A 144,179-nucleotide genomic window follows, 5' to 3' on the forward strand; every position below is an offset into this window, starting at 1 on the left:
AGATCAGGAAGAAGACAAGGATGCCTACTCTCACCATTTCAATTCAACATAGTATTGGAAGACTCTGCCAGAGCAATTAGGCAAGAAAAAGAAATGGAAGGCATCCAAATAAGGTAGAAGTAAAAATATACTTTTTTGTAGATGACATGATTTTATATAGAGAAAACCCATAGACACCACCTAAAGAACTAAACAATGAATTCAGTAAAGTTTCAGGACACAACACTGACATAAAAATCAGTTGCATTTCTATACACAACCAAATATCCCAAAAGGAAATTAAGAAAACAATACTACTTGCAATAGTATCAGAAAGAATATCAAGTAATAAATTTAACAAAGGAGGTAAATGAGCTGTATGCTGAAAACTATAAAACACTGATGAAAGAAATTGAAGAGGACACAAATGAATACAAAGATATCCTGTGTTCATGGACTGGAAGAATTAATATTGTTAAAATGTCCACACTACCTGAAGCCATATACATATTCAATGCCATCCCTATGAAAATTTCAATGATAATTTTCTTAGAAATAGAAAAAAAATCCTAAAATTAATATGGAACTATAAAAGACCCTGAATAGCCAAAATAAGCTTGAACAAGAAGAATGGAGATGGAGGCATCACACTTTCGAAAGGTATTACAAAGCTACAGTAACCAAAACAGTAAGATACTGACATAAAAACAGATATCTGTATCATTGGAGCAGAAAAGAGATACCAGAAATAAATCCATACATATACAGTCAACTGATCTTTGACAAGGGTTCAAAAACACACAAGGAGAAAAAATAATCTCTTCAATAAATGATGCTGAGAAAACTGGATATCCATAAGCAGAATAATGAAATTGGACTCTTATGCTACATACAAAAATTAACTCAAAATGGATTGAATACTGAAACATAAGACCTGAAACTATGAAACTACTAGAAGAAAACATAGGGCAAAAATTTCTTGACATTGGTCTGTGCAATGATTTTTTTTGGACATGACCCTGTATTAGTCAGGGATCTCCAGAGAAACAGAACCAATAGGATAGATAGTGATATAGATAGAGATAGAGATGATACAGATTTGCATATAGATTACAGATATAGATATATGAGGAGATTGCTTATAGGAATTGACTCATATAGTTATGGAGGCCAAGAAGTCCTATAATCTGATGTCTAAAAGCTGAAGAACCAGGAATGCTAGTGGTAAAAGTCAGTCCATGTCTGAAGGATTGAGAATCAGGAGAGCCAAAGGTGTAACTCCCAGTCTGACATTGAAGGCCTGAGAATCAAGGGGCCACTGTTATAAGTCCTACAGTCCAAAGACCCAAGAACCAGAAACCCCAATGTCCAAGGGCAGGAAAAGATGGCAATCTCAGCTTGAGGAGAAAGAGAATTTGCCCTTCTGGTTCCATTTGGACCCCCAAAAGATCAGATGTTCCCTTCCTGCATTGTTGAGGGCAAATCTCTTTACTCAAGTCTGTTGAGTCAAATGTTAATCTTTTCTACAAACGCCCTCACATACACCCAGAAATGATTTACCAGCTACTTGGGTATTCCTTACTCCAGTCAAGTTGGTAAATAAAATGAACTATCACAGACCCCCAAAACAAAGACAACAAAAGCAAAATAGACAAGTCAAATTGCATCAAACCAAAAAGTTTCTGCAAAGCAAAGGAAACAATCAACAGAGTATACAACCTACAGAATGGGAAAAAATATTTACAAACCATACATCTAATAAAGTGTTAAAATAAAAACTACATAAGAAAGTCAAATAACTCAATTGCAAAAAAATACAAATAACTAGATTGAAAACCAACTAAAGAACTAAATACACATTTCTCCAAAGAAGATATGTAAATGGCCAGCAAGTATATAAAAAGGTATTGGTATCACTAATCACTGTGGAAATGCAAATCAAAACCAGTGTGGTACCAGCATAAAGACAGACATATAGACCATGGAATAGGATAAAGAGCCCAGAAATAAACTCTCATGCATATGGTCAAATGATTTTTGACAAGGCTATCAAAACTATTTAATGAGATAGGATGGTCTTTTAAATAAATGGTGCTAGAAAAACTAAATATCCACATACAAAAGAATGAAGCTGGATCCTAACAACATATACACAATTAACTCAAAATAGATCAAATATCTAAATGTAAGACATGACTATAAAACTCTTAGAAAGAAAACATAGGGGAAAAGCTCCAAAACACTGGATTTGACAATGATTTCTTGGATATGACACCAAAGACATAAACAAAAAGGAAAAAAAAAATACAGACAAATTGGACTTCATGAAAACTTAAAATTCTGTGCATCAAAAGACAGTATCAACAGTGTAAGAAGGCAACTCACAGAATGGGAGAAAATATTTGGCACATTATATATCTGATAAGGGATCAATATCCAGAATACATAGAGAATGTCTAAAACTCAACAACAATAACAAACAACATGATACAAAAATGGATCAAGTCCTTGAACAGACATTTTATCCAAAGAAGATATACCAAATGGCCAATATGAACATGAAAAGATGTTCAACATCTTTTGAAATGCAAATCAAAACTCAAACCTATTATGATGACTAATACCAGAAGAACAAAAAAATAAGTGTTGGCAAGGATGTACAGAAATTGGAATCCTGTGCATGATTGATGGGAGTGTAAAATGGAACTACCATTGGAAAACAATATGGCAGTTCCTCAAAAAATTAAAAATAGCAGTACATTACCCAGCAATTCCACTGGGTCTATACCCAAAATAACTGAAAACAAACAACGTTTTGAAGAGATAGTTATATACCCATGTTCATAGCAGTATTATTCACAATAGCTAAAATGTTTAAGCAAACTAAGTGTCAATTGACAGACAAGTGGATAAGCAAAATGTGATATATCTATATCTATCTATATTTATCATCTATGGCACTGTTTTAGTGAAAGTCAGTCTGTCAGTCTGTCTATCACACTGTTGTAGTAGAGGTCCTACCCAGAGCAATCAGGCAATAGAAAGAAATAAAAGGCAGAATCAGAAAGGAAGAAGTAAAAATTCTCTATTTTCAGTTAACATGATTTTATATATAAAAATCTTAAAGACTTTATCAAAAAGCTATTAGATCTAATCAACAAATTCAAGGGCCCCAAACCATAAAATACTTGGGAATAAACTTAACTGAGGAGGCAAAAGATCTCTTTCTTAAAATTAACATATAATGTATTATTTGTTTCAGGGGTATAGGTCTGTGTGAGGCAAAAGATCTCTACACTGAAAACTATAAGACACTGATGAAAGAAACTTCAGAAGACACAAATAAATGGAAAGCTACCCCATGTTCATGAATTGAAAGATTTAATATTGTTAAAACACTCATACTACCCAAAGCCATCTATAGATTCAGTGCAATTTCCATCAAGATTTCAACAGCATTTTTTATAGAAATAAAAAAAATCCTGAAATTCATTTGGAACCACAAAAAACCCCATACAGACAGGAAAATCTTGAGAAAGAACAAACTGGGAGGTATCACACTTCCTGATTTCAAACAATCTTACAATGCTATTATAATCAAAACTGTATGGCAGTGGCACAAAACAGACACATAAAGCACTGACACATAATCAAGATTCTAGAAATACACCCATGCATATATGGTGTACTAACATTTGACAATAATACTAAGTGGAGAAAAGATAGTTCTCTTCAATAAATGGTGCTGGGAAAGTTGTATATCCTCGTGTAAGAGAATGAAACTATAGTCTTATCTTACAGCACTCATAAAAAATAACTCAAAATGGATTAAAGACTTAAATGTAAGACCTGAAACCATAAAATTCTTAGAAGAAAACAAAGGGTAAAAGCTCCTTGACCTTGATTTTGGCATGGTATTTTGGATGACACCTAAAGCAAAATAAACAAAATAAAAAATAAACAAGTAAGACTGCATTAAACTAAGAAACTTCTGCACAGCAAAAGAAATGATGCACAAATGAAAATGCAACCTATGGAATGGGAGAAAATATTTGAAAATCACACATTTGATAAAAGGTTATTATCCAAAATATATTAGTAACTCATACAAAGCTATAACAATCCCCCCCCCATAATCCAAATAAAAATGGGCAGAGGAATTCCACAGATGTTTTTCCAAAGAAGATACTCAAATGGCCAACAGGTACATGAAATAACCAACATTACTAATCATCAATGAAATGCAAATCAAAACTACAATAAGATTTCGCCTCATACCTGTTAGAATGGTTATTATAGAAAGACAATACCAAGTGTTTGCAAGGATATGGAGAAAAGGGAACCCTCGTGCACTGTTGGTGGGAATGTATATTGGTATAGTCACTATGGAAAACAGTATGAAGTTTCCTTAAAAAACTAAAACTAGAGCCATATGATCTGGAGATTCAACTTCTGAGTATGTATAGAAAGGAAACAAAATTACTAAATCAAAAGATAGATGCACCCCATATTCACTGCAGGATTATTTATAATAGCCACGACATGGAATCAACCTAAGGTATCATCAGTGGATGAATGGAAAAGTAAATGTGGTGTACACATACAAAATGGAATATTATTCAGCCATAAAAAGAAGGAAATCTTGTCATTTGCAACAACATGTATGGATCTTGAGGGGATTATGTTAAGTAACTAAGTCAAACAGTGAAGAACAAATACTGTATGATCTCACATATATGTGGAATCTAAAAACAAACAAACTCGTAGAGAACAGATTGGTGGTTGCCAGAGGTGGGGAATAGAGGTAGGCTGCATAGGTGAAGGCAGTCAAAAGATACAAACTGCCAGTTATAAAATATAGATTGTGAGGATGTAATGTACAACATAGCATAGTGACCATAGTTAATAATATTGTATTGTATATTTGAATGCTGCTGAGAGAATAGATCTTAAAAATTCTCCAAACTGAGGGTTGATGGAGGGAGGTGGGTGGGGATGGGCTAAACGGGCAATAGATATTAAGGAAGGACTTGTTATGATGAGCACTGGGTGTTGTATTTAAGTGATGAAACACTAAATGCTACTCCTGAAAGCAATATTACACTATGTTAACTAACTAGAATTCAAATAAAAATTTGAAACAATCAAAAAGTTCTCATCACAAGGAGAAAATGTAACTTTGTGTGGTTATGGATGTAGACTTATTGTGGTAATCATTTCATGATATATACAAATATCAAATCATTATGCTGTACAACTGGAACTAATATGCCAATTATTATATCTCAAACAAAGCCAAAAACATTACCATACACATACATGAACAGAAAGTCCTCATTATCTAAGGACAACTAGTACTTAAAATGATACCTGAAGAGAATCAACCTAAAAGGGTAATAAAATTTCATCACAAATGGAAAAAAAAAAGGTTTAGGATTTCATTTATAAAAATAAAAACAAAAATTATGAAAATATGCTAGTTAATCTCATATCTAAAATAATGTAGGTTTAATTTCAGTTATGCACTAATTTTTAGAATGGACAGAGAAAGAAATAATTGGGGGATTTGGGACATTGCCCCAACAAAAGTATTACATGATACAGTATTCTTCACCATATTTTTTTATTCTCCTAACATAAAAAGTGTAATTTTTGCCCAAACATTTGAACAATTCATTTCTTCTAAAGATCCCTCATCAATTTGATATCAAAACCCATATCACTCATCCATGTAGATTTTTGTCACTTCGATTATTAAGTGATCTAATTCATGTATCAGTGCCTATGGTGTGTTGAAGCAGTTATCCAACACCACTTTCAACGTTATGAAAAACTTTGTATCTTTTGCAAAATTTATAATTTTACCTTGTGATTAATTTGCAATTTTTCCACTGTTAACATTCAATAGTCAACAAAGGACCAATGATGTGATGGACAGATAGAGGTTATTGCTAAGCAGCAAGAGATTTTGGAGGGATTTTGAGGAGAAATAATTTTGTAAGTGATCAATTTATTGGTGATCTTATCCATGGTATAATGAATTCTGCTTTCCTATACAACCTCATAAAAAATAAGCACTCAGAAAAAGTGTAATGTAATTCTGTAAAAATACACACACATCTATACATGTATATATAATCTTCTGAGTTATATATCCTAAATGGTAGGATTAAAGCTTATTTTTATATTTCCCTTGTTACCTATCTGAATTTTCTGATTTTTCTATTACTGATCATACATTGTTTGCGTAACTTAAAAAAAACTCGTATGATTTATCAAATGAAAGTAAGCTTTGAATAATGTTTGAAAAGGAGGCTTATGGTTTCTGTCTAGTCACAGATTTTGTTTGCAGTGGTTTTACAAACTGGCAACTGAAATTCGGCCTTGATAGTTGTATGTCCTAGAGTCACTAAACCCAGAATTATAGGGTGCCACTTGCTAGGGACAGTAAATGGACTTGAAACAACAGAATGAAAGATTTAGGTTTTATCTATTAAATAACATTCTTTTTTTTAAAAGATTTTATTTATTTATTTGACAGACAGAGATCACAAGCAGGCAGAGAGGCAGGCAGAGAGAAAAGAGGAAGCAGGCTCCACACTGAGCAGAGAGCCCGATGTGGGGCTCCATCCAGGACGCTGAGATCATGACCTGAGCCGAAGGCAGAGGCTTTAACCCACTGAGCCACCCAGGCGCCCCTATTAAATAACATTCTAACAGTTTCTGTTGTTAACTCTGGTAGGCATTACTACAAATCGAAAAATTTGATCTTAGTTTAGGATTAAATCTGATCCTAATTTGAGTTTGAGGGATTAAACAGTTTTTCATAGTCTTTTCCAGTATTTTTTTAAAAGATTTTATTTATTTCTTTGACAGACAGAGAGAGAGATCACAAGTAGGCAGAGAGGCAGGCAGAAAGAGACGGAGAAGCAGGCTCCCCGCTGAGCAGAGAGCCTGACGCAGGACTCGATCCCAGGACCCTGGGATCATGACCTGAGCCGAAGGCAGAGGCTTTAACCCATTGAGCCACCCAGGCGCTCCTCCAGTATTTTCTAAGCTTATCTACAAAACCTAGGTTCCTTACTACAAATACAGACCCTCTTCTCCCACTCTTAAAAATGTGACTTTGTAGGCCAGGAATCTATATTAACAGCTAACACCCTCAGGTGATTCTGATGTAGCCATACACATATACTAGTGTCAAGGAATCAGTGTTTTAGTCCAGTGGTTCTGGGACGAAATCACCAAACTCTTGGTGAATGGACATTTACATTTACTCAGAATTTCTTAGGGTATGGTCTTCCTTGGGCAATACAAACATGGCACAATTTCTATTTCTATCAATGCCAGCAGCTACCAACCAAGAGAAAGCAAATGATAACAGTGTTATTCCTCAGTATCAAGTTTCAAACATTAGAATACAGCAAAATTTGAAAGAGAAAAGCATTACAACACAACATATACCCTCCCCAAATGAGCACTGGGTATTATATAAGACTGATGAATCACAGACCTATATCCCTGAAACAAATAATACATTATATATTAATTAATTGAATTTAAATTAAAAAAGAAAAATATAAATGAAATGAAATGAAATGAAAAGAAAGAGAAAAGCAATCACTTAAAGCAAACTTTTCAACAGATTTCAATACAGCAAAATCATAAAAAATTATCTTAAAGATCAGCTAATACAACCTCATAATTTTATAGATGAAAGTCACAAAGGTGAAGTCATATGAATCGTATTACAACCAGAATTGTTACAAATTCAGGACACAATGACTTATACTTGCATTTCTGTTTGTTTTTTTTAAATTTTATTTTATGTTTTCAGTCTTCCAAGATTCATTGTTTATACACCACACCCAGTGCTCCATGTAATACGTGCCCTCCTTAGTACCCACAACCAGGCTCACCTAATCTCCCACTCTACTTCCTTTCAAAACACTCAGATGACATGATACTTTATATGCAAAATGCAAAGACTCCACCCCCAAACTACTAGAACTCATACAGCAATTCAGTAACGTGGCAGGATACAAAATCAATGTACAGAAATCAGTTGCTTTCTTATACTCTAACAATGAAAATACAGAAAGGGAAATTAGAGAATCAATTCCATTTACTATAGCACCAAGAACCATCAGATACCTGGGAATAAACCCAACCAAAGAGGTAAAGGACCTGTACTCAAGGAACTACAGAACACTCATGAAAGAAATTGAAGATGACACAAAAAGATGGAAGACCATTCCATGCTCATGGATCAGAAGAATAAATATTGTTAAAATGTCTATACTGCCTAGAGCAATCTATACTTTCAATGCCATTCCGATCAAAATTCCACGGGCATTTTTCAAAGAGCTGGAGCAAATAATCCTAAAATTTGTATGGAATCAGAAGAGACCCCGAATTGCTAAGGAAATGTTGAAAAACAAAAACAAAAATGGGGGCATCATGTTGCCTGATTTCAAGCTTTACTACAAAGCTGTGATCACCAAGACAGCATGGTACTGGCATAAAAACAGACACATAGACCAGTGGAACAGAGTAGAGAGCCCAGATATGGACCCTCGACTTTATGGTCAAATGATCTTCAACAAAGCAGGAAAAAAGACAGTCTCTTCAATAAATTGTGCTGGGAAAATTGGACAGCTATATGTAGAAGAATGAAACTCGGCCATTCTCTTACACCATACACAAAGATAAACTTGAAATGGATAAAAGACCTCAGTGTGAGGCAGGAATCCATAAGAATCCTAGAGGAGAACATAGGCAGCAACCTCTTCGATATTGGCCACAGCAACTTCATTCAAGATATGTCTCCAAAGGCAAAGGAAACAAAAGCAAAAATGAACTTTTAGGGCTTCATCAAGATCAAAATCTTCTGCACAGCAAAGGAAACAGTCAACAAAACAAAGAAGCAACCCACAGAATGGGAGAAGATATTTGCAAATGAAAGTACAGACAAAAGGTTGATATCCAGGGCGCCTGGGTGGCTCAGTGGGTTAAGCCGCTGCCTTCGGCTCAGGTCATGATCTCAGGGTCCTGGGATTGAGTCCCACATCGGGCTCTCTGCTCAGCAGGGAGCCTGCTTCCCTCTCTCTCTCTCTGCCTGCCTCTCTATCTACTTGTGATCTCTCTCTGTCAAATAAATAAATAAAATCTTTAAAAAAAAAAAAAGAAATTACAAGTAGAGCTTCCCTATGACCCTGCAATTGCACTACTGGGTATTTACCCCAAAGATACAGATGTAGTGAGAAGAAGGGCCATCTGCACCCCAATGTTCATAGCAGCAATGGCCACAGTCACCAAATTGTGGAAAGAACCAAGATCCCCTTCGTCAGATGAATGGATAAGGAAAATGTGGTCCATATACACCATGGAGTATTATGCCTCCATCAGAAAGGATGAATACCCAACTTTTGTAGCAACATGGACGGGACTGGAAGAGATTATGCTGAGTGAAATAAGTCAAGCAGAGAAAGACAGTTATCATACGGTTTCACTTATTTGTCGAGCATAAGGAATAACATAGAAGTTATGGGGAGATGGAAAGAGAAGGGAGTTGGGGAAAATTGGAGAGGGAGACGAACCACGAGACTATGGACTCTGAAAACTAATCTGAGGGATTTAAGGGGCAGGGGGTGGGAGGTTGGGTAAACCTGGTGGTGGGTATGATGGAGGGCGCATATTGCATGGAATACTGGGTGTGGTACATAAACAATGAATTCTGCTACACTGAAAAGAAATTAAAAAAATAAATTAAAAAATTTTTAAAAACCCCTCAGTTTGTTTCTTAGAATCCACAGTCTCTCATGGTTTGTCTCCCCCTCCAGTTTCCCCCAATTCACTTTTCCTCTCCATCTCCCCATGTCCTCCGTGTTATTCCTTATGCTCCACCAGTAAGTGAAACCATATAATTGACTCTCTCTGCTTGATTTATTTCAGTCAGCATAATCTCCTCCAGTCCCACCCATGTTGATACAAAAGTTGGGTATTCATCCTTTCTGACAGAGGCATAATATTCCATTGTATATACGGAGCACATCCTCTTTATCCTTTCGTCCACTGAAGGGCATCTTGGTTCTTTCCACAGTTTGGTGACTGTGGCCATTGCTGCTATGAACATTGGGGTACAGATGGCCCTTCTTCTCACCACATCTGTATCTTTGGGGTAAATACCCAGTAGTGCAATTGCTACTTGTATGTTTTTAATGAATCAATTATGTCTACTACTTGAATTCCTTGAGAGGATGTATTTCAAGTACCTAGCATACTTTTTAGCACATCACGCCTCCGTAAAAGTTTGTTAAACCGTTCTGTTTAATTTCAGGATGTCAAAATAAAAGTCATGGTGATACCAGGAGACAAACCATAAAAGACTCTTAATCTCATGAAATGAACTGAGGGTTGCTGGGGGGTGGGGGGGTAGGGATGGCGGGGTGGGGGATGGACATTGGGGAGGGTATGGGCTATGGTGGGTGCTGTGAAATGTGTAAGCCTGACAATTCACAGACCTGTACCCCTGGGGCTAATAGGACATTGGGAAGGGTATGGGCTATGGTGGGTGCTGTGAAATGTGTATGCCTGACGATTCACAGAGCTGTACCCCTGGGGCTAATAATACATTATATGTTAATAAAAAAATTCTATTTAGAGTATTTGAAAGCTGTAAACATATATGCAACACAAAGAAAACCAAGGGATCTATATCTATATCTATATCTATCTGTATATCTATCTGTATAACTATTTGTATATCTATCTATCCATCTATCCATCTCTTTTAGGCACTGAAGCCCAGGAGGCAGGAGCAGAAATGGGGGAGGACTAGGGAAGCAAATAGATTGTGTACAGACGTGGGGACTGTTCGATTTAGGTAATCAACACTAACTGCTCACCCCTCCTTTTGTTCCCTCTTTTAAAAAAATTTTTTTATTTTCTTATTAACATGTAATGTGTTATTAGCCCCAGGGGTACAGGTCTGTGAATCGCCAGGTTTATACACTTCATAGAACATACCTTCCCCAATGTCCATAACCCCACCACCCTCTCCCTACCCCCCTTTCATTACCTCTTAAAGGGCTTCTGAAATTTACGCAAGAGGGTCAGACAGGAAACCAAGACCTCCATAGACAAACCTTGGCCCCACTCAGTTTCTGTGCTGTTTGGAGCCTCCATTTCCTTTTCTGGAAAATGAGGTTGACAATAATAATAATTAGTTTGCAGCATTACTGAGATGATTAAATGCAGTAATATATATTTACCATAGAATACTATTTGTACCAGAGAAGTGTTAGCTCTTCTTCTTAGCATGCATTCTTTCAACAAATTGTAATTGAGCACCAACTCTATGCTACCTTGAGGAGGTACAATGATGGAGAAGAGCAATAAAGTTCCTTCCTGTATGGAATTCATATGTTCTATTATTGAATAAAATTAAATGGGGCAGACAATAAACAAGTAAACATTGAAAAATTATCTTGAGGGGCGCCTGGGTGGCTCAGTGGGTTAAGCCTCTGCCTTCGGCTCAGGTCATGATCCCGGGGTTCTGGGATCAAGCCCCGCGTCGGGCACTCTGCTCAGCAGGGAGCCTGCCTCCTCCTCTCTCTCTGCCTGCCTCTCTGCCTACATGTGATCTCTGTCTGTCAAAGAAATAAAAAAATCTTTAAAAAAAAAGAAAAATTATCTTGAGCATATATTTTGTAAAGAAAACAAAACAGAAAAAATGTTTAGTGATCAGTGGTCATGGAGAGTCCATCTGAGGAGGGGCCATATAAGTTGGGACCCAAATTACAAGAAAGATATGTGCATGGATCTGGAGGTTCAGCTTTTAGTGCTGAGTAAACAGCTGGTACAAAATCTCAAAGGTAAGAACATACTTGATCTGTTCCAAGGTGGAAATCATGCACCTGCAATATGATCATGCCTTGGAGATGTATTTTTACCCCGCACATGTGAAGATAATTTATATGGGCATCTTCATCCTCACCAAGTATGAGTTGGAGAATGAGGAAGATGTAGCTACATGGGGCCTCTGGTCTTTCATGACCTCTCCAACAAAGAAGACTGACACAAAGGCTACGAGTTGTTTGCATCTTGTGTGCATCCATGTGTCCCTGTGCGTTTCCCATCTGAGATGTTTTCTCTCCCTCTGGACGCTCTTGCTAACATCCAGTTGTAAAGGAACTCCTTGCTTCATAACTGAGTTGAAAGGAGGCACCTGGAAAAATCGGGCATGGTAAGAACGAGCATCAAGGTGTTTCAGGTCACATGATCTGGGATGACATTCCCTACATTCAGACTTTTGTGTCGCTCCATCGTCAAGATGCCTCAAGGGAAGGGACCCAGTGGATGGTCCAGAGCGAGAAGGACAGACGAAAATGGAGCACACCTGGGGCGCCTGGATGGCTCAGTGGATTAAGCCACTGCCTTCGGCTCAGGTCATGATCTCGGGGTCCTGGGATCGAGTCCCGCATCGGGCTCTCTGCTCCGCAGGGTGCCTGCTTCCTCCTCTCTCTCTGCCTGCCTCTCTGCCTACTTGTGATCTCTCTGTGTCAAATAAATAAAATAAAATCTTTAAAAAAAAATGAAAAAGGTCAGCTTATGTAGAGAAACAATCCCAGTCCCTTCCACCAATGAATGATGAGTTAATTACTGAAAGCGTGAAGAGTCAAAATCCTGAAAAACTGGGATTGAGCCAAGGTGGAAAAAAACAAATGCCAAGTTACAGGTCTCTTCCCTAGGGACACCAGGCTTGTGGTTTGCTACTCTATTAGACTGTGGATTCTTGAATTTTAAAGGAGGGTAATTTCTAATCAGTGTTTTATTTCCCTCCATTTGATCAGTTTTATAACTTAAACCCAAACCTAATCACTCACTATCTGATAGCAATATCTACCTCAAAGTCATTAGTATCCCTTATTTTTGACTTGGTTATAAAGATAATTCAAATTAGCCCTTCTTGTAATCTGACATCAGTTTTCCTTTAGAAACTTTAAAACTGAAGAAAATGAGTTGTCTTGTTAGTGCTGCACTTCCATGTTCTGCACCAAACCTCAGGCTTGCCCTTGGTTTGGTCCTTTTTAGAATGTTCATGTTCTGTGAATCAGGCCTTTTCTGTTACATACCATTTGGAGTCAGTCATGCCATTAAATATAAAATTTGATGAATTTAGTGGAGAAAATTTCTCCAGAACTAAAATTTCATGGATAAAAGTCAAAAAGTGAAATGGTCACAAAATTTAGAATTTCCTTATGAGTATTCTGTATGTTTCTTGGAAACATAAATAAATAAATAAATAAATAAATAAATGGGAAAAAATAAAAGTCAAACAGCCAAGGGAGGTAAAATTGATAACAGAACAAGAGGAGGAATATATACCAACGTAGTAAACAAAATGCTTAAATAATTTTTCCAGACCAGGGCAGATATTTCTATGTATGGATGCTCAGTGGTTTTTAGAAAAGGCTAATGAGATTGCTCTCTTGGTAGGAGTTGATGTCAACTCTTTATGGCTGACAACAATGTTCCCAGCATTTTCACAGTATCGTATCACATAACCTAAAAAGTAAAGCATCTAGAGTAACTGCTGAAGATCGTCTTGAAAATGAGAAGCCAAATCTGAGTAGATGCACTCATGGGGTACATCTGATGAACCTCCATAATCTGCAACCAAACTAGAGGCACACTGTGACAGAAGAATGTTGTCCTGGAGAAAAAAAGATATATAAAGAGAGAGAGATGGGTTATCCGCTTTACTTTGTTACCGTGCTGGGAAAAGCAAGAAATTAGATTCACTTATATGGAAATTTGAAAACCCTCCTTGTATACATAAATTTCCTGTGTGTATATAAAGTTAACAAAAATCCACTGACATCTGGCAGGTTGTTTGGGAAATGGCTCTTGCAATTAGAGAGAAAAATGTCTTACCAGAAAACATTCTATTACTGATAGTTGCACATAGACACAGGAGGTTTAAATTAAAATAGTCTATAGGGGTTTTTTTTCCTAGTAGTACCATGGCCACGTGTAGCCATTAGACTGAGAAACAATAATTCATCAAAAGCTGGATGCTGAAAGTGTTTGGTGTATTATGAAAAGCATTGTTCTAATGCAGATGTAAATAAATGGCGTGTTCTTGATACCAAGAGAAACGTCATTGCTGTGTGGGAAAGACACCTCAGAACTGCTTTGCCAAACCTGGTGTTGGAACCAGTGATGGCTCAGAGAAACAGAGCAGGATAAAAGTGATGATTCTGACTGGAATGATCCACAAAGAAAAAAATGAACTCTCCCATACTCAAATGCCAATGATTTTGTAGATATTGATAATGTGTTAGCTCCCTCTGCTGATTGGAATTTCAAAGGAGAACAGGCACTCTTGACGTAAGTTCATTTTGAACATAAAACAAAAAGAAAATTTGCCCAAGACCAAATATCCAGGAGAAAAGAGGCATAAACAGCCCTGGGGATCAGTGATGGAATGCAACAATGTGCATGATTTTGATGTCAAAGCAACAGTCACTGGATTTGTTTGTGAACCACAAAATAACACATCAGGGTTCTATCCTATTAAGTGGAATGTAAAACCAGGGTCTCCCAGATAGGGTTAGCACTAGCCCAACAGACATTTCTAGAGCCTCTAGTAGTACATGAGAGCTGGTTTGTAATCCAGACTCCATTGTTTCTTAGCTTTGTAATCTTTGTCAAGACCAGAAGATTTCTCATGTACAAAATTAGGAAACTGGATTAGGTTATCTAAACCATCAGTTCTATAATTCCAGGCTTCGTAGCTGCAGGAACTGAAATAGAAGTTGAAACCTTTACTCCATACACTCAAACTACCTAAAATCATCAATCATAAAAAAGAGATTCTATTCTTCAATAACTTGATGAAATAGTAACAGAATATGAATTTGAAAACTATAAAATTATAAAGCCACATATTTAAATAGTTCTGTATGCACATTAGTGTACACATCCAGAAGCATTTTTCTTGGAAACTTCCCAATATATTTTTAAAACCGTAGATATTAATTTATTACCAGGATAGATGGTGTATTGGCATGCTAAATAAGGCTAATTAAAAAAAACCTTATATAAGATCATATCACTGCTCTGCTCTAACCTCTCTAATGATTTTCTGTTATAAAAGAATAAAATATAAATTTCTTCCAGCTTCCACAGCCTTGCAAGACCCTCTGGCCATAAAATAGGACATAATAGAACTCCAAGCACAGAGAGCTGGTACAAAGATCATAAAATGGGAAGGAGCTCACAATATTTAAAGACCAGAAAGAAACCTGGTGTGATCTCTCCTCCTCCCACTCTTCACTTCTGCTACCTTCCAGTCACTATGGCTTTATTTCTGTTCTCTCTTACCTTCTTGTGGCTGATTCCTTCTTGACTTTCAGGTTTCAGCTTAAATGTTACCTCCTGAGAGAGACCTTTCCTGATTTCCCAATGTAAAGGCTTGTGCTAGAAATACAAATTTTGGATCACAGGTATATTACTTTAGGAGAGAACACGGGGTAAGAAGAGAGGCTTTGATAGAGCCCTAAAATCTCTAAATTGAGGCAACATTTAGGGTTCACATAGTTCTTAACTCAGGACTGTCTGGTTTCAAACCTCATTCTCTTTCTAGGACACTATTCCCGCTCACAAAATAAAATTAATACTAATATGAAAAGTAAACCTTTGCAGGGGGTGGATAAAGGTGAAAAAAGAAGTATATACTTTAATGAAAAAATGAAGAAGTGATATTTGAGATAGGTATTGAAAAATAAATAAGATTTAGACGGGAGAGGCAGCATGTGCAAAGGCATTGAGGCATGGAAGAGCATGGCACTGAAGTGTTAGCTCCATGTAGGCAAGGACATTGTCTGTCTTTCTTACTGTTACATCTCCAGGACATGTCATAGACCTGGCTCACAGTAGGCACTTAGTACATATAGTGGAAGGAATGGAAGGATATATGAATGAGTGAATGACACCATAGAGAAGCAGGCTTGAACACAGAATGTTTTGGTGAGAGAGACAGAATATGAAGCAGGAGAGGTAGAGAGAGGCCAGATCATGGAGGGCCTTGAATTCTCTGTTAAGAATCTTAGACCTTGGGGGGCGCCTGGGTGGCTCAATGGGTTAAGGCCTCTGCTTTCGGCTCGGGTCATGATCCCACGGTCCTGGGATCTGGCCCTGCATCAGGCTCTCCGCTCAGCAGGGAGCCTGCTTCCCCCTCTCTCTCTGGCTGCCTCTCTGCCTACCTGTGATCTCTGTCTGTCAAATAAATAAAATCTTAAAAAAAAAAAAGAATCTTAGACCTTGGGGCACCTGGGTGGCTCAGTGGGTTAAAGTCTCTGCTTTCGGCTTGGGTCATGATCTCAGGGTTCTGGGATCGAGCCCCACATCGGGCTCCCTGCTCAGCGGGGAGCCTGCTTCCCTTCCTCTCTCTCTCTGCCTCCCTCTCTGCCTGCTTGTGATCTCTGTCTGTCGGATAAATAAAAATCTTTAAAAAAAAATCTTAGATCTTATCCTCTATATAATGGGGATCCAATGAAGGTTTTAAGTAGGCTTTCAAAGTGATCAGATTTTGTTTTAGATAGAATAATCTTACGTGACAAGAAGGGGCGGGTGGGGAGATTGTGAAGAAGACACTATCGGGACAAGGCAATCCTTTTGATTTCTAGTGCCCTGATCATTTTAGTTATGATTCTCTTAATGTACTTCAATTTGTCTATAGCCCACCTGGAGCTGATAACAATAACTCAGGTATGGTATATCTTGCACATATTAGATTAGAACCATGTGTATAGTGCCTCATGACCAGTACTTTTTTTTTTTTTTGACATGCTTGGAAAAATACAGAGGAATGGAGTAGAGGTAATTTGCACAAACTATTTCACCATTTATCATTTTTCCTTTTCTTTCTCCCTGAATATAAACTAAATAAAAGTAAATGTTAGTTATCATTTTGTAAGACCAAATGAGGGAGAACCAATGACAAACACAACGCTTGTTTAATAAATACTTACTGACATCAAGTGCTTACTCTCTACCTGACACTAGTGTTCATTAATCATTTCAACAACCCTTGAAGACAGGTGCTGTTATTATACTCATTTTAAAGATGAGAAAACTGAAGCTTTACAAGTGAGGCATTTAGGAGATAGAATTAATATGTCTTGCTGATTGTTTGGATGTGAACTTTGAGGGAGTGAAATCACTCAAAATGATAGCCAACTTTCTAATGTGAGCAACTGATTGAACAGTTGTGCTGTTCACTGAGGTGGGATTAGAGGAGAAGGAAAAACAGGTTACAGGAGAGGGGAGAGTGGAAATGTACTAGGTCATCTGAGGACTACATTAAGTATTAAGTGCTTGAAAGAGATGCCCAGCTGTCATTAAATATTTCAGTCTGGGTTACAGGAGTCTTTTCTGGGCTTCCTATATGTGGGAATCCTCAGCATACAGATGACAACCGAATCAGTGGGAATGGGGAGTTTACCCAAGAAACGTGTGAGCATAGGGCAGAGCACTATGGGTCATGAACATTTCAAAGGAAAATGAGGAGCTGCCATAAAAGTGGGAGGGGAATGAGGAATGTGAATCATCTTAGAGATAAAAGAATAGAAAGTGAATGTTTGTGCCTCCGCCCAACATATGTTGGAGTCCAGCTCCTCAATGTGATGGTAGCTGGAGGCGGTGTCTTTCTGAGTTAATTAGGCCAGGAGGATGGAGCCCTTATGAATGAGATTGCTGCCCTTGTAAGAGATGTGTGAGAGCTAATGTCTCGCCTTCATGTGAAGATACAGCAAAAAGACAGCAGTCTGTAAGTCAGCAAGCAGGTTCCTGCCAAAACTTAACCATACCAGCATTCTTGTGTGAAACTTCCTGGCCTCCAGAACTGTAAGAAATAAATTTCTGTTGTTTAAGCCATCCAGTTTGTGATATTTTGTTAAAGCAGCCCATACTAAGATGATTTAAAGAGGAAAATAATCAATGTAAAATCCTGCAAGTATGAAGTATGGTAATTGTTGAGAAATGTCTATTGTTTTAGCAACACAGTTGAGAATTTTGACTGGAAAAGAGAGGTGGGAAAAAGACCACAGGTTAAGTTTGTGCGGTGACACGTTTGGGGGTGTGTGGCTTGAGAAAGGTGAGTTCGGGATGTTTTAGATGAGAGAAATTCTGCCAATCTTTAATAAAGAGCAAGTAAGTAGGGAGCCATTTGAGGAGTCATGAGACGGAAGGATTCATCAGTGGAGCTAGACTCAATTGGCTAGAGAAAATAGGAATGTAAAGGGGAAGGGGCGAGGGAGCTTAGATCAAACGAGAGAAGGCGAAGAAGGAACGGTTATTATTATTATTATTATTATTATTATTATTATTATTGCAAAAGAATGGGAGAAAGGATTATTGAGGGGTCTAAGGAGGTTAGGAAATTTCGTGGCGAAAGTAGGGAGCTCCTGCGACGCGAATTCTACTTTGTGCAGTAACAGGAGACGTTACCTGCTGAGACAGCACGGAGATGTTGGGACAAGCTTCGCTCTTCATTTATCCCACCGACTCAACGCTGGTGAACTCTTTGTGGCCCTGCATCCTTCCTTTTGCCGGAGGAACCGCTTGATGTTGTTTACCACAGGTTATTGACTGTGTGACAGACAGGGCGATACGCCAGTTGGAACTACCACTCCCAGAACGCAGTGCGGCTACTGGGAAGAGCCGGGGCTGGGAATGCGGTAGGTCCCGCCCTACAGTCCGCTTTCATTGGAGGAACGCTCACATTCCCAGGAGGCCGCGCGCGGGCGGGGCGCTTTACGCGGAAGCCGGTGGCGTCCGGTCCCAGCCTCCTCCGGGAGCGGGCAGTCGGTGGTCCGCTTCTGGCTTACGCCGCTCGGTTCTGAGCCCACGCGCTCTTGGGGGGTGCCCGGACAGGTAAATGGTACAGGGCGCGCTCGGCAGAGGGCGGGGAGAAGACGGTGGAGGGAGGGCAGAGGTGTGGACGAGAAGGTGCTGGGGTGGAGTGAGGAGGCAGTGCAAGGGTGACTTGGGCTTCTCTGGTGTTGACGGTTCGAATTGTCGGGCAGGTTCAGTTTTGGCGAGCTGCGTTTTGTGCCGGTGAAAAGGTCTCGAATTAAGGAGGGTCAGAATGCATCACTTAAGTTGTTGCAGGAAGGAGAAATGTTAACTTTGCCTCAGTTCGCATTCTGCAAGACCTTTCTTCAGCGTTTGAATCTTGAGAATCAGTCTTGAGATCTGAGTCTTCTAAAAACTAATCTCTACGCCCTTATTTTGATGACGTCACTTTTTGCTTCACCTACTTCTGAGCTCCTTCGTGTGTTTGTACACCTCCGCGTGCCCTTTCTTCACCACCCGTTGTTTCATTCCTCTTCTTCCTCGGTTTGGATAGGGACTCAGTATCTCTACGCAGACCTATTTCCACGGCTTCAGACCTGTATGTTATTGTAATAATTGGCCAGTGTTTAACAAACTCAGACCACGTACTAGACTCTTTCGTAAATGTCTTACATCTCCCTCTCTCATATCCCCCCACAAATGATCAGTTGTCAAGTCCTTTTCTTTCTATTCATTGCGCTCAACTACCTGTACCTCCATTGTCCCACCATTGATCCCAGAGACATGTTATGCCTCTGAATAGCTGTGGCTGAGAGCAGACCCACTCACATGCTTAATAAGTATTTATTGAACAGCTAGTATGTCCTAGAGACTCTTCTAAGGTCAAGGGATATAGCTGGAAACAAGTCGTAGGAGATCTCTGCTCTTAAGTAGTTACATGTTTGTGTGTGTGGGCGAACAGGAATAATCCGGATGATGTGATGTGGTAGTGATGGTTAATGCAAAATAGAACAGGTGGTTGACTTGACAGGGTAGGCTCCTACCCCCAGAAAGTCAGAGGGATTGAATTTGGTCTCATAACAGCACCGTAAAAGAATATTTGTAACACCAGCAAGAATACAGCAAGTCTGTAACCAGACTTTAGGCTTTTCATAAACCTCTTCTTTTCCTCTGGCATATCAATATTTGTTCTTCATTCTTCTGTCTCCTCCAAGGTTATTACATCAGAATTGGTGGTTTATCTGTCATTGGATTATTTCCTCCTAAAACCCTGACAGAAAGTTGGGGATTAGAATAGATTAAAGCAGTTGAATTGCTTTATCTTAATTAAGGAGAAAATTTAGTAATCAGAATATCCTTCTTACCAGGTCCTACTGAATATAAAGTTACTGTTGTTTAAACCAAAACATGCTCAGTATTCATTCATTTATTTAACAAATATTTGAGGGAAAATTATATGCCAGGCACTGTGCTGGGCACTGTGAGCTGATGAGGATAAAATGAACTTTGCCCTCTCTTCCAGAGGAATAATTATAACAGTATGTGGAGGAATTTCCTAATACATAGGCTGACACCTGCATTTTTTCTTCACCCAGTGAAATAATCACAAACCTCTAAGAAGTCTGAATAAATTTGTACATTTTTAGATTATTCAATAGTTACACTTTATTGCAGTTATTTATGTCTGTCTTTCCCATTGTACTATGGCTTCCTTGAGTGTAGAGGTCCTCTCTTACTGGGCTTCATATCTCCAGTGTCTACTCCTTTGGCTGTCATATAGTAAATCCTCAAAAAATATGTGTTGAACTGAAATAGAAAAATGATTTGATCCAGTACATTAATTGTTATCGTTTACACGGGCCTCCTTTATAAAAGGTCATAGTACATATTCCTAAAACTTCTCATTCACCAAATGTGGACCATTCCATCTCATCAGGCCAGTTTACCTTCCCTGGTTTGTTCTCACTCTGTGCCTTCTCTTGTTCCATACTTCTTCCATAAAATGTGTTCCCATCTCTTTCCCGAGCACTTTCCATGCCCCCTTCCCATTTAACTTAATGAGCCAATTTCATAGTATGTAAGGGTGGAAACAACCTAATGTTTCCTATGAAACATTCTGCTAATGAACTGTTGCAAGGATTAACACAATACATTCCTTTGCAATAATATAAATAACGATACAGAATGCATTCTTTTGATTTTGTATTGACTGTTACCATGTGCTATGTGAGAAGTTAATTCTTCCGCCTTTTTTTCTGTTTGGACAGTTGCACAACCTTTATTCATACAACACGTTTTAGTGTCATTTGGTTTCCACTTAGTACAGACACCTCTTTAAATATTATTTTCTCCTTAGCTTGAGATAATTGTTATTTTGTCACTCTGTCACTTTCAGAATGTCAAATCTTAATTCTTCAAATAAAAGGTTTCTATTATGCAGATATCTTTCAGTTGTAAATTGTTACGGTAAAAGATAAATTTTGTCTTTATAACTGATTAAAAAACACAACAGGAATACAAGAGTGCTTGAGTCATGATTGTGATTATGATTTTAGGATGTGCCAGCCTAAGAGCAGCCAGACATGCTTCTAAGACATTAAAAATTAGGCACTGTCATTTTAAAGAATTTCTTAGCTCTTTGGCCTTTATAATGCAAATGCAGCATCATTTATAAGGTATACGTGTATATCTGGCATATTAACAGACATTTTTAATGTTATCAAAATAAGAATATAGAATTTAAAAAATCCTAAGAACACATAGACTTGAATGTGAGAAAAACTGACTTGGCCTTTTTCTTTACTCAGTTCCCTAAAACCATCTTCATCCTCTACTTGAAGATGCCTCCACTGAGGAGCAGTGTTTTCATTGTTGCTGTGCTATATGTAATTTGTTATTTATTTTTATTTTTATGTATTTTTTCTAAAGAGGGACATGGGGAATGGGGAGCAATTTTTTTAAGATTTATTTTAGAAAGAGAGAGAGAGAGAGAGAGAGTGTGTGTGTGTGTGTGTGTGTGTGTGTGTGAAGGACAGAGGAAGAGAGAGTCTTAAGCAGACTCTGTGCTGAATGTGGAGCCTGACACACCATGACCTGAGCCAAAACTAAGAGTTGGTTGCTTAACCAACTGTGCCACCCAGGTGCCCCAAGCAATTTGTTTTTTAACACAGGTAATCCCTTACTTACAAATGGATATATTTCAAAAATTCCTTTTTAAAATTTTTTTTGAAGCTTCATGCCTTTTTCTTTATAAATAATGCTGTTCAGGGCATTTCAGTTATTATGCCAATTGGTAACATCTTAATCTTCAATTTGATGGACTTGAAGATCATCACAATTTAATAATTCTTCTGTAAAAACTACATCTAGCATTCTCAGTTGGATTCCCCCATGACATATCTTTTTTTTTTTTTTTTAATCCTGGCAACTGAAACAAAAGTGTCCTTTCCTTAGAATCTTCTTGTGGAAGTAGAAACAGGTCTTTCTAACTCCAAGTTGTTGGAGGTTGCCCTCTCTAAGGACAGGTCTCTAATGAGAGTAAGGAAAGAGTGGTGTGAATATATGGAGAGGGAAGAGTAAGAATGATTTGGGAGGAACATTGAGCTTCTCAGATGTTTCGTGTCCTCAGAAAAGATAAGTTGAATCTTGACAGATGGTACCTGTGAATGTGACTTTATTTGGAAATAAGGGCCTTTGCAGGTGTAATTAAGATGTAAGTTAAAATGACGGTCATAGTGGAGTGGGTGTCCTAATAAGAGAAAAGACCCAGAGATTTCTATGTGAAAACGTGGACACGCATGAAGAATACCATATGACTGCGGAGGCAAAGATTGTGAAGTGCTGCAGCTGAAAGCCAGGGAATGCCAAGGATTGTCTGCGGACTACCAAAGGCTAGAGAGAGATAAGAAAGGATTGTCCACCATAGATTTCTGAGGGAGCCTGGCCTTTCCGACATCTTGATTTTGGGCTTCTGGCTTCCAGAAGTAGGAGACAATAAATTTCTGTTTTAAACCTTTGTGGCTTTTGATACTTTGTCAAGGCAGCCACAGGAAACTCATACAGGATTCTTAGCAGGAAGGAAGTAAAGCTGGGATAACGGCTCTGGGACCAAGCAAAGCATCAGTAAGAGAATGGAGGAACAGTGTTGAGACAGGGCTTTCCTTTATATATCATTGGTTTTTTTTTTTCCTTCTCTTTCTTCTCTGGCTTATCTTTTTCACTTTTTTTCTTGCATATTATATTTATATAGCATTTTATGGTTTATTACACTTTCACATACTGCTAGTAATTAGCAGAGGCAGGTTTTCACTTTAAATGCAGTGTTCTTTCACAGTTCTTTCTATCATCCCAATTTTCAAGCGAAATGAGAAAAACAATTATATCATCTCGCTGATACGTGGAATTTGAGAAACAAGGCAGAAGATCATGGGGGAAGAGAGGAAAAAATGAAATGGGATGAAACCAGAGAGGGAGACAAACCATAAGAGACTCTTAATCTCATGAAACAAACTGAGCTTGTTGGGGTGGGGGAGGGATAGGGTGGCTGGGTTACGGACACTGAGGAGGGCATGTGCTATGGTGAGTGCTGTGAACTGTGTAAGACTGATGAATCACAGACCTGCACCCCTGAAACAAATATGGTATATGTTAATTTTTAAAAAAAAGACATTACAGATTCCGGTGATGGGGATTAAGGAGTACCCTTGCGAGCACCAGCTGTTGTATGGACGTGCTGAATCACTGAATTATACATCTGAAACTAATTTTACACTGTTAACTGAAATTTAAAAACTTGAAGGACATTACAGATTCTATTGCACGAGAGTTACAGTGGGGGCAGATGAGGCTTGATAATAGGTGAGGTTTTTAACAGTCTAGAAGAGAGTAAGAAATTCCTATTATTGGTGTCTGAAAAGAAAGTTTGTGTTGCTATGTACCTGATATTTAACAGATATTTTTTAATTGGGTGCTGATTTTCTTTTTTTTTTAAAAGATTTTATTTATCCATTTGACAGAGATCACAAGTAGGCAGAGAGGCAGGCAGAGAGAGAGGAGAAAGCAGGCTTCTCGCAGAGCAGAGAGCCCAATACGGGGCTCGATCCCAGGACCCTGGGATCATGACCTGAGCCGAAGGCAGAGGCTTTAACCCACTGAGCCACCCAGGCTGGGTGCTGATTTTCTTGAACAAAACACTACTTCCCTGTAAATACATCCATTGTTCCTAATTATATTCCAAACAGTGCACTTCCTGTTCTGGGTGACTGTACTTCATGTAAACTTGAAGGCTATTGTCATATTCCCTCGAAGTCTTCTTTTTTTAATATTAAATATTTCTAGTTTATCTAGCTATTCTTCAAATGATAGAATGTCCAGGTCCCTTACCCATAAAGTTGCCCTTCCATCCAGTCTTGAAATGCTGTACTGAGAGTTGAACTCAGTATTCCACATATGTTCTAACCAGCACAGGGTATAATGGTAATAGTACTTAAAAAGATCAAAGCACCCTATTTTAAAATGTAATTTAGGATTATGTAAGCATTTTAAGCAATTACCTGATGTTAGTTCATAATGAATTTACAGTCCACTAAGATACTAGATTTTTTTTGTATTGTTGCCAAATTCAGTTTTCTTCTTGAAGCTATTAAGGTACTGAAGCTGCTACCCTTTCATCTGTATCAGGGACCATATAATTTCTCATCTCTGTTTCTCTTAGTGTTATTGTTCCACTCTACTGCATATCTGTTGGACTAACCAATGACTTCCTTCTTTATAAAATTTCAGTGGCTCTTTATAGTTTTCCTACTGTGCATCAGTCAACAAGGATAGGAGCTGACATGTGTTTCTTCTTGACACTTGCTTTCCTTTTGGCTTCCAGGCCACCACACTCTTCTGGCTTTCCTCTTACTTTCTCAGTTGGTCCTTCTCAGTCTTCTTTGTGTGTACCTGTTCTGTTTATCTGCCTTTCCCTCAGTTATTTGTTGTGCCTTCAGTTTTGTCTTCAGTTTTTCCTTAACTTTATTGTGCCCTGTTTTTTTTCTATATGCAAAATGTCTTCAGCAAAAAGATCATGTTTAAAATGACAGATATAGATGAGCTCTTCTTGGGATGAGAGAGCATAGAACCAAGACCCTTGGAAAGTCATCATTTGGAAGTCAGCTAGAGGAAGAGGGCTCAGCAAGAAAACAAGGAGCAGCCAGACATGTGGGAGTGTTTCAAGAAGGAGGGTTAGTCAACAGTGTTGACTATTCCTAAGAGGTCAGGTAAGTGAGAATAGAGAAGTGTCCACTGAATTTTGCAGCATACAGGCTGTTGATGATGTTAGCAAGCATGGTTTTGTGGACCGTTGAGGGCAAAACCCAGTAAGTTAAAGAGATAAAAAGAAGTAGAGAAGCAGAGATAGTGTATAGACTATGATTTTAAGAAATGGAGCAGTACCTGGAGCATGTTATAGGGTCAGTTGAGGCTTTTAAAAAAGATCGAGGGAGTTGATGTATGAGAAAATGATTTGGAAATTGTAACTCACTACATATGTGTAAAGAGAAATCCAGAAAGAAGATGGCTAAGGACAGAATTCTGAGGAACACCCTCCTTTAGAGAGTGAAGAAGAAACCCTGAGAGGTGTTCAGCTCAAGACACAGATGAGTACTTCTGCTGTATGTGCGGTCTTTCAGTGCTGGGATTCCAAGAAGGAATCTCTGGATTCCCCGACTTCAGGCACTTTGTGCGTCTGTTTCTGTGTTTCACAAAATATGGTTAAGTGAATCACCTGCATCTAGATAGGCTTGTCTTAAATATGTTATTCCAGGGTCTTACCTCAGGCCTACTGATTCAGAATTTTAGGTGATGCCAAGAATTTGAATTTTTAACAGTGACTGTCACTCTCCCACCCAAGAGAACTCGTTCACCTATAGTTTAAGAACCACTGGCCTGTTGGATGGAACTGAACATGTTAAGAAATAACATTGAGTTGAAGAGTTAGTAGAAGAATAGGAAGGTAGTTGGACGTCTCTTTTTATAAATTTATTCCATTAGATAAAAGAAATGGGGCTGTTGGGTGGAAAAATAGTACAAATTCATTAACATGAGAAAAATAACCTTAAACTCTTGCTGTGCTGTTTTAGAAATGTTTTGTTTATGAAGGATCTTAACATAATTTAAAGAACCATTCCTCTTGTAGAAGGTTTGGGTTCTTTTCAGTTTGTTTCTATTATGGATAATGGCTTTATAATAGAGGCAGTATATACTATATGGATAAGATTATAGGTTCTAGAACCATACCGCCTGGGTTTGAGTCCCAACTTTTATTATTTACTAGTTCTGTAATTTTGGGCAAACTGTGTAAGTTATCTGTACTGCAGTTTGCACATTTTAGTAGAAGTATCATAATAGTGTATAATTTAATTGATGTAAGCATTGAGTGAGTTAATAGTTGTAAAGTGCTTCAAATGGTGCCTGATACACAGGCACTTAATAAATATGGGCTATTAATATTGCTAATATGTATCTTTCTGAATCTAGAGTCAAACTTCTGTTGAACTATTAGGATAAATTTTCAGGGTGGGATTATTGCATATGTGGAATTAAGAAACAAAACAAAGAAAAAGAGACAAAAAACAGACTCTTAAATACAGGGAACAAACTGGTGGTTGCCAGAGGGGAGGTGGGGGGATGGGTGCAGTAGATAAAGGGGATTATGAGTACACTTACGGTGATGAGCACTGAGTAATGTATGGAATTGCTGAATCATTGTATTGTACACCTGAAACTAATACCACACTGCATGTTAATTATACTTCAATAAAAAAAGGAAGAATCTCCTCTTTATGTCCCTTTACTGTTTATGGTAATTGCTTTTCAAATGGTGATATCCGATTGTGCTGTATAATTTGTTAATGCACCTTATATATCAATGTGTGTGTAACATATGTTATATATTATATACACACACGTGTACATATTTGGTGTGTCTCTCTATATACATATCTGTATGGTTTAGGGTTGTAAACTTGTATAAGACTATGACCTTTTTATTAAGCCTATTATTAAGTGCCTTACATTAATATTATAGCACCTTGGGCAGTAGTGTCTGCAGGTACCCAAACAAATGGAAAGATATTCTGTGCTCATGGATTGGAAGAATTAATATTTTTGAAATGTCCGCACTACCCAAAGTAATTTTCAGATTCAGTATAATACCTATCAAAATACCAATAGCTGGGGGGAGGTGGGATTGGGAGAGGGGGAGCGGGCTATGGACATTGGGGAGGGGAGGCGAACCATAAGAGACTATGGACTCTGAAAAACAACCTGAGGGTTTTGAAGGGTCAGGGGTGGGAGGTTGGGGCAACCTGAGGGTTTTGAAGGGTCAGGGGTGGGAGGTTGGGGGAACAGGTGGTGGGTAATGGGGAGGGCACGTTTTGCATGGAGCACTGGGTGTTGTGCAAAAAGAATGAATAATGTTACACTGAAAAAAAAAATACCAATAGCATTTTTCACAGAACTAGAACAATTAATCCTAAAATTTTATATGGAACCATAAAAGAACCTAAATAGCCAAAGCAATCATGAGAAATAAGAACAAAGCTGAAGGCATCACAATCCCAGATTTCAAGATATATTAGAAAGCTTCAGTAATCAAAACAGTATGGTTTTTATGCTGGCATAAAAACAGACACATAGATCAGTGGAAAAGAATCGAGAGCCTAGAAGTAAACCCATAATTATATGGTCCATTAATCTTCAACAAAAAAGGCAAGGATATACAAACAGGGAATAAAACATCAACAAATGATGCTGGGAAAACTGGACCACTGTCTTACACCATATATAGACTCAAAATGGATTAAATACCTAAATGTGAATAACAAAACTATAAAACTGGAAGAAAAATAGGCAGTAATTTCCTTGACATGGTCCTTAGCACCATTTTTATAGATATGTCTCCTGAGGCAAGGGAAACAAAAGCAAAAATAAACTATTGTGAATACATCAAAATCAAAAGCTTTTGCACAGCAAAGGAAACCACCAACAAAACTAAAAGGCAACTTACTGAATGTGAAAAGATATTTGTAAACGATATGTTTATAAGTGATTAGTATCTATAATATATAAAGAACTTATACAACTCAACACCAAAACCCCACAGATAATAATCCAATTAAAAAGTGGACACAGGGGGCGTCTGGGTGGCTCAGTGGTTTAAGCCTCTGCCTTCAGCTCAGGTCATGATCTCAGGGTCCTGGGATCGAGCCCCGCATCAGGCTCTCTGCTCAGTGAGGAGCCTGTTTCTCCCTCTCTCTCTGTCTGCCTCTCTGCCTACTTGTGACCTCTCTCTCTGTCAAATAAATAAATAAAATATTAAAAAAAAGTGGACACAGGACCAGAATAGACAGTTTTCCAAAGAGAGCATACAGATGGCTAACAGACACATGAAAAGAGGCTCACCATCATTACCCATCAGGGAAATGCAAATGAAAACTACAGTGAGATACTGCTTCACACTTGTCAGGATGGCTAGTATCAAAAAGACAAGAAATAGGTATTGGCAAGGATGTGGAAAAAAGGGAATACTTGTGCACTGGTGGTGGGAATGTAAATTGGTGCAACCACTGTGGAAAACAATATGGAGCTTCTTCAAAATATTAAAGATAGAAATACCTTATGACTCAGTAATTCTACTACTGGGTATTTACCAAAAGAAATGAAAAACTTATTTGAAAGGATATATGTACCTCTATGCTTATTGCAGCATTATTTACAGTAACTAAGGTACAGAGGCAACCCAAGTGTCCATTAGTAGATGAATAGATAAAGGAGATATATACCATATATACATGTACCACATCTTTATCCATATATACATATCCATCTTCTTTATCCATATATATATATATGGAGATATACATACACAATGGAATATTATTAGTCATAAGAAAAAATGAGCTCTTGCCATGTGCAACAACATGGATGGACTTAGAAGGTATTGTGATACATGAAATAAGAGGCAAATACTGTATGATTTCACTTATATGTGGAATCTAAACAAATGCTTAAAATACCCAAAAAGCCACTGATTTCTGTACATTGACTTTGTATCCTGCCACGTTACTGAATTGCTGTATGAGTTCTAGTAGTTTGGCGGTGGAGTCTTTGGGGTTTTCCATGTAAAGAATCATGTCATCTGCGAAGAGAGAAAGTTTGACTTCTTCATTGCCAGTTTGGATACCTTTTATTTCTCTTTGTTGTCTGATTGCCGTTGCTAGGACTTCTAATACTATGTTGAACAAGAGTGGTGAGAGTGGGCATCCTTGTCATGTACCTGATCTCAACGGGAAGACTGCAAGCTTTTTCCCATTGAGGATGATATTTGCTGTGGGTCTTTCATAGATAGATTTTATGAAGTTCAGGAATGTTGCCTCTATCCCTATACTTTGAAATTGTTTTAATCAGGAAGGATGCTGGATTTTGTCAAATGCTTTTTCTGCATCAATTGAGAGGACCATGTGGTTCTTCTCTCTTCTCTTATTGATTTGTTCTATCACATTGATTGATTTGTGAATGTTGAGCCATCCTTGCAACCCAGGGATGAATCCCACCTGGTCATGGTGGATAATCTTTTTAATGTGCTGCTGGATCCTGTTTGCTAGGATCTTGTTGAGAATCTTAGCATCCATATTCATCAATGATATTGGTCTGAAATTCTCCTTTTTGGTAGGGTCTTTGCCTGGTTTGGGGACCAGTGTAATGCTGGCTTCATAAAAAGAGTCTGGAAGTTTTCCTTCTGCTTCAATTTTTTGAAACAGCTTCAGGAGAATTGGATACAAAGTCAATGTACAGCAATCAGTGGCTTTCCTATACACTAACAATGAAAATACAGAAAGGCAAATTAGAGAATCGATTCCATTTACTATAGCACCAAGAACCATAAGATACCTGGGAATAAACCTAACCAAAGAGGTAAAGGATCTGTACTCGAGGAACTACAGAACGCTCATGAAAGAAATTGAAGAAGACACAAAAAGATGGAAGACCGTTCCACGCTCTTGGATCGGAAGAATAAACATTGTTAAAATGTCTATACTGCCTAGAGCAATCTATACTTTTAATGCCATTCCGATCAAAATTCCACCAGTATTTTTCAAAGAGCTGGAGCAAATAATCCTAAAATTTGTATGGAATCAGAAGAGACCCCGAATTGCTAAGGAAATGTTGAAAAACAAAAACAAAACTGGCGGCATCACGTTACCTGATTTCAAGCTTTACTACAAAGCTGTGATCACCAAGACAGCGTGGTACTGGCATAAAAACAGACACATAGACCAGTGGAACAGAGTGGAGAGCCCAGATATGAACCCTCAACTCTATGGTCAAATAATCTTCGACAAAACAGGAAAAAATATACAATGGAAAAAAGTCTCTTCAGTAAATGTTGCTGGGAAAACTGGACAGCTATATGTAGAAGAATGAAACTCGACCATTCTCTTACACCGTACACAAAGATAAACTCAAAATGGATAAAAGACCTCAACGTGAGACAGGAATCCATCAGAATCCTAGAGGAGAACATAGGCAGTAACCTCTTCGATATCAGCCACAGCAACTTCTTTCAAGATATGTCTCCAAAGGCCAAGGAAACAAAAGCAAAAATGAACTTTTGGGACTTCATCAAGATCAAAAGTTTCTGCACAGCAAAGGAAACAGTCAACAAAACAAAAAGGCAACCCACGGAATGGGAGAAGATACTTGCAAATGACAGTACAGACAAAAGGTTGATCTACAAAGAACTCCTCAAACTCAACACACATAAAACAGATAATCATATCAAAAAATGGGCAGAAGATATGAACAGACACTTCTCCAGTGAAGACATACAAATTGCTATCAGACACATGAAAAAATGCTCATCATCACTAGCCATCAGGGAGATTCAAATTAAAGCCACTTTGAGATACCACCTGACACCAGTTAGAATGTCCAAAATTAGCAAGACAGGAAACAACATGTGTTGGAGAGGTTGTGGAGAAAGGGGAACCCTCTTACACTGTTGGTGGGAATGCAAGTTGGTGCAGCCACTTTGGAAAACAGTGTGGAGATTCCTCAAGAAATTAAAAATAGAGCTTCCCTATGACCCTGCAATTGCACTGCTGGGTATTTACCCCAAAGATACAGATGTAGTGAAAAGAAGAGCCATCTGTACCCCAATGTTTATAGCAGCAGTGGCCACGGCGGCCAAACTGTGGAAAGAACCAAGATGCCCTTCAACGGATGAATGGATAAGGAAGATGTGGTCCATATACACGATGGAGTATTATGCCTCCATCAGAAAGGATGAATACCCAACTTTTGTAGCAACATGGACGGGACTGGAAGAGATTATGCTGAGCGAAATAAGTCAAGCAGAGAGAGTCAAGTATCATATGGTTTGACTTATTTGTGGAGCATAACAAAGAACATGGAGGACATGCGGAGATGGAGAGGAGAAGGGAGTTGTGGGAAATTGGAAGGGGAGATGAACCGTGAGAGATTATGGACTCTGAAAAACAACCTGAGGGTCTTGAAGGGGTGGGGGGTGGGAGGTTGGGGAACCAGGTGGAGGGTAATAGAGAGGACACGTATTGCATGGAGCAGTGGGTGTGGTGCAAAAACAATGAGTATTGTTACGCTGAAAATAAATAAATAAATTTAAAATAAAAAAAAATACCCAAAAAGCAGAATCAGACCGGTATATACAGAGAACAAACTGATGGTTGACAGAGGGAAAGGGGATGGGCAAAAAGGGTGAAGGGGAGTGAGAGAGTTAGGCATCCATTTATGAAATGAATAAGTCATGGGAATAAAAGGTACATCATAGGGAATATAGTCAATGTGTTGTAATAGTTCTGCATGGTGACAGATGGTAGCTACACCTGCGGTAAGCATAGCATAAATTGTAGACTTGTCAGATCACTGTGTTGTATACCTGAAACTAATGTAACATTGTGTGTGAAATATACTTCAATTAAAAAATAAGTGAATATTGAAAAAAATACTGTTTTCAGGTAGATGTTGGTAAATGATCATTTTCTTTTGAAAGATCTTGTCAAAGAAATATTCTAAGTTTTGTGTGTCTTTTTTCCTTTTGCTAGATTGAAGCCATGGCCATTCTTTTTGCAGTTGTTGCCAGGGGAACGACTATCCTTGCCAAACATGCTTGGTGTGGAGGAAACTTCCTGGAGGTGACAGAGCAGATTCTGGCTAAGATCCCTTCTGAAAACAACAAACTAACATACTCACATGGCAAGTGAGTTCTGCTCTGCGTGGGTAGAGGGTGGAAGAAGTAAACTGTGTTATAATCAGAATGACAGGAAACTAGGAAACAAGGTTCTTGGTAGATAATTTAAATACACAGAACAGTAACCTTTGCTAGCTTAGACAATTGTCTGTTCTACTCATTATAAATTTGGATTTAAATGATTCTGTGTCATCAATGTGATATTAATATTTTAAAGAAAGGTATGGTAGTGTTACTTGTAAAAAATAACTTTGCTATAGAGCTTTAGGATACGTGCAACATGATACAGATAAAAGATGTAATATTTCTATGTTCATTCTTTCAGTAAATATTCATTGTTGCTGGGTACTGTGCTTGGTGCTGGGGATGCAACAAGAAATGACACAATATTTGCCCTCATAGAGGTTATAGTTTAATGGAAGAGACAGTCAAGTGCATAGATAATTGTAGTAGATGATGGAAGGTAATGCTAGAAGGAGCAGCCGGTGGAGAAGTGTGGAGTTAGGGAACTGCAGGTGGCATTCTGTGACTGGTGCCCAGCATGGTGAAAATAAAGCTGGAGAGACAGGTAAAAGAGCAATCATGTAGGGTCTCATAAGCCGTGTTAAGAGATTGACTTTACTTTGTGGGCAGGCACTGAAGGTTTTCAGCTGGGGTGTGACATGGTCAGGTTTTGCCTTAGAAAGGGCACTCTGGTGGCTGGTCGGAGAATGGATTGGGGAGGGCATAGGTGGGAAATCTTAGTAATCAGATAAAAAGTGCCTCAACAGTCCTCATCAATACTTAAAAAACTTTCGTTATTTAACCTATCCTAATTTCCTTAGTTCCTGTCTCAGAAGGAGCTTCTTATTACTTTCCAAAGCTAGCTCCTTGTATAATTTAGGATCTGGTCTAGTCTAAACTACCGTAAGAGAGATACCCAAAATACAGTGTTACTTAAACGAGATAGCCCAGAGAGGAGCACTTCCAGGCTGCTGGGGTGGCTCTGTCATTTTCAGTTAGTGTCTTCAATTAGCTCTGGCCAAGGCAGCTCCTTTAGTTCTTGTTAACATCGCATGCCTGGTATTTTATTTTTATTTTTATTTTTAAAGATTTTATTTATTTATTTGACAGATAGAGATCACAAGTAGGCAGAGAGGCAGGCAGAGAGAGAGAGAGAGGAGGAAACAGGCTTCCCGCTGAGCAGAGAGCCCGATGTGGGGCTCGATCCCAGGACCCTGGGATCATGACCCGAGCCGAAGGCAGAGGCTTTAACCCACTGAACCACCCAGGCACCCCGCATGCCCGGTATTTTTAAAGGCAAAGCCAGAAGTAGGGTGACATTTTATTGTTCAGAAGTTTTGGCTTACATTTTATTTTTCTTTACATAGTTATGTAGCTAACCTAGCTGGAAGGGAGGCTAGAATTTGTCATAGGTGTGCAGCTGTATGTTCAGCTCAAATTCTATTACTCTAGAAGAAGTTACAGGATATTAGGAGATAACTTGCAATCTTCCATTCTACTCTTTTGGGCCGCTCAAATATCTGGGTGTACTCTTCTTCTCAAACAAAGAGCACATATCCTCTCTGTAGGAGATGGCTCCAAAACCTTATCTGGTCACTGTCCAGTTCAGAGAGTCTGGGTGACACACAGTCTTCTCCATGAGGCCCAGGAGTGGCTCCTGTGACTTACTATGAAGCGAAATCATATATGTTCTTCCTGCTCCCCTGCCCAACCCAATAGACAGTGGTAGAAGTAGAAAAACATCACCAGCATCGAAGTTACAAACTCACATTTAGAAAAGGTAAGAATGAGAAACACATAGAAGTCACTGCTTGCTAGCAGTGTTCCAGTAACTACTTCACAGCAATTTCAAAGACTCCCTATTCTGATCCTGGAGTGGTTAGTGGTTCTGGTTCATTGGAGGAACTCCCTTGTTTTTTCTCCCTGAATCCTGGCTTTGTTCTCCAGGAGGCTCTTCCTTGTCCATTATCATCTGGCCACATCCAAAATGGGTGTTAGGGTGTCATCTTTTGGAACTGTGCAGGTTCAGTAGTCTGCTGCCTGCTGGTATAGTTTAGAGGTCCAGACGTTTTAGGGGTCAAATAATTCCAGCTTCTTTTGAGTATGGCTTAAGGCGTTTTCAAAAACTTATTAGGCTTATGGTCACTGTGTTCCTAGTCAGTTCCCAGGAAAATGCCGGGAAAGCACATTCAGTCCTTTTAGAGGCAAGACTAAAGAGGGAAGTGGGAATATACCTTCCACTCACATTTTATCAGCCAGAAATTAGTCACATAGTCATATCTACGTACAAGGGAAGCTAGAGTATGTAATCCAGTAAAAGTGTGGTTATAGAACAAGAAGGCAACATTGTCCATCTTTTGTGCCTCTCCACCTGCATCCTGATCCAGTCCTGCTCAGTATCCTCTGGAGTGAGGCTCCATCACCGAGTTTTTCCTTTTAACCTTCTGCCTTGGTTTCTTTCCTATAACCATATTTCATCATCTTGAGTAAAAATATCTCTTATTATTGTACACTGAAAGAAAATGTCCATTTTACTGTAAGACAACCATTTCCCTCCTGAAATCCGATCTTCCTCTTGATGCTTCTTCTTTAACAACATCACCAGCCATTCAGTTGGCTAACCCTAACACTTTAGAATCGTATTTGACTTCCTCGCCAAATCCTTGCCATTGTCCTGCAATAAATTTTTCAATCCATTCCCTTTCCTCTTTCCCCACTTGTCACAGTGTTCAGTTTAGGCCTTCATTGGTTTTCATTTTTAATAGCCTCCTCCTAACTTGCTTTTCAGCTTCTAGTTGCTCCCTCCTTAAATCTGCATTTCACATTCCTATGATTAAACTTTTTTGCTTAAAACCCATTGCTTTTAGAGTAAAGTCCAAACTCTACCTTCATAGTTTTGTCCATTCCTGACCTTTCTACACTTAACCTGTACAGGAGTCCTTGCCATTCTCTGACCTAGCTCTATTATTTCAAGCTTTGTTATGTATTTCTTTCATGCTTTTGGACTGTCTGTCCCCTCCCAGCCCCCTGGTAAGCTTTTGCTCATTTTACAGGTCCCAAATGAGATACTGTTTTCATTATTATTTAATCCTTCTAAAAGGGTAATTCTGATCATGTCCCTTTTCTTCTGCAGTTACTCTGTGCAGTCTGGGTAAAGTTTTTTTTTTAATTTAATTTAATTTTTTTCAGTGTTCCAAGATTCATTGTTTATGCACCACATCCAGTGCTCCATGCAATCCATGCCCTCCTTAATACCCACCACCAGGCTCCCCCAACCTCCCACCCCCTCCCCTCTAAAACCCTCAGTTTGTATCTCAGAGTCCACAGTTCTCGTGGTTTGTCTCCCCCTCCGATTTCCCTCAACTCACACAGTAAAGTTTCTTAATGACTCCAGAGACTTTTCAATATCTGCCCCTGCTTCCTTCTCTGGCCCCCTGTCTCACTACTTTAGCTTTCAGTGTTGGTCTCCAGCCTTGCTTAGCTATTTGCATTTCAGTGCTGGGTTCTTTCTCTTTTCCTATTCTTTGCAGTAGCCATTACCTTTTACTTGAATATGTTTATCTTTTTAAAAATCTGACTTTGCCTTTCTGAGCTTAGATATTTCCTTTTCTAGAAAGCCTGAACTCCAAGACCAGGCCAGGTGCCCTCTTTTTGCTCATCTCCATAGCATCCTTTGTTTATTCATACTGTACCACTTACCACACCGTATTATAACTGCAATCTTTTCTTTTTGTCTCTGTCACCTGACTGTAGACTCCTTGGTGGTGGGACCATGCCTTGTGACTTCTTGTGGTCTTTGCACTAAGTTACTCCCTAGGGTACAAATTTTCTGGAGAAAATGATGACTTCCATTTTGGACACTGTATTTAAGTTGTCTATTGTATGTCCAGTTTGATGTGTCTAGTAGACAGCAGTGTATGTAGGCCTGGGGCTCAGGAAGTAGGTCAGATCTTGATTTGGGAATCATCATCATAATTGTGGCAGCTGATAAAAACAGTAGGACGTGGGGTGCCTGGGTGGCTCAGTGGGTTAAGCCGCTGCCTTCGGCTCAGGTCATGATCTCAGGGTCCTGGGATCGAGCCCCACATCGGGCTCTCTGCTCCGCGGGGAGCCTGCTTCCTCCTCTCTCTCTCTGCCTGCCTCTCTGCCTACTTGTGATCTCTCTGTGTCAAATAAATAAATAAAATCTTTAAAAAAAAAAACAAAAAAAAAAAAAACAGTAGGACGTGACAACGGATGCCGCCATCCGGGGACTGTGTGTGAGAAGAGTAGGGAGCTGGGGATGTTGGAAAACATGAATAGAGAGGGAAAGAGGCAAGCCTGGTGTTGGGAAATCCAGTGGAGAGAAAACACTTTTCAGAAGGAAGTGGTCAACAGTATCGTGTTTCAGAGAGAACCACTGGATATGGTGATGCGGAAGTTATTGATGGAATTGACATGAACAGTTCTAGAGTAGTGGAGGAAGACATTTTGCCTGAGTTCCCATACCTCCTTATAATTCATATCAAGCCTTTATATGAACATTAAAAGTATAATTCAACAGTACTCCTATCTCTCCAGTTGCCCACGGTAGAAATCTGGGAGGCAAAATTGAGTTATCCCTCAGCTTCATTTCCAGTGGCCAGTTAATCAGGTTCTGTTCTGTTTCTTCTTCTATTCACACTCTAGTCATGTGAGCTCATTTGACTGTACTAAACCCATTATGTGCTTTTTTTTTTTTTTTTAATCTCTAGGCCTCTGTGCTTGTTGGTTTTACCCTCTGGAACATTCTTTATCTGCTCTTTACCTTGCCATCTCTTACTTATTCTTCAGGTCTTGACTTAGGCATCACTTGCTCCAGGAAGTCTTTACCATTACCCTTTGCTAAACTCTGTTAGGTGTCTCCTTTATGTTGCCAGAGCACCATATGGCCTTTTACTCCTCCTCCTGTTTTACCATGCTGCTCGGTAATTCCCTGCACTGTGATCTTTGTGAAGGTAGGGACTGATGGTTTTGCTTATTTGTATCCTCAGCACCCAACCCAGTAACTGGCTCAGAGTAGATGCCATACAAATGCTAGTGTTGAGTGTTTGGTAGAAAAAGTGATTCCTCTGAGATATTAAAAGGAGGCAAGGAAGATGTATGGCTCATTGGAAGTTAATCTTAATTACATGTCCCTCCTAAGATGTCATCTCTTGTAGAGGCCCTAAGAGTCCAGTTATGCTTTTCCAGCTACCATTTTAATGGGTAATATGCATACTGTTGTGCTACTTAGGGTAGAGACTTTCTTTTAATGTCTTATATATTCTTACCAGTTTGACTTGAGAGAAACAGGTGTATAGGGGAGGAAGAGAGGGAGAATAGATAGTATCTGTAAATGATATGGTCACATTGGTAGTACTAAATTTGCTTATACATAGATAGAAGATGGAAATGAAAGAAATATTGCTTATAACCACAGTAAGTTTTATATCTTTTATCCTACAGTTATTTGTTTCATTACATCTGCCAAGACAGGATTGTATATCTTTGTATCACTGATGATGTAAGTAACTTGAAGACATGTTGCTATTTAACTATGTGTACTATTAATAAAGTCAGTTCTTAATTATCTTTAGTAGGTAAAGTTGATGTGATTATAACTGTCCATAGCTAGAAATTTTTTCTGTACTTTGCATTTATTATATGGAGCAGCAAATGACAAGAAGAGTTGATGTCTGGGTATATGCAAATCAGCTCAGTTTTGGTAGAGAGTTTTAGCTTAACCTATTGCAATTTCTGCATTTCTCCTATTGTGTAGTGAGAATTGGTCTTCATAATCATGACCCTTTGATATCAAATCCTCTCAAAATTTATCTGAAATATTAAGTAGGTTATTTTATTTAATACTGAATTTTAAAATTTAAATTCAATTAGCCAACATGTAGTACATCATTAGTTTTTGATAGAATGTTCAGTGATTCGTTAGTTTTATATAATACCCAGTGCTCATGTCAATAGTGAATTTAATGTATATAAGTCTTTTTGGAAAACAAAATCATGATACGTCATGATCAACTTTGTAAACCTGTAGTTCACATTGGTAAGTTGTTTTTTGAGTATTTGTAGATTCTAGGTTCTAGACCAAAATGATCTGTAACTTAACAGTGCCATTAAGGTCATTTCGTCTGCTGTCCTTAGTGTCAGCTTCCTCCTCGTACATTCCCCTATGGTTGCATGGAGCCACATGCTTTCTTATTTGTGTCTGGAGAAGAGGAACTGTGTCTTTTTCAAATCTCGTATTGTAAGAATGAGGAAAGTTCTCAGAAGCACATGGTCCTCTCCCCCTCCTTCAAAGTGAACTTCTTTTCATGTCTTATTGGCTAGGACTAGGTTACATACTTATTTCTAAATTGAGCAACGACAAGAGGCATGGAATTGACATGATTACCGTAGGTCAGGGTTTTAACCTTTATTGAGTCACAGACTCCTTCGACCCTTAAGGGCCTTTCCCAGGATGTTTTGAAATGTATGAAATATATGATTATAAACAAAACCAGTTATATTGAAGTATAGTATTCAGAGTATTTTAAAAATTGGTACAGTAATATATGTACTTTTTTATGAATCACATTAAGTGACAAGATCTAGTCATAGATCTGATAACTAATAATTTTGAAGTAAAGAGTATACATGATATTTTGAGATACCTATAACTGATGGTATGTGAAAAAAAGATTTCTATTGGTGACAGTCATAAGTACTGTTTGGTACTATTCTGGTTTGTTGCCTACATTCAATTTAAAACTTCAGTTAAAACTTAATGTAAATAAACAAATAAAAAAAAATTAAAAATAAAAAAAAATGTGATTTTGTTTCTACTCAAGTACATGGACCCCTTGATTTTGGACCACTGACCCCAGAGTAAGAACCCTTAGGTTAGACTAATCATCTTGGGTGAAATGGAGATGAGTGTCAACCATAGAGATCATCATAATGATTTTTATCCCTAGTTTCACAGTGTTTTCTAAAATTATTTTAAAAATCCAGCTATATCAGAAATAACTGATGTGAAAAGGCTTGGAATAGATAAGAAATTTGGGTTCATTAGAGTTGAGTTTTCTGTTTCTTGACTGGGACCAGACAAGAGTGCTTCACTTAATCTTTTCAAGTATACCATCAATATTAAAAAAATTCAAAGTATGTATCAGTAGTGTTATCTTTGTGTGAAAGACCGTACTGTTACTATGGATTTATTAAGCATATTCTTGTATTGGGCCTTCTCATAGGTCCTGTGAAAGATATGGAGGAAGTAAAACCCAACTCTACTCTTCAACCCAACTAACCTAGATACTGTTATCTTTAGTTGGCAGTAGTCAAATAAATATATTTGGATTGGACTCTCAGTTCTTTCTTTTATTAGTTATTTGACCTTTGGCAAGTTACCTTTTAAGAGCCTTTGTTCTCTTATTGTAAAATGAGGTCAGCGCTAGTTCTTCTTCATGGAATCATTGCCCAGTAAGTGTTCGCTGTTCTTATGGTTGTTGTTAATCCTATCATCTTTGTTTACTTTCTGATTGATCTCAGTGTTGGTCTCTTTTCAGGATTTTGAACGTTCTCGAGCATTTAATTTTCTGAATGAGATAAAGAAGAGGTTCCAGACTACATATGGTTCAAGGGCACAGACAGCACTCCCATATGCCATGAATAGCGAGTTCTCAAGTGTCTTGGCTGCACAGTTGGTAAGGTCTTTTTCAGGATATAGTATTTTGATTCATACCTTCTTTATGACCTTTAGGCACTTTGAATAGAGGGGACCCTGACCTACAAATATATTTTTCTGATTGTGCTGTTAAATGGCAACATAATAAAACTTCCCAGATAGAAAAAATTTAAATAATCAGTGATACTATCTATGTAGTGTTCAAAGTATCTAGGAATGGGGGAAGACATTAAAGATCATCTACTTGAGCTACCCATCTAATGCATAAATCCATTCAGTATGCCAGATGGCCTCTTAACTGGTACATTAACCTTCTGTCCTCCCATGAGGCACCTGTAGTTTCTTTGTTGTTGTTGTTTTTTGTTTTTTGTTGTTTTTTTTTTTTTGAGTGAGAGTATGCATGTGGCAGGGGAAGGGAAGGGGGAGTGGGGACAGGGACAGAGAGAGAGACTCTCAAGCAGGCTCCACACTCAGCATGGAGCCCAATGCAGGGCTCAGTCTCACGACCCTGAGTTCAAGACCTGAGCTGGAAATCAAGAGTCAGATGCCTAACGACTGAACCACCCTGGCACCCCAAGGCAACTGTAATTTTTCAACAGCTTAACTTAGTCATTTGGAAGTCTGCTCATCTGTATGAATACCAAACCATCAGCTCAGTGAAGTTCTGCATATGTATACACCAGTGAAATACCACCCTTTTCAAAATACATCTACATGACCCTGAAAGTTCCTGGTGTCCCTTTGCAGTCATTCGCCTCCCCAACACTCTGCCCCAGGCAACCATTGCTCTGTCTCTTTTCTGTCACTATGAATTAGTTTTGTCTTTTCTAAAATTTCCTATAAATGGAAGTATGCATTAAATAGTCTTTTGTGTCCTGCATGCTCTGTGTAAGACTTTTTGGCACTCATTCATGTTGTGTAAATCAGTAGTTCCCTTTTTTGCTAAGTAGCATTGTATGCATATACCACAATTTGTAATAAATTATCAGACTTTTTTCCAAATCGGTTGTGCCATTTATATTCCCACCAGCAGTTCTAGTGTTTCTGAATTCTCGCCAACACTTGCTATGGTCTGTCTTTTTAATTTTAGTCATCCTAGTGGGTGTGTTGTGATATCTCATTGTGGTTTTAGTTTGCTTTTCCCTGATGACTAATGATGTTGAGACCTTTAAAAATGCTTCCCTTTTAGCCATGAAACTATTTGAGTGCAAAGAGACATATGTTCTATCTATATTGTATTGTGAATGAGAAAAAAAGAATTATTGTAATTGAATGCTTTACTTTTCACTTCTTCATGTGTTCTTTTTAATACTTTTTGAGTGTTACACTTCTTTTTTTTAAGATTTTATTTATTTATATGAGAGAGAGAGCACGAGATGTGGAGGGGCGGAGGGAGAAGGAGACTCTCCGCTGAGCAGGGAGCCCCATGTGGGACTCAATCCCAGGACACCAGGATCATGACTTGAGCTGAAGGCAGACGCTTAAATGACTGAGTCACCCAGGTGCCCTGAGTATTACACTTCTAAATATGCATTCTTCTGGGGATGAAGTTCCTTTAAATAGTTATGTCTTTATTCAGTCAGTTCATTTGTTTCATACTTCTCACTGGAAAACATTCATATATGTGAAACTGTAAAACATCACCAACCAAAGGGCGCCTGGGTGGCTCAGTTGGTGAAGTGTCTGCGTTTAGCTCAGGTCATGATCCTAGAGTCCTGGGATCGAGCCCTGCATCAGGCTTCCTGCTCTGTGGGGAGTCTGCTTCTCCCTCTTCCTCTCCTCCTCCCTTTTACTCATGTGTGTACTCTCTCTCTCAAATAAATAAATGAAATCTTTAAAAGAAAAACCAAAACAAAACATCACCAACCAAAAATGTACCGATATATAGTCAAAGGTAAAGGGTGAGCAGGCAGCAAAACTTTCAGCTTAACCAGGTTGTCATTGGCTCCATATGTATGTGTGACCCTCTGAATAAATCTGTGCCAGGATTGTCATCTACAGATGGAGATAATAATAAGAGCATCTTCATCATGGAGTTTTGGGGTAGATTAAATAATATTCTCTCTTTGAAGCATTTAGCACAGTGAGGTGACTAGAATATGGTATATTAGGGACTTGATGGATACCTATGGATAATAGTTTCTTTTTTTTTAAGATTTTTATTTATTTATTTATTTGATAGAGATTATAAGTAGGCAGAGGAGATAGGCAGAGAGAGAGGAGGAAGCAGGCTCCCCGTCGAACAGAGAGCCTGATGTGGGGCTCAATCCCAGGACCCTGGGACCATGACCTGAGCCGAAGGCAGAGGCTTTAACCTACTGAGCCACCCAGGTGCCCCTGGATAATAGTTTCAAAATATGTACTATAGCAATGTCTTAGATTTCTAGATCTTATTAGAACCCAATGAAATGCCTGCTCTGATCCCAACAGATAGAAGAATAGATGCTCAGAAGGTGGGACAGCATCTCCTCATCATACTCAAGAAGTGGGGAACAATTTAGTGTGCTTTTCCCTGTCTTGTTCTCCCTGCCCCAACTATGGTCTTTACTCCTTTCTTGTCTGAGCACAGATTACATGAACTTGTACTTCTGCCCCAAGAGTCTCAAGTATATATACGTATTGATATAATACATTTACTTTCATTTTATTTAAAATAAGGTGATAGTTTTATACTATAACACTTACATGGTAACATTTTTTATGCTGCCTAAATTTTTTCCCTAGGCCTGATAACAATTTTTAAGTGAAATGGAATGTATCTTTTGTATCAGTACAGGCATAATTTAATAGCATTCCTTACTGTCATTCCTCTTCTTTTTGTTTTTCTATTGTAAATAATGTCTGGGTAAGTTAAATCTTATTTTCTTATAGAAGCATCACTCTGAGAACAAGGGCATAGACAAAGTGGTGGAGACTCAAGCCCAAGTGGATGAACTGAAAGGAATCATGGTCAGAAACATAGGTATGTTTCATGGCATAGTCCACATGCAAAAATGATAATAGATTACTTGTTTGGGGTCACATTATTCAAGAAAGGCTGAAGTAGTACTTCCTGAATCTTACTTTTGAAAACTGTCAGCTAAGATATGGATATTACCTGTCCATGATACTGACTCCTGTATGAATGTTTTTTTCTTAGTACTTATGACTGTTTTTCATTCGAATTTGTTAGTTGGCTTAGCAAGAATAATTTCTGAGACTGTTGCAACAGTTCAGCAATTAAGAATAAAGTAGTTTTGGCTGGAGATACGTAGATAGCTGATGTTATCAGTAGGTACTTAAAGTATAACTTTTTGACTTCCTCAGAAAGTTTGTAGCACTTGATTGAGAGAAAAAATTGGTCCAAAAAACTCTTGTACTCTTCAAATAATGAACTGTGATATAAATTCTCTCAACCTATGTTTTGTCAAGCTTTTTAGCACATTAAAATAATCCAGAGAAATGTATTGTTTATTTTTTAATTGACTATGCAATTGTATTTAGATTTAGGATGATGCTAGTTTTTTAAAAGCACGCATTCTCAAAATGTAGTCCCTGAGCCAGCAGCATCAGCATCCCTTGGGAACCTGTTAGAAATGCAAGTTTTCAGGACCCACCCCAAAGCTATTGAAGCAGAAACTCTGCGAGTGGGACCCAGCAATCTGTGTTTTCACAAGCCCTCCAGAGGATTCAAATGCATATTGAAGTTTGAGAACCACTCTTTCTAAGGGGAATATCTCAGACAATAACTTGTATAAAATTGAATGAAAATTATTATATTGTTGTTTTGTAAGATATTTAACTGAGACATTGTCAAATTTCATAAATGTCAATTTACTTATAATCTTGGATTTACTATTTGAATCACTGGTACATTTATTATTAGCACAGGTACAAGCTGTAAAGATATTTAAGAAAAAAATACTCTTGATCCCAGCATCCTAAAGATTCATTTCCATTTTTTCTTTTAAGATACACACACACACACACACACACACACACATACACACATATATAAAATAATAGCTTATATTCAGTTTTGTTGAGGCAATATAATATAGTGACCAAGATTTGGAGTCATATTTGCCTGAGTTTGAGTCCTGATTTCACTTCCAGCCTGCTGGTAGTCCTTGGTCAATCCTCTAACTTCTTTGAGCTTTGTTTCCTAATCTGCAAAAAGGAGATGGTAGAACCTAAGGTCACCAGGATAAAGGAGATAATGTATGTAAAGCATCTTGTACAGTGACTAGCACATCCTAAGAGCTGAATTACTATTAGCTATCATTAATCTACTTTATGCTCATACAGTATTTCATTCGGTTATATTATAGGTTAGAATCGTCCTTATTTTGGACACTTCGGTTCTTAAGAGCAATGTCACTCTGCATATTGCTTTATAACCAAAGAGCTTGCGCCGGCATGTAAGTCAGTGCTGTGCTTCCTTCACTGAGAGCATCTTGTTAGGAATATGTCAGTTGGACTGAACTGTGTGCTTAGGGACTTGGTTGAAGCATTAGCAAACACTCATTAGGTAGCACTGATTTGGAGGTTTGTGTTATAATAGCAGTACTGCTATAAATGATTTTGTGCCTATTTTTCTTATTTTCTTTTTTTTTTTTTTTTTTTTTAAGATTTTTATTTATTTATTTGACAGAGAGAGATCACAAGTAGGCAGAGAGGCAGGCAGAGAGAGTGAGAGGGAAGCAGGCTCCCCGCCGAGCAGAGAGCCCGATGCGGGACTCGATCCCAGGACCCTGAGATCATGACCTGAGCCGAAGGCAGCGGCTTAAACCACTGAGCCACCCAGGCGCCCCTTTTCTTATTTTCTTGAGATTAAGTCCCAGGAATGAGATTAATAATCAAAAGGGAGAAACATTTAAAAAAATTTTATTTTCATTCCAGTTAGTTAACATATAGTGTAATATGAGTTTCAGGTGTACGTATAGTGATTCCGCAGTTCCATACTGCACCCAGTGCTCACCACAAGTGTCCTCCTTCCTCCCCACCACCTGTGTAACCTCCTCCCACTGAACCTCCCCTCTGGTAACCATCACTGAGTTCTCTATAGTAAAAGAGTCTGTTTCTTGGTTTACCTCTCTGTTTCTTTTTTCCCCCCCATTTGTTCATTTGTTTTCTTTCTTAAATTTCACATACAAGTGAAATCATATGGCATTTGTCCTTCTCTGACTTATTTTGCTTAGCATTGTAATCTCTAGCTGTATCCACATCATTGCAAATGGCAACATTTCATTCCTTTTGATTCCTGAGTAATATTCCACTGTGTGTGTGTGTGTGTGTGTGTGTGTGTGTGTATGTGTACATATACCTCCTCTTCTACATCCATTCATCAGTTGATGGACATTTGGGCTCTTTCCATAATTTGGCTATAGTAGATAATGCTGCTATAAACATTGGTGTTTATAGCATGTCTCCTGTGAAATCCATATTTTTGTATTCTTCAGGTAAATACCTAGTAGTATAATTACTGGATCATAAGGTAGTTCTATGTTTAACTTTTTTTTAAAAAATATTCTATTTATTTGACAGATAGAAATCACAACTAGGCAGAGAGGCAGGCAGAGAGAGAGAGGAGGAAGCAGGCTCCCTGCGGAGCAGAGAGCCCGATGCGGGGCTCGATCCCAGGACCCTGGGATCATGACCTGAGCCGAAAGCAGAGGCTTTAACCCACTGAGCCACCCAGGCGCCCCTATGTTTAACTTTTTGAGGAACCTCCGTACTGTTTTCCAGAGCGGCTGCACCAACTTAAAATCCCACCAACAGTGTAAGAGGGTTCCCCTTTCTCCACATCCTCTCCAACACATGTTTCCTGTGTTGTTAATTTTAGCCATTCTAACTGGTGTGAGGTGGTATCTCTTTGTAGTTTTGATTTGTATTTCCCTAATAATCAGTGATGTTGAGCATAAAAGGGAGAAACATGCAGTTCTTGATATGTTTGTCTCTTAGCTATTTGAAGTAATTTCCTCTCATTGATTTTTAGTTTTAATTGTATGTCTAGATGCAGACTAGAGAATCAGTTGAATAAATGAATATTTCTTTTCTGTTTTTGTTACCAAACTTATTTATTTCACCCAAAAGTGAATCAGCCAACTACTCTATTTTTATTGCAAATGCATGAAGTTCCCAGAAAATGAAACTTCTAAGTCAACTTCTTTTAAATGATTTATTTTTAGAATTACTGAGATAATCAAATTAAAATGTAGCAAAAGCATTTCTAATCATCTCTCTTTGATTTTTTTTTTTAAAGATTTTATTTATTTATTTGACAGAGAGAGATCACAAGTAGGCAGAGAGAGTGAGAGGGAAGCAGGCTCCCTGCTGAGCAGAGAGCCCGATGCGGGACTCGATCCTAGGACCCTGAGATCATGACCCGAGCCGAAGGCAGCGGCCTAAACCACTGAGCCACCCAGGCGCCCTCTCTCTTTGATTTTTAAGGTTTTTTTTAACAACTTTATTGAGATAAAGTCATAGACCATACAATTTACCTATTTGAAGTATACTATCCAGTGATTTTTAATATATTCAGAGTTGTGCAACCAATTTGGGAAATATTGCCAATAATATTAAACTTCTGATTCATGAAGAAGAGATGTTTTTTCATTTATTTAGGTCTTCTTTGATTTTTTCCTTTTTTTTTTTTTTTTTTTTTTTTTTTTTTTTTTTTTTTTTTTTTTTAATGGAGATTTTTATTTATTTATTTATTTATTTTTTTTCAGCGTAACAGTATTCATTCTTTTTGCACGACACCCAGTGCTCCATGCAAAACGTGCCCTCCCCATCACCCACCACCTGTTCCCCCAACCTCCCACCCCTGACCCTTCAAAACCCTCAGGTTGTTTTTCAGAGTCCATAGTCTCTTATGGTTCGCCTCCCCTCCCCAATGTCCATAGCCCGCTCCCCCTCTCCCAATCCCACCTCCCCCCAGCAACCCCCAGTTTGTTTTGTGAGATTAAGAGTCATTTATGGTTTGTCTCCCTCCCAATCCCATCTTGTTTCATTTATTCTTCTCCTATCCCCCTACCCCCCCATGTTGCTTCTCCATGTCCTCATATCAGGGAGATCATATGATAGTTGTCTTTCTCCGATTGACTTATTTCACTAAGCATTTTTCCAATGATTTTGTAGCTTTTGGCATACAGATCTTACGTGCCAAAGACTGCTTGACCAAGTGTTGGACCATCTCCTCTGAGCCCTCTATTTGACTAGGCCTGATTCTTGGGCTGTGTCCCAGGTCTACCTGAGCGAGTCTTAAGTTGATCCCCTACCCTTGATATCTGATCACCCTTGATAGCTGATCAGGTTCCTCAACATCTGCCTTTGATGAGTAAGTCCTTGGCTTGCCTTTAGGAAGATTATTTTAGGGTAGTTTAGGCCTAAAATAAATAAAAGGATAGAACCTTACCCTTGATTTTTTCCTCAGTAATTTTTCATCTACTGACTACCCCTTTACTCTGCTTGTTGGCTAATAAATCCCCCTTTGTTCTTGTTTTTTTTTATTTATTGAGATACAATTTACATAAACATCATGTGAGTTTAAGGTGTACAACTTGTTGATACATTTATATATTGCAATATGATTGCCACTTTAGCTTTTAGCTAACACCACTATCATATCATATAAATTGTCTTTTCTTTTTTTGTGGTGAGAACATTTAAGATATAGTCTCTTAGCAATATTGAAGTATATAATACAGTAATTTTTAGTATAATTGGTGCTGTACACTGGATCTCCAGAATTTATTCATCTTCTAATTGCAATTTTGTACCCTTTGACAACACTTCCCCAGTTTGTCCATCTCCTAGCACCTGGTAATTGCCAGTCTGTTCTCTGTTGCTACAAATTTGGCAGTTTTAGATTCTTATATTACATATGAGTAATATATAATACATGTCTTTCTCTGTCTGGCTTATAACACTAAGCATAGTGCCCTCAGGATCCATCTGTGTTGTCACAAATGACAGAGTATCATTCTTTTTTGTGACTCAGTAATATTCTGTTGCATGTATATATACGTCATCTTTTTAGCCATTTACCCATTGATGGACACTTAGGTTGTTTTTGTATCTTGGCTATTGTGAATAATGCTACATTAAGCATGGGCATGCAGATGTCTTTTCAGTATCCTGTTTTCATTTCCTTTGGGTATATACCCAGAAGTAGAATTGCTAGATCATATTGTAGTTGTATTTTTAATTTTTAAAAAATATTTTATTTACTTATTTGACAGGGAACAAACAAGCAGGGGGAGCAGCAGAGGGAGAGGGAGAAGCAGGCTCCCCGCTGAACAGGGAACCCGATGCCGGGCTTGATCCCAGGACCCTGGGATCATGATCTGAGTGGAAAGCAGCCACTTCACCAACAGAGTTACCCAGACACCCCGTATTTTTCTTAAAGATTTTATTTATTTATTTGACAGACAGAGATCACAAGTAGACAGAGAGGCAGGCAGAGAGAGAGGAGGAAGCAGGCTCCCCGCCGAGCAGAGAGCCCGATGTGGGGCTCGATCCCAGGACCCCGGGATCATGACCTGAGATCATGAACTGAGCTGAAATCAAAAGTTGGACGGATATTTAACTAACTGAGCCACGTACAGCCCTGTGTGCATATGTATTTAAAATTGTACCATCTTAGTGAATTGACCACTTTATTATTATATAATGACTGTATTTATCTTTTTTCTTAAGCATCTTTGGTGTACCTTCTTATTTTATCTCCACTTTCTTTTGGTTTCCACATGAATGGAATATCTTTTTCCATACCTTCACTTTAAGCCTATGTGTGTACTTAAATCTGCATTGAGTCTCATATAAGCAGCATATTGTTGGGTCTTTTTTATTTTTAATCCATCCAGTCACTCTGTGCCTTTTGATTGGTGAATTTATTACGTTAGAGTATTTTTTACTAATTCCATTTTATTCATTGCTTTCTAGATGTTTTGTAATTTCGTTCCTTTTTCCTTCCATTTCTGCCTTTTTATTTTTTTCCTTTTATTTATTATTTTCCCCCAGAATATATATATATATATATGTATGTGTCTGTGTATCCCAGAAAATATTAGTAAGTTTTAATTGAGATGTAGTTGACAACCATATTATATTAGTTTCAGGTGTATAACATAGTGATGTGACAATTATATACATTAAGAAATGCTTACCACAATAAGTGTAGTTCTGTCTCTCACCATAGAAACTTATTATGATATTATTAACTATATTCCCCGTGTTATACTTTTCATCCCTGTTACTTATTTATTTTATAACTGGAAGTTTGGCCCTCTTAATCCACTTTACTTTTTTCACCTATCCCCTGACCTCCTCCCCTCTGGCAACCACCAGTTCTCATTATTTATGCATGTTTCTGTTTTTGTTTGTTTTGTTTCTTAGATTCCACATATAAGTGAAACCATATGAGATTTATCTTTATCTGACTTACTTCACTTAGCACGATCCCCTCTATGTCTATCTATATTGTCTCAAATGTCTGCCCACTTTTTAAAATTGGTGATATTTTGGGATTGTGTGTTCCCTTTCCTATTTCTGTATCTTTTGTGAATCTACTCCAGGTTTTTCCTTTGCATGTACCATGGGGCTTGCATTAACCATCTTATAGATAAAATAGTCAACTTTAAGGTGATAACAACTTTTCATACAAAAACTCCACATATTTACTCCCCTTTTATACTCCTGGTGTCACAATTTGCCTTTTTCTACTGTGTTTTTGTTAAAAAATTATAGTAGCTATAGATATTTCTAATACTCTTTTCTTTTAACCTTTATACTGTATCTAAGTGTTTAACACACCATCCTATTACAGAATTAGTTTTCTAAGTCTGTACATTTAACCTTTACCAGTGTATTGTATACTTTTCTGTGTTTTCATGTCACTAGTGTCTTTTCCTTTTAGAATTTCTTGCATGGCAAGTCTAGTGGTAATGAACTCCCTTAGCTTTTATTTGTCTGAGAATATCTTATTTATCCTTTATGTTTAAGGATAACTTCGTCATATAGACTATTCTTGGCTGGCAGTTTTTTCTTTCAACACTTTGGATATATTATTCCACATTCATTTCTGGCCTTTAGGGTCTCTGCTGCAAAATCCATTCATAGCGTAATAGGAATATCTTTGTAGGTTATAGTTTTATTTTTCCTCTGGCTGCTTTTAAGAGTCTGTCTTTATCTTTGATTTTTGACAGTTTTATTATAATGTATCTTAAGGTCTTTTTGCATTGAAATAATAGGGTGATCTCTTACCTTTATGAACTTAGATGTCCAGGCCTCTCTCCAGATTTGGAAAGTTTTCCACTATTATTTCTTTAAATAAGCTTTCTGTCTTGTTGCCCCTCTTATTTACTCCTGGAACCCCAGTTATTCTAATATCTGTGTGTTTGATGGAGTCCCATTGATCTTACAGGCTTTTTGGATTATTTTTCATTATTTTCTCTTTGCTGTCCCCTGGGTTGTCTCAAAGTTCCTATCCTCTAGTTCACTTATTATGTCTTCCATTCAGATAACTTTGAGGTAGATGTTTTCTATTGAACTTTTTGTCTCATTCATTCTTCACCTCCAGAATTTGTTTGATTCTTCGTTATGACTTCTGTCTCTCTGTTACATTTCAGATTTTGTTCATGTAGTGCTTTCCTGATTTTGTTGATTGTTTTTCTGTGTGTTTCTTTGGCAGCTTAAGTTTTTCAGAACAGATATTTTGAATTCTTTATTAGCTAGATTGCAGAGTTTCACCCTTTTGATTTCAGTTATTAGAGAATGATTGTTACCTTATGATGTTGACATATTTCCTTGGTTCTTTATGTTCTCTGAACTTCTGTGTTGCTGCTTTCACTTTTGAAGTGTAGTAGACACCTCCTAAAATCTTTACTAGTTACCCTCAGGTAGGAAATAGCATTTGTGGTTCTGCTCTCTGGGGTTTTCTCCAACCTTGTCTGGATACTCCTGCTTCATGCTTCTTACTCATTCTTGTGGTAGAATTCTTAACTTTTATGTCTTCTCTGGTCTTACAACTCTCCTGCTGGCTATTGGAAATCTCTTTCTTGTTTTTTAGAAGATGGCACTTCAGTTCAAGTTTATGGTTTCTTCCTTGTCCATAGATCCTGGCCAGATATTCTGAGAGTGCTACTTTTAACTAGAGCTCATTCTTGCCACTGCACTTGGGAGCATGCATAAAGGAGAGTGGTCGCAGACTGGGAGGAGGTGATTGTGGGACTGGTGAGAGAATCATTGGGTGAGGGTCTCCCAGAGGCTTGTGGTGGACTTCCTGCTTAAGTCTTGAGCACAGCTCTCAAGAAGTATGTTATTTTAATGTCCTGTGACATTTTTATTGGCCTCTTTCCTGATCTCCTTACTGCCCCAAGTCTTGGAGGTCCTGCCTCCGTACTCTGGGTGCTACTGGAGAGAAATGGGTTTCTCCAGTAGCTTGCCACATAGCTGGAGTAGCCAGGCACTAACTCACTGTTCTCCCTTTCCCTGAGGGATAATCTGCCACCAGCAGATCCAGCTCCACTCCTGTATGATGCCCACTGCACCTGTGGATGAGGCGGTCCCACTGGAGTGCTTCCTGGTGCCTATCAAGAACATTGAGTGGGCCTCAGGGCTGCTCTTTGTGCCAGATATTCTGGCATGGGCAGGCAGCCTCAGGGCCATCACTGAAGACTGCAAGTGAAGATCATACCCTGCCAGACTTTGGGTGTTGGGTCGCATTAAAGGTGGTGATTTTGAGGGGGGAAAAAACTTAGTTCAGCCCTATGCTCTGTCACCTTGGGGAACAGTTAGTGCTGGAAAAGTTCCTCTTACCCTCTCCAGTGCATGGAAATTCATATCTGTGTTTTATTCTCTAGTGCCATGCTGAAGTTCCCTCTTGGCTTCTACAGATTCTCTCTCATCCATGAGCACCTGCCTAAATCAGTGCTCTTCAGGTTTTCCCCAATGTGACCAGGAGGGCTGTGGAGCCAACACTGATCATGTTGGTTGCACACCCTATACTTAAGGTTTCTCTGCCTGTTACTGATGCACAGGTGCATGAGACCCCCCCTCCCCCACATCCTTTGGCATATGGTGCTGGATCCTAGAACTCTCACGAAGGCACTTTTATTTGTGGACGAATGCCTAATTAGTTTTTTTAAAAGGGGGGGACAAAATGGAGGAATGTGTTATACTACCATGATGCTGACGTCACCCCTCTTCTTGTTATATTGTGATAGTCTTAACCCCTCTTGCAGTAGTCTGCAGTAGAAAGAATAAAATCTTACTTCTCATTTTTGGCAAGTGTCAGAATAATTTCCCTTTAATAGTATCTCTCTGCCAACATCCTTCTTGCTTTGTTTCTAAGTATTTCGTTTTTTAATTTTTTGAGGCAATTGTAAATGGCATTTTTCTCTCATTTTTGGATGGTTCATTGATAATGTATAGAAATATAGTTGGTTTTGCATGTTGATTTTGTGCTGCGTAACATTGTGCAACTTTTTTTTATTAATTCTAGTAGCATTTTAGTGACTTCCTTATGATTTTCTCAATACAGGGTGTTAGATTCTGCCAGGTACTTCTTTTGCATCTATTGAAATGATCATGTGGATTTTTGATCTTTATTCTGTTAATACAATTGTTATAATATTTGGTTTTTGGATATGACATCAACCTTGCATTTCTGAAATAAATGCCCTTCATCATGTTATAAATCCCTTTAATATATTGCTGGATTTGTTATAAATATTACTGAGATTTTATGTCTATATTCATGAGATATTAATCTGTTTTTCTCTTGTTATATCTTATTTTTATTTAAATTCAATTAATTAACATATAATGTATTAGTTTCAGTAGTAGAGTTCAATAATCCATCAGTTGTGTATGACAACCAGTGCTCATTATATCACGTGTCCTCCTTAATGCCCATCACCCAATTACCCCATCCTGCCTCCCCAACCCAGCAACCTTCAGTTTGTTTCCTGAGATTAAGAGTCTCTTATGGTTTGTCTCCCTCTCTGGTTTTGTCTTGTTTCATTTTTCCCTCCCTTTCCCCGGCAACCCCCCACCCTGTCTCTCAAATTCCTCATATCAGAGAGATCATATGATAATTGTCTTTCTCTCATTGACTTATTTCGCTCAGCATAATGCCCTCTAGTTCCATCCATGTCGTTGCAAATGGCAAGATTTTATTTCTTTGGATGACTTCATAGTATTCCATTGTATATATATACCACATCTTTATCCATTCATCAGTTGATGGACATCTAGGGTCTTTCCCTACTTTGGCTATTGTGGACATTGCTGCTATAAACATTTGGGTGCCCGTGCCCCTTCAGATCACTACATTTATATCTTTAGGGTAAATACACAGTAGTGCGATTGTTGGGTCATAGGGTAACTCTTTTTCCAACGTTTTGAGGAACCTCCGTGCTGTTTTCCAGAAAGGCTGCACAAGCTTGCATTCCCACCAACAGTGTAGGAGGGTTCCCCTTTCTCCGCATCCTCGCCAGCATCTGTCGTTTCCTGACTTGTTAATTTAGCCATTCTGACTGGTGTGAGGTGGTATCTCATTGTGGTTTTGATTTGTATTTTCCTGATGGCAAGTGATGTTGAGCACTTTTTCATGTGTCTATTGGCCATCTGGATGTCTTCTTTGCAGAAATTTCTGTTCATGTCCTCTGCCCATTTCTTGAGTGGGTTATTTGTTCTTTGGGTGTTGAGTTTGATAAGTTCTTTTTTTTTTTTAAAGATTTTATTTACTTAGAGAGTGAGAGCGAGAGAGAGCATGAAGAGGGGAAAGGGTCAGAGGGAGAAGCAGGCTCCCCACCAGGGAGCCCGATGTGGGACTTGATCCCAGGACTCCAGGATCATGACCTGAGCCGCAGGCAGTTGCTTAATCAACTGAGCTATCCAGGCGCCCTGAGTTTGATAAGTTCTTTATAGATTTTGGATACTAGCTCTTTATCTGGTATGTTGTTTGCAAATATCTTCTCCCATTCCGTGTTGTCTTTGGTTTTGTTGACCGTTTCCTTTGCTCTGCAAAAACTTTTGATCTTGATGAAATCCCAATAGTTCATTTTTGCCCTTCCTTCCTTGCCTTTGGCAATGTTTGTAGGAAGAAGTTGCTGCAGCTGAGGTTGAAGAGGTTGCTGCCTGCGTTCTCCTCAAGGATTTTGATGGATTCCTGTCTCACATTGAGGTCCTTCATCCATTTTGAGTCTGTTTTTGTGTGTGGTGTAAGAAAAGGGTCCAGTTTCATTTTTTTGCATGTGGCTATCCAATTTTCCCAACACCCTTTGTTGAAGAGACTGTCTTTTTCCATTGGACATTCTTTCCTGCTTTGTGAAAGATTAGTTGACCATAGAGTTGAAGGTCTATTTCTGGGCTCTCTATTCTGTTCCATTGATCTATATGTCTGTTTTTGTGCCAGTACCATACTGTCTTGATGATAACAGCTTTGTAGTAGAGCTTGAAGTCTGGAATTGTGATACCACCAACTTTGGTTGTTTTTCAACATTCCTCTGGCTATTAGAGGTCTTTTCTGGTTCTATATAAATTTTAGAATTATTTATTCCATTTCTTTGAAGACATTGATGGTAGTTTGATAGGGATTGCATTAAACATGTAGATTGCTTTAGGTAGCATAGACATTTTCACAATATTTGTTCTTCCAATCCATGAGCATGGAACATTTTTCCATTTCTTTGTGTCTTCCTCAATTTCTTTCAAGAGTACTTTATAGTTTTCTGAGTACAGATTTTTTGCCTCTTCGGTTAGGTTTATTCCTAGGTATCTTATGGTTTGGGGTGCAGTTGTAAATGGGATCAACTCCTTAATTTCTCTTTTTTCTGTCTTGCTGTTGATGTATAGAAATGCAACTGATTTCTGTGCATTGATTTTATATCCTTACACTTTACTGAATTCCTGTACAAGTTCTAGCAGATTTGGAGTGGAGTCTTTTGGGTTTTCCATATAAAGTATTATATCATCTGCAAAGAGTGATAGTTTGACTTCTTTGCCTGTTTGGATGCCTTTAATTTCTTTCTGTTGTCTGATTTCTGAGGCTAGGACTTCTAGTATATGTTGAACAGTAGTGGTGATAATGGACATCCCTTCCATGTTCCTGACCTTAGCAGAAAAGCTCTCAGTTTTCTCCATTGAGAATGATACTTGCTGTGGGTTTTTCACAGATGGCTTTGATGATATTGAGGTTTGTGCCCTCTATTCCTACACTTTGAAGAGTTTTGATCAAGAAAGGATGCTGTATTTTGTCAAATGCTTTTTCAGCATCTATTGAGAGGATCATATGGTTTTATTTTTTCTTATTGATGTATTGTATTTCAGTGATTGATTTGCAGATGTTGAGCCAACCTTGCAGCCTGGAATAAATCCCACTTGGTCGTGGTGAATAATCCTTTTAATGTACCATTGGATCTTATTGGCTAGTATTTTGGTGAGAATTTTCGCATCTGTGTTCATCAAGAATATTGGTCTGTAATTCTCCTTTTTGATGGGGTCTTTGTCTGGTTTTGGGATCAGAATAATGCTGGCCTCATAAAATGAGTTTGGAAATTTCCTTCCATTTCTATTTTTTGGAACAGTTTCAGAAGAATAGGTGTTAATTCTTCTTTAAATGTTAGAATTCCCCTGGGAAGCCATCTGGGCCTGGGCTCTTGTTTGTTTGGAGATTTTTGATGACTGCTTCAATCTCCTTAATGGTTCAGTTTTGGTAGTTTATATGTCTCTAGGAATGCATCCATTTCTTCCAGATTGTCAAATTTGTTGGCATAGAGTTGCTCATAGTATATTCTTATAATTGTTTGTATTTCTTTGTTTTTTTTTTTCTTAACATTTCATTTTATTTATTTTTTCAGTGTAACATTATTCATTCTTTTTGCACAACACCCAGTGCTCCATGCAAAACGTGCCCTCCCCATTACCCACCACCTGTTCCCCCAACCTCCCACCCCTGACCCTTCAAAACCCTCAGATTGCCCCAACCTCCCACCCCTGACCCTTCAAAACCCTCAGGTTGTTTTTCAGAGTCCATAGTCTCTTATGGTTCGCCTCCCCTCCCCAATGTCCATAGCCCGCTCCCCCTCTCCCAATCCCACCTCCCCCCAGCAACCCCCAGTTTATTTGTGAGATTAAGAGTCATTTATGGTTTGTCTCCTTCCCAATCCCATCTTGTTTCATTTATTCTTCTCCTATCCCCCTAACCCCCCATGTTGCTTCTCCATGTCCTCATATCAGGGAGATCATATGATAGTTGTCTTTCTCCGATTGACTTATTTCACTAAGCATGATACGCTCTAGTTCCATCCACGTCGTCGCAAATGGCATGATTTCATTTCTTTTGATGGCTGCATAGTATTCCATTGTGTATATATACCACATCTTCTTGATCCATTCATCTGTTGATGGACATCTAGGTTCTTTCCATAGTCTGGCTATTGTAGACATTGCTGCTATAAACATTCGGGTACACGTGCCCCTTCGGATCACTATGTTTGTATCTTTAGGGTAAATACCCAGTAGTGCAATTGCTGGGTCATAGGGTAGTTCTATTTTCAACATTTTGAGGAACCTCCATGCTGTTTTCCAGAGTGGTTGGACCAGCTTGCATTCCCACCAACAGTGGAGGAGGGTTCCCCTTTCTCCACATCCTCTCCAGCATCTGTCATTTCCTGACTTGTTAATTTTAGCCATTCTGACTGGTGTGAGGTGATATCTCATTGTGGTTTTGATTTGTATTTCCCTGATGCCGAGTGACGTGGAGCACTTTTTCATGTGTCTGTTGGCCATCTGGATGTCTTCTTTGCAGAAATGTCTGATCATGTCCTCTGCCCATTTCTTGATTGGATTGTTTGTTCTTTGGGTGTTGAGTTTGCTAAGTTCCTTATAGATTTTGGATACTAGCCCTTTATCTGATATGTCGTTTGCAAATATCTTCTCCCATTCTGTCAGTTGTCTTTTGGTTTTGTTAACTGTTTCCTTTGCTGTGCAAAAGCTTTTGATCTTAATGAAATCCCAATAGTTCATTTTTGCCCTTGCTTCCCTTGCCTTTGCCGTTGTTCCTAGGAAGATGTTGCTGCGGCTGATGTCGAAGAGGTTGCTGCCTGCATTCTCCTCAAGGATTTGGATGGATTCCTTTCTCACATTGAGGTCCTTCATCCATTTGGAGTCTATTTTCGTGTGTGGTGTAAGGAAGTGGTCCAATTTCATTTTTCTGCATGTGGCTGTCCAATTTTCCCAGCACCATTTATTGAAGAGGCTGTCGTTTTTCCATTGGACATTCTTTCCTGCTTTGTCGAAGATTAGTTGACCATAGAGTTGAGGGTCGATTTCTGGGCTCTCTATTCTGTTCCACTGATCTATGTGTCTGTTTTTGTGCCAGTACCATGCTGTCTTGATGATGACAGCTTTGTAATAGAGCTTGAAGTCCGGAATTGTGATGCCACCAACTTTGGCTTTGTTCTTCAATATTCCTTTGGCTATTCGAGGTCTTTTCTGGTTCCATATAAATTTTAGGATTATTTGTTCCATTTCTTTGAAAAAATGGATGGTATTTTGATAGGGATTGCATTAAATGTGTAGATTGCTTTAGGTAGCATAGACATTTTCACAATATTTATTCTTCCAATCCAGGAGCATGGAACATTTTTCCATTTTTTTGTGTCTTCCTCAATTTCTTTCATGAGTACTTTATAATTTTCTGTGTATAGATTCTTAGTCTCTTTGGTTAGGTTTATTCCTAGGTATCTTATAGTTTTGGGTACAATTGTAAATGGGATTGACTCCTTAATTTCTCTTTCTTCAGTCTTGTTGTTGGTGTACAGAAATGCAACTGATTTCTGTGCATTGATTTTAGATCCTGACACTTTACTGAATTCCTGTACAAGTTCTAGCAGTTTTGGAGTGGAGTCTTTTGGGTTTTCCACATATAGTATCATATCATCTGCGAAGAGTGATAGTTTGACTTCTTCTTTACCGATTTGGATGCCTTTAATTTCTTTTTGTTGTCTGATTGCTGAGGCTAGGACTTCTAGTACTATGTTGAATAGCAGTGGTGATAATGGACATCCCTGCCGTGTTCCTGACCTTAACGGAAAAGCTTTCAGTTTTTCTCCATTGAGAATGATATTTGCGGTGGGTTTTTCATAGATGGCTTTGATAATATTGAGGTATGTGCCCTCTATCCCCACACTTTGAAGAGTTTTGATTAGGAAGGGATGCTGTACTTTGTCAAATGCTTTTTCAGCAACTATTGAGAGTATCATATGGTTCTTGTTCTTTCTTTTATTAATGTGTTCTATCACATTGATTGATTTGCGGATGTTGAACCAACCCTGCAGCCCTGGAATAAATCCCACTTGATCGTGGTGAATAATCCTTTGAATGTACTGTTGAATCCTATTGGCTAGTATTTTGGCGAGAATTTTTGCGTCTGTGTTCATCAAGGATATTGGTCTGTAGTTCTCTTTTTTGGTGGCATCCTTGTCTGGTTTTGGGATCAAGGTGATGCTGGCCTCATAAAATGAGTTTGGAAGTTTTCCTTCCATTTCTATTTTTTGGAACAGTTTCAGGAGAATAGGAATTAGTTCTTCTTTAAATGTTTGGTAGAATTCCCCTGGGAAGCCGTCTGGCCCTGGGCTTTTGTTTGTTTGGAGATTTTGGATGACTGTTTCAATCTCCTTACTGGTTATGGGCCTGTTCAGGTTTTCTATTTCTTCCTGGTTCAGTTGTGGTAGTTTATATGTCTCTAGGAATGCATCCATTTCTTCCAGATTGTCCAATTTGTTGGCGTAGAGTTGCTCATAGTATGTTCTTATAATTGTCTGTATTTCTTTGGTGTTAGTTGTGATCTCTCCTCTTTCATTCATGATTTTATTTATTTGGGTCCTTTCTCTTTTCTTTTTGATGAGTCTGGCCAGGGGTTTATCAATCTTATTGATTCTTTCAAAGAACCAGCTCCTAGTTTCATTGATTTTTTTCTATTGTTTTTTTGGTTTCTGTTTCATTGATTTCTGCTCTGATCTTTATGATTTCTCTTTTCCTGCTGGGTTTAGGGTTTCTTTCTTGTTCTTTCTCCAGCTCCTTTACGTGTAGGGTTAGGTTGTGTACTTGAGACCTTTCTTGTTTCTTGAGAAATGCTTGTACCGCTATATATTTTCCTCTCAGGACTGCCTTTGCTGTGTCCCACAGATTTTGAACTGTTGTGTTTTCATTATCATTTGTTTCCATGAATTTTTTCAATTCTTCTTTAATTTCCTGGTTGACCCATTCATTCTTTAGAAGGATGCTGTTTAGTCTCCATGTATTTGGGTTCTTTCCAGCTTTCCTCTTGTGATTGAGTTCTAGCTTCAGAGCATTGTGGTCTGAAAATATGCAGGGAATAATCCTAATCTTTTGATACCGGTTGAGACCTGATTTGTGACCCAGGATGTGATCTATTCTGGAGAAGGTTCCATGTGCACTAGAGAAGAATGTGTATTCTGTTGCTTTGGGATGAAATGTTCTGAATATATCTGTGATGTCCATCTGGTCCAGTGTGTCATTTAAGGCCTTTATTTCCTTGTTGATCTTTTGCTTGGATGATCTGCCCATTTCAGTGAGGGGAGTGTTAAAGTCCCCTACTATTATTGTATTATTATTGATGTGTTTCTTTGATTTTGTTATTAATTGGTTGATATAGTTGGCTGCTCCCACGTTAGGGGCATAGATATTTAAAATTGTTAGATCTTCTTGTTGGACAGACCCTTTGAGTAGGATATAGTGTCCTTCCTCATCTCTTATTATAGTCTTTGGCTTAAAATCTAATTGATCTGATATAAGGATTGCCACCCCAGCTTTCTTCTGATGCCCATTAGCATGGTAAATTGTTTTCCACCCCCTCACTTTCAATCTGGAGGTGTCTTCGCGTCTAAAATGAGTTTCTTGTAGGCAACATACTGATGGGTTTTGTTTTTTTATCCATTCTGATACCTTGTGTCTTTTGATTGGGGCATTTAGCCCATTAACATTCAGGGTAACTATTGAGAGATATGAATTTAGTGCCATTATTAGCCTGTAAGGTGACTGTTACTGTATATTGTCTCTGTACCTTTCTGATCTACTACTTTTAGGCTCCCTCTTTGCTTAGAGGACCCCTTTCAATATTTCCTGTAGAGCTGGTTTGGTGTTTGCAAATTCTTTCAGTTTTTGTTTGTCCTGGAAGCTTTTTATCTCTCCTTCTATTTTCAATGATAGCCTAGCTGGATAGAGTATTCTTGGCTGCATGTTTTTCTCGTTGAGTGCTCTGAATATATCATGCCAGCTCTTTCTGGCCTGCCAGGTCTCTGTGGATAAGTCTGCCGCCAATCTAATATTTTTACCATTGTATGTTACAGACTTCTTTTCTCAGGCTGCTTTCAGGATTTTCTCTTTGTCACTAAGACTTGTCAATTTTACTATTAGGTGACGGGGTGTGGACCTATTCTTGTTGACTTTGAGGGGGGTTCTCTGCATCTCCTGGATTTTGATGCTTGTTCCTTTTGCCATATTAGGGAAATTCTCTCCAATGATTCTCTTCAATAGACCTTCTGCTCCCCTCTCTGTTTCTTCTTCTTCTGGAATCCCAATTATTCTAATGTTGTTTCGTCTTATGGTGTCACTTATCTCTCGAATTCTCCCCTCATGGTCCAGTAGCTGTTTGTCCCTCTTTTGCTCGGCTTCCTTATTCTCTGTCATTTGGTCTTCTATATCACTAATTCTTTCTTCTGCCTCATTTATCCTAGCAGTGAGAGCCTCCATTTTTGATTGCACCTCATTAATAGCTTTTTTGATTTCAACTTGGTTAGATTTTAGTTCTTTAATTTCTCCAGAAAGGGCTTTAATATCTCCAGAGAGGATTTCTCTAATATCTTCCATGCCTTTTTTGAGCCCGGCTAGAATGTTCAGAATCGTCATTCTGAACTCTTGATCTGACATATTACTCATGTCTGTGTTGATTAGGTCCCTAGCCTTCGGTACTGTCTCTTGTTCTTTTGTTTGTGGTGATTTTTTCCGCCTTGTCATTTTGTCCAGATAAGAAGATATGAAGGAGCAAATAAACTACTAAAAGGGTGGCAAAGACCCCGGAAAAATGCGCTGTAACCAAATCAGAAGAGACCCCAAATTGTGGGGGGGAGAAAGGGGATTAAAAACAGCTTCTGAAAAAAAAAGAAAAAAAAAAAAAGAAAGAAAAAAATTTAAAAAATAAAACAAATAAAAAAATATAAAAAAGAAAGAAAAAATATATATATTTAGATGAACTAGTCAAAAAATGTTAAAAAGGAAAAGGGTAAAAGTTTTAAAAAATTTAGCAGAAGAAGAAAAAAGAAAAAAGAAAAAAAATTGAAAAAAGAAAAAAAAATTGAAGTAGCCGCAAGACTAAAGAATCATGGGGAGAAAGCCATGAGTTCCGTGCTTTGCTTTCTCCTCCTCTGGAATTGCTCTGCTGTCTTAGGAATTGAATCTGCTTTCTCCTTGATAGATGAACTTCGTCCTGGCTGGATATTTTGTTGATCTTCTGGGGGAGGGACCTGTTGTAGTGACTCTCAAGCCTCTTTGCCCGAGGCGGGATTGCACCGCCCTTACCAGCGGCCGGACTAAGTAATCGGCTCGGGTTCGCTTTTGGGAGCTTCTGTTCCCTGAACGCTTTCCGTAGAGTTCCGGAGGACGGGAATGAAAATGGCGGCCTCCCAGTCTCCGGCCCGGAGGAGCCGAGAGCCTGGGGCCCCACTCCTCAGTGCGCCCCCAGAGGACAGCACCCAATCACTCCCGTATCCCCAGCCTCTAGCCGCGCTCCGAGCTCACCCAGCCCGCGACCAGTTCAAGGTAACCCCGAGCTGAGAGTTCAGTCCTCGGCTCTGTCTCTCCAGCCGGCTTCTCCGTTCTAAAACCTGCGAGCTCTCCGACACTCCGACACCCCCGATCCTTCTGTGACCCTGCGGGGCCTGGGGCCACGCTGGCCCCGCGTGGGCTTCACCCCGGTTTAGCCCCTGGAGCAATGTCCCTCAGTGGAACAGACTTTTAAAAGTCCTGATTTTGTGCTCCGTTGCTCCGCCGCTTGCCGGGAGCCGGCCCCTCCCCCCGCGGTCTATCTTCCCGTCGTTTTAGATTCACTTCTCCGCCAGTCCTACCTTTCAGAAAGTGGTTGATTTTCTGTTTCTAGAGTTGCTGTTCTTCTTCTCTTCACTCTCCCGTTGGATTTGTAGGTGTTTGCAATGTTTAGATAAGCTATCGAGCTGATCTCCTGCTACCTGATGTAGTCTCAGGCTGCTACTTCTCCGCCATCTTGACTCCTCCCCCTATTTCTTTGGTTTTGGTTGTGATCTCTCCTCTTTTCATTCATGATTTTATTTATTTGAGTCCTCTCTTTTTTCTTCTTGATAAGTCTGGCCAGGGAATTATCAATCTTACTAATTCTTTCAAAGAACCAGCTCCTAGTTTCGTCGATTTGTTCTACTGTTTTTTGTTGTTGTTGTTGTTGTTGTTTGTTTGTTTGTTTGTTCCTATTTCATTGATTTCTGTTCTGATCTTTATTATTTCTCTTCTCCTTCTGGGTTTAGGCTTTCTTTGCTCTTCATTCTCCAGCTCCTTTAGGTGTAGGGTTAGGTTGCATATTTCAGAACTTTCTTGTTTCTTGAGAAGGGCTTGTATCACTATATACCCTCCTCTCAGGACTGCCTTTGCTGTGTCCCACAGATTTTGAACAGTTGTGTTTTCATTATCATTTGTTTCCATGCTTTTTCAATTCTTCTTTAATTTCCTGGTTGACCCATTCATTCTTTAATAGGATGCTCTTTAGCCTCCATGTAATTTGAGTTCTTTCCAACATTCCTCTTGTGATTGAGTTCCAGCTTCAGGGCATTGTGGTCTGAAAATATGCAGGGAATGAACCCAATCTTTTGGAACCGGTTGAGACCGAATTTGTGACCCAGGATGTGATCTATTTTGGAGAGTGTTCCATGTGCACTAGAGAAGAATGTGTATTCTGTTGCTTTGGGATGGAATCTTCTGAATATATCTGTGATGTCCATCTAGTTCAGTGTGTCATTTAAGGCCTTTATTTCCTTGTTGATCTTTTGCTTGGGTGATCTGTCCATTTCAGTGAGGGGGAGTGTTAAAGTCCCCTACTATTATTGTATTATTGTTAATGTGTTTCTTTGATTTTGTTATTAGTTGGTTTATATAATTGGATGCTCCCATGTTAGGGGCATAGAGATTTAAAATTGTTAGATCTTCTTGTTAAACAGACCCTTTGAGTATGATATAATGTCCTTCCTCATCTCTTATTGTAGTCTTTGGCTTAAAATCTAATTTATCTGATCTAAGGATTGCCACCTCAGCTTTCTTTTGATGTCCATTAACATGGTAAATTGTTTTCCACCCCCTCACTTTAAATCTGGAGGTGTCGGGGAGCCTGTCGGGGAGCTCAGTGGGTTAAGCCTCTGCCTTCAGCTTGGGTCATGGTCTCAGGGTCCTGGGATCGAGCCCCACATCAGGCTCTCTGCTCAGCAGGGAGCCAGCTTCCCCCCCCCCCCATGCCTGCCTCTCTGCCTACTTGTGATCTCTGTCTGTCAAATAAATAACTAAAATCTTTAAAAAAAATCTGGAGGTGTCTTTCAGTCTATAATGAGTTTCTTATAGATAGCATATTGATGGGTTTTATTTTTTTTATCCATTCTGTTACCCTGTGTCTTTTGATTGGGGCGTTTAGCCCATTTACATTCAGGGTAACTATTGAAAGATATGAATTTAATGCCATTGTATTGCCTGTAAGGTGACTGTTACTGTATATTGTCTCTGTTACTTTCTGGTCTCCTACTTTTAGGCTCTCTCTTTGCTTAGAGGACCCCTTTCAATATTTCTTGTAGGGGTAGTTTGGTGTTTACAAATTCTTTTAATTTTTGTTTGTCCTGGAAGCTTTTTATCTCTCCTTCTATTTTCAATGATAGCCTAGCTGGATATAGTATTCTTGGCTGCATGTAGTGCTCTGAATATATCCTGCCAGTTCTTTGTGGCCTGCCAGGTCTCTGTGGATAAGTCCGCTTCCAGTCTAATATTTTTACTATTGTATGTTACAGACTTCTCTTCCCAAGCTCCTTTCAGGATTTTCACTTTGTCACTAAGACTTATAAGTTTTACTATTAGATGAAGGGTTGTGGACCTAATTTTATTGATTTTGAGGGGGGTTCTCTGTGCCTCCTGGATTTTCATGCTTGTTCCCTTTGCCATATTAGGGAAATTCTCTACTATAATTTGCTCCAATATACCTTCTGCCCCCTCTTTCTTCTTCTGGAATCCCAATTATTCTAATATTATTTTGTCTTAGGGTATCACTTATCTCTCGAATTCTCCCCTCGTGGTCCAGTGGTTGTTTGTCTCTCTTTTGCTCAGCTTCTTTATTTTCTGTCATTTGGTCTTCAATATCACTAATTCTCTCTTCTGCCTCATTTATCCTAGCAGTAAGAGCCTCCAGTTTTGATTGCACTTCATTAATAGCTTTTTTGATTTCAGCTTGGTTAGATTTTACTTCTTTTATTTCTCTAGAAAGGGCTTTTTTTTCTCCAGGCATGGTTTCTCTAATATGTTCCATACGTTTTTCGAGCCCAGCTAGCACCTTGATAATCATCATTCTGAACTCTAGTTCCGACATATTATCAATGTCTGTATTGATTAGGTCCCTAGCCTTTGGTATTGCCGCTTGTTTTTTTTTGTTTGTTTGTTTTTGTTTTTTTGTGGTGAGATTGCTGCCTTGTCATTTTATCCAGATAAAAATATATGAACGAGAGAATAAAATACTAAAAGGCCGGCAAAGTTCCTAGAAAAATGTACACTAATCAAATCCAAAGAGATCCCAAATTGGGGGGAGAATAAAGGGGGTAAAAAGAAGCTTAAAAGTTTTTTTTAAAACTTAAAAAGTAAAGCATATATATATATATATTAGACTGGTATATAGAACACAGCCACCCACTTGATTTTTGGTGTAATTTGGTCTCTTAGAAGAAACTACCCTCCAAAATTTTAAAGAAATATGTGTGTGTGTGTGTGTGTGTGTGTGTGTGTGTGTGTGTGTGTGATGAAGGGATGGAATATGGCTATAAAGATAAAAATTTTTAAAATTTCTAAAAAAGGAATTGATAAGGTAAATTGGTTGGAAAAAGAAAGAAAAAGATAATGGAGAGAATTTGCTCAGGCTGGAGACTAGAACAAAGCCATGTGCTAGATTTGGGGTATACTTTGATCTATTGGAAGAAATTATATTACAAAATTTTTTAGAAGGAAAAAACCCATATATATTCAAAAAATAAAGTTACATTCAATGAAGGATAAAATATGACTATAATAATGAAGGTTTAAAAAGTTTTTTTTAGAAAGGTATTGTTAAGATAAACTTGTTAAAAAACGTTAAAAGGGTAAGAGGAAAAGTTTAAAAAATTAGAATAAGAAAAAAATAAAATTAAAAAAATTTTATTAACTTTGCAAGACTAAAGAATCATGGGGAGAAAGCCGTGAGTTCCATGCTTTGCTTTTCCCTCCTCTGGAATTCCGCTGTTCTCCTTGATCGGTGAGCTTGGTTTTGGCTGGACATTCTTGCTGATCTTCTAAGGAAGGGGCCTGTTGTGATTCTCAAGTGTCTTTGCCTCAGGCAGAATTGCACCACCCTTGCCAGGGCTGGGCTAAGTAATCTGCTTGGGTTCACTCTTGGGAGCTTTTGTTCCCTGATCCGCTTTCTGCAGAGCTCTGGAGGATAGGAATGAAAATGGCGGCCTCCCTATCTCTGGCCCAGAGGAGCCGAGAGCTTGGGGCCCCACTCCTCAGTGTGCCCTTGGAGAAAAGCAGTCTGTCACTCTCATCTCTCTGGTCTCCCGTCATGCTCTAACCTCACCCAGCCTGTGACTGAGTGTTTCTGTCTCTGGCACACAGCCCTGTTTGGAGTCTCCAAACCCAGCAGATTCCTGCCACTCTGCCCTTCTGGCGGAGGAAGGTGGGTCTCTCTGGATCTGCCACTTGTCGGGTCCCAGCTTAAAGAGCAGTGGCCCCACTGTGCTGTGAATCACAGTTTAAGGTAACCCCAAGCTGAGAGCTCACTCCTCGGCTCCGTCTCTGTAGTCGGCTTCCCCACTCTGATACCTGTGATCTCTGCTACAGTCAGACACCCACGATCCCTCTGTGACCCCATGGGACTTGAGACCACACTTTCCCTGTGAGGGCTTCACCCCTGCTTAGCCTCTGGAGCAATGTCCCTCAGTGGAGCAGACTTCTAAAGGTTCAGATTTTGTGGTTTGTTGCTCCACCACTTGCCGGGAGCTGGCCCCTCCCCCCCCACAGTCTATCTTCCTGTCACTTCGGATTCACTTCTCCGCACATCCTACTTTTCAAAAAGTGGTCAATTTTCTGTTTCTAGAATTGCTGCTCTTCTTCTCTATGATCTCCCGTTGGGTTTGTAGGTATTTGGAATGGTTTGGTAACTATCTAGCTGAACTCCTGTGACTTAATGTCATTTCAGTCTGCTATTCCTCTGCCATCTTGACTCCTCTCACATTTTTAAAATTCTTGTTTAATTTTCTGGTTAACTCATTAGTTCCAAAGTTGGATGCTCTTTAACCTCCAAGTATTTGAGTTCCTTCCAACTTTCCTCCTGTGATTGAGTTCAAGTTTCAACACATTGTGGTCTGAAAATATACAGTGAATAATCCCAGTCTTTTGGTACCCATTAAAACCTGATTTGTGACCCAGTATGTGATCTATTCTGGAGAATGTTCCATGTGCCCTTGAGAAGAATGTGTATTCTGTTGTTTTAGGAGGGAATGCTCTGAATATATCTGTGAAGTCCATCTGGTCCAGTGTGTCATTCAAAGCCATTGTTTCCGGGGCACCTGGATGGCTCAGCCATTAAGTGTCTGTCTTTCGGCTCAGATAGTGATCCCAGAATCCTGGGAATGAGTCCCGCATCAGGCTCCCTGCTCAGCAGGAAGCCTGTGTCTCTCTCTCCCACTTCCCTTTGCTTGTGTTCCCCTCTCTCACTGTGTCTCTCTCTGTCAAATAAATAAAATCTTTAAAAAAAAAATCCCTTGTTTCCTTGTTGATCTTCTGCTTAGGTGAGCTATCCACTGCTGTGAGTGGAGTATTAAAATCCCTACTCTCACTGTATTATTGTCAATGAATTTTTTGAATTTTGTTTTTGTTTCATATAATTGGCTGCTCCCAAGTTAGGAGAATAAATATTTACAATTGTTAGTTCTTCTTGTTGCATAGACCCTTTAAGTATGCTATGGTGTCCTTCCTCATCTCTTACTGCAGTTTTCGGTTTAAAATCTAATTTGGTAGAAGGATTACTTTTTTTTCATCTCCATTATAGCATGATAAATGATTCTCCACCCCTTCACTTTCATTCTGGGGATGTCTTTGGGTCTATACTGAGTCTCTTGTAGATGGTGTATCAATGGGTCTTGCTTTTTTATCCTGTCTGATACCCTGTGTCTTTTGATTGGATCATTTTAGCCCATTTACATTCAGAGTACCTACTGAAAGATATGAATTTAGTGCCATTGTATGACCTTAAAGTCATTATTCCTGTGTATTGTCTCTATTCCTTTCTAGTCTGTGTTACTTTTAGACTGTTTTGCTTACACGATCCCTTTTAATATTTCTTGCAGGGCTGGTTTAGTGATCACAAATTCTTTTAGTTTCTGTTTGTCCTAGAAGCTCTTTATCTTTCCATCTATTCTGAATGACAGCCTTGCTGGGTAAAGAATTCTTGGCTGTGTATTTTTCTCATTTAGCACCCTGAATATATCATGCCAGTCCTCTCTGGCCGGCCAGGTGTCTGTGGATAGGTCTGTTGCCAGCCTTATGTTTCTACCTCTGTAGGTTAAGGACCTATTGGCCTGAGCTGGTTTCAGGATTTTCTCTTTGTCTCTGAAATTTGCAACCTTCACTATTATATGTCAAGGTGTTGACCTATTTTTATTGATTTTGAGAGTGGTTCTCTGTCCCTCCTGGACTTGAATGCCTGTTTTCTTCCAGATTAGGATGTTCTCAGCTATAATTTGCTCAAAGATATTTTCTGCCCCCCTTCCTCTTCCTCTGGAACCCCAATTATTCTAATATTGTTTCACTTTATGGTATCACTGATTTCTCTAATTCTTCCCTTGTGATCTAGTAGTTGTTTATCTCTTTTACCTCAGTTTCTTTATTCTCCATCATTTTATCTTCTGTCACCAATTCTCTCTTCTGCCTCATTATCCTAGTAGTTAGAGCCTCCATTTTTTAATTATATCTCAGTAATAGTCATTTTTATTGCAACCTGATTAGATTTTAGTTTTTTATTTCTCCAGAAAGGGATTCTCTAGTGTCTTTGCTTTATTCAAGCCCAGCTAGTATCTTTATAATCTATTTTGAATTCTAGCTCTGATATTTTCTAATATCCATATTCATTAAGTCTCTGGCAGTAGTACGGCCTCTTGTTCTTTTCTCTGGGGTGGGTTTTTCTGTCTTGTCGTTTTGTCCAAAGAAGAATAGATGGATGAGAGAACAAAATACAAAAATGTCAACCATGAACCCAGCAAAATATATAGTAAACAAATCAGAAGAGAACACTAACCAAAAAAGAAAAAAAAAAGGGAAAAAAAGAGAACATAATCAAACAGGTGGACAGAACAGGGTAACACACTAGGTCCTGGGTATATATTGGTATGTTAGGTTAGAAGAAACTAGAACCCAAATTGTAAAGAAAGAAAAACCTATATATGCAAAAATAAAATTGAATACAATGAAAGGAAGCCAAAAATGAAGAATATAAACATATACATATATATGTGTGTGTGTGTGTGTATATATATGTGTATATTTTCAATTTTATGTGTTTTATATATATATCTGTGTATATATATACACATATATATATAAAACACATAAAATTGAAAATAAAAAGACTTTAAAAAAGAGTTGGTAACATAAGAAACTAGTTGAAAAGGAAAAAATGAAAGAAATTTTAAATTGAATGACTAAAGAATCAGAACAAAACCTCAAAATTCTATATACTATTTTTCCCTAGTTCTGGAGTTTTGCAGTTCTGTGTGATCGTTAAACTTGGTATTAGTTGGATGTTCCTGCTGCTCTCTGAGGGAGGGGCCTGCTGATTCTTGGTGTCCTTGCCTGGGCGGAGTTGCATCACCCTTGTCAGGGCTCAGTGTAAGCTGCTCCAGATTGATCTATGTGGCTTTTGTTCCCTGAAGGCCTGCAGTGCCACTTTAGAGTATGAAAATAAAAATGGTGGCATCCTGTTCTCCAGCCCTTGAGCTGAATGATACTGTCCCCCACTCTTCAGTGGCTTTTCCTCAGGGAAAAGCAGTCAGTCAGTTTTGTCTCCCTGGTTTCCATCCACACTCTTGTGTTCACCCAGACTGTAACCAAGCATTTTTATCTCAGCACTGACTCCCTTTTGGTTCTCCAAATCCTTCAGATTCCTGTGGTGCTCACCCATGCCACTCCTCCCCAGGGGAAGGAGGAGGTCTTGTTGTAGTTCTGCTGCTTACTGGGCCTCTACTTGGAGAGCGGTCACCTGATTGTGCCACCTGATTGTGCCACGGTTGCTGGTTTACCACAAAACTGAGCTGCAAGCCTACTGTTCGACTTGCTGATTGCAGCTGGCTTCCCTGCGCTAATGCTTGAAATCTCTCCTGCACTCAGGCATCCCCATTCTTTCTGTGACCCTGGGGATCCTGAGACCACACTGTCCCACATAGGATTCTGCATCTTAGTTCCTCTCAGGCAGGGAAGTCCTTCACCATAGCAGAATTCTAAAAGTTCCAATTTTGCAGTCCACTGCTTTATCACTTTCTGGTAGCTCACTGATTGAGGCTCCCTACCCCATGGTTTATTTTCTGATATGTTGGCTCAGATTCACTTCTTCATACCTCCTACCTTGCAAAACTGGTTGCTATTCTGTTGGTAGAATTTAAGCAATTCTTTCTTTAGATCTGAGGTTGAGTCCACAGGTGTTCAGAGTGATTTGACCACTATCTAGCTGAATTCCAGGGAACAGATAAAACTAGGGTCCCCTATTCCTCCACCATATTCTTCCTTCTTGGCCTCTTCTGATGTGTTTGTCTGATATTGCTATCAGTAAAACTGACCTCATACAATGAGTTGAGAAGTGTTACTTCCACTTCTGTTTTGGAAGAGTTTTTGAAAAGTGGTATTAATTCTTCTTGAGATATTTGGTACAGTTCACCTTCGAAGTGATCTGAACATGGGTTTCTCCTTGTGCAAAGTATAAAAATTACATATTCAGAGGTTCCAGCCCAACATGGTGACATGGGAGGATCCCGATCACACCTCCTTCATGGAGCCCACCAAATTACAAATGTTCACAGAGCATTCCTCCTGAGGTTTAACTGAGGGCGAACTGATCAGCTTTTGTACAAAAAAAAAAGATAGAAGAGCAAAAGACAATAGGAAGAGAGGTGGAGACACAGTAATGAAGGGAACCCCTACCCCAGATGCTGCAAACTGCAGTGGTGAGAGATAGTGCTGAGGGACTGGGAGCACAGTCATCTATCCTTGGGCACAGAAAAAAAGCCATGGTTTAAAAGAGAAACTAGCTCACAAAATAGAACTAGAACTCCACCAAACAACAGAATAGCTGCTGGAACGCTCTGGGTCAGAGGAACTGATAAGCGACCTGGTTTATGCTCCCCCTTCCCCTTGAAAGCACTGACCTAAGGACAGTCTGGACACCGCAGCCAGTTTGAGGTTTCACTGAGCCCCAGATCCCTTACCTTACATCAGCCCTGAACTCCTGGGACACACAGACACACAAAACACAGTTTAAAAGAGCATAATTGAGCATATAAAAGAGCCACCACCAAAACTCCGCCAAATGGTGAGGGAGCTACTGGAACAGTCTCTGGGTAGGAGAGGCTGACAGATGTGGTCTCTTCTCCCCACTCCACCTTGAGAGCACAGACCAGTACCCAGTCTTGGCACCAATTTGGTCTGCTTTGCCTCAGCGAGCCACAGGCCTCTAGCCCGCATCAGCCCTGCCATCCCAGCAAGGTGGCCACAGAGCAGTGCCCACAGGGATACCCCCAGTTAGTGCTCAGTACAGCTCCAGCCGTTGTGCCAAGGTGACACAGGTGCAAGACACCCAGAACACTCCAGGATCACATCACACCACTTTGGCTTCAGATAGCTTGCTAGGGAACCTCCAAAGCAGAGTGCTCTGGAACCTCCCATCTGATGTCTGCTTTGGATCCAGCTGCCCCACCAGGGTACTCCTGTGTGGAGCACCCTATAGCACCCCTGTCCATGCCAGCCTCAGCTCCATTCACCTGGGCAAGGCACCCACTACATCCAGTACCCCAGGACACATCAGCTTGCACCCACCTTAGCTTCAGCTGTGCCACCCAGGACACACTTCATGGGGAGAGCCCAGGGATCACACCAGTCCATGTCCACTTCAGATTTAGCCATCCTACCAGGATGCCTTCCTGCACGGAGCACCCCAAGACCCCCTGACACATACCCTACCTTAGCTCCAGTTGCCCTTCCAGGGTACTCTCTGTGCAGAGTCCCGGAACATCCTCGTTTATATCCACTTCAGCTTCAGCTGTCCTGCCAAGAAGGCCTCTCTGCATAGATTCCCAGGACTCCCCCACCCACCCCACTGGCTTGCATCCCCTTCAGCTTCAGCTAATCCTGTCAGGGAACCTTCTGAATGGAGAGCCCAGGGACCTTCCAGCCCACACAGTCCCAGCTCCAGCCACCTTGCCAGGGCACCCCACCCCACATGGAAAACTCAAAATACCCTGGATAGCACCCACCTGCTCTGTGGAGAGCCCAGGGACTATACTGACCTGCACCCAGTTGAAGCTTTAGCTCTTCTGACAGGGTGCTCACTGTGTGGAGAGCCCTGGGACCCCCAACTCATGCCAGCCTCAGCTCCAGCCACCTAGCAGAAATCACATTTCTGCTACACAGCCTGTGTAGCATACACAGTCTACACAGGGGCAACCAGACACAAGGCCATTCCTTCAATTTTAGAAGTAGCTGTTCCACCTAATGCATAGAAACAAACATAGAAAGTTAAACAAAAGTGGAGACAAGGCAACATTTCTTATTTCTCCAAGAGGAATAAGATAAAACATCAGTAAAATAACTAAATGAAATGGAGATAAGCAATATGCCTGATAAAACATTTAAAGTAATGATTGTAAAGAGCTCACCGGTCTGAAGAGAAGAGTGGAAGAACTGAGTGAAACTTTTATTAAAGACATATAAAATATAAAAAAGAACCAATCAGAGTTGAAGAATACAATAACTGCCATAAAAAATATGCTAGGATAACAAATAACATGGAGGACATGGGGAGATGGAGAGGAGAGGGAGTTGAGGGAAACTGGATGGGGAGATGAACCATGAGAGACTATGGACTCTGAAAAACAACCAGAGGGTTTTGAAGGGGCGGGTGGGGGTGGGGGGGTGGGAGGTTGAGGAACCAGGTGGTGGGTAATAGGGAGGGCACGTACTGCATGGAGCACTGGGTGTGGTGCAAAAACAATGAACACTGTTATGCTGTAAATAAACAAAAAAAATAAAATTTATTAAAAAAAAAAACACTAGGGGGAATCAGCAGTACGTCAGGAGATACAGAAGAACATATCAGTGATCTGGAAGACAGGGTAATGGAAAACACCCAAAGCAAATAGCAAAAAGAGAAAAGAATAATTTGGAAACGTGAAGATAGGTTAAGGGATCTCTTGGACAACATCAAACAAACACATGTTCACATTACAGGGATCCCAGAAGAAGAAGAAAGAGACAGAAAACTTACTTGAGGAAATAATAGTTGAAAATTTCAGTAACCTAGGGAAGGAACTAGACATCCAGTTTCAAGAATCACCAGAGAATTCCAAACAGGATGAACTGAGCAAGGTCCACAACCATGACATACAATAACAAAGATTAAAGATAGAGAATTTTAAAAGCAACAATAAAGAAGCAAAAACTTACCTACAAGAGAAACCCTATTTTTCAGGAGAGACTTTGCAGGCCAGAAGGGAGTGGAATGATATATTAAAAGTGCTGAAGGGAATTCAAAAACCTACAACCAAGTATACCCTGTCTGTCAAGGTTATCATTCATAAGGAGAGATCAAGAATTTCCCAGACAATTAAAAGTTAAAATGAGTTTATCATCACTAAACTAGCCTTACAAAAATGTTAAAGGGACTTCTCTAAGTGGAAAAGAAAAGACCATAAGTAGACATAAGAAAACTATGAATAAAAGGATGTAAAGTATGACAGCATGTACTAAATTGTGGAGGAGGGATTAAAACGGTTTTTTTAGAATGTGGTTGAACTTAAATGACAGTCAATTTAATATAGGCTGCTATATACTTAGGATGTTATATATGAACCTTACGGCAACCACAAACTCAAAACCTATAAGAGATACACAAAAAATAGAAAGCCACACATAATAGTACAGAGATTAGTCCATCACAAAGAAAGAGCAGGAGAAGAAAGGAACAGAGAAGAAGTACAAAATCAACCAGAAAACCACAAAATGGCAATAACTATATACCTATGAATAATTACTTCAATTGTAAATGCCTACATTCTCCAATCAAAAGAAGTATTGTGGTAGAATGGATAAAAACACAAGACCCATTTTTATGCTGCCTACCAGACCTAAAGGCGCAGTCTGAAAGTGAAGGGATGAGAAAACATTTACCATGAAAATGGAATTGGGGAAAAAAGGCCAGGGTAGCAATACTTACATTCAACAAAATAGGCTTTAAAACAAAGAGTGGCAGAACAAACTCTACAACTAATGACAGAGAAGAGGCCGCACTGAAGACGGTAGGAAGGGGGGAGATGTGGTGCAGAGTGAAATGGACCACAGTGATCTGTGGTGGGTTGGGAGGCAGCCATGGGTGTAAAGCACAGAGAAAAACAGACTATCACACCGGGAGTGTGCATGGGGAAGATGAATCCACATAACATTTAACTTTGGAAGCTAAAAGGGCCAAATATCATGAGTTCTTATAACCAATGAGAATTAAGCCCAGGAAATTAAAAAATTGGGGCTCCAGGGGCACCTGGGTGGCTCAGTCTTTAAGCATCTGACTTCAGCTCAGGTCAGATCCCAGGGTTCTGGGATTGAGCCCTGCATTGGGCTCCCTGCTTAGTGGGAGGCCTGCTTCTCTCTCTCCTACTCCCCCTGCTTGTGTTCCCTCTCTCACTGTCTCAGTCAAATAAACAAATAAATAAATCTTTTAAAAAAATAAATAATAAAAATTCGGGCTCAGTTATGGAAGAGCCTGGAGGATAAGAGGAAAGTGAGTCTCCCCACCTCCCCGAAAGAGATAACACAATGAACTGCCTGTGGAGATACAGCATAGAAGCTGCAGTTTGGAAAATGCCTGGGACATATGGTAGGGAGAGTAGTTTATTCATTTCAGAGTGTGTCCCAGAGAAGCAGGGATGGCTGTAGACTTTTCCAGGAACAAAGTAGCTCACAGGCCCCATCTTCCATTCCCACATCCCAGCATAAAGACATGGTGCTTGGGGGAACCAGAGGCTAGAGGAAATAGAGGAGTGAATTAGTGACCTGGGAGACTGAGTCATGGGAAGTAACTAGGCTCAGCAGCTGCATGAAGAAGGTTGCATAAAATGAAAATAGTCTTACGGAACTCAGTGACTCCATCAAGCATAATATTCACATTATAGGGATCCCAGAAGAAGGGGTATAAAATATGTTTGAAGAAATAATAGCTGAAAACTTTCCTAATCTATGGAAGGAAACATATCCAGATGCAGGAGGCACAGATATTTCCCTAAAAAAATCATCCCAAGGAGGTCCACACCAAGACACATAGTAACTAAAATGGCAATAAGTAGTGATAAAGAGAACTTTAAAAGCAGCAGAACAGAAGACAGTTACACACAAGGGGAAACCCGTAAGTGTATCAGCTGATGTTTCAGTTGAAACTTTGCAGACCCAAGGCATGATAAATTCAAAGGGCCGAAAAGAAAAAATCTGCAGCCAAGAATACTCTGTTTAGCAAGGCTATCATTCAGAATAGGAAAGAGAAAGTTTCCCAGAAACAAAAACTGAAGGAGTTCATTACCACTAAACCAGCCCTATAAGAAATATTAAAGCGGACTCTCTGAGTTAAAAGGAAAGACCATAATTAACAGTAGGAAAAGTAGAAAACACAAAAGCCGTAAAAGTAAGTATATCTGTAAAAATCAGTCAAGAGAGTCACAAAATGAAAGGACGTAATTATGATTATATATATATATATATATATATAAACACGGAGGGAAGAGAAGTGGAGAATGGGTTCACACTTAAATGACCACCAACCTCATATAGGCAACTATATGCAGAAGATACTATATATGAACCTAATGGAAACCACAAATAAAAAACCAGTAATAGGTATGCAAAGAATAAAGAGACAGGAATCCAAGTGTATCTCTAAGGAAAGTCAGCAAACTATGAAAGACAGAAGAGAAGATCAGAGAACTAAACAACCACAAAACTACCAGAATGACAATAAGTACATACCTATCAGTGTTTACTTTTAATGTAAGTGGACTAAACATTCCAATCAAAAGATATAGGGAGACAGAGTGGATAATAAAATAAGAACCATCTATATGCTGCCTATAAAGAGACTCATTTCAGACCTAAAGATACCTGCAGACTGAAAGTGAGGGAATGGAGAAACAGTCATCATGCAAATGGATGTTTAAAGAAAGCCAGAGTAGTAATACTTATATCAGAAAATTGGACTTTGGGTGCCTGGGTGGCTCAGTGGATTAAGCCGTTGCCTTCGGCTCAGGTCATAATCTCAGGGTCCTGGGATCGAGTCCCGCATCAGGCTCTCTGCTAGGCAGGGAGCCTGCTTCTCTCTCTCTCTCTCTCTCTCTCTCTCTCTGCCTGCTTCTCCGCCTACTTGTGATCTCTCTCTGTCAAATAAATAAATAAAATCTTAAAAAAAAATTGGACTTTAAAACAAAGCCTGTAACAAGAGACAAATGAGGATACTATATAATAATGGGAAAACCCCATAAAAAGTTATACCAATTATAAACATTTATGTGCCTAAAATGGGAACCCAAATACATAAAACAGAAAGGAACTAATTGGTCGTAATACAATAATAGTAGGGGACTTTAACACCCCACTTACATCAATGGACAGATCTATCCATTCAGAAAGTCAACAAGAAAACAGTGGCTTTGAATGACACATTGGAACACATGGATTTTTTTTTAAAAATTTTATTTTTAAATTTCTTTTTAGTGTTCCAGAATTTATTGTTTATGCACCATATCCACTGCTCCATGCCATATGTGCCCTCCATAATACCCACCACCAGGCTCAACCAACCTCTCACCCCCCTCCCCTCCAAAATCCTCAGTTCCTCAGAGTCCACAGTCTCTCATGGTTCATCTCCCCCTCCAATTTCCCCCAGCTCCCTTCTTCTCTCCATCTCCCCATGTCCTCTGTGTTATTCCTTATGCTCCACAAATAAGCAAAACCATATGATAATTCACTCTGCTTGACTTATTTCACTCAACATAATCTCTTCCAGTCCTGTCCATGTTGATACAAAAGTTGGGTATTCATCCTTTCTGATGGAGGCATAATATTCCATATTATATATGGACCACATCTTCTTTATCTATTCGTCTGTTGAAGGGCATCTTGGTTCTTTCTACAGTTTGGTGACTGTGGCCATTGCTGCTATGGACATTGGGGGACAGATGACCCTTCTCACTGCATCTGTATCTTTGGGGTAAATACCCAGTAGTGCAATTGCAGAGTCATAGGGAAGCTCTATTTGTAATCTCTTAAGGAATCTCCACATTGTTTTCCAAAGTGGCTGTAGCAACCTGCATTCCCAACAGTGTGAGAAGGTTCCCCTTTCTCCACATCCTCTCCAACACACGTTGTTTACTGTCTTGTTAATTTTGGCCATTCTGACTGGTGTAAGGTGGTATCTCAGTGTGGTTTTATTTGAATCTCCTTGATGGTTAGTGATGATAAACATTTTTTCATGTGTCTGTTAGCAATTTGTATGTCTTCATTGGAGAAGTGTCTGCTCATGTCTTCTGCCCATTTTTTGACGTGATTATCTGTTTTGTGTGTGTTGAGTTTGAGGAGTTCTTTATAGATCCTGGATATCAGCCTTTTGTCTGTACTTTCATTTGCGAATATCTTCTCCCATTCCGTGGGTTGCCTCTTTGTTTTGTTGACTGTTTCCTTTGCTGTGCAGAAGCTTTTGATCTTGATGGAGCCGTAAAAGTTCATTTTCGCTTTTGTTTCCTTTGCCTTTGGAGACATATCTTGAATGAAGTTGCTGTGGTCGATACCGAAGAGGTTGCTGCCTATGTTCTCCTCTAGGATTCTGATGGATTCCTGCCTCACATTGAGGTCTTTTCTCCATTTCAAGTTTATTGTTGTGTATGGTGTAAGAGAATGGCCGAGTTTCATTCTTTTACACATAGCTGTCCAATTTTCCCAGCAACATTTATTAAAGAGACTGTTTTTTTTTTCCACTCTATATTTTTTTCCTGCTTTGTTGAAGATCATTTGACCATAAAGTTGAGGGTCCATATCTGGGCCCTCTACTCTGTTCCACTGGTCTATGTGTCTGTTTTTATGCCAGTACCACACTGTCTTGGTGATCACAGCTTTGTAGTAAAGCTTGAAATCAGGTAAAAATCAGGTAACGTGATGCCCCCATTTTTGTTTTTCTTTTTCAACATTTCCTTAGCGATTCGGGGTCTCTTCTGATTCCATACAAATTTTAGGATTGTTTGCTCCAGCTCTTTGAAAAATGCCCGTGGAATTTTGATCGGAATGGCATTGAAAGTATAGATTGCTCTAGGCAGTATAGACATTTTAACAATATTTATTCTTCTGATCCATGAGCATGGAATGGTCTTCCATCTTTTTGTGTCATCTTCAATTTCTTTCATGAGTGTTCTGTAGTTCCTTGAGTACAGATTCTTTACCTCTTTGGTTGGGTTTATTCCCAGGTATCTGATGGTTCTTGGCGCTATAGTAAATGGAATTGATTCTCTAATTTCCCTTTCTGTATTTTCATTGTTAGGTATAAGAAAGCAACTGATTTCTGTACATTGATTTTGTATTCTGCCACATTACTGAATTGCTGAATGACTTCTCGTACTTTGGGGGTAGAGTCTTTTGGGTTTTCCATATAAAGTACCATGTCACCTGTGAAGAGAGAGAGTTTGACTTCTTCACTGCAAATCTGAATACCTTTTATTTCTCTTTGTTGTCTGATTGCTGTTGCTAGGACTTCTAACACTATGTTGAACAAGAGTGGCGAGAGTGGGCATCCTTGTCGTGTTCCTGATCTCAAAGGGAAGGCTGTCAGCTTTTCCCCATTGAGGATGATATTTGCTGTAGGTTTTTCATAGATTTTATGGATTTATAGGAGTTTTCATAGATTTCATAGGATTTTATGAAGCTCAGGAATGTTCCCTCTATCCCTGTACTTTGAATCATTTTAATCAGGAATAGATGCTGTATCTTTTCAAATGCTTTTTCTGCATCAATTGAGAGGATCATGTGGTTTTTCTCTCTTCTCTTACTGATTTTTTCTATCAAATTGATTGATTTGCGAATGTTGAACTACCCTTGCAACTCAGGGATAAATCCCACCTAGTCATGGTGGATAATCTTTTTAATGCACTGTTGGATCCTGTTAGCTAGGATCTTGTTGAGAATTTTAGCATCCATATTCATCAGGGATATTGGTCTGAAATTCTTTTTGATGGGGTCTTTGCCTGGTTTGGGGGTCAGGGTAATGCTGGCTTCATAAAAAGAGTCTGGAGGTTTTCCTTCTGCTTCAGTTTTTTAAAACAGCTTCAGGAAAATAGGTATTATTTATTCTTTGAAAGTTTGGTGGAATTCCCCAGGGAATCCATCAGGTCCTGAGCTCTTGTTTTTTTGGAAGGTTTTTGATCACTGCTTCAGTCTTGGCAAGGTTTAAAAGAGTATATGACCACCAAGCTGGCACTACAAGAAATATTAAGGGAACTTCTATAAAAGAAGAAAGAACCTAAGCGTGTCATTGAACAGAAATTTGTGGAGATAATCTATAGAAACAAGGACTTCACAGGTAACACAATGTCAATAAAAACGTATCTCTCAATAATCACTCTCAATGTGAATGGCCTAAACCCTCCCATAAAACGGCACAGGGTTGCAGATTGGATAGAATGACAGGACCCGGGCCACCTGGGTGGCTCAGTGGGTTGAGCTTCTGTCTTCGGCTTGGGTCATGATCTCAGGGTCCTGGGATCAAGTCCCGCGTCAGACTCTCTGCTTGGCAGGGGGGCCTGCTTCCTCCTCTCTCTCTCTCTGCCTGCCTTTCTGCCTACTTGTGATCTCTGTCTGTCAAATGAATAAATATATGTTGTCTACAAGAGACCCATTTTGAACCTAAGGATACATCCAGACTGAAAGTGAAGGGATGGAGAAGCATCTTTCATGCCAGTGGGCCTCAAAAGAAGGCTGGGGAAGTGAGTCTCATGTCAGATAAATTGGATTTTAAACTAAAGACTGTAGTCAGAGATACAAAAGGACACTACATCATTTTTAAAGGGTCTATCCACCAAGAAGATCTAACAATTGTAAATATTTATGCCCCCAATATGGGAGTAGCCAACTACCTAAGACAACTGTTAATCAAGATAAAGAGTCATATTGATATGAATACATTAATAGTGGGGGATCTTAACACACCACTCTCAGTAACAGATCATCTAAGCAGAAAATCAGTAAAGAAACAAGAGCATTGAATGACACATTGGATCATATGGACCTCATAGATTCCACCCTAAAACAACAGAATACTCATTCTTCTCAAGTGCACATGGAACTTTCTCCAGAATAGACCACATACAGGGTCACAAATCAAGACTCAACCGATACCAAAATACTGAAATTATTCCCTGCATATTCTCAGATCACAATGCTTTGAAACTGGAACTCAACCATAATAAAAAGTTTGGAAGGAATTCAAACACCTGGAAACTAAAGACCACCTTGCTTAAGAATGTTTGGATAACCAGGAAATCAAAGAAGAACTTAAACGATTCATGGAAACCAATGAGAATGAAGACACTTTGGTCCAAAACCTATGGGATACAGCAGAGGTGGTCCTAAGGGGGAAATACATAGCCATCCAAGCCTTCCTAAAAAAAATGGAAAAATCCAGAATACACCAGCTGTCTTTACACCCTAAGGAACTGGAGAATCAGCAATAAATGCAGCCAATCCCACACACAAAAAGGGAAATAATGAAGATTAGAGCAGAGATCAATGAGATAGAAACTAGAGGTACAGTAGAACGCATCAATGAATCTAGAAGGTGGTTTTTTGAAAGAATCAATAAGATAGATAAACCTTTGGCCAAACTAATCCAAAAGAAAAGAGAGAAGACCCAAATTAATAAAATTATGAATGAAAAGGGAGAGATCATGACTAACACCAAGAAAATAGAAACAATCATCGTAAATTATTATCAACAGTTATATGCCAATAAGTTAAACAACATAGACAAAATGGATGCATTCCTGGAAACTTCCTAAACTTCCAAAACTAAATTAGGAAGAAATTGACAACTTGAATAGACCTATATCTAGTAACGAGATTGAAGCAGGAACAAATGGATTTAACAGATATAGTCAAAACATTCCATCCAAAAACAGCAGAATACCCAAATTCTTTTCAAGTGTACAAGGAAGGTTCTCCAGAATAGATCACATATTAGGCCATGAGTCTCAACAAATTAAAAAAGATCAAAGTCATACCTTGTATCTTTTTTGACCACAAAGCTATAGAACTAGAAATCAACCACAGCAAAAAAATCTGGGGAGATCATAAATACATGGAGGTTAAATGACATGCTACTACATAATAAATAGGTCAATGAAGAAGTCAAAGAAGAAATCAGAAATTATGTGGAGAGAAATGCAAATGAGAATCAAATGGTCCAAAATCTTTGGGATGCCGTAAAAGCAGTCTTGGAAGGAAGATTATAGCAATATAGGCCTACCTCAAGAAGCAAGAAAAATCTCAAGTAAACAACCTAACCTTACATCTAAAGGAGCTAGTGAAAGAGAAAACAAAACCAAAACCTGCAGAAAGAAGGAAATAATAAGGATTAGAGCAGAAATAAACGAAGTGGAAAGATTAAAAAAAAAAAGACAATAGAACAAATCAAAGAAACGAGGAGCAGTTTCTTGGAAAATATCAGAGAGAGAAAGAGGGCACGAATAATCAGAAATAAAGGAGGAGAAATAACAACTGACACCACAGAAATACAAATAATTGTAAGAGAATATTATGAAAAACTATATGCCAACAAACTGGGCAATCTGAAGAAATGGACAAATTCCTAAAGACAACCTACCAAAACTGAAGCAGAAAGAAATAAAAAATTTGAACAGACCAGTTTCAGAAATGAAGTTGAATCAGTAATGAAAAAAACCTCCCAACAGACAGAAATCCAGGAACAGACAGCTTCACAGGGGAATTCTACCAAACATTTAAAGAAGAGTTAATACCTATCTCAAACTTTTCCAAAACATAAAACAGGAAGGAAAGGTTCCAAATTCATTTGGAGGCCAGAATTACCCTGATACCCAAACCAGATAAGCAGTTAAAGAAACCACAAGAAAGAGAACTATAGGCCAGTATCTCTTGTGAACATAGATGAAAAAGTTCTCAACAAAATACTAGCAAACCAAATCCAACAATACATTAAGAAAAACCATTCACCTGGCCAAAATTAGCAAGACAGGAAACAACGTGTGTTGGAGAGATTGTGGAGAAAGGGGAACCCTCTTACACTGTTGGTGGGAATGCAAGTTGGTGCAACCACTTTGGAGAACAGTGTGGAGATTCCTCAAGAAATTAAAAATAGAGCTTCCCTATGACCCTGCAATTGCACTGCTGGGTATTTACCCCAAAGATACAGATGTAGTGAAAAGAAGAGCCATCTGTACCCCAATGTTTATAGCAGCAATGGCCACGGTCGCCAAACTGTGGAAAGAACCAAGATGCCCTTCCACGGATGAATGGATAAGGAAGATGTGGTCCGTATACACGATGGAGTATTATGCCTCCATCAGAAAGGATGAATACCCAACTTTTGTAGCAACATGGACGGGACTGGAAGAGTTTATGCTGAGCGAAATAAGTCAAGCAGAGAGAGTCAAGTATCATATGGTTTGACTTATTTGTGGAGCATAACAAAGAACATGGAGGACATGGGGAGATGGAGAGGAGAAGGGAGTTGAGGGAAAATGGAAGGAGAGATGAACCATGAGAGACTATGGACTCTGAAAAACAACCTGAAGGTTTTGAAGGGGCGGGGGGTGGGAGGTTGGGGAACCAGGTGGTGGGTAATAGAGAGGGCACATATTGCATGGAGCACTGGGTGTGGTGCAAAAACAATGAATACTGTTACGCTGAAAGTAAATTAAAAAAAAAAAAAAAACCCATTCACCACACGAGTGGGATTTATTCCTGGGCTGTAAGGGTGGTCAGTATTCACAAATCAGTTAATCTGCTACATCATATCAAGAGAAGAAAAGATAAAAACCATGTTATCATTTCAAAGAATGCAAAAAAATTTTGAAAAATAACATCCATTGATGATGAAAACCCCCAACAAAGTAGTTTTAGAGGGAACATACTTCAACATTCTTAAGGCCTTATATGAAAAACCCACAGCTAACATCATCCTCAATGGGGAAAAATTAAGAGCTTTACTCCTAAGGTCAGGAATAAAACAAAGATGTCCGCTTTCACCACTTTTTTTTTTTTTAAAAACATAGTACTGGAAACACTAAACAGCAATCAGAGAACAAAAAGAAACAAAAGTCATCCATATCAGTAAGGAAGAAGCCAAACTTTCACTCTTTGCAGATGGCTTAATACCATATATAGGAAACCCTAAAGACTCCACCAAAATACTAGTAGAACTGATAAATGAATTCAGTAAAGTTGCAAGATACAAAATTGATGTATAGAAATCTGTTGCCTTTCTGTACATTAATATTGAAGCAGTAGCAAGAGAACTTAAGAAAACAGTCCTTTTAACAATTGCACCAAACACAATAAAATCCCTAGGAATAAACCGAACCAAAGAGGTGAAAGACCTATACTCTGAAACCCATAAAATATTGATGAAAGAAATTGAAGATGACACAAAGAAATTGAAAGACATTCCATTCTTGTGGATTGGAAGAACAAATATTGTTAAAATGTTTATAAATACCCAATGCAATCTACAGATTTAATGCAATCCCTATTAAAATACCAGTAACATTTTTTTACAGGAGTAGAACAACCAGTTCTAAAATTTTTATGGAATCACAAAATAACCTGAATAATCAAAGTAATCTGGAAAAATAAAAACAAATCTGGAGGTATCTTAATTCCAGACTTCAAATTATATTACAGAGCTGTAGTGATCACAACATTATGGTACTGCCACAAAAGTAGACATATAGATCAGTTGAGCAGAATAGAGGGCCCAGAAATAAACCCACAATTATATGGTCAATTAATCTTTGACAAAGGAGGCAAGACTATGCAATGGGGAAAAGTCTCTTTGACAAGTGGTGGGAAAACTAGACCTCTTCCTTACACTATACACAGAAGTAAACTCAAAATGGATTAAGGACTTAAATATGAGACCTGAAACTGTAAAAATCCTAGAGGAGAGCACAGGCAGTATGTTCTCTGACATTGACGATAGCAACATCCTTCAAGATATGTCTCCTGAGGCAAGGAAAACAAAAGCAAAAATAAACTGTTGGGACTTCATCAAAATAAAAGCTTCTGCACAGAAAAGGAAACAACAAAACTAAATGACCGCTTACTGAATGGAAGAAGATATTTGCAAATGACATATCTGTTAAAGGGTTTGTTCCAAAATACATAATGAACTTCTAGAACTCAACACCAAAAAACCCCAAGTATTAAAAAATGGGCAGAATACATGAACAAACATTTCTCTAAAGAAGACATCCAGATGGCCAACAGACACCTGAAATGATCTCATCACTTATCATTAGGGAAATGTGACTCAAAACTACAATGAGGGGGTGCCTGGGTGGCTCAGTGGGTTAAAGCCTCTGTCTTCAGCTCAGGTCATGATCCTAGGATCCTGGGATCTAGCCCCACATTGGGCTCTCTGCTCAGCGGGGAGCCTGCTTCCTCCTCTCTCTCTCTGCCTGCCTCTCTGCTTACTTGTGATCTCTGTCAAATAAATAAATAAAATCTTTAAAAAAAAACTACAATGAGATAATCACCTAACACAAGTCAGAATGGCTAAAGTAAAAAAACACAAGAAAGTGTTGGTGAGGATGTGGATAAAAAGGAAGCCTTTTGCACTGTTGGTGGGAGTGCAGACTGGTACACCCACTGGAAAACAGTATGGAGGATTCTCAAAAAGTTAAAAATGGAACTACCCTATTATTTTTAATTGCACTACTGTATATTTACCCAGAGAATATAAAGTACCAATTTAAAGGGATATATGCATGCCTATGTTTATAGGAGCATTATTTACAATAGCCAAACTATGAAAGCAGCTCAAGTGTCCCATCAATAGATGAATGCATAAAAGTGTTATACAGACATATACACACTTACTGGAATGTTATTTAGCCATAAAAAATGAAATTTTGCCATTTGCAATACCATTGATCAGTCTAGAGAGTATAATACTAAGCAAAATATGCCAAAGAAGGATAGGTACTGTATGATTTCATTCATATGAGGAATTAATAAAACAAATGAACAAAGGGAAAAAAGGAGACAAACCAAAAAACATACTCTTAACTATAGTGAACGGTGGCTACCAGTGGGGAGATGGGATGTTAAACAGGTGAAGAGGATTAAGAGTATACTTATCTTGATGAGCACTGAGTATTATATCGAACTGTTGACACCACAGTAATAAAAATATTACAGTAGAGTACTACAAAAAATATATGCCAAGAAATTGGACAACCTACAAGAAATGGGTAAATTCTAGAAACATATCCCAAAATTCCAAAACTGAATTAAGAAGAAATACAAAATCTGAACAGACCAATTTCTAGTAAAAAAATTGAATCAGTCAGAAACCTACCAAAAATTAAAAATTCAGGACCAGATGTATTCACATGGGAATTCTACCAAACATTCATTCATTCATTCATTTAAGATTTTATTTATTCATTTGTCAGAGAAAAAGAGAGCGAGCACAAGCAGGGGGAGCAGCAGGCAGAGGGAAAAAGAGAGAATGAGGCTCCCCACTGAGCAAGGAGTTCAGTGTGGGACTCAGGGTTCTGACCTGAGCTGAAGGCGGATGCCCAACTGACTCAGCCACCCAGGCACCCTCAATCAAACATTTAAAAAAGAGTTAATACCCATTCTCTTTAAACTATTCCAAAAAATAGAAGAGGAAGGAAATCTTGAAAATACATTCTGCAAGGCCAGCATTACCCTGATACCCAAAACAAAGACATCACAAAAAAGAAAACAGGCCAATATCCCTGAGGAACATAGATACAAAAATCCTCAACAAAGTATTAGTAAACCGGGGCGCCTGGGTGGCTCAGTGGGTTAAAGCCTCTGCCTTCGGCTCAGGTCATGATCCCAGGGTCCTGGGATCGAGCCCCACATCGGGCTCTCTGCTCCGCGGGGAGCCTGCTTCCTCCTCTCTCTCTGCCTGCCTCTCTGCCTAGTTGTGATTTCTCTCTGTCGAATAAATAAAATATTAAAAAAAAAAGTATTAGTAAACCACATCCAACAATACATTAAAAGGATCATTACCATGATCGAGTGGAATTGATTCTGGGAATCAAGGATAGTAATATATTTCTAAATCAGCATGATACACCACATCAGTAAAACAAAGGATAAAAATCATATGGTTGTTTCAAAAGATGCAGAAAAAGCATTTGACAAAATTCAGTATCCATTCAGTATAAAACTCAACAAAGTGGTTTTAGAGGGAACATACCTTAACATAATAAAGGCATATATGGCAAACCCATAGCTAACATCATGCTCATTGGTGAAAATTGCAGGACTTTAAGATCAGGAACAAGACAAGAATGACCACTCTCACCACTGTTTTTTAAAGATTTATTTATTTTAGAGAACGAGAGAGAGAAGGGGCAGAGGGAGATCTCAAGCAGACTCAGCGCTGAGCACAGAACCTGCTGTGGGGTTTGATCTCACCACTCTGATAGCATGACCTAAGCCAAAACCAAACGTTGGATGCTTAACTGACTGTGGCACCCTGGTGTCCCCATTCTCACCACTTTTATCCAACAGAGTACTGCAGTCAGGTAACAAAAAGAAATATGAGGCATCCCTACTGGAGAGGAAGAAGTTAATCCGTGTCTATTTGCAGATGATGTGATAATATACATAGAAAACCCTAGGGACTCCACCAAAATGTACTAGAAGTCATAAATACAGTAAAATTGCAGGATACAAAATTAGTACTCAGAGATCAGTAGTGTGTCTATATGCTTATAATTAAAGTGGCAGAAAGAAATTACAGGAACAATTCCATTTGCAGTTGTGCCAAAAAAATAAAATACCTAGGAATAAACTTGTCCAAGGAGGTAAAAGACTTGTACTCTGAAAACTATAAAACAGTGATGAAAGAAATTGAAGACAACTTAAGCAAACAAAGCTATTATTCTATGCTTATGGATTGGAAGAATTAATATTGTTAAAATGTCCATACTACTCAAAGCAATCTACAGATTCAACACAATCCCTATCAAAACCATCAACAAAACTAAAAGCCTATAGGATGGGAGAAGATTTTTGCAGATGACATCTGATAAGGGCGTATTATCTAAAATATACAAAGAAATGGTATAACTCAACACCAAGAAACCAAATAATGTGATTAAAAAATGGGCAGAAGCCATGAACAGACATTTCTCCAAAGAAGACATCGAGATGGCCAACAGACATGTGAAAAGATGCTCAGCATCACTCATCATCAGGGAAATGCAAATCAAAACTACAATGAGAGATCACCTTATACTGATGAGAATGGCTGATATCAAAAGGACAAGAAATAAGTATCTATGAGGATGTGGAGAAAAATCCTCATGCAGCATTTGTGGCTCTGTAAACTCGTACAGCCACTGTCCAGACTATGGAGTTTCCTCAGAAAATTAAAAATGGAAATAATTGCACTATAGGATATTTGCCCAAAGAAAATGAAGACACCTAATTGGGAAAGATACATGCACACTTGTGTTTATTGCAGCATTATTTATAATGGGAAAGATATGGAAGCAACCTAAGGGTCCATTGATAGATGAACGGATAAAGAAGATGTGGTATGTACATATAATGGAATATTATGTAGCTATAAAAATGAAATCTTGCCATTTGTGACTGCATGGATGGAGCTAGAGAGTATTAGGCTAAGTGAAATAAGTCAGTTAGAAAAAGACAAATACCATATGATTTCACTCCTATGTGGAATCTAAACAACAAATGAATATACAAAAAAAAAAAAAAGCAGAGGGGTGCCTGGGTGGCTCAATCAGTTAAATGTCTGCCTTTAGCTCAGGTCATGGTCCCGGGGCCCTGGGACTGAGCCCTGCTTTGGGCTCTGTGCTCAGCCAGGAGTCTGCTGCTCCTTCTCTCCCTGCCCCTCCCCGCATTTGTGCACGCGCTCTCTCTCTCCAATAAATAAAATCTTAACAAAAAAACAACACAGAAATAGACCCATAAGTACAGAGAACAAACAGATGCTTGCCTGATGGGAGGGTGGTGGAGGATGGACAAAATGGGTGAAGGAGAGGGGGAGATAAGGCTTTCAGTTATGGAAATTGATAAGTTATAGGGGTGAAAGTTAGAGATAGTCAATGATAGCATTGTATGGTGACAGATGGTAGCTACATTTGTGGTACACATAGCATAACATAGAGAAGTTGAATCACTGTGTGATATACGCAAAACTAATGTAACATTGTGTATCAACTATACTCAAATCTTAGAAAATTATAATTATTCAATCTGTTTGTTGTAACTGTTCAGATTTCCTATTTGTTCTTGAGTCTGTTTTGGTGGTTTATGTCTTTCTAGGAATTTATCCATTTCATCTTAGTTATCTAATGCATTGATATACTCTTGTTCATAGTATTCTCTTAGGATCCCTTTCATTTCTGTGAAGTTGATAGTGATTATTTCAGTAATTTGAGTTGTCTGTCTTTTTTTCTTGGTCAGTTTATGCAAGGTTTTGTCATTTTTGTTGGTCTTTTCCAAAAACCTCTTTCTGGTTTCATTGATTTTTCTCTAGTGGTTTCTGTTCTGTATTTAATTTTTTCTGCTCTGATATTTTTTTCCTTCTTTCTGTTAGCTTTGGATTTAGTATGCTATTCTTTTTCCAGTTTATTAAGGTAGCAAGTTATTAGTATGAAATCTTCATTTCTTAGCCTGCTCAGGCTACTATTTAAACTATCCAGTCTACAGTAATTTTTTAATAACAGAAATTCATTTTCTCACAATTCTGGAGGCTTGAAGTCCAAGATCAAGGTGCCTGCCTAGTTAGTTTCTCGTGAGAACTCTCCTCCTAGATTGCAGAAGGCCTCTCTTACTATGTTCTCACATGGTAGAAAGTAAGACAGAGAGTAAGCTCTCTGGTGTCTCTTCTTATTAGTACACTAATTTCACCATAAGCTGTGATGGCCTCATCTAACCCTAACGATACCCTAAAGTGTCCCATCTCTAGTACCATCACATTAGGAGTTAGGGCTTCAATATATGAATTTCAGAGGGATACAGTTCAGTCTATAACATCTTCTCTTTAATGTAGGTGTTGACTGCTATAAATTTCCTTCCATGCACTGCTTTTGCTTCATCCCATAAAAGTTTTCCTTCTGCTGTTGATTTGTAATATCTTTCCATTGCTAAGTCCAATAGCTGAGCTCCCCCGCTACCCCCACCAAAGTAAGTTTCCAACCTCTACTCTTTTTCCTGTGTATGGATCACAGTTTCCTGGTTTTCCCCCCATATCTCTTAATTTTTTGTTGAAAACTAGATGTTTTAGATAATGTGTTACAGCAACTCTAGGTACTGATTCCCATCCTCCAGGGTTTGTTGTTTGGTTATTTGCTTATTGGCTAGACTGGACTTTTTCTTTGAGCTTCAGTTTTCCCACAGTGTGCTGTCTTTAATGTCATTTCTCAGAGGGATAGCTTTGAGGATGTGACTGCAGTCACACTGGAGTGACACAACTCTCTTTGGGTGTATCTTTTCCTAGTCTCCCTGTCAAGCTTCTATAGCTTGTCTGCCTTTGTTGGTGTCACACCCAGACGTTAGCCTCCACTAACTGCAGGCTAACGGCTGTATTTTGGTAACAGTTCCCCAGACATAAATTGATCCAGTGTAGTCCAATAGAGCTTCTAATAGAACTTCTGCCCTGTGTGTAGGGCTAGGTGAAGGAAAGGAACCTCAGACCTATCAGGTATGCCTTGTGGGAATAGAGCTTCTGCATCATGGAGCTAAGGGTAGGATGGGATGGGAGGAGAAATGTTAATAACCTGCCCCTGCTGGAGAGAAAGCATAGCTGTTGGCTGGGACCTGGAGAAGAAGAGCCTCCAGGCTTTACTTGCCTAGAGTGGAGCTTCTGTCTCAGCTAAGCGATTGCAGGTCATGGCTCAAATGCCATAGACTCACTGTTCTTACTAGAATTAGATAATTTTTTGGTATATGTTTCTCCATTTGCTATATGCCCTTAGGACATTCATAATTTTCAGAGACGTTAAATGGTGGTGGCTTTTGTTTTCATAATTTTTCAAGTTGTAGTTGTTTTTTTTGGGGAGAGGGTCTGTAGAATTTCTCACACTGTAATTCTGGAAGTGTCCAACTCTTACTCATTTTGAAGGCTCCATTTTTTAGAACTCTCAGATCATATGCTTAATTTAGGGTTTGTAAACTATGATTCTTGGATCAAATCTGCATAAAGTTTTATTGGAATACCATCATGCCCACTTATTTATATAATGTCTTTGTCTAACAGAGTTGGGTAATTGTGACAGAGACCATTTGGCCCAGAAAGCCTAAAATATTTAGTATCTGGCCTTTTATAGAAAAAAACTGCCAATCCCTACTTTAGTTGATCAGCTTTAATAAAGTCTTTTATTGCTTAAAGATAAAAGTGCTTCTGTAGTAAATATGAGTTGTTGTCAAGAATACCAACTATAATTAAAATCAAGTTTGGCTTAAAGATAAAAATAGCAGGTTTGTAATATAAACATGATATTTTCTGGTTTTTCCAACATTTTTAGATCTGGTAGCTCAGCGAGGAGAAAGATTGGAATTATTGATAGATAAAACAGAAAATCTTGTGGATTCGGTAAGTATGGGAAATGGTGATATTTTTCAGGATCTAAATAAAGTAGAGAAATGTTGATGGCTAACATAATAGGGAAATATGTTAAATTTAATAATTTACAGGGTTTTTTCCTTTCTAACTGCATATGTGATTATGTTGTGATGGTAAGGATAACAATGAAGCATAGACTAAGTCACAACCCATTAAAAACCATTAAGGAAATTTTGGTTTGGAAAACATAATATACAGAAACATTTTTTTAAAGCTTTAGGTTGATGCCTTTACAGTTTAGCTCAGTAGCTTATACCATCCTGTTTCTGTACATTTTGTGAAGTATAAAACAAATAAACACGCAGGCCAGTTGTAACCCAGTATGAATCGTGAAACTGGACAATCAAGTCACTTTCTTGCTTACCATAATAGCTTGAGCTAAGTCAAATTGGGAAGGGCCAGTGAGCCTTAAGAGTCAGTGAGTCCCTGTGATCTACTTACGCTACAGTTATGTGTGTCTTTGCATTTTCTATTTGGATAGTGGATGGGGGTTTTCAGGAAAGATGATATATAGTGAATAGATGTGAATAGATGAAGGGCAAAGATCAGTTAAATTTTAGGTCTACACAATTACAAATTTAAATGCAGAGTAGTTTACACCTTGAAATGGATTAGTAAGTGATCATGTTTATTCCTACTGGCAGCTAGATTGTAGTGGTTAGGAGTACAAGCTCTACAGTCAGAGCTGCCTGCGATTGATTCCTATCTCTGCCACTTAGTAGTTGTGCAACCTTAGACAAGTTACTTAACCTCTCTGTGCCTCATGCATCATTGTTATAAAGTGGAGCTATCCCTCATTAAATCAGATAATGCACACAAAGTGCCTAACACAGGGTCTTGTGCACAGTAAGAGCTATTTCAGGTTTATTGTTATTGTTAGTTCTATAGGGACATCCATTAACAGTAGTTCTTAGGAGGATAATAGTTTTTAAGTCAAAGCATATGGTAACTGGAGGAAGGGTGGTACCATATAGCAAGTCAAAATAGCAGGTTTCTATAATGACTCACTTTGTAACCCATTGCTATGGGTGCAAAGAAGTATTTGATCCCAGATCTGCAGATCAGATTCTTAATCCATGAAGATTACTCTATTTAGCTAGAATGGTCTGTGTTTAGCCAATGCTAGTATAGCCTGTAATTCCCAAGTAAGTCTTTAATTTTGTTGACTTTGTGACACATAATAACAAAAGGTACTAATTAATTAACAGATACCTCTCTTTATGGAGGCATAACATATAAGAATAAAATACAGCAAGTGTACCACTTCTTTTTTACACATATGTCTATATGCAGGTAACCGCCACTTAGGTCAAGATAAAAAAAAAATCCAGTATTGCAGAAAGCTGCCTCATGCTTCTTCCTATTAATAATCCGCAACAGGGGTAACCATTTTAGGACTTACATTACCCTAGATGATGTTTTGTTTGTTCTTAAATGTATAGAAATGGACTCATATGTTATATACTAGCTTCTCTCTGGCCTCTTTCACTATTATGTCTATGAGATTCGTTCATATTGTTCAATATGATAATAGTTTATTGTTTTGTACTATTCGGCTGTATAAGTCTACCACTACAATTTGTTTATCCATGCTCCCTGTTGGGAATCTATTCTAACTCCAGATTTTCTGTATTGTCCCGTTGATCTGTTCATTTTTTTCAGTCTTTTTTTTTTTTTTTCTGTGTTTCATTTAGGATAGCTTCTCTTAGTATTCTTTTGTGGTTTGTAATCTGTTATCCCCACCTCATGTATTGTTCATCTCTACAGTTTTGATTTGGTTGTTTTTTATATTTCCCACACGTCTCCTTCTCAAGTAGATGAAGCATATGTACAGTCGAACTGTTAATTCCACTTTTGGTGAACTTGGGCATTCATCTCTGTTGGGGGCATACCTAGAAGTGGAATTGCTGGGCTACTAGGGAATTTTGTTGTTTAGTTGCTTTAAACTCTTTGTGGCTGGTGGGAATGGTTCAGTAGATACTGAAAAGTCACTGTTGCAAAAGAAAATGGATAACTGAAGGAGCAAAGTTTCTTGAATTTTGGGCCTCATACAAGTACATACATATTTTCTTATGAAAGTTGAAAGATTTTTATGGCTCAGAAAATCCCAGGATTATTTTGGGCAGAATAGGCAAATGTCTTTGCAACCAGCTGGTTAGAGGGAACCTTTCTTCCTGGAAGCATTAAGAGGAAAAGGCTTTCACACTAGCAGGAAGAGCCACCTCTGATTCCTGACACAACATGCAGTACTTTGGTGGACAAGAAAAAGGGGAGAAGCTTTTCCAGTGGGCTCGTATTACTTACCATACCCCTGACCAAGTTCTGCTTCTGTGAACTAGTGATCATGAATGGCTTATCTCTACCTGTGAAGAGACTAATGAGTTCTTGATTGAACATGATTAATGAAAGTAAAAGTTTTAGAGGTATTACTACAAATCGGTCTTGTAGTGAGTGGCAGGGATCAAATAATTCATATGTTTTCCCCCTAGTCTGTCACCTTCAAAACAACCAGCAGAAATCTTGCACGAGCCATGTGTATGAAGAATCTCAAACTCACTATCATCATCATCATCGTTTCAGTCGTAAGTTTTTGTCATTTTAGTGTGTTATTTTATTTTTCGATCTTTAAGAAACTGGATGCTGGAATTCTTTCTCAATGATTAGCTGTCCTGTGAAAACAGTCCAGAAGTTTGTACTTAAACCCCATCTTCCTATTGAGAATGTTTATATGTAAGGAATCAGGCAAGGCATTCCAGATATTCCTGGATATTTAATGTTTTTTTCAGTACTGAAATGGGATTCTTTTAAAGTTACATTTTGTAATTGATTCCATATTTTCTAATTATATTCCTATTTTCTAGCTGATTGAATGTTCCATTTCTTTATTTCTGTTTTCTCTTTTCTAATCTGTTTTTCTGCCTGGCAACTTTGCAAAACTCTTATTAGTTGTAATAGTTTGTCAGTCTATTCTTCTGTATTCTGATTCTTCTGTCAGGAGTCAGCAAACGTTCTGTAAATTGCCAGATACTGTAATAAATATTTTATGCTTTTCAGGCGGCATGTAGTCTCTGTCATATATCCTTTTTTTTAACTTTGAAAAGTATAAAAACCATTCTTAGCTTACAGGCCATGAGCTGTAATTTGCTGACTCATGCTGTAGGTAAATTATGATGCCATCTGTCAATAATTTCAATGTTATCAAATTTATATACACACATTATATATAATTCTACATAGTTATATGCAGGTATGTATATATGATTTGCAATAACTAGCAATGTTGGATACTTATGGTACCAATGGGCATCTTATTTAGTTCCTGGTTTTAAGTGGAATGCTTCTAATTTTTATAAGACTGATATGTATGGGCGCCTGGGTGGCTTAGTCAATTAAGCATCTGCCTTTGGCACAGATCATTTGGGGGCTCCCTTAAGTGTGGCTCCCTGCCAGTGGGGAGCCTGCTTCTGCCTCTCCCCTCCCCCCACCGTTTTCTCTCTCTCTCAAATAAATTAAGTCTTTTAAAAAAAGAGCGATATGTATTATGAATTCTTGTTAGATTTTTATTGACAAGTTAAAGGACTTTATTTTTGTTTCTAGATTGCCTGAAGTTTTAGTCAGGAAGAGGCATTTAATTTTGGGAAATGGTATTTCTCTTCGCAATGAGTTGACAATATGACTATCTCCATTTAATAGTAATATATAGAACCACATTAATTATTAATTATTAATAAATTAATAAATGTACTTATAACTGTCCTTTCACTTCTGGGGTAAATACTAAGTTGCCATTACGTAGTATTCCTTTAATCCATCATGAGTTCAATTTGCTAATGTTTATTTAGTAGTTCTCATGTTTATAAATATAAGTGAGTCTATATGCTGTTCTTTTGTAACCCCTATGTCAACAGATATTGGACCTTTTTGAACTATCCTGAATGTCTGGTAACCTTTTTAATATGCTTAAATTCCTTTTTTTAAAAATACATTTGAGAGAATTATTCAGCTCATTCTTCACCTGCAAGCTAATTTTCTTTTTCGCTCTGTTCATCCTATGTATTTATTTTTCATATCTGTGCTTTAAATTTCTAAGAACTCTTATTCGTAGTTTAATTTTTTTATGGAATTGTCCTTGTTGACATATGTACCCTCTCTTTGAATTTCTCTGGATATAAAGGATACATTACAGGGAATTAGCTTATGCAATGGTGGGAGCTGGCTTGGCAAGTTCAGAATCCTCAGGGCAAGTTCAAAATCTGTCAGGAAGGGCAGTCTGGACCTCTGGGGCAGGAGCAAAGGTATAATTTGTAGACATAATTTCTTTTTCATAAAGGAACCCTCAGTTCTGACCTTAAGGACTTCAAACTGATTGAATCAGGCTAGGCTGTAGGGTAATCTGCTTTACTTGAAGGTAACTGATTTATGGGCTTTAATCACATCTACAAAACACAGTGATACCTAGGTTAGTGTTTAATTGGGTAACTGTGTACTATAGCTAGCCAAGCTGACACATCAAACTGATCTTGGAGAAATACTTATGTTTATCTGTAATGGGATTATTTTTGTTTTTAAATGAATTTTATAGGTATTTTTAAAGCTTTATTTCTAATATGGTAAGTGTTGTTAGTTATAATGCCCCTGTGTAAGAGCTCTTTGGAGTCCTCAGTAATTTTTAAGAATCTGAAGGGTCCTGAATGAAAAGTTTGAGAGCTGTTGCTCTAAGGAGGGTGAGAGGGAGAGGCTTTACTTTGGGGGTAGTTTATGGCTGGGTGAAACAGCCTTTCTCCTCATCCTCTTGCCATTTGCAGAAGCCCAAAGTTAACTCTGAGCAGATACCTCTGACTCAGCTACACTTTTCCTTGACCCATGTTGAAGGACCACCTTAGATGACTGCATTTACCTAACAGGAGAGCAGCCATCGATCTGTTGAAAATTGCACCATAGTCTGGAATGTCTCCTTGCTCAGGATACTCAGGTAGCACATTCTAGGCTCCTCAGCTTAGCTTCTTCCTTATACTTGGGTCTACGAATTTAGATTGATTTATATAAAGCTGGATTATTGTTAAATTCAGATTGTAGTTATTGATCATTTATATACATAGCACTGCTCTTAATGCAGTATCAATCTTTCCCAAAAATCTGTTGTTGCCTAATATTGTACTTCAGCTTTAAAAATCCTTATATTTCAGCTGTGGCAAATAGTCAACTTCATGTCAAATTGGAATATCTGTGTGTGTATGTGTGTGCGCGCGCACGCAAATTCATTAAGAACCAGAATTTGCTGTAAACCACCGCCCTCCCTCACATTTGTAGAGAAGTAAGGTAAAAATACTCTGCTGACTTTTGGGAGCAAGCATGGAATTCGTAAATGTGTTTTTTTCCCTAACATTGAGTAATGAAATCAACCATTGAAGATATAAAAAAAATTGTAATTTAAAGCAAGACAAATGATGAAATCAATGCAGTGAACCTAATATTTAAAATAAATCTATTTGTTGGAATTTAGTAATGTGAACGAGCATACTATTAAAAATATACTTCAGGGGTGCCTGGTTGACTCAGTTGGTTAATTGTCTGCCTTCAGGTCTGTCTTCAGCTCAGGTCGCGATCCCAGGCTTCTGGGATCGAGCCCCGCACTGGGCTACCCGCTCAGCGGGGAGCCTGCTTCTCTCTCAGCCTCTGCTCCTACCCCTGCTGTGCTTTCTCTCTTTCTCACTCTCAAATAAATAAAAGCTTAAAAAAAATAAAATATGTATGTGTGTGTCTGTATGTGTGTGTATTTCAAAAACCCAATACAGTTAAAAAGTTAATGCTTTTAATAGGAATAGGAATAGCATTTTTACTGTGTTACTTGTACCATCAGCTTTCTTTTGATTTGGTAATTGTAATTGTCATGTCATTATTCACCAAAAGGTTAATAGCAACATTTCTTGCTCATGGGTGATAGAGATACATAATCTGTCCTCAAACTTTTAAATATTTCTAATCATCCTAATAATGAAAAGTAAGATGTGCATAAAACTTAAAAATATGCTTCATAAAAATAATAAAATCATGCCTCAGGAGAATTAGGATAATTTGTGATCTTGATAATTAATGATGATGCTGCCTGGTTTCCAATGAAGAGAAACAACTCCACTGCTTTTTCCCCCAATGAAGGAAGAATAGTGGAGGGGCACCTGGGTGGCTCAGTGGGTTAGGTCTCTGCCTTCGGCTCAGGTCATGATCTCAGGGTCCTGGGATTGAGCCCCGCATCGGGCTCTCTGCTGAGCGAAGAACCTGCTTCCTCCTCTCTCTCTGCCTGCCTCTCTGCCTACTTGTGATCTCTCTGTGTCAAATAAATAAATAAAATCTTAAAAAAAAAAGAAAGTGTAGTGGAATTCAAATGTGTGAGAGTTATATCAGAAAGGATCCCTTTAACTCCACTTCTGCCTTTGAAAATACTTTATTGGTGTATTATTTACTACACAACTGCTACTGTAATGGAACCGGTATCTGTTTATAGGTTTTTACCTTGCTTTATATATTATTTATGAGTCTGTGATGGATTCAAGAAAATAAAATTGCCTTCCTTCTCCCTCTAGGTGTTCATCTATATCATTGTGTCACCTCTCTGTGGTGGATTTACATGGCCAAGCTGTGTGAAGAAATAAAAAAAAAGTTGTCATTAACCAAGGATATGAAACAAGGAGTTAAAAGCAATCCATGTGACTCAAGCCTTTGAATACTGACAGATGGTGTCTGCCAGTCTCTTCAGCTGTCTTCTGTTTCTTTTTTTTCAATCTTGTTGTATGTGTCCACATTTATCTTTGTCCAGTTTATTCTAGTGCACTTCAGATTTAACCATTTATTGCAGCAGTACCCTTAGAAAGGCTTTTATTTCTTTAGTTTGTTAATTAGAGTCATCTATTTAGAGAAACAGTTTTATTTGTAATTGCACAAAGCTATCACCAAGGTAGAAACCACCAGTCTTATGAGCTGTCTACTAAGACTTTGGATAAACTTTGTATTCCAGAGGCAGAGAGCATTGCTAACATCTCATCTTTTGCTATTGAAGAGTTTTAGGTGCTTGAAAACAATTTAAATGGAAATCGTTATTTGGGGAATTGTAAATAATTTGTTGGTGCTGCTTGTTTCTAGGAGCACATGCAGGTAAAGTTTTAAACATTTTCTCTCAGTCATATGGGGAACATTTTGTTAGCCCATTAGAAATATACAGAATTAACCTTTTCCTCCTAGTATTCACTTTCAGGAAGAAACTTTTGACCTTTCACAAACTTTACAGAGCATGATATCCTCTCTTTCCCCCATTGCACTTGATTTGAAAAGATGATGGTTTAAATATTGTTGAAGATTGTGGTTTTTTATATGCTGCTTTCTTTTTGGTGGATATTTAGGGCAATTGTATAGTTAATAGAACAGGTAGTGGATGAGGTGGAGAGGCAAATTTTTCTGGCTCACCAGAGAAAAATAAGACAACCATGGTGGATATACTAGTGTTTTAGGTGTATGAGGGAGAGGTAGTATGGGACATTTTTTTCCAGTCTGGGCAGATCTCAAACTGAGTATAGTCAACAGTCAACTCTAGGGTTTGGTTTTGACTTCTGTTGAATAATAGTTTCAGTATCCTTTATGGATTAATAAATTCTATGATCTGACTATCTTTGAATAATTCTTTTGTGAAACTGGAGAGTAGACAGTATGATATGTAGAAATAATACCAGACAGTTTTTAACATCCATTTAACTGCAGTGTGGGAAAACTGGAGTGTAATCATACTGCTTTGGCTACACTGGCATCTGTTACCTATTAACGTACTTTTGGTGTGTATCTGAAAGGATATTTGCTGCCCTAAATCATTTATTTATCAGTAAATGCCAGTAAGTGGAAATTATATTACATTTGACTATTTTCCAAATGAAAGAGCAAAGTAGTCTATAAAACCTAGCCACCTGTGTAACCCTAGTCATGTGCCTTGAATATATACGTGTCTCATAATCTGGCTCTTGCTACCTGTTCTTCCATCTAACCCTTTTGATTCATGCTACTGTATTCGTTTCTTTGACATACACTTTAGGCCCACTGAAACTCTTTTCTTGATGATCACACATGGCACAAATGTTTCTTGGTCTTCTTTATCAACACTAATGCCTTTTAATTATATCAGCATTTCCTGTTGGAAAACACTTTTGTTCCAGGAAAGCATTTGGCATTCTTCAGTAATAATTTCCAAATGTCTTTAATCCAAAGAAAAAGACTTAAAGCTTATTTCCCTTTCTTATACACACCTGAATAAAAATGATGTGCATGTTTTAGGGATAAATTACTTAACTGTTCACTGGTCTATTTATGTATAAGAATGCTTTTTAAAGCACATATCTTGTTTTAAATGATGCACAAACTGAAGGCATTAATAAAATTTAAGAGTAATGTAATGAGCTTTAGAATTTCCTCCTGGAATCTAATTTCTTCTGATGACATTTTGCCATAGTTCACTTACACTAAAAATACATTAAGAAATGTGACCTGGGGAGGAGTTAAGATGAAGGAGGAGGAGGGGACCTTATACTTGCCTCATCCTTTGAACACAGCTAGATAAATATCAAATCATTCTAAACACCTAAGAAATCGATCTGAGGATTGAGAGTACAGACTGCAAAACTAGTGACAGAAAAAAGGCCACATCATGGGAGGTAGAAGAAATGGAGACATGATTTGGGGGGAAAAAGAATTGCAGGTGGTCTGGAGGGGAGGCAGCCCTGATCAGGGAGAGTAGAGGGGAGAGAGAGAGAGCAGTACCCAGAGCATTGCACAAGACAAACACTTCCTCAAAACCATTGACAGGGAAAGCAAGAGGGGCTGATGATTGCAAGTTTTTATAAGCAACAGAGCTCAAAGTCTGAAGTTTTAGAAGGCCATGCAGTCTCTGGGGTCAGGCCTGGTGGGTTTAACAATGCTCCTTTGGGGAAGGAGAGCAGAGGCCCGAGTGGATATCGTGGCCCGAGGGTCCCCTGGGTAACACCAGGAGAAACTGTTCCTCTTCTTGGAAGTCCATTTGGGAGAGCTGGCATGGCCTATCTGGAGACAAAAGAGCTGGTGGGCACCATTGAGCTGCCTCGTTCACTAGCATAGGAGTAGAGGCACCTGCTGAAGGCAGCTAACCTGGACACTGGTTTTTTACTGCACTTTACCATAAACTCCCAAGCTCCTGTGCATTTGTGTGACTTCCCTAGGACAAACTGGCACAGCCAGAGCATGGTAGGAATCTCACTGAGAGGATCAGCACAGCTCTGTGCCACACCTACTCCCTAAAATGTAGGGTCTTGAAACCCAGCTGGTCAACCTGAGATAAAATAGCACTGTGCTGCCAGGTGGGAGGCAGGGATCTGAGGGATGTCTGGGACACATGAGGGGAGACTGTCAGTGCCTCTGTGAGGACTTTCTGAACAATGACAGGCATGAACTCCCCTCTCTGGGTCTGCTATGACCAAGATGCAATACGGACTGGATGTAATGACCACAAGGATGGAAATGTCAGAGGAATGAATAAGTAATATAAAAGATAAAATTATGGAAAATAAGCTGAAAAGAAGAGGGGAAGAAAAATATTGGATCATAAATGTGTACTTAGGGAACTTGGTGACTCCATAAAACATAACATTTGAATCATAGGAGTCCAAGAGGAGAGGGAAAAGGGTTTATTTGAGCAAATGATAGCAAAAAAAAACCTTGCCTAACTTGTGGAAGGAAATAGGCACAAAGAACTCCCATCAAAATTGACAAAAGCAGGCCAACACCAAGCTATATCATAGTAAAATTTGCAAAATACAGAGATAAGGAAAGAGCCCTGAAAGCAGCAAGGGAAGACAAATAAGGTAAAACGAGATCTCTCCACAGAAACTTGGCAGGCCAGAAAAGAATGGCAGGATATATTTAATGTGCTGAATGGGAAAAACATGCAACCAAGAATCTTTACCCAACAAGGCTGTCTGTCTTTCAGAATAGAAGGAGAAGTAGTTTCCCAGACAAAAACTAAAGGAGTTCATGACCACTAAACCGGTCCTCCAAGGAATTCTAAAGGGGGACTCTGAGTGGGAAAGAAAGACCAAAAGCAACAAAGACTGGATGCCTGATTAGTTTTTAGGGCTTTTTATCTCTGTGGTCTTTTCTCAAGTCCAGCTAGTATCTGTATAATTGTTGTTTTAAATTTTGATCCGAGCATATTACTTATACATGTTTTGATTAGATCCCTGGCTGTGACCTCTTCTTGTTTTTCTTTTGGGAATAATTCCTCCATCTTGGCATCTTGTCTGGGTCTCCTCTTGTGTGTTAGGAAAGCCTATTATGTGTCCTGCTCCTGAAAATAATGGCAATCAATAAAACTAAAAGGCAGACTACATAGTGAGAGAAGATATTTGCAAATGACATATCTGATAAAGAGGGTTAGTATCCCGAATCTATAAAAAAAAATTGTCAAACTCAACATCCAAGAAACCCAAATAATCCAGTTAAGAAGTGGACGAAAGACATGAATAGACATTTTTCCACAGATGACATCGAGATGGCTAATGGACACATGAAAAGATATTCAACACCAACCATCATCAGAAATACAAATCAGAACTACTATGAGATACCACCTTATGCCTGTTAGAATGACTAAAACTAACAACACAGGAAAGAGTAGATGTTGGTGAGGATGCAGAGAAAGGGGAACCCTCTTGCACTGTTTGTGAGAATGCAAACTGGTGTAGCCACTGTGGAAAACAGTATGGAGCTTCCTCAAAAAGTTAAAAGTGGAGCTACCCTATGACCCAGGAATTGCGTACTAGTTATTTACCCAAAGGATACAAAAATACTGATTCAAAGGGACACATCCTGGTTTATAGCAGCGTTATCCACCATAGCCAAATTATGGAAAGAGCCCAAGTGTCCATTGACTGATGTGTTCATAGTGAAGATATATATATGTGTGTATATATATGATATATGAAATATATATATGAAATATGCACACACAATGGAATATTACTCAGCTAGTGAAATAAGTCAGAGAAAGACAAATACCATGTGATTTCACTCTTATATGGAATTAAAGAAACAACAGATGAATGTAAGGGAGAGGAGACAAAAAGAGGCAAACTATAAGAGATTCTTAACTATAGAAAACAGTTGATGAAGGGGATGTGGGTGGGGGATGGGCTAAGTGGGTAATGGGTATTAAGGTAGGTACTTGTGATGAGCACTGGGCATTATAGGTAAGTGATGAATCACTAATTTCTACTTCAAAAAATTATATTTCACTACATGTTAACTAGAATTTAAATAAAAACTTGAAAGAAAAAAAAGGTGACCTGGACCCTTTCAGTATAGAGTGTTGGTCTCAGGTGTATATACTTCCTTCAAAGCCAATAGACGAATAGAAGAAGTTTATATATTTTATATATATAGTGTGTATATATTCTATAGTAAATATATAATTAAATATATTTAATCAATTTTAATTAATCACATATGAAATATTATATAATACATAATTAAATATTATATGTATGTGCATGCATATGTATATACAGCCACCACAACTATATCCTTAGACCACGGTTGAGATATAAGTGAAAAGAACCCAAGGGAGTGTAATCCATTTTGACAGGATTCTGAAAAGTCTCTCTAAAGTTGAATGACAGATTCTGAATGAAATGCCTCAAAGGAAGGCATAAGAGGGTAGGAGACAGTCATTCAAACAGGGCTCGGTAACAGGGTTAGCTAAACAGAAAAAAAGAGGAAAGAAGGGCAAAGATCAAATGTACAAAACATTGGGCCACAACAAAACAATAATCAGCTACTTGAACCTAGGTAACTGAAGTCAGGAATGAGGTAGAATTTTTTTGTTGTTTCAGCTAAGGCAACTCAAAACATCACATTTAACTTCTGCCCAGGCCTCCTGCAGGTTTCAGCTGAAGTATTCCTTCCCTAATCAGACACAGAAAAAAGATGGCTATGTCTTTAGTTGTTATGAACCGAGAATGAAGTGGCACAAGCTAAGTGTTTCTCTGTACTTCACAACCTGGGTGTGAGGTCAAATGGTGGCACAATCCATATTTTCCTTCCGAATGAATGGATAGGGCTCATATCAGATAATGTTTCCTCCTTGCTTTACTCTGGGAAAAAAAGAAATGGTTTTTTACTTTTACAAGAAATGCTTGCTTCACTCTGCTGGTACCTATCTTTCCTAGCCTTGGGACAGGTGAAGAAATTGGGTTGCTTCCTAAAGTATCTTGAAGGAAATGGCTGTAACAACAGTCATAGCAGCAATAGACTCCTACAGTGTCCTATATTAAAAGCAGATCTATCTCTGACTGCTCCATCTTTTTAAGTATAATAAATGAAGTGGAGTGGTGGTGATGGTGGTGTTTGATCTATGAGTCACTTTGAAATCACTGAGGAGGGGCGCCTGGGTGGCTCAGTGGGTTAAGCCTCTGCCTTCGGCTCAGGTCATGATCTCAGGGTCCTGGGATCGAGCCCCACATCGGGCTCTCTGCTCGGCAGGGAGCCTGCTTCACCCTCTCTCTCTCTCTGCCTGCGTCTCTGCCTACTTGTGATCTCTGTCTGTCAAATAAATAAAATCTTTTTTAAAAATCACTGAGGTGGGCGCCTGGGTGGCTCAGTGGATTAGGCCGCTGCCTTCAGCTCAGGTCATGATCTCAGGGTCCTGGGATCGAGTCCCGCATCGGGCTCTCTGCTTGGCAGGGAGCCTGCTTCCTCCTCTCTCTCTCTCTCTCTCTCTCTCTCTGCCTGCCTCTCTCCCTACTTGTGATCTCTATCTGTCAAATAAATAAATAAAATCTTTAAAAAAAATCACTGAGGAAAACACAATCAAGGCAAATATTATAGAAGCAAGGGGTTTAATATAGGATTTAAGCTTACACAAGTGTCTGACAAACCAGGAAGGGAAAATCTGGAAGGGAGGTACCGGGGAACAGAAGAATAGTCCCAGACTTTTCTACCTGAAGCACTGGCACTTGCAGACAGGCTGGAGCTTGCTGGAAAACCTGAGAATCCCTACATGTCTGTTTGCCAAAGTAGCTGTGTGAAAAGGGTCATGTGGAAAAATGTGTGGAAGCCACCGTCTCAGTAGACCGGCTGAGAAGTCCCTGGTTTGCAGTCAGGTACTTGGCCAGTAGAGTCAGCAGACAGGGAGAAGCAGTGGATGTTGAGTGGAAGAGATGGAGAAAGAGTTGTGGCACACTATAGGCACCTTAGCGTCTTCGTGTCCGACTGCCCGAACCCTCAGAGAGTGTTGGACTCCACTCCCTTTCTGCTTCCCAAGTATCACATGAATTCATTTCACTGGCAAAACAGAACCCTAGAATCATATAGGTGAAGAAGTTTCTGTAAAATTCCCAGCTTCTGGCAAGAGTATTGGTTCCAGTCCAGCACAGCCAGTTCCTCCTAGAATCATTCATGAGATCATTTCAACTGCTTTACCTCATGGAGAAAGACCATTTAGGTAAGTTAATACATTCTTTTGGTCAGGGTACATTGTACGCAGTTGTTGGAGATTCACGCTGCTTATTAAACCAAAACATTATCTAAATCTGAAATATGTTGTGACTTTACATCTCTTTTCCAAGGAGAAGGAAAACCATAACAACACTATATGAAAAAATTCATATGCACAGGTTGATTCCCTGATTTACCTTTTTTGTTTCCATTCTACTTTTGGAACATAAAACTTTTGAAGGTCTCATGCACAGAGAGGGAACATTAAATTCAGTAGTGCCCTCTACACACTTTCATTTCTGTACAAGTTGGAGTAACAAGGACTGTATTTCCCCTCTGTTCTTAAATAACCCCCCCAAAAGAAGAAAAATACATGAAACAACAGTTTTTAAGACTCGGCTGTAGGCAATGTAAGGCAGTGATACTTCAAAGCGGTGAACCCATTAATTGCCCCAGCTTATTAGGTTGAGATGGCACCCAGACAATTACATAGTGAAGAGGAATCCAGGAAAAGGTCAGCAGATTCCCTAAGTTGAAACACATCTGAGATTTCCATGAAGACCAAGACACATAGTCTCTGTAGAGCTGGGTATTAGAGAGGAAAGAGCTGCAAAGAGAGAACTCCAGAGATCTGAGGAAAATACTCAAATGCAAGGCAAAGAACCCACAAAATATTACAGGGAACAGTATCTTACCCTCACACAGGGAAGGAATTTTGCCTGAACCTACCAGGTGGACTGGAAAATCTTATGACTTACAGAGGATTTGGAAAAGTACTCAGAAGGGTGTGGCTTAGACCAGGATTTCTCAACCTTGCCACTGTTGACATTTGGGACTAAATATTCAGGATTAAGGTTTAGGGTTTAGGTTGGGGTTAGACGTGGCTTAGGGTTAGGAGTTAGGTTCTGGGTTTCCTTTCCATTTCTCCATTCTTTGTACTGAATTCCTCACAATGTCACAATAGAGTATGCATTTCAAAGCTTTGACAAAGAAATCAAATATTTCAAGAAACTTACTGATAAGACAAGAAATCTTTTTCCATTGTGTTGTCAGAACCCTTCAGTGATTTCATTTTTTTCAGCCCTCTCCTGGTTCATTGCCTCTCACAGTTTAACATCATAGCTACCTCCTGCCTCATTGCAATTTTAGTGCCAAATAATAGAAGTTGGCTTCTCTTCGTCTTTCCTTTCCATTCCCACTAACCTTTCCCAAATGTTTCGGTGCCTCAAGAATTACTTATGTTAGACTTTGGTGTTAGGGTGAGGGTAAGGGTTGGAGTCTAGGAGTCTGGATTAGGGGTATAAGTTACAGGTCAGGGAGTTACATTTAGAGGTTAGAGGGTTATGGTTAGGATTATGGTTAAGCATAACTGGCATTCTTCCTGGTCTTCCCTTTCCATCTCTCTAAGCCTCCAGGATGAACAGACTTCACCCAGGGTCACACATGAGGTGGGGGTTGAGCTGGGCCATTGGTTGTCTGTGCTGCAGTCCTGGGCTCTTTTAGAAGAAGAATGAAATGCTCATCTGGTCACTGCCTGATTCATTTTTTAAAATTTTATTTTACTTAAATTCATTTAATCAACATGTAGTGTATTATTAGTTTCAGAGTTAATGTTCATTGATTTATCAGTTGTATATAACGCCAGTGCTCATTACATCACATGCCTTCGTTAATGCCCATCACCCAGTTACCCCATGCCCCCCTCCCCTCCAGCAACCCTCAGTTTATTTCCTATAGTTAAGAATCGCTTACAGTTTTTCTCCCTCTAGTTCCTCTAATACACTCTAGTTCCATCCATATCATTGCAAATGGCAAGATTTTATTTTTGATGGCAATATAATATTCCGTGTGTATGTATGTATGTATGTATGTGTATATACCACATCGTTATCCATTCATCTGTTGATGAGCATCTGGGCTCTTTCCATCTTTCCATAGTTTGGCTATTGTGGACATTGCTACTTATAAACATTGGGGTGCAGGTGCTCCTTCAGATCACAACATTTGTGTCTTTGGGGTAAATACCTAATAGGGCAATTGCTGAGTCATAGAGGAGCTCTATTTTTAACTTTTTGAGGAATCTCTGTACTGTTTTCCAGAGTGGCTGTACAAGCTTTCATTCCCACCAGAAGTGTAAGAGGTTCCCCTTTCTCCACATCCTCACCAATATTTGTTTTTTCCTGACTTGTTAATTCTATGCATTCTGACTGGTGAGACATGGTATATCATTGTGGTTTTGATTTGTAGTTAGCTGATGCTGAGTGATGCTGAGCATTTTTTCATTGTGTCTGTTGGTCATTTGTATGTCTTCTTTGGAGAAATGTCTGTCCCTGTGTTCTGCCCATTTTTTGACTGAAAAAAATGGTTTTTTTTGGGTGTTGAGCTTGATAAGTTCTTTATAGATTTTTGATACTAGCCCTTTATCTGATCAAGTCACTGCCAGTTTCAAATCTAACACAACCTCTAGGGTTATGTAAGGGTCAAGGGTTATGGAAGGCCTCAGAGGTCATGCTTAGTTTTCTCCTACCATCTTTTCAGGCAATGTTGCTGCTGGCCTCACTTTGGGTAACCCCAGGTTCCAGCACAGCTTTAACACATAAGGACACTCAGTAGAAGTGTGGATTTTACAGGACTGAGTGCAGGAACTGCCAGCCCCCATATATAGCCTTCTTGAGGAGTGGGGGATCCTTCTGGGACTGGCTGGATCTTTCATCCCAAGTGATCTGACAGCAGTAGACAGGTTTTAGACAGGAGAATCTTTGGCCTCCGATTATCTAGGCAGGCATCTGTGGACCTCCAGCTCAGGCCAGCCAGGTTCTCCTCAACCTCCATGGCCAATTACTGAGCTGACTGTGCTCCTGGCAATATAACAGGCCCATGGGCAGTGTAGACAGTCCTTCAGGATGTTTCCATTCTGAACATCTGTGAGCTTGAAACAAGTTTCTCCTCCTGCACAGCCTCCTAGCCTGCCAAGAGAGGTAACACCCTCCAAACATTGAATGTGGCTCTGGCCACAACAGTCATACAGCAGACTGGTCCTGCAGTCCTTTGACCTCACAGTTGTAATGTAAAACTTTGATATACATACTCGCTAAGAATCAAGGCTATGGGAGCAACTGTGTCTCCCAGCGAGTAGTTTCTCACTGAGGCTGCATGGTCTCAGAGAGCCACATGCATGTCCCAGGGCCTGTAGCATGCCAACTATGGATTTGTGGTATGGAATAGACCTTGGGCTTCTCACTGCTTCACTGAGCAATAATTTCCTTACCATACTCACATTTGGTCTCTGTTTCTTGATAAATGTGGCTGGGAGGCAGGTGTGACTCCTGGGCTCCCTCCTCCCAGGGACATGAGTGAGGTCTGTGTGCCTTCCTGTCTCTGAGATGTGAGGACCCAATACCCAAAGCAGGAGACTTGAGTTTAGCATCAAGAGTAAAGTTGTTTTTTCAGCAAGTAGAAGAGTATCTTGCCATCATGGGAGGACAATAGCATTGGATGGGTAATTGCAGCCCCAGACCCTAAGTGAACCTTTCTTTCTTTGGGCTTCAGATTCCACAGCTGTGCAGTCAGCCACCAGTGTTGTGGAATCTGCTGTTTTCCCCAGCTCAGCATCTGTTTTCATGTCCAAGTCCAGCACCTCAGCTTGCCTTTGGGAAACACATCTCACCTGCCTCCCATCCAAACAGTTCCAGAGGGCAGACCCCACATTCCACCCACAAAGAGTTTTGATCCAAGTCTAGCTGACCCTGTGCTCCATATCTGGGGGCTCTGATGGCATCGAGGATGAGAATGTGATCCAAGCAAGGCCAAAGAAAATTAAAACTATGACTTTTCAGGGGGAGACAAGATGAAAGGGAAGTAGGAGGAGGCACTGTTTCAACCTGTACCCTAAAGTGAGCTGATTACCTACCAAAGAACTCCAATCACCCATGAAATCAGCCTGAGATCAGAATCATACATGTCTGTAAGAGCCAGTGGGCAGGTAAAAGCGGACTGGAAACTTCAGACTGATATTGGAAGATAAACAAAAGGGGGAGGGAGCCACCAGAGGGCGACCGATTGGAAAGTAATACCCCAATCCGAGACTGCCCTGCGACTGGGGACCAGCATTAACTTGGAGTCTGGTTGAAAGCATTCAAAAAGAGCAAAAGATCGCCGGGGGGGGGGGGGGGGGGGGGGGGGATTGTGGGAATCGGGGCAGTTAGGGACAGGGGCTTAAGTCCCCGGACCCAGGACAGCCTCCCCTGGCACTGAGCCAGAGAGAGTGCAGCGGAGAAACCAGGTCTTGGTCCCTGAGCCGCCAGTGCGCCCAAGAACAGTCTGGCTCCTGTGAGGGGCTGGGAGCCTCCCCAGACGGCAGAAAGCTGCGCCGCACTTTCAGAGCCTGAGACGCGTGTGCCCCACACCCTCTCCTGAGAGAGGTGCGCCACCCAGTGCTCTCTCGGAAAGACCAGGCACTCCCAGCCAGGGCCAGCAGGAAAATCTCAGTGTGTGATCACTGCTTGGAACCTCTCTGGCGGTCTGGAGCTGCCCAGACAGCTGCTGCCACTGTGGTTTAGGGTACGAGGAGGAGATCCTGCATCCCCAGGGACCGTGACTCAGAACCTGCTCTGCCAACAGCTCTGCAGCACCCCCAGGGGAGCAATCTGAGGCTTCTCTGAGAGGGAGGTCGGGGGGCAGTTTCCTTTCCTCTAAACCTCCAAAAACCATCAAAAGCTGTCAAGGTGAGAGAAAAAAAAAAAACGAACAAACAAACATATTGCATGGAGCACTGGGTGTGGTGCAAAAACAATGAATACTGTTATGCTGAAAAGAAATAAAAAAACCACAAAACACAAACAAACAAACAAAAAAACCTCCAGAGAACAAAATCCTGAAAAACCGGTTTCCTCAGAGCCCACTCCCTTGAGGGGGGGCCAGAGAACTTAACTCAGGGACATCATTGACTGAAAACCCACGTGGCAGGCCCCTCCCCCCAGAAAACCAACCTGGACAGGAAAAAAAAAAAAGACAAGAGAACAACCACCACTACTTCATAGATACAACTTTTATTTTTAACTAGTTCCCACTATTCTGGTTCATTTTTTAAAATATAGATAATTTTTTAACCTATTTACCATCACAGTGAGATGTTCAGTACATAAAATTCCATAATAACCTTCTAACCTGAACTTTTTGATACATACACCCATGTTTTTCTTTAGCTTTTCTATTTTTTAATTTTTTTTAAATTTTAGTCTAGTTTAGTCTGGTTTATTCTTTTTAATTTTTATTTTCTAATATTCATATAGAGTTAATCTTCAAGGTAACCCCATTTCCCCAATCAATGCTACCTCTATAGGTAAACCAATTTTTAATCCCCCTTTAACTTAGGAAAGTTGAGTCCTTTAACAAAGATATCAAGATACATCCAGGAAGAATCAAAATAAACTTCCTCACCCACACTGAGAATTTATAACCACTCTCCCATCTTTTTCTTCCGCCAGTGTTTCTGTGTATTTGTGTTTGTCCTGATAATATATAAATCTTATACTTGGGGTTCTTTTTGATGAGGTTCTTCCTTTTTTTGCTTATATATATATATTTTTTTTCTCTTGTCATATACTTTTATCAGTCTTTTTGTCTGTTTTTGTTTGTATACTTCATAAATCTTACCTTGGGGCCCATTTGGGCTGAGCCTTCTCTTTTATCTTCCCTTTTTTTCCTGTCTCTCTCTCTCTCTTTTTATTTTTCTTTTCTTTTTTCTCTCATTTGGGTGGGGAACCCTGATTGCACAGAAGCGTTCCAGGGTGCACCTTGACTGCACCACAATCGATAAGTCCAGCTGCATCCGTTCAGCCATCTCTCACCAAAATGACTAGGAGGAGGAATGCCCAACAGAAGAAAAACACAGGGGATGGGCCTTCTGCAAAGAGCTAATGGCTATCGACATAGACAGTATGTCGGAAAAGGAATTCAGGCTAACAATTATCCAGGCAATAGCTAGGTTAGAGAAAGCCATGGATGACCAAATGGAATTGATTAGGGCAGAACTGAAAGCCACCAGGGATGATGTTCACAATGTTAGGGCAGAACTGAAAGCCACCAGGGATGATGTTCACAACGCTCTCAATGAGTTTGAATTGAATCTAAATTCTCTAAAAGCTAGGGTAACTGAGACAGAAGATAGAATTAGTGATCCGGAGGACAAACAGATAGAGAGAAAGGATCAGGAGGAAGCCTGGAACAAACAGCTTAGAAGCCACGAAAACAGAATCAGGGAAATAAGTGATGCCATGAAACGTTCCAACGTCAGAATTATTGGAATCCCTGAAGGAGAGGAGAAAAAAAGAAGTCTAGAAGATATAGTGGAACAAGTTCTACATGAAAATTTTCCCAATCTCGTGAATGGAACCAGCGTTCAAGTACTAGAGGCAGAACGGTCTCCCCCCAAGATTATAGATTCTAAAAAAAATCAAGGCACCTGATAGTAAAATTGAGAAGTCATAATTATAGATACAATCTCTTGAAAGCCGCTAGGACAAAGAGGCTCCTTACCTACAGAGGAAAGCCCATCAGAATAACGTCAGACCTGTCCACAGAGACCTGGCAAACCAGAAAGGGCTGGCAAGATATATTAAGGGTACTAAATGAGAAGAACATGCAGCCAAGAATACTTTATCCAGCAAGACTGATATTCGAAATAGATGGAGAGATAAAGAGTTTCCAAGACCGGAAAGGCTTAAAAGACTATGTAACCACCAAGCCGACACTGCAAAAAATATGAAGGGGGGTTCTATAAAAGAGAAAAAATCCTAAGAATATCATTGAACAGAAATATAGAGACAATCTACAGAAAGAAAGACTTCAAAGGTAACACGATGTCAATAAAAACATATCTGTCAATCAATGTGAATGGCCTAAATGCGCCCATAAAATGACACAGGGTTGCAGATTGGATAAAACGACAGGGCCCATCCATATGTTGTCTACAGGAGACTCATTTTGAACCTAAAGATACACCCAGACTGAAAGTGAAAGGATGGAGAAGCATCTTTCATGCCAATGGGCCTCAAAAGAAGGCCGGGGTAGTGATTCTCGTATCAGATAAATTAGATTTTAAACTAATTTCTGTAGTCAGAGATACAGAAGGACACTACATCATTCTTAAAGGGACTATCCACCAAGATGATCTAACAATTGTAAATATCTACGCCCCAATATGGGAGCAGCCAATTACGTAAGAAAACTATTAATCAAGATAAAGAGTTATATTGGGCGCCTGGGTGGCTCAGTGGTTTAAGCTGCTGCCTTCGGCTCAGGTCATGATCTCAGGGTCCTGGGATCGAGTCCCACATTGGGCTCTCTGCTTGGCAGGGAGCCTGCTTCCCTCTCACTCTCTCTGCCTGCCTCTCTGCCTACTTGTGATCTCTCTCTGTCAAATAAATAAATAAAATCTTTAAAAAAAAAGATAAAGAGTTATATTGATATGAATACACTAATAGTAGGAGATCTTAACATGCCTCTCTCAGTAATAGACAGATCATCCAACAGAAAATCAATAAAGAAACAAGAGCATTGAATGACGCTTTGGACCAGATGGGCCTCAGAGACATATACAGAACATTCCACCCTAAAACAACAGAATACTCATTCTTCTCAAGTGCACATGGAACCTTCTCCAGAATAGACCACATACTGGGTCACAAAGCAGGACTCAACCAATACAAAAAGACTGACATTATTCCCTGCATATTCTCAGATCACAATGCTTTGAAACTGGAGCTCAATCGCAAGGAAAAGTTTGGAAGGAACTCAAATGCCTGGAAGCTAAAGGCCACCTTGCTTAAGAATGCTTGGATCAGGGGCACCTGAGTGGCTCAGTGAGTTAAGCCTCTGCCTTCGGCTCAGGTCATGATTCCAGGGTCCTGGGATCCAGCCCCACGTTTGGTTCTCTGCTCAGCGGGAAGCCTGCTCCCCCCGTCCCCCACCCCGCCTGCCTCTCTGCCTACTTGTGATCTCTGTCAAATAAATAAATAAAATCTTTAAAAAAAAAAAAAAGAAGAATGCTTGGATCAACCAGGAGATCAAAGAAGAACTTAAACAATTCATGGAAACCAACGAGAATGAAGACACTTCGGTCCAAAACCTATGGGATACAGCAAAGGCAGTACTACGTGGGAAATACATAGCCATCCAAGCCTCCCTCAAAAAAATTGAAAAATCCAGAGTACACCAGCTCTCTCTACACGTTAAAGAGCTGGAGAACCAACAACAAATCAAACCAACTCCACACGTAAGAAGGGAAATAATCAAGATTAGAGCAGAGATCCATGAGGTAGAAACCAGAGATACAGTAGAACGTATCAGTGAAACTAGAAACTGGTTTTTTGAAAGAATCAATAAGATCAATAAACCGTTGGCCACACTAATCCAAAAGAAAAGAGAGAAAGCCCAAATTAATAAAATTATGAATGAAAAGGGAGAGATCACAACTAACACCAAGGAAGTAGAAACAATCATCAGAAGTTATTATCAACAGTTATATGCCAATAAGCTAAGCAACCTAGATGAAATGGATGCATTCCTGGAAAACTATAAACTCACAAAATTGAACCAGGAAGAAATTGACAACCTGAATAGACTGATATCTAGTAACGAGATTGAAGCAGTGATTAAAAACCTCCCAAAAAACAAGAGCCCAGGACCTGACGGATTCCCTGGGGAATTCTACCAAACTTTCAAAGAAGAAATAACACCAATTCTCCTGAAGCTGTTTCAAAAAATTGAAGCAGAAGGAAAACTTCCAGACTCTTTTTATGAAGCCAGCATTACCCTGATCCCCAAACCAGGCAAAGACGCTAACAAAAAGGAGAACTTCAGACCAATATTACTGATGAATATGGATGCTAGATTCTCAACAAGATCCTAGCAAACAGGATCCAGCAGCACATTAAAAAGATTATCCACCATGACCAGGTGGGATTCATTCCTGGGTTACAAGGTTGGTTCAACATTCGCAAATCAATCAATGTGATAGAACAAATCAGTAAGAGAAGAGAGAAGAACCACATGGTCCTCTCAATTGATGCAGAAAAAGCATTTGACAAAATCCAGCATCCGTTCCTGACTAAAACGCTTCAAAGTATAGGGATAGAGGGAACATTCCTGAACTTCATAAAATCTATGAAAGACCCACAGCAAATATCATCCTCAAAGGGAAAAAGCTTGCAGCCTTCCCGTTGAGATCAGGAACACGACAAGGATGCCCACTCTCACCACTCTTGTTCAACATAGTATTAAAAGTCCTGGCAACAGCAATCAGACAACAAAGAGAACTAAAAGTATCCAAATTGGCAATGAAGAAGTCAAACTCTCTCTCTTCGCAGATGACATGAGTCTTTGTATGGAAAACCCAAAGGACTCCACCCCCAAACTACTAGAAGTCATTCAATAACGTGGCAGGATTCAAAGTCAATGTACAGAAATCAGTGGCTTTCTTATACACTAACAATGAAAATACAGAAAAGGAAATTAGAGAATTGATTCCATTTACTATAGCACCAAGAACCATAAGATACCTGGGAATAAACCTAAACAAAGAGGTAAAGGATCTGTACTCGACGAACTACAAAACACTCATGAAAGAAATTGAAGATGACACAAAAAGATGGAAGACCGTTCCATGCTCTTGGATCAGAAGAATAAACATTGTTAAAATGTCTATACTGCCTGGAGCAATCTATACTTTTAATGTCATTCCATCAAAATTCCACCGTTATCTTTCAAAGAGCTGGAGCAAATAATCCTAAAATTTGTATGGAATCAGAAGAGACCCCGAATTGTTAAGGAAATGTTGAAAAACAAAAACAAAACTGGCGGCATCACGTTACCAGATTTCAAGCTTTACTACAAAGCTGTGATCACCAAGACAGTGTGGTACTGGCATAAAAACAGACACATAGACCAGTGGAACAGAGTGGAGAGCCCAGATATGGACCCTCAACTCTATGGTCAAATAATGTTCGACAAAACAGGAAAGAATATACAATGGAAAAAAGACAGTCTCTTCAATAAATGGTGCTGGGAAAACTGGACAGCTATATGTAGAAGAATGAAACTCGACCATTCTCTTACACCGTACACAAAGATAAACTCAAAATGGATAAAAGACCTCAATGTGAGACAGGAATCCATCAGAATCCTCGAGGAGAACATAGGCAGTAACCTCTTCGATATCAGCCACAGCAACTTCTTTCAAGATATGTCTCCAAAGGCAAAGGAAACAAAAGTGAAAATGAACTTTTGGGACTTCATCTAGATCAAAAGTTTCTGCACAGCAAAGGAAACAGTCAACAAAACAAAAAGGAAGGAGAGGGAAGGAGGATGAGAGTGAGGAAGGAGGGATAGGAGGGAAGGCAGGAGGATGGGAGGGAGGATGAGAGGGGAGGGAGGGAGGATAGGAGGGATGTAGGGAGGGGAAGGAAGGAGGGGGGATGGAAGGGAGGCAGAGAGGGAGGCAGGGAGAGAGGATCCAAGGAGGATAGAGGGAAGGGAGGGGATAAAGTAGGGGGAGGGAAGGGAGTGGAGGGGCAGGAGACAGGTGGGAATGAATGATGTAGTGAATAAATGAGGTAGGTAGGGAGGGAGGGAGTGAAACCACAGAAGCCGGTCCATATATCAGGATCCATTATTTGGGGTGAGGTCAGAGGGCGTCATAGCCCGGGCTCTGGATGGTGGCTCAGGGCACGTCCAACTCTCCTCCCAGTGCTGACCTTCCTTCTCCTTGGCCCTCTGCCATCCTGGATCCTCTCCACTTCCTCCTCAAACAATTCTGAATGTTCCCAGGAGCAGGATGGCAGGAGGGGGTCTCAGAAGGGGCTTTCCAGATCCTGTGCCCCGGACAACACTGGGACAGTAGCTATAGAACATTCTACCATGAGGACTGGGACCTTCGATCCATTCATCTCCTTGAGCATTAGTGTTGTTCCATTCCCTGATCTCCCCACCATACCTATGCTGAGCACTTCTGACAATACATCTGTGAAAAACCATGCTAGAGTTTCCAGGGGTGAGTCCCAGGCTGAGCACTGCTAGGTTATGGGCGCACCTGTGGCCTGGGATGGGTGCTGCTCACACAGGGGTGCTCATCACCCTTCTCTTCAGGGGACCTGCATTGGACCTCTGCTTCCTCACATTCTCCCCAGGGCTGCTGGTCCCCAGACCAGACACCTGCCAGTCTGAGGGTGACCAGCCCTGCCTCCCCAGGGTTTCCTTTGCCCGAGTTCTTGCCCGGGAGCTCCTGCATCTCCTGACACATACTCCCCGTGTGCCCAGCCTCCCCCTTGAACTTGCACGTGTTTGGTCTCTGTCCCTGTCTCTGTCCCTGTGGAGCCCAGTGACTTGGAGCATGGTCTGGAACAGACCAATGGGAAACCTTTCTCTGGCCTTGGGTTATGAGCATGCTTTTTCCCTTTGTGGTGTGTCTTCCAGCTTTCTGCATTTCCTTGGTTTCTATGTGGACCACAGGAGGAACTAGCCATGTCCTGTCTGGGGTCAGGCTGCAGTGTCCCAGCAGGAACAGGGGTCTTGACCCTGAGATTGTGCCCGTAATTCCTAAAGGGGCCCCTATGATTACATCTCATCTGTAATCCATTGGGGATTTCAATATTGAATAAGGGAAATTCTATATCAAACACAGAAAAAAATGAGTCCCCTTTGAAAATAGGTGGGCAGACACAAAAGCACTTATTAAGTGATTCCCCTTACAGAAACCTGCAGAACAGGTGAAGGAATTGAGAGAAAGCAGCTTAGGGGTTGTGAGGGTCTGAGCTGGGGGTAGAAATGGGCAGGGAGAGCTTGGGTTCAGGTATTCCTTTGGGGAAGGAGATATCCTGCAGGGATGTTCTGTGGTGTGGTGGCGCAGGGTTGGGAATGTACTTAATGCTCAGAAATTGTTCAAGTGAAAACAAGTAGTTTTATTTAAAACAAATGATAAATAGTGTACAGAACATGAAAAGATAAAATAACAGATAATATGTACCAGAGAGAAAGAACATAGGGGGAGGGGATGAAACAGTCTGGCAGGGCATCAATGTTGGGTGATGGAACTAAGGGTAATTGTACAAGGAGTGCTCTCCACAGGGTTGTGGGCTCTGGATGTGGCTCTGGGAGTCCTTCAGGAGCAGGAGTAGCAGCAGGGATTGGGATGGGGCAGAGACAGGAGCAGGGACAGATATAAGAGCAGGGACAGGGGCAGGAACAAGGGGAGGGACAGGGTCAGCACTGGTGGCAGATGCAGGATCCAGGGCAGGAGCTGGGCCAGAGGCAGGAACAACAGTACAGGCCGGGGCAGGAGCAAGAGGCAGGAGTTGTGTCTGGGGCAGGAACAGGGGCAGGGGAAGGGGCAGAAGCAGAGGTAGGGGCTGAGTCTGGGGCACAGGCAGAGGAAGGGTCAGGAGCAGGGTCAGGAGTTGGGCCTGGGGCAGGGGAAGGGACAGGAGCAGGGGCAGGAGCTGGGTCAAGTGCAGTGGTGATGGTTGGTGCTGGATCAAGGGCAGGAGCTGGATCAGGGGCAAGAACAGGAGTACATTTGGGGCAGGGGAAGTGGGGGCAGCTCTGTCAGGTGCAGGGGCAGGGGAAGGGGGAGTGGCAGGAGCAAGGGTGGGGACAAGAGCAGGCACCAGCTCTTTCTGGGCTGGTGCCAGGTCATCCTCTGGCTCCTGGTCACGTGTTGAAGTCTCTCCAGGCACCATCCCCCCCCCCCCCCCCCCCCGCCCCGAGTTGCTGAAGCTGGGGCCTGCTCTAGCTCCTCAGAGGGAGCAGGTGTGAGAGGAGAAAGTCTCACCTGCATGCTTGCCTCTCCCTGTGCCTTTGCACAGACAGAGCACAGCCCAGGGCCTCCCAGAGAAGACACAGCAAGGAAGGAACCCTCACCCGGAAATCTCCCTGACTGCTGTCCATCTGCTGGGTGCTCTGGGCCCATTCCTTGCTCCCGGCCCACATCAGCCTCTGGGGGGCTCCTCCCCTTGGGGCCCAGCACTGACTCATCTCCACACCCCCAAAGGTACCCAGTCTCAGCCTTATCCCCCTCAGGCTTGGCCTCCATGGACTCTGGCTTCTGGACCACAGTCCAATGTAGTACCACCAGGAGCAGTGGCCTGGGCTGTGTTGGAGGCCTTCCTAGGACTGGGGACTCCTGTGTCAGGGAGGAGTTCGTGTCCACCAGTCTTCTTTTATCAACTGTGGTCTTCTGCAGAGACAGGGACCAGCAGCTGGCCTGGAGGCATCACAGCCCTGCCCGGCTGACCCCTCTATCCTCCTGCCCAGTTCCCCTGCTGCTCCCAGATCAGACACAGACCTGTGTGTCATACATAGCCCTGTACCCAGGATAGTGACCCACACCTGCAGGGCTCTCAGAATAAACCCTGGGCAGAAGGGCACAGAGCCCCACACCCCATCCCACCTAGCCAGCCTTAACCTGGGGTGTGAACATGATGACCCGCCCACTGGACTTTGACCCCTCATCAGCCTGCTCCTGCTTGGGGCATCCTCACCCTACATCAGCCCTCTTTCCGCACATACACAATTACACACACACGTACACACTCATGGGGAGGGGACCTGGGACTGCACAGGTGGGATCAAAGTGTGTGGGGCTGGGTGGCTGGCTCTGGGCCTCCTGGTGTCACCTTTTGGTCCTTCCAGCCAAATGACCAGAGGTGTTGGGGAGCCCTGACACATCCCCAGCGAGGGAAAGTGTTTGCAGGGCGCACTGTCCTCTGCCTGCAGCCTCCGGACTTTGCGATGCAACACACAAACATGTTTTTCATTCAAGGATCTCCAATGAAGTGAGCTGGGCATAGGGCTGTTTCTGGAATGTGGGTGCCTGGTTACCTGGGTTCCAAATTGTTTGGGCTCTGTTGTCAGGAAAGTGAGGTCACCACTGCCTGCGGTCCACTTACCCAACTTCCTCCCCACACCAGAGTACCCCAAGAGCCCCCCTCCCCCAGCTGCTCAATGCTCACATTCCACCCCATACTCTGTCTATACAGTGACCCCCACACAGGCCACGCACAACCCCCGGGAGACCTGGGGGCAGTGTCCCCGCTGTGAGGACATAGAGCTGGGTTCAGACCAGACTCCTGCTCGTGTCCAGGACTGTGAATCCGGAAAGACCCTGTGGCTCTCAGGGCTTCCCCAGGCTCCCCGTGTGCACACTGGGGGTGTTCTGGCTTCCACTTCTGGGGACGCCATCAGGGGTGGGACCTCTTCATATATCCTGTACCTGCTATCACAGGAGGCTGGTGCACACGCTTGACAATGTGAGGGTCAGCGGGGGTGGGGGAGGCTGGGCAGAGCATGGAACACAGCCTAGAGAGGTCTGGATCTGCTCTGGGGTCCAGGCAAAGCCACCCTCCTCCTGCCTGTGTCCCAGCCCCTGTGGGAAGTTGAAATGAACAGATTCCAACCTTGTCACCTGGTGACACAGACTTCCAGGGGCTCTCATTAGGTTTAGACCTGGGTCCCAGGGCCTCATCTGTGCCCATGTGCTGATCAGTTTCCACAGTGTTTCCTGGGCATTTCTGAATCCTCATCACAAATCCCGTGGAATCCCTCCCCCCAGGGTGGATGACCGGTGTGACTGCGCTCTCAGGAAGAGAATGGGGCAAAATGATGGGATGTTATTTCCAAGCTGATGGAGGAAAGTCAGTGATTTCTCCTGGTTCCCTCTCTCCTGTGTTCAATCTCTGTGTCTCTGTGTGTCTCACAGGAGCAGGATCTGTGGGCTCCAGGGGCGATGTGAGAAATCTCAGAAACCTCCCTTGTCCCGGTTTCCCTCTCCTGTCCTGGTGCTTGTTACCTTCCTAAGGCCTCACCCTCGTCAGACCACTGACTCTGGAACCTCTTCCAAATGAGAACCCTGAGGCTGCAACAAGGAGGGTCCTGATCTTGATCCCCAGATCGGTGGTCCAGGGCTCTGCCATGTTCTGCAAACCCAGGTCCTCAGCCCCCCAAGCCCCCGGGCTGTCCTCTGCTCAGAAAGACGTTGAGGGAGAACAAAGTCTGTTCCCAGGACTGGGAGCACAGTGGGTCCGGGATGGAGATCGAAGGCCACACCCTCTCTCTATAGCTCAGTTGGCAGAAGAGTAAGCTGAGGCTTTTTGTGCTATAGCCCTGTCCAGACTTACAGGGTTATCTTTTCCTGCTTCCAGGTGCCCAGGGTGGTGACAGACCCCAGACCCCAGACCCTGTCCTCTCCCAGTGTCCTGGCAACCCCCCTGGGCCCCTTGGGAACCCTCTGACCATCAGCCTGGCCTGTCTCCCCTCCCCATGCTATGGATCTGGGTTCTTGCCAGGAGTCCTGATGCCTCCTCCCCATGGCCCAGCTGTCTCTGACCTCTTTCTTCTTTCCCCCTTGTCACCCACCTCGTTCCCAGGGCGTACTCCCCTTCTGTCCTCCAGCTGAGCAGTCAGGGTGGTGTGTGTGTGTGTGTGTGTGTGTGTGTGTGTGTGTGCAGGTGCACATGTCTCTACCTGTCTGGGGATGCCCAAGGTCCTTTCCTCACATGGGACGGGGCGGGTAGATATCCCCGAGGATCTGAGGGGCTCTCACCCCCAAAGCAAACATCATGGGAGGGTTGGGGGCTGGCCTAGGACTGGAGAGCAGCTCTGCTCCTTGGACTCTGTACCCCTCATTTGTCCTGGGCTAGTCTCTGCCTCTACTGACCCCAGGTTCCCAACTGTCCCTGAAATTTGGACATGGAAAACTTACTTGGAAATGGAAAACTTGAAAACTTTGCCCTCCTCCAGGGGTAGGTGGAGGTCAGGTACACCAGATACACAAGCCTCCCTCCTGAGAGGGCCGGATGTGCACAGGGGACCTGCACACAGCACCCGTCCCATGACCCAGCCCCACGGTGGATGTGTACAAGACCCATGGCTCCACATCTGACCAGTCCCCTATGTTCCCTCACCACCACTAAGTGCTCTGTGGCCCCAAAGTCTTCTGAGCCCCAGGACCATGCCCACCCAGGCAACAACGCTCAGGGTGCAAAGGCCAGGTGGTTTGGACATCTGGGGACACAAAGGTCACTGAATAACCTCCCCCCACAGCTGGCTGGGAATGCAGACTTCCTCCAAGTGTCCAGCTAAAGAAGGACTGGGCCAGAGGACCTGGAGGCATCAGTGAAGGCTGATTCAGGTCAAGGAGACGATCAGTCTGCCCCTTCCCCTTCTCCTCTTCTCCTTCTGCCTTGTCTCCTGGTAGAACCCTGGGACAGAGGTTCACCCTGTCCCTGGATGCAGCCCTGGCTAGAGTCAGAGATGTGGGAAGGAAGCTGAGGAGGAGGGGCCCACCACCAGGATTCCCGAGTGTGAGGTGTTGTTACCATAATGAGGGACCCCATGGGCATTCAGGGATTTCAGCCCCTTTTAGACATGAGCAGTAGCCCCAGGACTTGACCCTGCCCCATCCTTCACTCTCCATGAGGCCCCACATCTCCCCCAATCCCACCCTTGTCTGAAGCCAGTCCTCCCTCTAACCCCAGGAAATCCAGCTGCTCTAGGGGCTGCAAATTCATTATAAGCTGGAGCCAGGCAGCCCTGTGGGGCCTGATTCTGGGTCCTGGAGCCCCAGAGTGAGGAGAGGTGATGTGGGGCAGAAGCAGGGAGAGGGCAGAATGGACTCTCTCTGGGGTCCATGGCTCCCTGGTCAGTGCAGACACTGTTATGTGCCGGCCCCTAGGGCACCCAGACTCCAGGTCCCAGGCAGGCTCCGGGAGGGAGACCAGAGTGTGACTTCTGCTAGCTCAGACTGTCACTCTGTCCTGCAACTGCAGCCTGTCCTGCCAGCTGGACTCTCCCTCTTAGTCAGCCAGCAACACCCTCAGGGCCAAGAAAAAGAGGCTGTCATCCAGCTAAGGGGCCAGTGTGTGGCTGGGCAGGCAGGGGAGAACTCACTCTGGGTCAGGGAGTCCCTGGCTGGGCTATCAGGAGCTTGGGAGGGCTGGCCTTCCAGCTCTTCTGCTAACCAGCCCTGTGAATGGAACCATTTGCCTCCCCTCTCTGGGCCTTTCTATCTACCTCTGTGCAATGCGGTGATCCTGAATGATTGCTCCCATGGCAGGAGTATGTGGGGTGCTGGTGATTGACCTAAGCTGGGCACAGAGCCTGGACTGCAGAGTGCAGTGGGGGATGGTGAGTGGTGTCACCAGTGAGCACCCTTCCCCACAAAAGCCATCCATCCCTTCCATGCAGCCTCCATGCCCCTGGCAGACCACACTCCTGGCACCAGGTCCCTGTGTATGGTTCTTCCTCAGCAGTGGGACATGGTCAGGACCCTGGGACAGAGGGCCAGCTCCTTGCTCTGAGGGCAGGAGAGCAAGGAAGAATTTCCCTGGGGTCCTCCAAGGCCACGTAAGGGGAGGTGGCTGCCTCCAAACAGTCCATTGAATTTCTGCTTCTGTTAGAACCTGAGCATTGGGGTTTTCACTTGCTGGGCTGATAAGACACACATGCTCTCCATTCCTCCTCCTGAAATAAAGAGCTCTTGCAGGGTCCTGGGCATCCTGTACATGGGAAGGGGAGAGGGGCCAGTCCTCTCTCTGACTCTTGAAGGAGGCCTGTCCTGTCATGGTTTAAGGTCATGATCCTGGGCCAGGACTAGAGACAGCCCCTCGCTGCTTCTCATTCAGGCTGAGGGGGCCTTTCTAGGCACAGCAATGCCCACTGAATGCAGGGCTTCAGAAAGAACACATGCCTGGACCAGGTCCTGCCCAAGGGTGGTGGCTGCCTTCCCCGGCTCCAGAGGAAGAGAGACATCCTCTGCTTCTCTGGGCGGAGGTCCTCTGACCTACGAGTCGGCACTGGATAGTCTCTAGTCTGCCTCTGGAAGTGCACCAGTGGGTCAATCACTGTCCACACATGAACATGGACAACATGATAAGGAAGCACTGGAGGTGATCCTGTGCAAATGGCCAGTGGCCGGCAGGGCTGGCAGCTTCATTGCTCTCCAACAGGCCTCCTTTCCCTGGATGGGAATCCTCCTGGAGTCTCTGTCTTCAGAGCTTCCTTCCTGCTGGTTTCAGGACCATGGGAGAGATCGGTGGGGGTTCGAAGGCTTCACCCCAGCCTCCCTCTTTTTGCACACATCACTGGTGCCCAAGAAGCAGGGGCTACTGCTCCCACATGCCTCACACAAGGCTGGTTTAAAGCACTCATTCCCTAAGGCCCAGATGGCTCCATCATACACGGTGGTCATGGCTGACTGGCTGGGCCAGGATTCCCAGGAGAGCCCTCTTTTCCCGAGATCAGGGTTCATATTCCTGGCCAGAGAAATAAGTCCCATCTGTCCTCTGCTAGAGAGGGTGAATTCCTGGGCCAGGTGGCCCTTAGGTACCTGAGGACATGGGGGTCCCCTGCAGGTACCCTGGAGACAAGGGTGACAGGCACCCCTGTCTGGGAGAACAGTGAGCAGCATCCACCCCAGGCCACAGGTGCGCCCATCACCTAGCAGTGCTCATACTCAGACTCACTCCAGGAAATTCTGGCACAGTTTTTCACAGATGTATTTTCAGGAGTGTTCAGAGCAGTGGTGGTGGAGAGAATGCACCAATATGGTGGCTCAGTCAGATAAGCCGCTGACTCGTGTTTTTGGCTCAGGATGTGAGCTCATGGTATGAAATCAAGCCCCATGTAGGGTCTGTGTTCAGTACAGTGTGGGCTCATGATTCTCTCTTCCACCTCTTGCTTCTCCCAGCACTCTCATGTCATGCTCTCTCTCTCTCTAAAATGAATAAACAAAATCTTTATAAAAATTGAATCATACAGAAAATACTTATAAAAAATTGTAAAATATCACAACATTGGTTTTGCCATTTAAAACATTTTCAGTATAAAGCCTGGTAGTGTTAAGTATATTTGCACTGCTGTGAAACATGTCTTGAGAACATTTCATCTTACAAATCTGAAATTCTGTATCCACAATTATTTTTATGTAGAAAACATATTTATTTATCTATCTATCCATCTATTTATTTATTTATGTTCAGTTAGCCAACATGTAGTACATCAGTTTTTGATGTAGTGTTCAACAATTCATCACTTGTGTATAAAACCCAGTGCTCATCACAACACATGCTCTCCTTAATACTCATCACCTGGCTACCCCATCCCCCCACCCCCTCCCTTCTGTAACCCTCAGTTTGGTGCCTGGAGTCCAGAGGCTCTCATGGTTTGTCTCCCTTTCTGATTTTTTCCCATTCAGTTTTCCCTCCCTTCCCTTATGATCCTACATGCTATTCCTTATGTTCCACATATGAGTGAAATAATATGATAATTGTCTTTCTCTGCCTGGCTTATTTCACTTAGCATAATCCCCTCCAGTTCCATACATGTCGGTGCAAATGGTGGGTAGTCATCCTTTCTGATGGCTGAGTCATCTTCCATTATATATATTTGCCACATCTTCTTTATTCATTCATCTGTTGAAAGACATCTTGGCTCCTTCCACAGTTTGGCTATTGTGAACATTGCTGCTATAAACATTGGGGTGCAGGTTCCCCTTCTTTTCACTACATCTGTATCTTTGTGGCAAATACCTAGTAGTGCAATTGCTGGGTGGTAGGGTAATCCTATTTTTAACGTCTTGAGGAACCTCCATACTGTTTTCCAGAGTAGTTATACCAGCTTGCATTCCCACCAACATTTATTGTTTCCTACCTTGTTAATTTTTGCCATTCTAACTGGTATAATGTGGTATCTCATTGTGGTTTTGATTTTAATTTCCCTGATGCCTAGTGATGTTGAGCACTTTTTCGTGTCACTGTTAGCCATTTGTAAGTCTTCTTCAGAGAAGTGTCTGTTCATGTCTCCTGCCAATTTCTTGATTGGATTATTTGTTTTTGGTTATTGAGTTTGAGAAGTTCTTTATGCATCTCGGGTACCAGCACTTCATCTGTAATGGCATTTACAAATATCTTCTCCCATTCCCTGAATTACCTCTTAGTTTTGTTGACTATTTTCTTCATTGTGTGGGAGCTTTTTATCTTGAAGTCCCAAAAGTTCATTTTTGCTTTTGTTACCCTTACCTTTAGAGATATGTCTCTCTTTTTTTAAGATTTTATTTATTTATTTGACAGACAGAGATCACAAGTAGGCAGAGAGGCAGGTAGAGAGAGAGAGAGAGAGGGAGAAGCAGGCTCCCTGTTGAGCAGAGAGCCTGATGTGGGGCTCGATCCCAGGACCCTGAGATCATGACCTGAGCCGAAGGCAGAGGCTTAACCCACTGGGCCACCCAGGCACCCTAGAGATATGTCTTAAAAGAAGTTGTTGTGGCCAATGTCAAAGAGATTATTGCCTATGTTCTCTTCTAGGATTTTGATGGATTCCTATCTCACATTGAAGCCTTTCATCCATTTTGAGTTTATCTTTGTGTATGGTGTAAGAGAATGGTTGAGTTTCAATCTTCTGCATGTGGCTGTCCAATTTTCCCGGCACCATTTATTGAAGAGACCATCTTTTTTCCACTGGATATTCATTCCTGATTTGTCAAAGATTGGTTGACCGTAGAGTTGCGGATCCATTTCTGGAGTCTCTGTTCTGTTCCATTGACCTTTGTGTCTGTTTTTGTGCCAATACTATGCTGTCACAGCTTTGTAATATAGCTTGAAGTCAGGCATTGGGATGCCCTCCGATTTGGTTTTCTTTTAACATTTCCCTGGCCATGTGGAGTCTTTTATGGTTCCATACAAATTTTAGGATTATTTGTTTCAGCTCTGAAAAATGCCAATGGCATTTTGGTAGGGATGGCATTGAAAGTGTAGATTGGTCTGGGCAGTGTAGACATTTTAACAATGTTTATTCTTCCAGTCCATGAGCATGGAGTGTTTTTCCATCTTCTTGTGTCTTTCTCAATTTCTTGCATAAGTGTTCTGTAGTTTCTAGAGTATAGCTCGTTTATCTCTTTTGTTAGGTTTATTCCTAGGTATCTTATGGTTTTTGGTGCTATTCTAAATGGAATAGATTCTCTAATTTCTCTTTCTATGGTTACATTGTTAGTGTATAGAAAAGTAACTGATTTCTGTGCATTGATTTTGTATCCTACCACATTACTGAATTGCTGTATGAGTTCTAGCAATTTGGGCATGGAGACTTTTGGGTTTTCCACATAAAGTATCATGCCATCTGTGAATAGAGATAGTTTGAATTCTTTGCTAGTTTTAATGCCTTTTATTTCTTTTTGTTGCCTGATTGCTGATGCTAAGACTTCTACTACTATGTTAAACAAAATTGGTGAGAGTGGGCATCCCTGTTGTGTTTTTGACTTAAGGGAAAAGCGATCAACTTTTCCTCATTGAGAATGATATTTGCTGTGGGCTTTTCATAGATGGTTTTTATGAAATTGAGGAAGGTTCTCTCTATCCCTACACCTTGAAAAGTTTTAATGAGGAAAGGGTATTGTATTTTGTCAAATGCTTGTTTGGCATCAATTGAGAGGATCATATCATTCCTGTATTTTTTTAATTAATGTGTTGTATCATATTGATTGATTTGCAGATGTTGAACCACCCTTGCATCCCAGGAATAAATCCCATCTGCTTGTGATGTATAATCCTTTTCTTAAAAAGATTTTATTTATTTATTTGACAGAGAGAGATCACAAGCAGGCAGAAAGGCAGGCAGAGAGAGAGGAAGGGAAGCAGGCTCCCCACTGAGCAGAGAGCCTGATGTGGGGTTTGATCCCAGGACTCTGAGATCATGACCTGAGCCGAAGGCAGAGGCTTAACCCACTGAGCCATCCAGACGCCCCTGGATAATCCTTTTAATGTACTGTTGGATACTATTGGCTAGGATTTTGTTGAGTATGTTGGCATCCAGGCTTATCAGGGATATTGGTCTGTAACTCTCCTTTTTGATGGGGTCTTTGTCTAGTTTTGGGATCAAGGTAATTCTGGCCTCATAGAATGAATTTGGAAGTTTTCCTTCTGTTTTTTTTTTTTTTTCTTTTTTGAAACAGCTTTAGAAGAATAGGTGTTATTTCTTCTTTACATATTTGGTAGAATTCCCCTGGGAATCCATCTGGCCCTGGACACTTGTTTTATGAGAGTTTTTTGATTACTGCTTCAATTTTGTTACTGGTTATTTGCCTATTCAGGTTGTCCATTTCTTCCTGTTTCAGTCTTGGCAGTGTATAAGTTTCCAGGAAGGCATCTATTTCTTCCAGGTTGCTTAACTTATTGACATACAGTTGCTGATAATAATTTCTAATAATTGTTTCTATTTCCTTGGTGTTAGTCATGATCTCTCCCCTTTCATTCATGATTTTATTAATTTTGGTCCTTTCTCTTTTCTTTTGGATATATCTGACCAGAGGTTTATCCATCTTATTAATTCTTTCAAAGAAATAGCTTCTGGTTTCATTGATTTACTCTACTGTTTTTCTGGTGTCTATTTCATTGATCTCTGCTCTAATTTTTATTATTTCTCTTCTCCTGATTGGTTTAGGCTTTATTTGTTGTTTTTTTCTCCACTTCCTTTAGCTGTAAGGTTATCTTCTGCATTTGGGATTTTTCTACTTATTTGAGTGAGGCTTGGATGGCTATGTATTTCCCTCTTAGGACTGCCTTTGCAGTATCCCATAGGCTTGGGACTGATGTGTTTTCATTCTTATTGGTTTCCATGAATTGTTTAAGTTCTTTGATTTCCTGGTTGACCCAAACATCCTTAAGCAGGATGATATTTAGCTTCCAAGTGTTTGAATTCCTTCCAATTTTTTTTTTATTGTGATTGAGTTTGAGTTTCAAAACATTGTGGTGTGAAAATATGCAGGGAATAATCTCAATCTTTTGGTATCGATTGGGACCTGATTTGTGACCCAGTATGTGATCTATTCTGGAGAAAGTTCTGTGTGCATTTGAGAAGAATGAGTATTTTGTTGTTTTAGGGTGGAATGGTCTGTATATATCTATGAAGTCCATCTGGGCCAATGTGTCATTCAAAGCTCCTGTTGTTGTTGTTGTTGTTGTTGTTGATGATCTTCTGCTTAGATGATCTGTGTATTGCTGAGGGTGGAGTGGTGAGGTATCCTATTGTTAACGTATTATTATTATCATCAATACGGTTATTTTGGTTAGCAGTTGGCTTATATAGTTGACTGTTTCCATGTTGGGGATGAAGATATTTACAATTGTTAGGTCTTCTTGTTGGATAGACCCTTTAAGTATGATATAGTGTCCCTCCGCATCTCTTTTTACAGTGTTTAGCTTAAAGTCTAATTTGTCGGATGTAAGAATTTCTACCCCAGATTTCTGTTGAGGTCTCTTGGCATGAAAAATGGTTCTCCATCCCCCACTTTCAATCTTGATGTATCTTTAGGTTCAGCATGTGGATGGGTCATATCTTTTAATCTAATCTGCAACCCTGTGCCATTTTATGGGAGCATTTAGGCCATCCATATTGAGAATGAGGATTGAAAGATATGATTTCAATACTTTCAATATAAGATACTTTCAATACAAGATATTGCCTGTGAAATTTTTTATATAGTTTTTCTCCATAAATAGCTGGTCTATATTACTCTTGGGGTCTTCTTTTATAGAATCCCCCTTAATATTTCTTGTAGGGCTGGCTTGGTGGTCACATATTTTTTCAGTTTCTGCTGATCCCAGAAGGTCCTTGTCTCTCCATTCATTCTGAATAACAGCCTGGCGCATAAAGTATCCTTGGCTGCATTTTCTTCTCATTGAGTACCCTTGATATATCTTGCCAGCCCATTCTGACTTCCCAGGTCTCTGTGGACAGGTCTGATGTTATTCTGATATTCCTCCCTCTGTACGTAACAAATTTCTTCCCCCTGGCTGTTTTCTAGATTGATTCCTTTGTTCTAAGACTTGCAAGTTTTCCATTTTTAATTCCAATAGTGTATTTATAGACTATTTTGGATTTTCTATGTACAGACTCATATTATCTGTGAATAGTCACTATTATTTACTCAATTCCTATTCTTTTTGTTTCTCTTGCTTTATAACACTTGATAGATTCTCAACTAGAGAAGCATTATTTGAAGATTTTAATATGCCTTTCTCAATATCTTACAGAAAAAGCAGACAAAACATTGGTAACAAAGGTGACCTAACTGACAAATATGGAACATTTCATAAGTGCAGAATACATTTTTTTCAAGTGGTCCTAGAAGATTTACCCAAATAAGTGATATGTTGGGCCATGAATGAAGTCTACACATTGTAAAGCCTGAAATTAACTAGAGTAAATTCTTAGACCACAGGGAAATTGAGCCATGGTCATAATGAAAAAAACCCCAGGAAGTCCCTCAATGTTTAAAAATTAAATGTAACTTGATGTAGTGAAAAGAAGGGCCATCTGTACCCCAATGTTCATAGTAGCAATGTCCACAATCACCAAACTGTGGAAAGAGCCAAGATGCCCTTCAACAGACAATGGATAAAGAAGATATGGTCCATATATACAATGGAATACTATGCCTCCATCAGAAAGGATGAATACCCAACTTTTATATTAACATGGATGGGACAGGAGGAAATTATGCTGAGTGAAATAAGTCAAGCAGAGAAAGTCAATTATCATATGGTTTCACTTACTTGTGGAACATAAGGAATACCACGGAGGGCATTAGGAGAAGGAAAGGAAAGGCTAATTGGGGTAAATTGGAGGGGGAGATGAACCATGAGAGACTGTGGACTCTGAGAAACAAACTGAGGGTTTTGGAGGGGAGGGGAGTGGGGGGATGGGTGAGCCTGGTGGTAGGTATTAAGGAGGGCATGTATTGCATGGAGCACTGGGTGTGGTGCATAAATAATGAATCTTGGAGCACTGAAAAAAATAAAATTAAGTTAAAAAAATTAAATGTGGCTTTACTACATATCCTAAGGGTCAGAGAGGGAATCACAATGGAGATTCTCAACCGTTCTTACATCAGAGCTCACAGACAATGACACTCTATCTCTGAAGAGCACTATAAGTAAGGTAGGCAGAAGTTGAGCCTTAAGTCAGAGTTCTTCCTGCTCCAGCCACACCTGGCAGCCTTGGCCTGTGCCCCCCTCCCCAGCTGCCCTTTCTGGTGGCCCTGAGCTAGTGGGGACAACATGGTCATATGGAGATGGGAAGCTCCACATCCCTGGTGATGATGGCACTATTGTATTGTTCTCACCAGTCCAACAACATGATTTCTGAGTTAAATATGTCAAAATAGCAGCTTCTTGACCTTCTTAAGATTTGAAAATCATCTTAAGTCATCTATTAGAAATATAGTTTCAACATGTCTTCTTTTTCTGAAAAAAAAAAAAAAAATAAAGAAAGAAAGAAAGAAAGAAAAAAAAAAAGACCCAAATAGTAATCATGGCTTCCTGAGCACCTGTTCTTGAGAGCCATCACACTGGATCTTTGTGGAATTGTCCCTCATAAACTTCTAAATTGTGATGTAGGTATTTTTAGGCACATTTTCTAGGTGGTTAGATAGGGGCTTAGAGACGACTCGAGTCAGAGTGAATTTTAGTGTCAGAAACCTAAATGGCATCCCCAAACTGATTCAAAATCCCTTATTATTCCATACATGGTACTATTTCCCTCTTATCCGTGGTCTTCTCAATCTGAAAACATCTCAAGTCTCTGAGTTTTTTTGCATGGCCAACTGGAACAGATTCAGCTGGCTTTTAACCTCTGCGCATCATGATCATTAAGATAATTATCTCAGTGGAGGACCTCTGAGTAAGATACTCAAAGGTCTTTAAGAATAGAGACATGGGGCGCCTGGGTGGCTCAGTGGATTAAGCCGCTGCCTTCGGCTCAGGTCATGGTCTCAGGGTCCTGGGATCGAGCCCCGCATCGGGCTCTCTGCTCCGCAGGGAGCCTGCTTCCTCCTCTCTCTCTCTCTCTGCCTGCCTCTCTGCCTACTTGTGATCTCTCTCTCTGTCAAGTGGATAAATAAAATCTTTAAAAAAAAAAAAAAAAAAAGAATAGAGACATTATAATATTTTTCTGATATTAAAGTCACTGAAAGAATTACCTTTTTAAAATTAATTCAGACTCTGGTATGTTCAGAATGTGCTGTAAGACAGATCTGAGAAGTCATTTAAAAACAGCTCAGCCTCTTCTACAAAGGGAGACAATGCTTACAAACATTGCTGAACTAGTCCTTTACCTACGGTTACTTACTTCCCAACCACCGTAGTGTTTATATGGTATGACTATGACTTACATTAGTCAAAATCTGCAAGGAAAGAACTTAGAGAGTGTACCGAACTTTAGGGACACTTCATGTTTATACTAGTGTTGTGACAATGAGCTACCCTGTTTTGTTCTGTAGTCCAAGGGAATGGTGCCAGACATCTTAAAATTCTGACTTTAAATTATCTGTGTGCTTCAGAGATTTGGGCAGGAGAAGGGGAGGAGCCCAGTGTCTGTGAACATTTCTGTTATCTGTGTTGACGATGGACCAGGCAAACTTCTGTAGATATCATTTTGATTTCTTGGTACTATTGTTAAAGGTGCTTTTGTCTCAAGTTCTTCCCTTTAGAAGTACTTAGAATGATAATGGGAATTTTTATCTTTTACCATCCATGGGCCCAGATCCTGGGCTCTCAGGGAAGCTATCCCTGAACAATTTACCAAGCTCAAAATGATGCGGCAAAACCTCAGAACATGGGCCCTATTTCTGCCCTAAGCACATGTTTCACATCTGCTTTGAGAAGAAAAAGATAACCAAAGACTGCCCTTGCAACCATAAAGATAAGAAAAACAAAAGAACCTCTCCTGCTCCCAGAAGATTAGAGTCATACTGACTTGCACATACTGAAAACATATGAAAAAGTTCTGGAATGTTCTTCCTCATGATGATGTGTAACTCTGTATGTAAAACAAAACAGAATATAGAAATTTGCTCCAAATGTCCCTTCCCTGGAGCCCTCCTTTTCTTTAAGATTTTATTTATTCATTTCAGAGAGAGAGAGAGAGAGAGAGAGCGAGAGAGCGCACACAAACCAAGGGGGAGAGAGAAGCAGGTTACCACTGAGCAGGGAGCCTGATGTGGAGCTCAATACAGGGCTTGATCCCAGGACTCTGGGATCATGACCTGAGCTGAAGGCAGACACTTAAAGGCTGAGCCACCCAGGTGCCATGAGCTCTCCCTTTCTTGTGAAGATTGTGTCTCCCAGGCAGCTGTCCTGACTTGGGTTTGAATAAAACTCTCTTCCTTTCTCTATAAAACGTTTAAAAGGGTTTGTCATCTAGTGTCAATAATAACAGTATGCTTTCTTTTCAAGTGAAAAGTATTCCTGGTTTACAACTCCAACAGCACAGAAGGGTGGTTGTTCTCCGTCATCCTGGAGCTTCCCTGCAGTACCAAGCATATGTATATATATTGCAGCACAAATGGGCTCATTTTAGAGGGTGCTTTGAAGGTCTAAGAAGCACTGTCCACTCCCGGGGTGAGAGTTCTTCCCACTTGGAACATTACTATTTGGGTCTTAAAATTGTCTTGGAAATGTGGAAAACCATTGCATTTCTTGAAGCCCAAGTCTCAGAAGGTCTGAGAACAGCTGACCTTGTCAGGAGCCAGGCACAGCTCCTCAGGAAGTGTTGGTGCAGGAAGGGAAGGGGCAAGGCTCTGAGGGTGGTCTGCAGCTAGAGGAATCCGGGGAAGGGGATTGTGTGTGCGTGGGGGCCCCGCCCCGCCCCAAACTCCGCCCATGCCAGTGCGGCCCAGTCAGTTGTACAGGTGGGAAGGGCAACCAGGACCACCTGCAGGTACAGGAAGGCACCGGTATAAGTTCCGGTGGCTGGATGCAGGCAGGTGCAGCAACCAATGGGCTGGGGGCACCACCGTCCCTAACCAGTCACTGTGTGGGGGTGGAGCTACCTCTCTGTGGGTGGGCCCCCAGCTGCCCCAGGGTGCAGCGGTGAGGCAGGAGAAGGCGAGATTGACCTGTGGGGACTCCCTGGTGGGTGAGTACACGCTGTGGGCTGGGGTGGGGACCTGGGGGGGTAGGTTGAGCCCCACGTGGGAGGTGGGGGTACTGGAAGGGGGCACGGAATAAGCTAATCCTGGGAACTCAGATGAGTTCTCCTTTTCCCCTTGAAAGTCTCTTCTGTCCTATATCCTGGGGGATGGGCAAGGCCCCAGATAAGCAACCAGGATGTATGGTATTGTGCGAGAACAGAACTTTCTTTGAAAGTGATAGAAAGAGATCATGGTGAGGTTCAGGACAATAGCCGAGGTCCTGAGTGACCCACTGGCTGTTGGTGGTGGGTGGGGTAGTGGGGTCTGTTAATCTGTCTCATAAGATCCTGTGGAACTCAGGGACACCCTCCTGTCTGTTGAGTTGTGTGGAGACAGGTAGACAGCAGTTTCTGGCCAAGCACAAGGGTTGCTCTGGACCACCACCAGAGGGGTAGTGTTCCAGGCAGCCACTCCTTCATTTCCATAAAAATTGACCAGGGTCTGTGACTCTGATTCCTAGCAGCAGCATGGGGAGAGGAGGGCGGTAGTGGTGCACACTTCCTAGGGCTGTGGTCAGGACTAGTCTGGAGCCCACTGAAGTCAACCGGACCTGGCAGAGAAGGCTCCCAGTCACTGTAGCTGTGAGCACTGTTTCAGCTCCCATGTTGCTGCCTCCTATTTTTCATCATCTTTATGGTCATGAGCCTCTGCTCTTGCCCCGTGGCCTCCAGGGTGTTGCCCTCCCTTCATCTGGAGCTCCTCTTCTGCCCTGTGTAACCTGGTGCCAGGGTACCTTCTCAAGAGGCAGCTCAGTCAGTCCCTTGATGGAACACTTCCATGGATCCCCGGTGAGGTGAGGACAATACCTTGTCCTGGAAGGGGGCTGCGGGTCCCCAATGAAGAAAGCCACATCTCTCTTTTCAGCCTGACCTGCCTCCCCTCAGTCTTCCTCAGGGAAGATCTTCTCACTTCATGAGCTGACAGCTCTGAACTTAAAAATGAATATTGTTTTATATTTCTCAATGCCTTAGTTCATCCATGGCATGTCTTTCAAAACTGTCAGTGGGTTTTTAGCAGTCCTGGAGGGCTGCCTGCTCAAGGAGGGGGTGACCTGTGAGGGGCAGCCCTCCTTCCCATCTCCCTCAGCATGTCCCTGAGCCCTGGAGCCATCTGTCCCACTGAGGGTTGAGGGACCCAAGACAGCCCATCTTGAGCCCAGGCACGGTCAGCTGTGTAGACTGATGTGTACCAGTAGTATTGGGAAGCTGGCATGGGCCAGGTGCAGGCAATTTCTCCTTCTCATGTCTTCCTCCCTTCCTGCCCAGAGGTAGCTCAGAACAGACTTCAAGCCCTGCATCTCAAGATCCCATGACCTGGGCTCCCTGCTTTCAGCTGATGACCTTAGTGCTTTCCTGTTGCTTCTGCCTCCCATACCCACTCCAATGGCCATTCTTAAATCAGGCGAGGGATCGAACCCTTGTCTGTACTTGGTCCTCTTCCTGTCCCACACCAAGCCCACCCACCTGTCCCACACCAAGCCCACCCACATTGGTCTTCCACATATGTGCTTGGAAGCAAGCCCATCCACAGGAACTTATCAGCCAAACAGATCCAGGTAATACCACCTAATTAGAGATCCAGGGTGTATAACAAACGTGCTCTGAAACCTGTCCCATACTCTCTGACAATCTCACATGAAAACAGAAACAATAATAGCTTTCTGGACAGTGACGTGACATCTGTCTCTACTTACACTCTTGAGAACATAGGTGCTGACCCCGGATGGAAAGGAACCATGGCTCCTGTGGGCACAATTAACAGGAAAACTATAAGAATTCAGTGAAATTTGAATTACAGGCATCAACTGAATAATTATTGTACAGTAAGTACTTTCAAGTAAGTCTTATAAACATTGCATAGCGAAAGCTTTTTCAAATAGTTTACTGAAAGAAAAAAACGTTTTATTGTTCATTTTAATTCAAGTAGAGTTAACATGCAGTGGTATATTAGTTTCAAGTGAACAATATAGTGATTTAGTGATTCTATATATTACTCAGCAGTCATCCACAAAAGTGTACTCTTAGTCCCCGTCATCTATTTCACTCATCCCTCCGTCCACTTCCACTCTGGTAACCACAGAGTCGGTTTTTGTTTTGTATCTTCTTCCTTCTTTATTTATGTATGTTCGTTTTTTAAATTCCATGGAAGAGTGACATCACAAGGCATTTGTCTTTCTCCGACTGACTGATTTCACTTAGGATAGTACTCTCTAGCTCCATCCATGTGTCTGCAAATGGCAAGATTTCATTCTTTTTATGGCTGAGTAATTTTCCACTGTGTGTGTGTGTGTGTGTGTGTACATGTATCATCTCATTTATCAAGTTATCAAGAAATATTTGGGTTGCTTCCATATTGTAATATTGTAAATACTGTTGCAAGAAACATAGTTGCACATGTATCCTTTTGAGTTATTGTTCTCATATTCTTTGGGTAAACACCCAGTAGTATGATTGCTGGATCATAAGGTAGTTCTCTATTTAACGTTTTGAGGAACAGTCATACTGTTTTCCACAGTGGCTGCTGCAGCTTGCATTCCCACCAGCAGTGCAAGAGGGTTCCCTTTTACCCACATCCTCTCACCATCTGTTTTCTTGTGCTGGTGCTGTTAGCCATTCTGATAGTATGAGGTACTATCTCATGGAACTTTTCATTTGGAGTTTCCTGTTGATGGGTGATGATGACCATCTTTTCACGTGACTCTTGGCCATCTGTATTTCCTTGGAGAAATGTCTGTTCATGTCTTCTGTTTATTTTTGAACTAGATTGTTTGTTTTTGGGGTGTATGTTGTATCAGTTCTACATATTTTGAACACTATCCCTTTATTGCACATGATATTTGCAAACATCTTCTCCCATTAAATCGGTTGTCTTCTGTTTATTATATTTTCATTGTTTTTCTGCTGTGTGGTAAGTTTTATATCGATGTAGTTCCAGCAGTTTATTTTTGCTTTTGTTTCCTTTGCCTTAGGAGGCATGTCTAGAAAATGTATGGTTCATGTCAGAAGTTAGTGTCTGTGTCCTCTTGAAGGATTTTTATGAATCAGGTCTCGCACTGAGATCTTGAAACTTTTGAGTTTATTTGTCCACATGGTGTAAGAAAGCAGTCTAATTTCATTCTTTTGTGCATACCTGTCCAGTTTTCCCAACACCATTTGTTGTAGAGACTGTCCTTTTCCCTTTTAATATTTTTGCCTGTTTTGCAGAAGATTAATTAGGCAGCTAATTGTGGGTTTATGTCTGATCTTCTATTCTGTTCCCTTGGTCGCTATATATTTGCACCAGTCACGTACTGTTAGGATGATTGCAGCTTTGTACTATAATTTGAAATATGGAATTGTGTCTCCTCCAGCTTTGTTTTTCTTTATAACATTGTGTCGGTTGTTCAGTATCTTTTGTGGTTCAATACAATATTTTAGCGCAGTTTCTTTGAGTTCTTTCATTTTTTAAAATTTAAATTCAATTAACCAACTTATCATACATCACTAGTTTCAGATGTAGTGTTAAATAATATGTCAGATGTGTATAATATCAAGTGCTCATTGCATCCCGTGGCCTCCTTAATGCCCATCATCCAGTGACCTTTCCCCCACTTCCCCTCCAACAACCCTCAGTTTGTTGCTATAGTTAAGAGTCTATCGTGGTTTTTTTCCCCTCTCTGATGACTTCCCATTCTGTTTCCCCTTCCTTTGCCTACCGTTCTCTGCCCTGTTTCTGATATTTCACATATGAGTGAAACCCTATGATAATTGTGTTTCTTTCATTGACATATTTTACTCAGCATAATATCTTCCAGACCCATCCAGGTTGATGTGATGATAAGTATTCATCCTTTCTGATGGCTGAGTAATATTCCATTGACTATATGAACCACATCTTCTTTATCCATTCCTCTGTCCATAGATATCTGGGTTCTTTCCATAGTTTAGCTATAGTGGATATTGTTTTAATGAACACTGGGGTGCAGGTGCCAGTTCTTTTCACTACATCTCTATTTTTGTGGTAAAAGCCCTGTAGTGCAATGTTGTGTTTTAGGGTAACTTTACTTGTAACTTCTTGAGGAAACCCCATACTGTTTTCCAGAGTGGCTGTTACTGTATGCATCCCCACCAGGAGTGTAGGAGACTTCTCCATTCTCTGCATCCTCACCAACATTTGTGGTTTCATGTCTTGTTAAGTTTAGACATTCTGCCTGGTGTGATAGGACACCTCGATGTGGTTTAGATTTGTATTTCCCAGAAGACATGTGATATGGAACATTTATGCATGTATCTGTTGGTCACATGTGTGTCATCATTGGAGAAATGTCTGTTCATATTTTCACCCATGTCTAGACCTTACATTGGGTTAAGGCCCTGAAGCCTGGAAGATGCGATCAGCCAGAACTGTGGAGAACTTCACATGGTCTGTGTTAAAATGGAGTTTTAGGGTGTGTATGAAGCTCAGGGATTGTGTTCAGAGGTGGATGAAAGTGTAGGTTCACTGACATTTTCTCAGGTTTGCATTCAGATTTCTCATGCTCTGAATCCAGTCTGGAGTAAAAAAGGGAGTTTCCTTTTGTGTGGCGGGCTGATCCTCTGGTGTTGCTGAAGTGTTCCCAATACCTGGGGTTTGGGATCCAGGCCTCTATAGATGGACCTCTCAGAACCCCAAATAGGGTGATGGTTAGGACCTAGGTGCATGGAAGGTCTGAACTGCCAACCGTGTGGTGAGCGTCCTGGAGGGCTGAGTTGAGGGCATGGGTCAGGCTGAGTGTCCAGCTCAGGGTTTCAATCCATGAGCACTTGAAAGTGGGAGTTCACTGGGATAGAAACAGATGGGCCTTCAGATTTCTACTGACCTATATACTTATTGGAGTCCATTATGGAAAGATTTCCTTCTGGGTGGGAGGCTGAGTCCTCTGGTATTGCTCAGGTATCCCCAAATCCTGGGACTTTGGAGCCCACCCTTGAGGGACGGATACCTGAGAACCCAACCTAGGGATAGGGTTAGGGTCAAGGGGCATTGCAGGTCCAGTCAGCTGACAGTGTGTGTGGTTCCTAGACGCTGGAATTAAGGATGAGTGTTCCAGTTCAGGTCAGGCACAGGGTTTGTGGCCAAGAGGCCACTGGAAGCAGGGTTTGCTGGGATAGGCTCAGATGGGCAGGCATTTTATCCTGCTTTGAATACTTTCTAGAGTTCTACATGGCACGCGTTCCTCCTGTGTGTTAGGCTGAGTCCTGTGGTATGGCTAAGGTGACCCCAGTCCCTGGGGCAGGGGGCCAGGCCCCTAGGAATGGAATGCTCAGAACACAAACTAAGCTTCAGTTAGGGGTTAGGACCGTGGCAGGCCCAATCTGATGGTGGTACGGCAAGCTATCCAGAGGGCAGAGTCCAGAGTGATGGCTAGAGTGAGTGTCAGGTGCAGGTTTGTGTCCAGGGAGCTGCTGACTCTGGGTGAACTCAGTGGCGCATGGCAGATTTTTCCTCAGAATCCTTTGCAGAGTTCCAAATGGTATGGAGTCCTTCTGGGTGGCAGACAGAGATCTCAGATATTGCTCAGGTGTCCCCATCCGTGGGACTTGGGCGCCAGTCCTCTGGGGACAGAGCATGAAAACCCAACCTAGGGTCAGGGTTAGGTCCCAGGAACATGACAGGCCTGATCTGCTGGTGCTGTGCAGAGCTCTCACGGGGACTGAGTGGGGAACATGGGGCAGGGTGATTAGGCTCCGGGTTGGTGTCCATGGGGCTACAGAAGATGGGGGTGGTCATGGAGGGAAAGGCACATTTCTCCTGCTCTGAGTCTTTGGCAGAGTTCCAATTCTACTGTTTCCTTCTGGGTAGAAGGCAGAGTCCTCTGGCATTTCTCAGGGGACCCACCTATGTGGGGCTTCGGTAACCTGTATTCTGGGGTACTGAAAATACACCTAAGTTTAGGTTAGGGCTGAGGGTCATGTCAGGCCCAATCTGCCACCCTGAGAGGAGCGACCAGGGGAGCAGAGTTGAGGACGTGGGTCAGTGTGAGTGTTAGGATCCAGGTAGTGTACAGGGGGTTGCTGAAAGTGGACTAGCCTCAGGGGGCCACGAAATATTCTGGTATAGTTCAGGTGTAACCCACCAGTGGGGCTTTGGTGTCGATCATCAGAGGACAGAAGACTGAAAGCACAACCTAGAGCAAGGGATAGGGCACAGGGGCAAGGCTGGCCTGATCTGCCGTTGTTGAGGCTGGATGTTGAGGGCCAGGGTCAGGTGGTGCAGTACGCTCTGGGTTTGTGCGTGGGGGGTGGCCAAAGGTGGAGCTGGCTTCATTGGGCATGCAAGTTTCTCCCATTCTGAGGGTTCTGTGCAGCTCCGAACAGAACAGTTTCCTCCTGGGTGGCAGACGGATTCCTGTGTTGTGGCTCAGGGGTCCAAATATGGAGAACTGGGGGCCCAGCCTCTGGGGATGAAGACTGAGAACCCAACCTAGGGTTAAGGTTAGGGCCAGGGACGTGGCAGGCCCAATTTGCTGGCACTGAGGAGGGGTCCCAGGGGGCTGAATTGAGGGCAGGGGTCCGGTGGCATGACAGGGTCCAGGTTTGTGGCCAGGGGGCCGCTGAAGGAGGGGGACGTGCTCAGGGGTGGCATGCAGTTTCTCCCACTCTGGGGGTTCTACTCAGCTTTAAGTGGCACGGTTTCCTCCTGGGTAGAAGGCCGGCTGAGTGTCAGCCTCCGCATTTGTGGCCCAATGGTATGCAGAAGGTGGGGGTGTCCTCAGGTGGGGCATGCAGGTTTCTCCCTCTCTGAGGATTTGGCACAGCTCCAAACAGCATGGTTTCCTCCTTGCATGGTGGGCAGAGTCCTGGCGTGTCATTCAAGGGTCTTTAATCTTGGGGGCTTGGGGTCGGGCCTCTTGGGATGGACGCCCAAAAACCCAAATTAGGGATAGGGTTAGGGCCTAGGGGCATGGCAGACCTGATGTGCCAGTGCTGAGGCAGGTGCCCTCGTGCACTGAGTTGAGGTCGGGTGTCAGGTGGCGCATTAGCCTCTGGGTTTGTGTCTAGGCATTCACATAACCTGGGGGTGGCCTCAGGGGTGCATGGAAGTTTCTCCAGCTCTAAGGGTTCAGCACAGCTCCAAACAATGCAGTAGTGCCCTGCGTGGCAGGCAGAGTCCCAGCATAAGTATCAGGCATCCTCAATCTGGTGGACATAAGGACCAGACCTCTGGGCGCCGAGGCCTGTACACCCCTCCTAGGGTTAGGGTTAGGACCTAGGGCATGGCAGGCCCGATCTGCCAGCACTGAGGCATGAGTCCCTTGGGGCTGAGTTGAGGGCATATGTCAGGTGGTGCCTCAGAATCTGGGATGTGGTCAGGGGGGCTGCAGATGGTGGGGGGGTGACTTTAGTGGGGTATGCAGGTTTCTCCCTCTCTGAGGAGTCTGTGCAGCTTCAAATGGCACAGCTTCCTACCACACGGGAGTCTGGGTCCTGGGGTATCACTCAGGGGTCCTTAATGAGGCTGGTTTGGGGGCCAGGTCTTTTGGGATGGAAGCCTGGAAATCCAAACTGGGTTTAGGGATAGGACCTAGGGGCATGGCAGGTTCTACCTGCCGGTGCTGAGGCAGGTTCCCTGGTGGGCTGAGTTGAGGGCACATGTCTGGAGGTCTGTCAGATTCCAGGTTTGTGTCCAGGGGTTCCACAGAAGCTGGGGTGGCCTCAGGGGGTCATACATGTTTCTCCCGTTCTGAGGGTTCTGTGCAGCTCCAAGCAGCAGAGTTGTGCCCTCAGTGGGAGGCAGAATTCTGGTGAGAGTCTCAGGGGTTCCCAATCTGGCTGGGTTGTGGGCCAGGCCTCTGGGCACGGTAGCCTGTACACCTCACCTAGGTTTAGGCTTAGGGCCTAGGGGCATGGCAGGACTGATCTGCCACTTGTGAGGCATGTTCTTCTCAGGGCCAATTTGAGGATTTGTCAGTCATTGCATCAGAGTCTATTTTTTTGCCCGGGGGCCACTGAAGTTGGTGTTGGCTTTATGAGGGCATGCAGGTTCCTCTCACTCTGAGAGTTCAGCACAGCTCCAAACAGTCCGCTTTACAACTGCATTGTGGGCTGAATTCTGGGGGGCTTTGGGGCCAGGCCTTTAGGGTGGAATCCCGAAAACCCAAAGTACGTTTAGGGTTAGGGCCTAAGGGCATGGAAGGCCAAATCTATTGATGCTGAGGCGGGCTCCCTGGTGGGCTGAGTTTAGGGCGGGCATCATGCAGTGCCTCAGTCTCTGGGTTGGTGACCATGGGGCCCACCGAAGGTGTGTGTGGCCTCAGGGAGGCATGCAGGTTTCTCCTGCTCTGAGGGTTGGGCACAGCTCAAATGGCACAGTTTCCCTCTGGGTAGCAGGTGGATTCCTGGGGTGTGGCTCTGGGGTCCCCAATCTGGAGGGCTTGGGGGATAGGCTCCTGCAGATGAAAGTCTGAAAACCCAACCTAGGGTTAGGGTTAGGGTCTGGGGCATGGCAGGCCTGATCTGAAATTGCTGAGACCGGCACTCCAGGGGCTGAGTAGAGGGAGGGAGGGAGGTTTTGGCCATGTTTGCACCTGGATTTTAGATTGCTTTCTCATGGGGTTAGGGCTGCGACCACTTGAGATCACGCGCCAGGCCCAGGTGGTTGCCCTGCAGCTCCGTGCTTCCAGAAGCAGTTTCACTGTGGGGTTTTCTGGCCAATTCTCACGAGTTTTATGCCCAAATGGATATTGAGTTGGGCAAGAAGCTCATGAGAATTGACCGGCACTGTGCAGCAATTTGGGATGCACTCACCCCCGCTGTTTGGAGTGCTTTCTCCCTAGGTGCATGTTGCGACCATCCAGGAATGTGGACTGGGCCCACGCAGCTGGGCTCCAGCTGAGGGGAGATTTCCCGGAGGGTCTCAGGGTGAGAATGAGGCTCCATATTTGTGGCCCATTTAGGTGCTGAAGGTGGGGGTGGCCTCAGGAGGGTATGAAGGTTCCTCCCCATCTGAGTTTTTCTGCAGCTCAAAACAGTACTGTTTCCTCCTTCGTGGCAGTGGAGTCCTGGGGTGCAGCTCTGGGGTTCCCAATCTGGAGGGCTTGGGGCCAGGTCTCCTGTAAGCCTGTAACACCCAACCTAGGGTTAGGTTTAGGTTCTAGGGGCAGGGCACACCCGTTCTGCCAGTGCTGAGGTCGGCCGCCCAGGGGACTGAGTAGAGGCCAGGACTGCCAGCGTTCTGGGGCAATTCCGAGCACGTGTCCATTTGCAGTTTAGAGCTCTTTCTGGAGAGGTTTGGGCTGCGAGCCCTCGGGACAATGGCCCAGATCCAGGCAGCTTCTCAGGGCTCCCGCCTCTGGATGCGAGTTCAGAGGAGGTTTTGGGCCAATTCACATGAGATTTCAGCCAAATTCGATATTGATTTGGGCAGAAATTTTGTAAGAATTGGCTGGTATTGTGGAACGATTGTGGTCACGCATGCTCCTAGGGTTTGGATTTCTTTGTCGCTAGGTTTGTGTTGCAACCATCCGCGACCATGGGCTGGGCCTGCATGGTTCCCTGAGAGCCCACACTGGTGAGGGCCGAGTTGTATGGGGGTCAGAGTGAACACCAGGCACTGGTTTTGTGGCCCGTGAGGGCTCTGAAAGTGGTGGTGGCTTCAGGAGGCATGCCGTTTTTTCCTGCTCTGAGGGGTTTGCACAGCTCTAAATGGCATGCTCTCATCCTGGTGGCAAGCATAGTCCTGTGTTCTGTCTCACGGGTCCCCAGTCTGGAGGGACAGTGCCATTGTGTCTTGAGACCTGTGAGGCGTTGTGAGCTGCATTAGGAGACTCATGCCAATTCATGAATCACAGATGAGATTGACTCGGTGTGTGTTTTGAACATAGAATGTGTTCCTTCATCTAACAGTGCTTATTCCATTGGGCGTAGGCTGTGGTGGAATGGCAGGCATCTAGAGTTATGTGCCTGTTTGTGGTCAGATAGTGACTTGGGTGATGGCTTTTCCTTTGTCAAAGGTGATGTATCTTAATGTATTCGTCTTTCCATTCAAAGAGTTCCAATGAGGGCAGAGGGAAAATTCAAAATGATTCCGAGGATGATTTAAAGGGAAGCTTGACCTTCTAGTTTCACTAAATGGACCATCTAGATAGTTGGGCATGCTGTATTTTCTCTGCAGTTTCATGAGTGGTGAAGTCAGAAGGAGAGTCTTAGTGATTTCCCATACAGAATACAGGCATTCTGGGGACTTTAAGGGGATTGGCTTCAGGAATCCTGGCGTGAATTTCTGGGGCTGCTTGCCTGACACTCGGTGAGTCAGGATATCCCACAGGTTTTCCATTTCCTCCTAGGGAATTGCAGGCAGGTAACATTCTGCTTAAAGCAGAGCCCTCCTGCACTGTCGGTGGGCATGCAGGTTGTTGCAGCCTCTTTGGAAAAGAGTATGGTGGCTCCTCCAAAAGCTAAACTCAAACAACCCTAGCACCCAGCAATTGCACTCCTAGTTATTTATCCAAAGGACACAAAAATGTGCATTCAGTGGGGTACAAGCACCATGATGTTTATAGCAGCATTATCAAGAATAGCAAAACAATGGAGGGACTCCCAATGTCCATTCACTGATGAATGGAGAAAGAAGATGTGAGAGATATATCTTCTATCTATCTATCCGATGGAATAGGACCCAGCCTCAAAAAAAAAAAAAAAAAATGAAATCTTGCCATCAGCAAGGATGTGGAAGGATCTAGAGTGGATTAAGGTAAGCAAAATCAGTAAGAAAAGACCAATGGCCTATGATTTGACTCCTATAGAATTTCACCTAATTAATAGCTTTTTTAATTTCAACTTGGTTAGATTTTAGTTCTTTTATTTCTCCAGGAATGGCTTTTATCTCTCTGGAGAGGGTTTCTCTAATATCTTCCATGCCTTTTCGAGCCTGGCTAAAACCTCGAGAATCGTCATTCTGAACTCTAGATATGACGTATTACCAATGTCCTTATTGATTAGGTCCCTAGCCTTCAGTACTGCCTCTTGTCCTTTGTTTGTGGTGAGTTTTTCTGCCTTGTCATTTTGTCCAAATAAGAATATATGAAGGAAGGATGCCTGGGTGGTTCATTTGGTTAAGCGGCTGCCTTCGGCTCAGGTCATGATCCCAGTGTCCTGGGATCGAGTCCCGCATCCGGCTCCTTGCTCAGCAGGGAGCCTGCTTCTCTCTCTGCCTCAGCCTGCCACTCTGTCTGCCTGTGCTCTCTCTCTCTCTCTGACAAATAAATAAATAAAAATCTTAAAAAAAAAGAGTTATGAAGGAGCAAATAAAATACTAAAAGGGTGGCAAAGACCCCAGGAAAATGTGATTTAACCAAATAAGAGACCCCGAATCATGGGAGGGAGAAAGGGGATAAAGAGAAGTTAAGAAAAAGAATTAAAGAAAAAAAAGAAAAAATATAAAAAAGAAAAAAAAAATATATTAGACTGGTGACTAGAACAGGGTCACCCACTTAATTTTGGGAGTATTTTGGTTTCTTAGAAGAAACTACCTCCCAAAATTTTAAGGAATGAAAAACGTATATAAGGGTAAACACAATGAAGGGATGGAATATGCCCATTAAGATAAATTTTTTTTTTTTTTATTTCAAAGAAAGGAGTTGATAAAGTAAGTTGGTTGGGAGAATAAAGGAAAAGAAAGTGGTGAGAATTTACTTGGGCTGGAGACTAGAACAAGCTCAGAGCTAGATTTAGGGTATATTTGATCTATTAGAAGAAATTGTACCCCAGAACTTTAGAAGAAAAATCCCTATGTGTATTCAAAAAATAAACTTAGATACAATGAAGGATGAAATGTGACTATAATAATGAAGGTTCAAAAAAGATTATTATTATTTTTTATGACGGTATTGTTAAGATAAACTAGTTAAAAAACATTAAAAGAGGAAAGGGTAAAAGTTAAAAAAATTTAGCTGAAGAAAAAAATAAAATTAAAAAAATTAATTAACCGTGAGACTAAAGAATCATGGGGAGAAAGCCATGAATTCTTTGAATTCCTCTGGAATTCTGCTGTTCTCCTTGGTAAGTGAACTTGGTCTTGGCTGGATTTCTTGTTGGTCTTCTGGGGGAGGGGCCTGTTGTAGTGTTTCTCAATTGTCATTGCCTGAGGCAGAATTGCACCGCCCTAACCAGGGGCCAGGCTAAATAATTCGCTTTTGGGAGCTTTTGCTCCCTGAACACTTTCTGTAGAATTCTGGAGGATGGGAATGAAAATGGCGGCCTCCCAATCTCCGGCCTGGAGGAGCCAAGAGCTCGGGGCCCCTCTCCTCAGTGCGCCCTCAGAGAAAAGCGCTCAATCACTCCCATTTCCCTGGTCTCTGGCCGTGCTCCGAGCTCACCTAGCCTGCGACCCATTCAAGGTAACCCCTGAGAGCTCACTCCTT

The 144,179-nt window shown here is 41.0% G+C and overlaps 1 protein-coding gene across 3 annotated transcripts; it reads left to right on the forward strand.

Annotated features, from left to right (window-relative positions):
* Positions 1–18,802: 18,802 nt before the first annotated feature.
* Positions 18,803–98,721, forward strand: VAMP7 (vesicle associated membrane protein 7). 3 transcript variants are annotated; one of them, XM_045996237.1, is made up of 8 exons: positions 18,803–18,921; positions 31,968–32,122; positions 37,583–37,640; positions 39,679–39,816; positions 42,669–42,759; positions 90,188–90,255; positions 92,775–92,867; positions 96,867–98,721. In XM_045996237.1, exons 2-8 carry the CDS (start codon positions 31,977–31,979, stop codon positions 96,933–96,935), a joined length of 663 nt encoding a protein of 220 aa, XP_045852193.1. In that variant the 5' UTR covers positions 18,803–18,921; positions 31,968–31,976; the 3' UTR covers positions 96,936–98,721. The 3 variants fall into 3 exon arrangements, with proteins under 3 accessions (XP_045852193.1, XP_045852192.1, XP_045852194.1); XM_045996236.1 differs by lacking the exon at positions 90,188–90,255; XM_045996238.1 differs by lacking the exons at positions 90,188–90,255; positions 92,775–92,867.
* Positions 98,722–144,179: the final 45,458 nt, after the last annotated feature.

Source organism: Meles meles, chromosome X (genome assembly GCF_922984935.1).
Source record: "Meles meles chromosome X, mMelMel3.1 paternal haplotype, whole genome shotgun sequence".
NCBI classification, from domain to species: Eukaryota; Metazoa; Chordata; class Mammalia; order Carnivora; family Mustelidae; genus Meles; species Meles meles.

Coding starts and splice junctions, on each gene's coding strand:
- VAMP7 (XM_045996236.1), top strand. CDS start 31,977: ATGGCCATTCTTTTTGCAGTTGTTGCCAGGGGAACGACTATCCTTGCC. Junction 32,123..37,582: donor CTAACATACTCACATGGCAA/GTGAGTTCTGCT, acceptor TTTATCCTACAG/TTATTTGTTTCATTACATCT. Junction 92,868..96,866: donor TCATCATCATCGTTTCAGTC/GTAAGTTTTTGT, acceptor TTCTCCCTCTAG/GTGTTCATCTATATCATTGT.